General features: G+C 37.6%; 1 non-coding gene across 1 annotated transcript; it reads right to left on the reverse strand.

Moving 5' to 3' along the window:
• Positions 1–99,954: 99,954 nt before the first annotated feature.
• On the reverse strand, positions 99,955–100,063 carry LOC112423632 (U6 spliceosomal RNA). The gene has a single exon (XR_003014110.1). It is a non-coding gene; the product is annotated as a U6 spliceosomal RNA (small nuclear RNA).
• Between the last annotated feature and the right edge of the window lie 44,116 nt (positions 100,064–144,179).

The following is a 144,179-nucleotide window of genomic DNA, read 5'->3' on the forward strand; positions in this document are numbered from 1 at the left end:
GGGTCAAATGGTATTTCTGTCTCTTTTTATTTATTTTTTATTTTACTTAAAGTTCTGGGATGCATGTGCAGAACGTGCAGGTTTGTTGCATAGGTATATGTGTGCCATGGTGGCTTGCTGCACCTATCAACCCATCACCTGGGTTTTAAGCTCCACAGGGATTAGCTCTTTGTCCTGATACTATCCCTCCTCTCATGACCCCGTCCCTGACAGGCCCTGGTGTGTGTTGTTTCTCTCCTTCTGCCCATGTGTTCTCATTGTTTAACTCACATTTATGAGTGAGAAGATGTGTTTGATTTTCTGTTCCTGTGTTAGTTTGCTGAGGATGATGGCTTCCAGCTTAATCCATGTCCCTGCAAGGGACATATATCTCATTCCCATTCATGGCTGCATAGTATTCCATGGTGTATATGTGCCATATTTTCTTTATCCAGTCTATCATTTCTGGGCATTTGGGTTAGTTCCATGCCTTTGTTATTGTGAATAGTGTTGCAATAAACATATGTGTATGTGTCTTTATAATAGAATGACTTATATTCCTTTGGGTATATACCCAGTAATGGGATTGCTGGGTCAAATGGTAGTTCTAGATTCTTCACGAATTGCCACACTGTCTTCCACAACGGCTGAATTAATTTACATTCCCACCAACAGTGTAAAAGCATTCCTATTTCTCCACAGCCTCACAAGCATCTGCTGTTTCTTGACTTTTTAGTAATCACCATTCTGACTGATGTGAGATGGTATCTCATTGACATTTTGATTTTCATTTCTCTAATAATTAGTGATATTGAGCTTATTTTCTTTTTTTTTTTTTTTTTTTTTTTTTTTTTTTTTTAATTTATTTATTATTATTATACTTTAAGTTGTAGGGTACATGTGCATAACGTGCAGGTTTGTTACATATGTATACTTGTGCCATGTTGCTGTGCTGCACCCATCAACTCGTCATTTACATCAGGTATAACTCCCAATGCAATCCCTCCCCCCTCCCCCCTCCCCATGATAGGCCCCGGTGTGTGATGTTCCCCTTCCTGAGTCCGAGTGATCCCATTGTTCATACAGCCAACAGACACATGAAAAAATGCTCATCATCACTGGCCATCAGAGAAATGCAAATCAAAACCACAATGAGATACCATCTCACACCAGTTAGAATGGCAATCATTAAAAAGTCAGGTAACAACAGGTGCTGGAGAGGATGTGGAGAAATAGGAACACTTTTACACTGTTGGTGGGATTGTAAACTAGTTCAACCATTATGGAAAACAGTATGGCGATTCCTCAAGGATCTAGAACTAGATGTACCGTATGACCCAGCCATCCCATTACTGGGTATATACCCAAAGGATTATAAATTATGCTGCTATAAAGACACATGCACACGTATGTTTATTGCAGCACTATTCACAATAGCAAAGACTTGAGCTTATTTTCATATGTTTGTTCGCTGCATGTCTTCTTTTGAGAATTGTCTGTTCACATCCTTTGTCCACTTTTTTAATGCGGTTGTTTGTTTATTTTTCTTGTAAATTTGTTTAAGTTCCTTGTAGATTTTGGATATTAGACCTTTGTCAGATGGATAGATTGCAAACCTTTTCTCCCATTTTATACGTTGCCTATTCACTCTGATGATAGTTTGGCTGTGCAGAAGCTCTTCAGTTTAATTAAATCCAATTTTTCAATATTTGCTTTTGTTACAATTGCTTTTGGCAATTTCATCATAAAATATTTGCCCATGCCTATGTCCTCAATGGTATTACCTAAGTTTTCTTCTAGGGCTTTTATGGTTTTTGGTTTTATATTTGTTTTTAACGTATCTTGAGTTAAATTTTGTATAAGGTTTAAGGAAGGGGTCCAGTTTTAGTGCTCTGCATATGGCTAGCTAGTTTTTCCAGCACCATTTATTAAATAGGGAATCCTTTCCCCATTGCTTGTTTTTGTCAGGTTTGTCAAAGATCAGATAGCTGTAGATGCACAGTCTTATTTCTGAAATCTCTATTCTATTCCATTGGTCAATGTGTCTGTTTTTGTACCAGTACCATGCTGTTTCAGTTACTGTAGCTTTGTACTGTAGTTTGAAGTCAGATAGAGTGATGCCCCTAGCATTGTTCTTTTGGCTTAGGATTGTCTTGGCTATACAGGCTCTTTTGTGGTTCCATATGAGTTTTTAAGTAGTTTGTGTTTTTCTAATTCTGTGAAGAATGTCAATGGTAGTTTGATGGGAATAGCCTTGAATCTATAAATTACTTTGGGCATCATGGCCATTTTAACAATATTAATTATTTCTATTTATAAGGATGGAATCTTTTCCCATTTGTGTCTTCTCTTTTTCCTTGAACAATGGTTCATAGTTCTCCTTGAACAGTTCCTTCACATCTCTTGTTAGCTGTATTCCTAGGTATTTTATTCTTTTTGTAGCAATTGTAAATAAAAGTTCATTCATGATTTGGCTCTCCACTTGTCTATTGTTGGTTTGAGGGAATTATTGTGATTTTTGCACATTGATTGTGTATCCTGAGATTTTACTGAAGTTGCTTATCAGCTTAAGGAGCTTTTGGGCTGAGATGATGGAGTTTTCTAAATATAGAATCATGTCATCTGCCAACAGAGACAATTTGACTTTCTGTCTTCCTATTTGAATACCCCTTATTTATTTCTCTTGCCTGAATTCCCTGGGCAGAACTTCCAACACTCTGTTTAACAGGAGTGGTGAGAGAGGGCATTTTTGTTTTTTGCAAGCTTTAAAAAAGAATGCTTCCAGCTTTTTCCCATTCAGTATGATCTTGGCTGTGGGTTTATCATAAATAGCTCTTATTATCTTGAGATATGTTCCATCAATACCTAGTTTATTGAGCGTTTTTAACATGAGGGAATGTTGAATTTTATCAGAGGCCTTTTCTGTATCTGATGAGACATTCATAGGTTTTTTGTCATTTGTTCTATTTATGTGATAAATTACATGTATTAATTTGAATATGTTGAATCAGCCTTGCATCCCAGGTAGAAAGCCAGCTTGATCATGGTAGATAAGCTTTTTGATGTGCTGCTGGATTCAGTTTGCTGGTATTTTACTGAGGATTTTTGCATTGATGTTCAACAGGAATATTGGCCTGAAGTTTTCTTTTTTTGTTGTGTCTCTGCAAAGTTTTGGTATCAGGATGATGCTGGCCTCATAAAATGAGTTAGGGAGGAGTTCCTCCTTTTTCATTGTTTGGAATAGTTTCAGAGGGTATGGTACTGATACAGAAGGGAAGTGCTGGGAAGGGAAGGGAATGGTCCCTTTAAGTAATAAGGAAGGAGGGAAGGAAAGTGCTGGGTGTAAGAGGGCATAGTCCCTGGCTAGGTCTCCACCCCTGGGCCTGGGCACACAGATCTAGGTGAGGACAGGCAGTTTTTGTTTTTCTGCCCAAATGTTGCATTTTCCAAGACCACCCTAGCCTGCCACACCCCCATCCTGTGCCTATTAAAAAAAAACCCAAACCCTAACAAGCAGACACACAAGCAGCTAGACATCAAGAGGAACACATCGGCAAAAGAAGACACAGGTGGCTGGGTGTCGAGAGGAACACATCAGTAGAGGAACACACAGGAGGCTGGATGTCGAGAGGAACACACAGATAGACTGCCCCACCAGCAGGCAGAATGATGTCGAGTTTGGCTAGCATAGTTGAAAGAGAGTTTGGGCCACCAAGCAGCCTGACTCCGGGGAAAGCTATCTAACTTCTGGTTCCTCCATCTGCTGAGAGCTACTTCCCCTCAATTAAACCTTGCACTCATTCTCCAAGCCCATGTGTGATCTGATTCTCCCAGCACACCGAGGCAAGAACCCTGGGATACAGAAAGCCCTCTGTCCCTGTGATAAGACAAGGTGGTCTAATTTAGCTGACTAACACAAGCCACCTACAGATGGCTAAACTAAAAGAACAACCTGTAACATATGCCCACTGGGACTTCAGCTGTAAACATTCACCCCTAGACATTGCTGTAGAGTTGGAGCCCTAAAGCCTGCCCATCTGTAAGCTCCTCTAGAGTCTGAGCAGTGGAGCACTGACAAAGTGAGCCACACCTCCATTACATGCCCTGTGAGGGGTACAAGGGATAGGTTCCCCTGTCAGTACCAGCTCCTCTTTGTACTTCTGTTACAATTTGGCTGTGAATCCATTTGTTTCTGGGCTTTGTTTTTGGTTGGTAGGTTATTTATTACTGCCTCAATCTCAGAGCATGTTATTGGCCGATTCAGGGATTTGACTTACTCCTGGTTTAGTCTTCGGAGAGTGTATGTGTCCAGAAATTTATCCATTTCTTCTAGACTTTCTAGTTCATTTGCATAGAGGCATTTATAGTATTCACTGATGGTAGTTTGTATCTCGGTTGGGTCCCTCTATTATTTTTTATTGTGTCTATTTGATTCTTCTCTCTTTTCTTCTTTATTAGTCTAGCTAGTTATATACCTGTTTTATTATTTTTTTAATTCAGCTCGAATTTATTAATTTTTGAAGGGGTTTTTTATGCCTCTATCTCCTTCAGTTCCTCTCTGATCTTATTTTTTCTGCCTTTTGCTAGCTTTTGGATTTTTTTGCTCTTGCTTCTCAGTTTGGTTAATTGTGATGTCAGGGTGTTGATTTAAGATCTTTCTAGCTTTCTGATGTGGGCATTTAGAGCTATAAATTTCCCTCTTAACACTGCTTTAATTGTGTCCCAGAGATTCTGGTATGTTGTCTTTGTTCTTGTTGGTTTCAATGAACTTTTTTATTTCTACCTTAATTTCATTATTTACCCAGGAGTCATTCAGGAGCAGGTTGTTCAATTTCCACGTAGTCGTGTGGTTTTGAGTGAGTTTCTTATTCTTGAGTTCCAATTTGATTGCACTGTGGTCTGACAGACTGTTTCTTATTATATCAGTTATTTTACATTAGCTGAGGAGTGTTTTACTTCCAATTATGTGGTCAATTTTAGAATAAGTTCCATGTGGTACTGAGAAGAATGTATATTCCGTTGTTTTTGGGTGGAGAGTCCTGTCAATATCTAATAGGTTCACTTGTTCCAGAGCTGAGTTCACGTGCCGAATATCCTTGTTAATTTTCTGTCTTGTTGATCTTTCTAATATTGACAGTGGGGTGTTAAAGTCTTCCATTATTGTTATGTGGGAGTTTAAGTCTCTTTTTAGGTCCCTAAGAGCTTGCTTTATAAATCTGGGTGCTCCTGCATTGGATGTCTATATATTTAGGAGAGTTAGCTCTTCTTGTTGAATTGATCCCTTTACCACTATGTAATGCTCTTCTTTTTTCTTTATTGATCTTTGTTGGTTTAAAGTCTGCTTTGTCAGAGAGTAAGATTGAAACCCCTGATTTTTATTGCTTTTCATTTGCTTGATAAATATCTCTCCATCTCTTTATTTTGAGCCTATGTGTGTCTTGCACATGAGATGGATCTCTTGAATCCAGCACACCAATGAGTCTTGATTATTTATCCAATTTGCCAGTCTGTGTCTTTTCAAATTAAAAAGTTTCTGCATTGCAAAGCATATAATTAACAAAACTAAAAGGTACGTTACAGAATGAGAAAAAAATTTGCAAATCATATATCTGATAAGGGATTATTACATAAAATATATAAAGAAGCCCTAAACTCTATAACAAAAAAAAAAATCCAATTTAAAAATGAGCAAACTACCTGAATAGACATTTTTCTAAAGAAAACATGTGAATGGCCTACAGGTATAAGATGTTCCAGGAACATAAAACCAAACACTGCATGTTTTCACTCATAAGTGGGAGTTAAACAATAAGAACACATGAACACAGGGAGGGAAACCACAAACCAGGGCCTGGTGGGGTGTGGGGGATGAGGGCTGAGAACTTAGAGGATGGGTCAACAGGTGCAGCAAACCACCATGGCACACGTATACCTATGTAACAAACCTGCACGTTCTGCACATGTTTCTCAAAACTTAAAACAACAATCAAAAAAAGATGTCCAACTTGACCAATCATCAAAGAAATCAAATCAAAACCACAATGAAACATCACCTTACATCTGTTAGGATGGCTATTTTCAAAAAGTTAAGAGATAGCAAATGTTGGTGAGGAGGTGGAGAAAAAGGAACTCCTGTACACTGTAAGAATGTAAATTAATAAGCTATATGGAATAGAGTATCAAAACTCTTTAAAAAATAAAATAAAACTGCTCTAAGATCCAGAAATCTCATTTCAGAGCATATCCAAATAAAATGAAATCACTGTCTCAATGAGATATCTATACTTGCATGTTCATTGTAGCATTATTTAAAATAACCAAGATAGAAAATCAACCTAAGTATCTGTCAATGGATGAATGGGAAAAGAAAATGTCTGATTATGTATATATATACACAGTATCTATGCACTATATTTATACAAATATATACATTTGCATACAAGATATACAGCTTTTATTTTACATACATAATCTCACATTTTCTTGATAATAAACAAATATTCCACTTTGTATGTGCATGTATATAAATATGTGTGTATGTGTATGTATATGTATATATATGTAAACACACACACACACGAGTGGTCACGTTGAACACCTTTTCTTATACCTGTAGGAGATTTATATGTCTTCTTTAGAAAAACATCTCTTCAGGTCTTTTTTCCATTTTTTTAATTCGATTGTGTTTTTGCTATTGAGTTTTAGGGGTTCTTTATATATTTTGGATGTTAATCCCTTATCAGATATATGGTTCCCAAATTTTTTTTCATTCTATAAGGTATCTTTTCATTTTGTTAACTATATGCTTTGCAGTGTAGAAACGTTTAAATGTGATATAGTCCTACTTGTTTATTTTTGCTTTTCTTGCCTCTGTGTGTGTGTATACATACACACAGGTGTATATATATATGCATATGTATGTTATATATGTATATGTGTGTATATACATATGTATGTATGTGTGTATATATGTGCATATATGCATATGTATGTATGAGTGTATATATGTGTGCATGTACTTATATATGCACGTGTATATATATATACACACACGGGTGTGTATGTATATGTGTACATGTACATATGAGTTTATATATGCAAACACACACATACATACATGCAGATATATATACACATACACACATATATATCTACACACACATATATATAAACACACAAAAAATTAAATATTCAGCCTTGAAAAAAATAAATATTGCCATTTGCAACAGCATGAATGAAACTGGAGGATGTTATACTAAGTGAAATAAGCTAGACACAGAAAGACGATGACTGCATATCACTTATATGTGGAACCTAAATAAGTCAAACTCACAAAAACAGAGTAGCATGATGTTTATCAAGGGCTGGGGTGGAGTGAGCAGAGGAAATAGGGAGATGCTGCTCAAAGGGTACAAACTTTCACCTATTAGATGAATAAATTCTGAATATCCACTGTACAACATCGTGACTACTGTTAATAACAGTGTATTGTATACTGAAATTTGTTAAGAGAGTAGATCCTAAATGTTCTCACCACAAAAAATAACTATGTGAGATGATAGATGTGTTAATTAGTTTGATTATGGCAATAATTTTACAATGTATATATATTAAATAATGTATGCATAAAATTTATATGTTTTTTGTTTGTCACTCACACATCAATAAAACTGGGAAAAAGTAAGTGGAACTGAAAAGAGAAAAACTCAGTCCACCAGGAAAACATATAATGATCTTAAACATGTGTGCAGCATACATACAGCCTCAAAATGCACAAAGGGAAAATTTACAGATCTAAGATGAGAGATAGACACATCTAAATTTATAAATGGTGTCTGCAATACTCTTCTCTCAGTAAGTTATATAAGCAGTTAACAGAAAATTAGCAAAAATACAAACTACCTAAATAGCACTATCAATACTAAACAACAACAACAAAAATACATATTCTTCTGCACATTATGCACATGTACCCTAGAACTTAAAGTATAATAATAATAAATAAATTTAAAAAAAAATACATATTTTTCTAAAGTGTGCATGTGACATTCACTGAGTGTCCATATCCTGATTCATAAAATGAAGCTTAAATTTAAGATAATTGAAAACACACAAAATATGCTTTTTGTCAATATTGTAATTAAATGAAAGTTGAAAACAGAAACATAACTTGGAAAACTTCAAAAAAATTGAAAGTTAACTGATACACATCTAAGTAGCTCATGGGCCAAAAAACAAGTCTCAAGGAAAATTAGAAAATAATTTGAACAAAATTAAATATATATTATAATTTGTGGTATGCAGCTAAAAAGTACATACAGGGATGTATATACATCTATTAGAAAATAACAAACAGCTGAAGTTAATAACATAACTTTTTCACTTTAGAAACCAGAACAAGAGCAAAATAAGTTCAAAGGAAGGAAAGAATAATGCTAAGAACATAAAGCAATACAGCTAAAAGTTACCCAGAAAGTCTGTTTGAACATTTAAGATGTGTTAGAGAAAAACTAATGAATACAAAATCTGAGTCTTTGAAAATATATTTAAAAAGATAGATTTCTAGAAAGTCTAACAAAGAAAAACAGGGGACACAAATTTAACAATATCAAAAATGAGAAAGGAGATCCCACTGTGCAGACATTTGGTGGAAATGAAATAATATATGCTTGATAATTTAGATAGAAGAGACCAATTTTTTTTAAATGACACACTGCAAAAGCTCATCAAAATGAAAATTCTCCCATCAAAGAAAAGCCCATGACCCAATGGTTTCACTGCCCAATTTTCCAAAACATACAAAGAAGAAACTTAGTACTGAATCTATTCCAAAAAATAGAGGAGAAGAAAATAATTCCAAACTCATTCTACAAGGTCAGCATTACCCTGACACCAAAGCCAAAGACACATTAAAAAAAAAAAAAATCTTGTGAGGAAGGCCTAGTGGTGACAAAATCTCCCAGCATTTGCTTGCCTGTAAAGGATTTTTTTCTCCTTCACTTATGGAGCCTAGTTTAGCTGGATATGAAATTCTGGGCTGAAAATTCTTTTCTTTAAGAACATTGAATATTGGCCCCCACTCTCTTCTGGCTTATAGGGTTTCTGCTGAGAGATCAGCTGTTAGTCTGATGGGCTTCCCTTTGTGGGTAACCCGACCTTTCTCTGTGTCTGCCCTTAACATTTTTTTCTTCATTTTAACCTTGGTGAATCTGAGGATTATGTGCCTTGGGGTTGCTCTTTTCAAGTAATATCTTTCTGGTGTTCTCTGTATTTCCTGAATTTGAATGTTGGCTTGCCTTGCTAGGTTGGAGAAGTTCTCTTGGATAATACCCTGAAGAGTGTTTTCCAACTTGGTTCCATTCTCCCTGTCACTTTCAGGTATACCAGTCAAACATAGATTTGGTCTTTTCACATAGTACCATATTTCTTGGAGGTTTTGTTCTTTTCACTCTTTTTTCTCTAATCTTGTCTTCTCACTTTATTTCATTAAGTTGATCTTCAATCACTGATATCCTTTATTCTACTTGACTGATTTGGCAATTGAAACTTGTGTATGCTTCACAAAGTTCTCGTGCTGCATTTTTCAGCTCCATCAGGTTGTTTATGTGCTTCTCTACACTGATTATCCTAATTAGGATTCGTCTAATCTCTTTTCAAGGTTCTTAGCTTCCTTGCATTGGGTTAGAACATGCTCCTTTAGCTCAGAGGAGTTTGTTATTACCCACCTTCTGAAGCCTACTTCTGTCAGTTTGTCAAACTCATTCTCCAGTTGTGTTCCCTTGCTGGCAAAAAGTTGTGATCCTTTGGAGGAGAAGAGGCGTTCAGGATTTTGGAATTTTCAGCCTTTCTGCACTGGTTTCTCCCCATCTTTGTGGTTTTATTGATCTTTGGTCTTTGATGTTGGTGACTTACAGATGGGGTTTTAGTGTGGATGTCCTTTTTGCTGATGTTGATGCTATCCTTTTCTGTTTGCTAGTTTTCCTTCTAACAGTCAGGCCTCTCAGCTGCAGGTCTGTTGGAGTTTGCTGGAGGTCCACTCCAGACCCTGTTTGCCTGGGTATCACCAGCAGAGGTTGCAGAACAGCAAATATTGCTGCCTGATCCTTCCTCTGGAAGCTTCGTCCCAGAGGGCACCTGCCAGATGTCAGCCAGAGCTCCCCATATGAGGTGTCTGTCAGCCCCTACTGGGAGGTGTCTCCCAGTCAGGGTGCATGGGGATCAGGGACCCACTTGAGGATGCAGTCTGTCCATTACCAGAGCTCAAACGCTGTGCTGGGAGAACCACTGCTCTCTTCAGAGCTGTCAGGCAGGGACATTTAAGTCTACTGAAGCTGCACCCACAGCTGCCCCTCCCTCCGGTGCTCTGTCCCAGGGAGATGGGGTTTTATCTATAAGTTCCTGACTGGGGCTTCGGCCTTTTATTTCAGAGACGCCCTGCCCACAGAGGTGGAATCTAGAGAGGCAGTTGGCCTTGCTGAGCTGTGGTGGGCTCCACCCAGTTTGAACTTCCTGGCGGCTTTGTTTACACTCTGAGCATAAAACTGCCTACTCAAGCTTCAGCAATGGTGGACGCAGCTAACAAACTTATGAAAAAATGTTCATTATCACTGGTCATTAGAGATATGCAAATCAAAACTACAATGAGATCCCATCTCATGCCAGTTAGAATGGTGATCATTTAAAACTTAAAGTATAATAAAAAGAAAAAAAGAATGGCAATCATTAAAGTCAGGAAACAACAGATGCTGATGAGGATGTGGAGAAATAGGAACGCTTTTACACTGCTGGTGGGAGTGTAAATTAGTTCAACAATTGTGGAAGACACTGTGGTGACTCCTCAAGGATCTAGAACTAGAAGTACCATTTGACCCAGCAATCCCATTACTAGGTATATACCCAAAGGATTATAAATCATTCTACTATAAAGAAACATGCACATGTATTTTTACTGCAGCACGGTTCACAATAGCAAAGTTTGAATGCCCATCAATGATAGACTGGATAAAGAAAATGTGGCACATATACACCATGGAATACTACGCAGCCATAAAAAGGATGAGTTCATGTCCTTTGCAGGAACATGGATGAAGTTGGAAGCCAACATTCTCAGCAAACACACACTATAAGATAAAACCAAACACTGCATATTCTCACTCATAAGTGGGAGTTGAACAATGAGAACACATGGACACAGGGTGGGGAATATCACACACCACAGCCTGTTGGGGGATAGGGGCTAGGGGGAGGGATAGCATTAGGAGAAATACCTAATGTAAATGACGAGTTGATGAGTGTATCAAACCAACATGGCACATGTATACCTATGTAACAAACCTGCACATTGTGCACGTGTACCCCAGAACTTAAATTATAAAAAAAACCACTATAGGCCAATATCCCTGATGAACATAGACACAAAAATTCTCAATAAAATACTACTGAACCAAATACAGCAACACATTAAAAAGATCATTTTATTTACCATGAACAGGTGGGATGTATCCCAGAGACACAAGGAGGATGGTTCAACATATGCAAATCAATCAACATGTTGTATCATAAAAACAGAATGAAGGACAAAAACCATATGATCATTTCAATTGATGCTGAAAAAGTATTTGATAAAACGCAGCATCCCTTCATAATAAAACCTCAAAAAACTGGGTCTAGAAGGAACATACTTCAATACAATAAAAGGCATGTATGAAAGACCCATATCTGGTATCATAATAAGTGGGGAAAAATTGAAAACATTTTCTCTAAGATCCGGAAAAGATCATAGATGAGCACTCATTTTTACTATTCTTTTTTAAACATAGTACAAGAAATCATCAGACAAAGAGAGAAATAAAGAACATTTACATTCCAAAGATGGAAGTCAAATTATTCTTGTTTGCAAATGATATAATCTTATATCTTATATCTTATATCTGGCATGGAACTAACCCAAATGCCCAGAAATGCCCATCAGTGATAGAATGGATAAAGAAAATTGGGCACACATATGTCATGGAATACTATGCAGCCATAAAAAAATGAGATCATGTCCTTTGCAGAGACATGGATGAAGCTGGAAACCATCACTCTCAGCAAATGAATACAGGAACAGAAAACCAAACACTGCATGTTCTCACTCATAAGTGGGAGTTGAACAATGAGAACACATGGACACAAGGAGGGAAACAGCACATACCTTGTCAAGGAGAGGGGGTCACACAAGAACCCTTGAATGTCACCCTTGAATGAAATCCCTCATTTCCAGGGATTCCAGTGAGTCATAGTTTTGGTCTCTTTACATAATTCCATATTTTGGGGGGGCTTTGTTTATTTTAAAAATTATTGTTTCTTTATTTTGTCTGACCGAGTTGAATTTTAAAAGAAGTCTTTGAGGTCTGAGACTTTTTTCAGCTTGCCCTATTCTGTTGTTAATACTTTTGATTGTGTTTTAGAATTCTTGTAGTGAGCCCTTTTAAAAATCTCTATCATATCAGTTTTATTTATTTTTATAATGTATATTTAATCTTTCTGGTGAAAGGGCTTGTCAAGGGATGGGGGTCAAGGGAAGGGAGATCATTAGGACAAATACCTAATGCATGCGGGACTTAAAACCTAGGTGATGGGTTGATGGGTGTAGCAAACCACCATGGAACATGTATACCTACATAACAAAACTGCACATTCTGCACATGTATCCCAGAATTTAAAGCAAAATTTAAAAATTAAAAATAAATAAAAATTAATTTTATAAGTATTTTATATTTATTAACATATTTTATAAATATAAAGATACAAATATTAATATTAATAATAAATATAAAAATATAAAAAGTATGTAGGGGTCTACATACTTGAAACAAATTTCAACCAAAAATTTTATATCCAGCCAAACTAAGCGTCAGAAGCAAAAAAGAAATACAATCTGTTTCAGACAAAAAAGTGTTAAGGGAATTTCTTACCACCAGGGAGTGCTAAACACAGAAACAAAAGACTATTACAGGCCACCACAAAAACTCAGTGTACCACATAGACCATTTACACTATAAAGCAATGATACAATTAAGTCTGCATAACAACAGGCTAACAATATGATGACAGGATCAAATCTGCACATGTCAATTTTAACTCTGAATGTAAATGGGCTAAATGCCCCAATTAAAAAACATAAGGTGACTACTTAGATAAAGATGTGGGGACCCAATTTTATGCTGTCTGCAAGAAACCCATCTCACAAGAAAGGATACACATAGGCTCAAAGTAAAGGGATGCGGAAAGACCTATCAAGCAAACAGAAAATAAAGAGCAGTGTTTGCTATTCTAATTTTAGGTAAGACAGACTTTAAACCAACAAGTATCAAAAAAGACAAAGAACAGCATTACATGATAGCAAAGGGTTCAACTCCACAAGTAGACTTAACCATCCTAAATATATATATGTACCCAATGCTGGAGCACCCAAGTTTATTAAACAAGTTCCTAGAGACTTACAAAGACACTTAAATAACCACATAAAAATAGTGGGATAATTCAGTTGCCCACTCACAACATTAGACAGATCATTCAGGCAGAATAGTATCCAAAATATACTGGACCTACCTTCAACACTTGAGCAAATGAACCTATCAGATATCTACTGAACACTCCACTCAAAAACAACAGAATATTAGCTTGCAGTGAGCTGAGATCCGGCCACTGCACTCCAGCCTGGGCGACAAAGTGAGACTCCGTCTCCAAAAAAAAACAAAAAACAAAAAACAAAAACAAAAAAACAGAATATTAATTCTTCTTATTTGCAAATGGCACATTCTCTAAAATTGGCCACATGCTCAGCCATAAATCAATTCTCAACAAATTTTATAAACAGAAATTAAACCAACCACTCTCAGAGCACAGTGAAATAAAAATAGAAACCAACACCAAGATCTCTCGAAACCATGCAATTACATGGAAATTCAAAAATCTACTGCTGCATGACTTTTGGGTAAATAATGAAATTAAAGTAGAAATCAAGAAATTCTTTGAAAGTAATGAAAATACATATAGAACATACTAGAATATCTGAGACAAATCTAAACCAATGGTAAAAATGTTGATAACACTAAACACCGACATCAAACACAAAGAACTCAAATTAGCAGCCTAATATTACATCTATAAAAATGTAAAACAAGAGCAAACCGACAAAAGAATAAGAGAGATAACCAAAGTCAGAGTTGAACTGAACAAAATAGAGACACGAAAAAACATACAAAAGACAAATGAAACCAAAAGTTTGTTCTTTAAAAGAATAAATGAGACTGATAAGATACAACCACACTAATAAAAAAGTTACAAGATCCAAATAAGCACAATCAGAAATGACAATGTGGATGTTAACACCGACCCCACAGAAATACAAACAACCCTAAAAGACTACTACAATCACCTCTATGCACACAAACTAGGAAACCTAAAAGAAATGTATAGATTCCTGGAAACTTACAATTTCTCAAAATTGAACAAGGAAAAAAGTGAAACTCTGAGCAGATCAAAAATGAGGTCCAAAATTGAATTACTAATGAGAAACCTACTAACCATAAAATGCTCTGGACCAGTCATATTTATAGCTGATTCTACCAGATGTATAAAAAAAGAGTTGATACAAATCCTACTGAAATTATTCCAAAAAAATGAGTGGGAGGGACTCCTCCTTACTCATTCTATGAGGCCAGCATCATTCTGATACCAAAACCTGGCAGAGACACAATGAGAAAAGAAAACTTTAGGCCAATACCTTAATGAACATAGATGCAAAATTCTTCAACAAAATACTAGCAAATGAAATCCATCAGCACATCAAAAAGCTGATCCACCATGATCAAGTAGGCTTCATACCTGAGATGCGAGGTTGGTTCAACATACTTGAATCAATAAATGTGGTTCACTAGATAAACAGAGCTACAAACAAAAAACACATGATTATCTCAATAAATACAGAAAAGTTTTTTGACGAAACTCATCGTCCCTTAATGTTAAAAACTCTCAATAAACTAGGTATTGAAGAAATATACCTCAAAATAATAAGGGCCATCTGTGACTGTCAACATCATACTGAAAGGGCAAAATGCTCCAACCATACCCCTTGAGAACTAGAATAAGGTTACCCACTCTCACCCTTCCTATTTAACATGGTGCTGGTAGTCCTAGCCAGAGAAAACAGGCAAAATAAAGAAATAAAAGGCTTCTAAATAGGAAGAAATGAAGCTAAACTATCTCTCTTCACAGATGTTGTCATTCATCACCTAGAAAACATCATAGTCTCTGACCATAGGCTACTGAACAACTTCAGCAAAGTTTCAGGATGCAAAATTAATGTAGAAAACTCAGTAGCATTTATACACGAATAATGTTCAAGCTGATAGCCAAACAAATAATAATTTCATTCACAATATCCACAGAAATAACAAAATACCTAAGAATACAGCTAATTAAGGCAGTAAAAGAGTGCTACAATGGTTATTACAAAACACTACTGAAAGAAATTAGAAACAAGACAAGCAAATGGCGGAAATATTCTATGCTCATGTATAGGAAGAGACAATATTGTTAAAATGGTCATAGTACTCAAAGCAATTTAAAGATTAAAAATTATTCCTATCAAACCACCAATGACATTTTTCACAAAATTATAAAAAAAAATTATTCTAAAATTTATATGGAAAGTAATTCCCAAATCTTTCTCATCAAGCTTTTTGGTTAGTCCATTTGCCCTAACAGTTTTTTTTTATTACCTCAGTCAGCAGTAATTAATATATCTTCCTGTAAATATTTTCAGTGAAAACCCCCTGAGTTTCACTGAGGGTGAAACTCAAAAAGCAGTTTACCTGCTTTTCACTGAGTTCTAAGTTATAAAGAACAAAGGCAAACATTTTGGCCTGGTCTTCCAGAGAGCCATTATACTGGAGAAAATAAATAATTACAATGTTTTGTAATTGAAATACATTCTGCTACCTTCTATACTGAGAATGTAAATGGGTATTTCCAAGACTATTGCTGAAATGTGGAGTAGAGGAGGGGACCAGAGTTTGGTTAAAACACCAAAAATCTTGTTGTTCTTACTGAAATTTAGTTATTTTTTCTTGCTTAAGCATTTTTCTGGTGGCTGTATACTTTTAGTTATTTTTTAGAGCTCCAAAGCAGTTGATTCTGACATATATTGTCAGTTTTTTATTGCTTTCTTGCAGAAATAAAGTTTTGAAGTATTTTAATTCACTATTTTTGCATGGTTTAGCATGTTCTTAAATAGTTAATCATTCATTTACCATATGACCCAGAAATCCTACTCTTAGTGATTTAACCTTAAAAGATAATAATTATGTTTATATATATGTTATGTTTATATTTATATATAAACCTATCCACAATTATTCGTAGCAACTTTATTTATAATTTCTAAGAAATAGAAACAATCCAATGTCTTTCTGTGTGTGAAAAAATATACAGTGGTACATTCATACAATAAAATACTTTCCAGCAGTAGAAAGAAATAAGCTACTCATTCACACAGCTTGGATAAATATGAATATCATTTTCATGAGTTACAGAAGTAAGTCTCAAAGGTCATATATTGCATGATTCAATTTATACAAGATAATCAGAAATATAGAAAAATAGTGATAGAGACTGATTGAGGGTTTCAAGGAGTTAGCAATGAGAAGCATCAGTATACAGGAATAGCGAGAGGGCATTAAATGGGTGAAGAAAATATTATGTAATCTGATTATAGTGGTGGCTACATAAACCAATATGTTAAAATTTGTATAACTGAAAATGAAATGAATGTTAATTTTACTGTATATTGATTAGGAAATATTTCTGTGACATTCGATTGTTTTTCTTATTTTATTTTAAGTTCTGAGATACATGGGATACATGTGCAGGATGTGCAGGTTTGTTACATAGGTATACACGTGCCATGGTGGTTTGCCGCATGCATCAACCCATCATCTAGGTTTTAAGATCTGCATGAATTAGGTGTTTGTCCTAATGATATATCTCCTCTTGCACCCCATTCCCTGACAGGACCCAGTGTTTGATGTTCGTGTCCCTGTGTCCATGTGTTCTCATTGTTCAACTCCCACTTATGAGGGAGAGCATGTGGTGTTTGGTTTTCTGTTCCCGTGTTAGTTTGCTGAGGATGGTGGTTTCCAACTTCATCCATGTCCCTGCAAAGGACATAAACTCATTCTTCTTTATGGCTGCATAGTATTCCATGGTGTATATGTGTCACGTTTTCTTTAATCAGTCTATCATTGGTGGGTTTTTGGGTTGGTTCCAAGTCTTGGCTATTGTAAATATTGCTGCAACAAACAGCAATGTTGAACTCCCCGCCCCCCATCAAGCTCAAGCATCCCAGGTGGAGCTCAGACTGCTGTGCTGGGCGAGAAATTTAAGCCAGTGGATCTTAGCTTGCTGGGCTCCGTGGAGGTGGAACCCACTGAGCCAGACCACTTGGCTCCCTTGCTTCAGCCCCCTTTCCAGGGGAGTGAACGGTTCTGTCTTGCTGGCGTTCCAGGCACCAATGGGGTATGAAAAAAAAAAAAAAAAAAAAAAAAGCACGCGGCTAGCTCAGTGTCTGCCCAAGTAGCCTCCCAGTTTTGTGCTTGAAACCCAGGGTCCTGCTGGTATAGACACCGGAGGGAATCTCCTGGTCTGCGAATTACAAAAACCATGAGAAAAGCACAGTATCTGTGCCAGGGTGCATGGTACAGTCCCTAATGGCTTCCCTTGGCTAGGAGTGGGAGTTCCCTGACCCTTTGCACTTCTTGGGTGTGGCTATGCCCCACCCTGCTTTAGCTGGCCCTCCTTGGGCTGCAACCACTCTCCAACCAGTCCCAATGAGATGAACCGGGTACCTTAGTTGGAAACGCAGAAGTCACTCACCTTCTGCGTCAATCTCGCTGGCAGCTGCAGACCGGAGCTGTTCCTATTCAGCCATCTTCTTTTTTTATTTTATTTTTTTTAATTTGAGATGGAGTCTGATTCACTCTGTTGCCTAGGCTGTAGTGCAGTGGCATAATCTCAAATCATTGCAACCTCCACCTCCCAAGTTCAAGTGATTCTCCTGCCTCAGCCTCTCGAGTAGCTGGGATTACAGGATTGTGCCACTGTGCCTGGCTAATTTTTGTATTTTTCATAGAGACAGGGTTTCAACATGTTGGCCAGGCTGGTCTTCAGCTCCTGACCTCAAGTGATCTGCCCTCTTTGTCCTCCCAAAGTGCTAGGATTATAGCAACGAGCCACCGCACCCACCCAGAAAACCTTTTTCTAATGAGTAGAAGAAAAAACGCATTTAACAATAACAAAGAGATTATACTACCCAGAAGAAATGACTAAAATGAAACCTTGAAACAACACATCATCAAATGAAGTTAAACAGACTTCAAACCAGAATTGGAACAAAGAGAAATAAAAGAGATGACATTGTATGGTAATTTTCTCAGCGGAAATAAGCAAGACACACAACAGCTTAATAATGGAGCTTAGACTATAAAAAATAACAATAGCACCATTGGAAAACTATTGCCTTAACAGATTTGTGCCAAAGTAAGTGAATTTGTTGCTGCTGACCTAATAGACAAAGTATCTGGCCCAAATGAGGGACTGAAGGAACTGTGGTGGTTGATATTGAGTATTAACTTGAATAGATTGAAGGATGCAAAAGTATTGTTCCTGGGTGTGTCTGTGAGGGTGTTGCCAAAGGAGATTAACATTTGAGTCAGTGGATTGGGAAAGGCAGATCCACCCTCAGTCTGGGTGGGCACAATCTAATCAGCTGCCCGTGTGGCCAGAATAAAAGCAGGCAGAAGAACATGAAAAGACTAGACTGGTTTTGTCTTCTGGCCTACATCATTCTCCCATGTTGAATGCTTCCTGTCCTAGAACATTGGACTCCAAGTTGTTCAGCTTTTGGACTTGAACTAGCTTCCTAGCTCCTCAGCTTGGAGACATTCTATTGTGGGACCTTACCTTGTTATTGTGTGAGTCAATACTCCATAACAAGCTTCCATTTATATATACATCTATTCTATTAGTTCTGTCTCTCTAGAGAAGCCTGAGTAATATAAGAACCAAATCAAATTCAGAATCCATTGTGTTTCTATACTGGTTAACTTGGCTGCTAGCCAAAATGGAGTAATAGGGATCAGATTTACCATCCCACTGGAAATTACAAAAACCATGAAAATGTGTGTGTGTGTGTTTGTGTGTGTGTATAACACCAAAACTTTTTTATTTTTCAAAGATTTGTTGTTATTTTTTATTCTTTTGTATTTTTTAAGATATGGGTTCTCACTCTGCTGCCCAGAGTAGTCTCAAACTCCTGGACTCAAGTCATTCTTCCATCTCAGCCTCTTAAGTAGCTGGGTGTATTTATCCATTTTCACCCTGCTATAAAGAAATACCTGAGGGGCGGAGCAAGATGGCCGAATAGGAACAGCTCCAGTCTCCAGCTCCCAGCGCGAGTGACACAGAAGATGGGTGATTTCTGCATTTTCAACTGAGGTACTGGGTTCATCTCACTAGGGAGTGCCGGACAATTGGTGCTGGTCAGCTGCTGCAGCCCGACCAGCGAGAGGTGAAGCAGGGCAAGGCATCACCTCACCTGGGAAACACAAGGGGGAAGGGAATCCCTTTTCCTAGCCAGGGGAACTGAGACACACAACCTGGAAAATCGGGTAACTCCCACCCCAATACTGTGCTTTACCAAGGGTCTTAGCAAACAGCACAACAGGAGATTATATCCCACACCTGGCCGGGGGGGTCCCACACCCACGGAGCCTCCCTCATTGCTAGCACAGCAGTCTGCGATCTAGGCAAGGCAGCAGCGAGGCTCGGGGAGGGGTGCCCTCCATTGTTGAGGCTTAAGTAGGTAAACAAAGCCGCTGGGAAGCTCGAACTGGGTGGAGCCCACAGCAGCTCAAGGAGGCCTGCCTGTCTCTGTAGACGCCACCTCTGGGGGCAGGGCACAGCTAAACAAACAAACAAAAAAAGCAGCAGAAACCTCTGCAGACGCAAACGACCCTGTCTGACAGCTTTGAAGAGAGCAGTGGATCTCCCAACACGGAGGTTGAGATCTGAGAATGGACAGACTGCCTGCTCAAGTGGGTGCCTGACCCCTGAGTAGCCTAACTGGGAGACATCCCCTACTAGGGGCAGACCAACACCTCACACCTCACACGGTGGGGTACACCCCTGAGATGAAGCTTCCAAAGCAAGAATCAGACAGGTACACTCGCTGTTCAGCAATATTCTATCTTCTGCAGCCTCCGCTGCTGATACCCAGGCAAACAGGGTCTGGAGTGGACCTCAAGCAATCTCCAACAGACCTACAGCTGAGGGTCCTGACTGTTAGAAGGAAAACTAACAAACAGGAAGGACACCCACACCAAAACCCCATCAGTACATCACCATCATCAAAGACCAAAGGCAGATAAAACCACAAAGATGGGGAAAAAGCAAGGCAGAAAAGCTGGAAATTCAAAAAATTCAAAAAAAATCAGAACACATCGCCCCCTCTAAAGGAACGCAGCTCATCACCAGCAATGGAACAAAGCTGGACGGAGAATGACTTTGACGAGTTGAGAGAAGAAGGCTTTAGTTGATCAAACTTCTAAGAGCTAAAGGAGGAACTACATACCCAGCGCAAAGAAACTAAAAATCTTGAAAAAGACAGGGATGCCCTCTCTCACCACTGCTATTCAACATAGTGTTGGAAGTTCTGGCTAGGGCAATCAGGCAAGAGAAAGAAATAAAGGGTATTCAGTTAGGAAAAGAAGAAGTCAAATTGTCCCTGTTTGCAGATGACATGATTGTATATTTAGAAAACCCCAGCATCTCAGCCCAAAATCTCCTTACGCTGATAAGCAACTTCAGCAAAGTCTCAGGATACAAAATTAATGTGCAAAAATCACAAACATTCTTATACACCAGTAACAGACAGAGAGCCAAATCATGAATGAACTCCCATTCACAATTGCTTCAAAGAGAATAAAATACCTAGGAATCCAACTTACAAGGGATGTAAAGGACCTCTTCAAGGAGAACTACAAACCACTGCTCAGTGAAATACAAGAGGACACAAACAAATGGAAGAACATGCCATGCTCATGGATAGGAAGAATCAATATCGTGAAAATGGCCATACTGCCCAAGGTAATTTATAGATTCAATGCCATCCCTATCAAGCTACCAATGACTTTCTTCACAGAATTGGAAAAAACTGCTTTAAAGTTCATATGGAACCAAAAAGAGCCCGCATTGCCAAGACAATCCTAAGACAAAAGAACAAAGCTGGAGGCATCATGCTACCTGACTTCAAACTATACTGCGAGGCTACAGTAACCAAAACAGCATGGTACTGGTACCAAAACAGAGATATAGACCAATGGAACAGAACAGAGCCCACAGAAATAATACCACACATCTAAAGCCATTTGATCTTTGACAAACCTGAGAGAAACAAGAAATGGGGAAAAGATTCCCTATTTAATAAATGGTGCCGGGAAAATTGGCTAGCCATAAGTAGAAAGCTGAAACTGGATCCTTTCCTTACTCCTTATACGAAAATTAATTCAAGATGGATTAGAGACTTAAATGTTAGACCTAATACCATAAAAACCCTAGAAGAAAAGCTAGGTAATACCATTCAGGACATAGGCATGGGCAAGGACTTCATGTCTAAAACACCAAAAGCAACAGCAACAAAAGCCAAAATTGAGAAATGGGATCTAATTAAACTAAAGAGTTTCTGCACAGCAAAAGAAACTACCATCAGAGTCAACAGGCAACCTACAGAATGGGAGAACATTTTTGCAATCTACTCATCTGGCAAAGGGCTAATATCCAGAACTTACAAAGAACTCAAACAAATTTACAAGAAAAAAACAAACAACCCCATCAAAAAGTGGGTAAGGGATGTGAACAGACATTTCTCAAAAGAAGACATTTATACAGTCAACAGACACATGAAAAAATGCTCGTCATCACTGGCCATCAGAGAAAGGCAAATCAAAACCACCTTGAGATACCATCTCACACCAGTTAGAATGGCAGAAAAGTCAGGAAACAACAGGTGCTGGAGAGGATGTGGAGAAATAGGAACACTTTTACACTGTTGGTGGGATTGTAAACTAGTTCAACCATTATGGAAAACAGTATGGCGATTCCTCAAGGATCTAGAATTAGAAGTGCCATCTGACCCAGCCATCCCATTACTGGGTATATACACAAAGGATTAGAAATCATGCTGCTATAAAGACACATACACACATATGTTCATTGCGGCACTATTCACATTAGCAAAGACTTGGAATCAACCCAAATGTCCATCAGTGACAGATTTGATTAAGAAAATGTGGCACATATACACCATGGAATACTATGCAGCCATAAAAATGGATGAATTTGTGTCCTTTGTAGGGACATGGATGCAGCTGGAAACCACCATTCTCAGCAAACTATCACGAGAACAGAAAACCAAACACCACATGTTCTCACTCATAGGTGGGAACTGAACAATGAGATCACTTGGACTCAGGAAGGGGAACATCACACACCGGGGCCTATTATGCGGAGGTAGGAGAGGGGAGGGATTGCATTAGGAGTTATACCTGATGTAAATGACGAGTTGATGGGTGCTGACGAGTTGATGGGTGCAGCACACCAACATGGCACAAGTATACATATGTAACAAACCTGCACGTTATGCACATGTACCCTAGAACTTAACGTATAATAATAATAATAAAAAGAAAAATATTCATCACAAAAAAAAAGAAAAGAAATACCTGAGACTGGGTAAATCATAAAAGCAAGAGGTTTAATTGATTCACAGTTCCACATGACTGTGGAGGCCTCAGGAAACTTAAAATCACAGCAGAAGACAAAAGCGAAGCAAGGACCTTCCTCACATGGTGGCAGGAGAGAGAAGAGAAAGTGAAGCGAAAAGAGCCTCTTATAAAATCATCAGATCTCATGAGAATTCACCCACTATCATGAGAACAGCATGGGGAAAACTGCTCGCAAGATTCAATCCCCCCACCGACCAAGTACCTTCCTTGACACATGGAGATTAAAATTTGAGATGAGATTTGCGTGGGGACACGGAACCATACCATATTATTTGGTCCCTGTCCCCTCCCAAATTTTATGCTGTTACATTTCAAAACACAATCATGAGAGTATAAGCCACTGTACCTAGCAAAACAAAAACTTCTGATTCTCTGATCATCAGGCAAGGAAGGAGAGCAATCTCTGAGAGATGGTGAAATAATAAACTGAGCCCAACCACTGCTTGAGTTTACTGCATTGAGAGAGTTTCACAGCCACAGCACTATAAGCAGGGCTTGCTGAGCTAAAGAAACAAAGCTGAGAGAACAGAAGTCCAAAGTAACTAAAGTTTACAGAACAGAGTACTGAAGAAGAGAGAGCTTCACAGAGAGAGAATTAAAGAGAGCTGCTGGGTTCCTCTCATGTATTCACCAAAGTACTAATCACTGCATGTATGTGAGAGAGCTACTACCTGTGTGCAGGTAAAGAACCACCTGAAAGGATTAAAGGAAAGAGTAACCAGCACACACAAACGCACAACACACACACACACACACACACACACACACACACGTAGTAATAGCATCTGTGCCCACCAGCCAAAAGGAAAACCTCATTTGTCTTGAGACATGATGTGGAAAATTCAGAAAGGTCTTCTCTTTGTACTGGAAAATAACTATCATTACACTAAACTTGGCTCTGGACCCACCTAACAAATATTAAAAAGCATGACACAAAAGGATCCAAATTTTCCAAGAAATTTTCACAGTATCCCTGAACAAAGCTCAAAACCACTTACAACAATGCAAAAATTTTAAGCACCAGATGATAAAATTTGCATTTGGCATTCAATAAAAAATTACCAGTTATGTGAAGAAGCATAGTTCAAAACGAAAAGAAAAATCAATCTACTGAAATAAATCCAGAACTGACACAAATGGTAGAAACAATACACAAGGACATTAAAGCAGTTGTTAAGTATAAATGTGTTCTAAATGTTCAAAAACTTAAGTAGAAACATGGAAGATATGAAAAAAAATTCAAATTTCTAAAAACTTTTCTTTTTAGATGTTTGAAATGAAAACAGTAAATATAATGAACAGCAGACTTAATATCATAGAAAAAAAATATATTAGTGACCTTGAAGACATAGCAATAGAAACTATACAAAATGAAACACACCGAGAAAAAGACTGCTAAAAAACAGAGTATCCATTCACTCTGGAACAGAACACAGGTATCTCTTTGGAAAATAGTTCAGCAGTTTTTAATGAAATTAAACATGCACTTACAATACTACTCAGCAATTACACTTCTGAGCATTCATCCCAAAGAAATAAAACATGTTTACACAAAAACCTATACAAAGTGTTCATGGCAGCTTTATTTATGATAGCCAAACAATGGAAACAATCCATATGTCTTTCAATGTGTGAAAGATTAAACATATTGTGGTACATTCATACTATGGAATATTACCTAGAAATAAAAACAGAGCGGATCTGGCAAGATATCCGAATAGGAACAGCTCCAGCCTGCAGCTCCCAGTGAGACCAATGCAGAAGGCGGGTGATTTCTGCATTTCCAACTGAGGCACCATGTTCATCTCATTGGTACTGGTTAGGCAGTGGGTGCAGCCCACAGAGGGTGAGCAGAAGCAGGGTGGGGCGTCACCTCACCCAGAAGTGTAAGGAACCAGGACCCTCACTCCCCCAGCCAAGGGAAGCCATGAGGAACTGTGCTATCCAGCTAAGATACTATGCTTTTCCTATGGTTTTTGCTACTGTCAGACCAGGAGATTCCCTCGTGTGCCTACAGAAAAAGGGCACTGGGTTTCAAGAACAAAACTGGGTGGCTGTTGGGAAGACACCGAGATAGCTGGAGGAGTTTGTTTGTTTGTTTGTTTGTTTGTTATTCATACCTCAGTGGTACCAGGAACCCCAGCAAGGCAGAACCGTTCACTCCCCTGGAAAGGGGGCTGAAGCTAGAGAGCCGAGTGGTCTTGCTCAGTGGGTCCCACGGCAAGCTAAGAACCACTGGCTTGAAATTCTCACTGCCAGCACAGCAGTCTGAAATGGACCTGGGACGGTCAAGCTTGGTGCGGGGAGGAGCAACGGTCATTCATGAGGCCTTAGTAGGTGGTTTTCTCCTGATAGTGCGAAGGAGACTGGGAGGTTTGAACTGGGCAGAATTTACTACAGCATGGCAAATCAGCTGTGGCCAGATTGCTCCTCTAGATTTCTCCTCACTGGGCAGGGCATCTCAGCAGGAAATGCAGCAGCCCCAGTCAGGGGCTTACAGATAAAACTCTCATCTCCCTGGAACAGAACACCTGAAAGGAGGGCTGGCTGCAGTGACAGCTTCAGCGAACTTAATCTTTCCTGCCTGCCTGCTCGGAAGAGAGCAGCTGATCCTGACAAGGGGGATTCTCCCAGCAGAACGCACCAGCTGTGCTAAGGGACAGACTGCCTCCTCAAGTGGAACCCTGATTCCTAACTCATTTAATGAGGCCGGCATCATCCTCATACCAAAACCTGGCAGAGACACAACAACAACAACAACAAAGAAAACTTCAGGCCCCTATCCCTGATGAAAATCAATGTGAAAATCTTCAATAAAATACTGGCAAACTGAATCCAGCAGCGCATCAAAAAGCTTATCCACCACGATCAAGCTGGCTTCATCCCTTGGATGCAAGGCTGGTTCAGCATACACAAATCAATAAATGTAATCCATCACATAAACAGAACCAATGACAAAACCCACATGAATATCTAAATAGATGCAGAAAAGGCCTTTGACAAAATTCAACATTTCCTTCATGTTAAAAAACTCTCAATAAATTGGGTATTGATGGAACATATCTCAAAACAGTAAGAGCTATTTATGACAAATCCACAGCCAATATCATACTGAATGAACAAAAGCTGGAAGATTCCCTTTGAAAATGAGCACAAGACAAGGATGCCCTCTCTTACCACTCCTATTAAACATATTATTGAAAGTTCTGGTCAGGGCAATCAAGCAAGAGAAAGAAATAAAGATATTCAAATAGAAAGAGAGGAAGTCAAATTGTCTCTTTTTGCAGATGACATGATTGTATATTTAGAAAATCCCTTTGTCTCAGCTCAAAAAGTCCTTAAGCTGATAAGCAACTCCAGCAAAGTCTCAGGATACAACATTAGTGTGCAAAAATCACAAGCATTTTTATACATCAACAATAGACAAGCAGAGAGCCAAATCATGAATTGACTCACATTCACAATTACTACAAAGAGAATAAAATACCTAGGAATCCAACTTACAAGGGATGCTAAGGACCTCTTCAAGGAGAACTACAAACCACTGGTCAAGGAAACAAGAGAGGACACAAGCAAATGGAAAAAAAAATTATGCTGATGGATAGGAAGAATCAATATCATGAAAATGACCATACTTCCCAAAGTAATTTATAGATTCAGTGCTATTCCCACGAAACTACCATTGACATTCTTCACAGAATTAGAAAAACTACTTTAAATTTCATATGGAACCAAAAAAGAGCCCGCATAGCCAAGACAATCCTAAGCAAAAAGAACAAAGCTGGTGTCATTATAGTCATTATAGTATCTGACTTCAAACTATACCACAAGGCTACAATAAGCAAAAGAGGACGGTACCAGCACCAAAACAGACATATAGACCAATGGAAAAGAACACAGACCTCAGAAACAAGACCACACATCAATCATCTGATCTTCAATAAACCTGACAAAAACAAGCAATGGGGAAAGGATTCCCTATAAAATAAATAATGCTAGGAAAACTGTCAGGCCACATGCAGAAAACTAATACTGTACCCATTCCTCATACCTTATACAAAAATTAACTCAAGATGGATTAAAGAGTTAAATGTAAAACCCAAAACCATAAAAACCCTACAAGGAAACCTAGGCAATACCATTCAGGACATAGGCATGGGCAAACAATTCATGGCTAAAACACCAAAAGCAATTGCAACAAAAGCTAAAATTGACTCATGGGATCTAATTAAACTAAGGAGCTCCTGCACAGCAAAAGAAACTAGCAACAGAGTGAGCAGGCAACCTACAGAATGGGAGAAAATTTTTGCAATCTACCCATCTGACTAAGGTCTCATATCCAGAATCTGCGAGGAACTTAAACAAATTTACAAGAAAAAAAAAACCCTATAAAAAAAGTGGGCAAAGTATATGAGCAGACATTTCTCAAAAGAAGACATTTATGTGGCCAAGAAACATGAAAAGAAGTTCATCATCACTGATCATTAGAGAAATGCAAATCAAAACCACAATGAAATACCATCTGATTCCAGTCAGAATGGTGATTATTAAAAGTCAGGAAAAAATAGATGCTGGTGAGGCTGTGGAGAAATAGGAAAGCTTTAACACTGTTAGTGGAAATGTAAATTAATTCAACCATTGTGGAAGAGAGTGTGGCAATTCCTCAAGGTCCTAGAACCAGAAATATAATTTGACCCAGTAATCCCATCACTGGGTATATACCCAAAGGAATATAAATCATTCTACTACAAAGACACATGGACACGTACGTTTATTACAACACTATTTACAATAGCAAAGAAATGGAACCAATCCAAATGCCCATCAGTGATAGACTGGATAAAGAAAATGTGGTATATATGCATCATGAAATACTATGCAGCCATTAAAAAGAATGAGATCATGTCCTTTGCAGGGACAGGGATGAAGCTGGAAGCAATCATCCTCAGCAAACTAACAAAGGAACAGAAAAGCAAACACCGCCTGTTTCCACTTATAAGTGGGAGTTGAACAATGAGAACACATGGACGGAGGGAGGGAAACAACACACACCGAGGCCTACTGGGGGTTGGGGGGCAAGGGAAGGGAGAGCATTAGGAAAAATACCTAATATATGAGCATCTAGGCTTAAAACCTAGATGATGGGTTGAGAGGTGCAGCAAACTACCATGGCACATGTATACCTATGTAACAAACCTGCACATTCTCCACATGTATTTCAGAGCCTGAAGTTAAAAAAAAAAAAAAAAAAAAAAAAAAAAAAAAAAAAAAACTGGAAATTAATTCCAAAAGTCCTCGAAACTATACAAATACATGGAAATTTAAAAATCTGCTCTTGAGTCATCTTTGGAGAAAGAAAAAAAATCAAGATTAAAAATTAAAAATTCTTTGAATTGAACAATAATACTGACACAACTTATCAAAACCTCTGGGATGCAGTAAAAGTGCTAAGAGGAAAATTCATAGCATTAAACAGCTACATTAAAACATCTTAAAGAGCACAAATAGACAATCCAAGGTCACATCACAAAAATTAGAGAAACAAAAACAAACAAAAATCAATCTCAGCAGAAGAAAAGAAATAACAAAGATCAGAGCAGAACTAAATAAAATTGAAACAAAAAATAAGAATTAAATAAAACAAAAAAAATGGTTCTTTGAAAATACAAATAAAATTGATAGACCATTACTGAGATTAACCAAGAAAGGAGAAAAAATCAAATAAGCTCAATTAGAAATGAAACACGATATCTTACAACCGATACCACAGAAATACAAAAGCTTATTAAAGGCTATTGTGAACTCCTTTTGACAGAAAAACTGGAAAATCTAGAGGATATGAATAAATTCCTGGAAATATACAATCCTCCCAGATTAAATCAGGAAGAAATAGAAACTCTGAACAGACCAATAACCAGTAGCAATATTGAAACAGTAATTTAAAAATTGTCAACAAAAAGAACTCCAGGACAAGGTGGATTCACAGCTGAATTCTATGCTACATTCTTTTTTTTTTTTTTTTTTTTTTTTTTTTTTTTTTTTTTTTGAGACCGAGTCTCGCTCTGTAGCCCAGGCTGGAGTGCAGTGGCCGGATCTCAGCTCACTGCAAGCTCCGCCTCCCGGGTCCACGCCATTCTCCTGCCTCAGCCTCAGGAGTAGCTGGGACTACAGGCGCCCGCCACCTCGCCCGGCTAGTTTCCTTTTTTTTTTTTTTTTTTTTGTATTTTTCAGTAGAGACGGGGTTTCACCGTGTTAGCCAGGATGGTCTCGATCTCCTGACCTCGTTATCCACCCGTGTCGGCCTCCCAAAGTGCTGGGATTACAGGCTTGAGCCACCGCGCCCGGCCCTCTATGCTACATTCAAAGAAAAAGTGGTATCAATTTTACTGAAACTCTTCTGAAAGATAGAGAAAAAGAAAATCCTCCCCAAATCAATCTTGGAAGCCAGTTTCTGCACAGCAAAATAAATAATTAGCAGAGTAAACTTGCAACACAGAGAATGCAAGGATATCTTCACAAACTGTGCATTAGACAAAGGACTAATATCCAGAATCTACAAGGAACTCAAATAAATCAGTAAGAAAAAAATACAGCCCCATCAAAAAGTGGAGAAAGGACACAGATAGACAATTTTCAAAAGAACATATACTACACATGACCAACAAACATGAAAAAATTATCAACATTACTAATTATCAGGGAAATGTAAATCAAAAGCACAATGTGATACCACCTTACTCCTGCAAGAATGGCCATAATAAAATAATAAAAAAAAATAGATGTTGATGTGAATGTAATGAAAAGAAAACACTTTTACATTGCTGATGGGAATGTAAACTAGTACAACCACTATGGAATATGATACAGAGATTCCTTAAAGAACTAAAGGTAGAACTACCATTTGATTCAGCAATTCCACTACTGAGTATCTACCCAGAGGAAAAGAAGTCATTATATGAAAAAGACACTTGCACACACATGCTTACAGTGGCACAATTCACAATTGAAAAAATATGGAATCTATATGCCCATCAACCAATGAGTGGATAAAGAAAATGTGGCATATATACACCATGGAATACTACTTAGCCTTTAAAAGAAATGAACTAAACGCATTCGCAGAAACCTGGATGGAGTTGAAGACCATTAAGTAAAGCAACTCAGAAGCAGAAAACAAATTTCATATGTTCTCACTTGTAAGTGGGAACTAAGCGATGAGGATGAAAAGACATATGATATAGAATGAAATAGTGGACTTCAGGGCCTCGGGAGGAATGGGGAAGGTGACGAGGGATAAAAGACTACACACTGGGTACAGTATACACTGCTTGGCTGACAAATGCACCAAAATCTCAGAAATTACCACGATAGAACTTGTCCATGTAATAAAAAAAAATCCACCTATTTTCTGAAAAGTATTGAAATTTAAAAAAAAATACTATAAATTGGGTGGCTTAAGCAGCAAGCATTTATTTGTCATAGTTTTGAAGCTCATGAAACCCAAGATCAGCTTGCCATCATGGTCAGGTTCTAGTTAGGGCTCTCATTCTGTCCATAGCAAAACTTTTATTATCTGAGCACCCTTTTAGGATTTTTTAAGTTTTTAAAGTAATTTTGTCTAAAATGTCTCCAAGTCTGTCATTGTAGATTATGTTTCTTCCTGAGGAAAATTTGTTCCATTGCTTAGCAGTATGTTGCAGATCCTGATAATCTGCTAATAGCTCTGATCAGGTAAAATAAAATTTTTGAACAGCTTAAAGAACATCTGCTTAGAATGTATTGTTAGAGTTAAGGCTTAGCTCATCCATTTCTTTCATTTTCCAGAGGAGGAAACTGAAGCACAAAAAGAGGATGGTACTTACTGAAAGTCACTGACATATTTTTATTTGATACCTGCCACGTGCCAGCCTTGTTACAGAAGCCATGGATGTAAATATGAATAGCATATTGTTCTCACTTTCATTAATCCAGTATTGAACTCTTTTCCCATATTCTTGTCACTACACCACTGTCTTTGAAACCTGAGTGTCTAAAATCTAGCAAGGTTTGCAAATGGGCTGTTTGTTACAGTACACTAAAAAATGTTAAATGTGATGAAACTGAGGCATGCTTTTTTTTAATAAAAGACACTTATCTGGCAATCCTATGGCAATTAGAATGGTGTAGTGTTATATTAATTGGGTCAATTTATTTCTCAGATACCCTAATTAAGGCCAGGGACACCATGGATCTTGGGGAGAGATTTTTAAGTATCCTTTTTTTTTTTTTTTTTTAATGTCTAAAGATACCAAAAGAAGCGATTTCTTTTATGTTTGATTTTACATATCCTTATGGGATATAAGCTACTTTGGCTTATAGCACACATTCTCATGACAAACTGTATATTGTTCTAAAGACCAGCTCCAGCTTTCTGAACCTGGTTTTATCCACTTAAGAAAAAGAATGGAACTTTAATGCAGAAAAGCCTGCTATTTAGTCAGGACATCCTGCTGCTAACTTTTGAGTCCAGGAGGCACAGATACTATTTTTATTATATGTTAATAACACACAATTATAAGTGGTTATATGAATTGTCGGTGGAAAAAGTTAATGACTAAAACCAAATAAAACAACCAGCCAAATCTGATTGATTTTACTGAATACCATGTTTCTTGGGGTGAAAAGATAGACAAGAAAATTAAGCTTATTTGAACACACAGCTTTTTAAAAATAGCCACATTTCCAAAGTAACAATATGTAACAGTTGCCATACATACACACTGATCACCACAATGCTGTGTATGTTGCCTTAAACATTAATATAAATTCTAGATTAAATCTCATAATTTATAGTCAGAATCAAAATGTCTATAATTGTAAGACATTGACCTGTTCTTCCATATCTTTGTGCAACAATTCCAAAAGCTAATTGAACTGCACTCACCCTACCAAAATCTTTGGAAAACATTTCCTGCTAAGCCAAATCAAGTAAAAATATAAAAAAGCCAGAAGAGATATTATTTTATATTTTTTTCATTGAGTTAATTTACACAGAAAGATATTTGAAAATTTACTAATTTCTATCTAAAGTCTGGTAGTCGCCTCATAAATAGTCATGCCTTATACTGTAAAATTTTAAATCTGGCTAAATTTTTTAATGGCTAGATCTAATAAATTTCACTGAAAGCCCGAATGATTTTAGGGTCGAGATTTATAATCATTATAGCATTGGCCAACAAAACTCATTACATCACCCATTTAGAGCAAAAATTTCTGCCGCTGTCTGCCTTGTATGGTTGTGGTTGTGTGTGTGTGGGAAGGCGGCCTAGGGACGCAGGCAGGCTCGGCTGCCTCTTTAGGCCACCGAGCCGCGCAGATCTAGGTCCCGGGTGACCACTCTGTCGCCCTGACGACAACGGACAAAGGCCTTAACGGGCCTGGGAGGTGAACGAAGTTCGACGGCGACGACGGGTGGAATGGTTAGCCGCCATCGGCGGTTGTTCTTCGTTCTACCAGACCTTGCTGTCGGAAGAGAGAAAGGGTAGAATGACACTCCACATTTGGCCCGTTGGAAACGCCCACCACCCTCTGGGAAGATTTACTGGCCACTTATGGAAGGTCTGTGTATATAATAGGAAAAAGCTGCTCTCAACTCCACTCCAACCTTTTTTAATAGAAAACATTTGTCACATCTAGCCCTTCTAGATGGAAAGAGGTTGCCGATGTACGATAAAGTAGAGTTAGAAAAGCACACATCTTGTAAATTCTTATTTGTTTAAAATAAATCATAGAAAATACATTTCTTCTGGAGATGACTTTTGGAAATGGAGTTGTTAGACGGCCTCTGGAAGCAGTATGTCCACGTTTGTTCAGTGGGTTAGATGACATGGAGCTGGAAGATCTGAGAAGGAAGAGAAGAAGGTTCTATGCTAGACTGGTCATGTTTAGAAGACATTTTCATATTCTATCTATTGTTTTATTCCTCACTACTGTGTATATAGTTGACAATGCTAAGCTTTTTTGAAATGTCTGTTCTTTTCAGGTGTTCTGAAATGCCTGATATATGTTAAAATTAGAGGTAGCAAAACCACATTCTGTAAATATCTTTTTGTTACAATTCATAGGAAATGTTTTTTGGGAGGAATGGCCAAATCACCTGTTGAGTAATACTCATTGTGTTTGTGCAGTGATTCTGGGAGGAGAGAGGAGTGGGAGGTGCAGAGTGCTCTATGCCATCCATTTTACAGTGAGGCAAGATGAATCATTATCTCTGTGCATTTTGTTTTACTTATCTGTGTATATAGTGTACATAAAGGAAAAACGAGTCCTAATTGACAACATCTAGTCTTTCTGGATGTTAAAGAGGTTGCCAGTATATGACAAAAGTAGAGTAATAAATTTTGTACATTTTGTTTTACAAGTCCCAGGAAAACTAATATGTTTTGTACATTTTGTTTTACAAGTCCTAGGAAAGATTGTCTTCTGAAAATTTGAGCATTCTTGCCCACTGGGTTAATGGAGATGGGAAGGGTTCTATGCCAGAATGTTCACCTTTGGAAGACTCTTTCAAATTATAACTGTTGTTACATGTTTGCAGTTTATTCAAGACTGCTGTGTACATAGTGGACAAATTAATTCCTTACTTGAAATATCTAGTCTATCTATATGTTTAGAAGTGCCCGATGTATGTTAAATGTAGAGGTAGTAAAATACCACTTTGTAAATATATTTTTGCTAAAATTCATAGGAAATACTTTTGGAAACTGAATTTTGAAGCCACCTTTGTGAGCTGTATAGTAATGTCTATACTTGTTCAATGATTTAGAGGAGGTGGGAGGGAAGAAAGTGAAAAAGGTAATATACCAGTGTGTTCATCCTTGAACATTTTCAGGCACCATTTTTCTGTATGCTTTGTGCATTTTGTTTTGCTCTGTATATAGTGGACAAATAGTCCTAATTTTTCAACATCTAGTCTCTAGATGTTAAAGAGGTTGCCAGTGTTTGACAAAGTAGTAAAATTAGCATATTTTGTACATTTTTTTGCTGAAATTCATAGGAAAACTTGTCTTCTGTAAATGACTTTTGCATAGGAATTTGTTCAACCATCTCTAAGCATTACACGTGCTTGTACTTGTCCACTGGATTGAAGGCAGAGAAGGAAGAGAGGAGGGAATGATTCAAGGCCAAAATGGTCACATTTAGAAGATACCACAGTTGGTAACCATTGTTATGTGTGTGCAATTTTATTTAACAGTGCTGTGTAAGTGGTGGGCAAGTTATATGAAATATCTAGTCTTTCTAGATATTTGGAAGTGCTTGATATATTTAAAAGTAGTAGTAGAATAACACGTTTTGTAAATCGCTTTTTAAAACTGATGGGAAATGCTATTTGGAAGTGGAATTGCTGAGCCACCTGGGAGGTGGGAGGGAAGAAATTGCAAAAGGTGTTTTGCCATTGTTTATTAGAAAATTTCAACTTAATCCATTGCCTGTATGTTACATGCATTTCATTTAACTTTGCTATACTGTATACATTGTGCATATACTGGACAAATGAGTCCCGATTTTATAATATCTAGTTTCTAGATATTAAAGACGTTGCCAATGTATGACAGAAGTAGAGTTAGTAAACTAACACATTTTGCACATTTTGTTAAAATTCATAGAAAGGCTGTCTTCTGAAAAGGACTTTCAGAAGTGAAATAACATCAGCTCTAAGTTACATGTGCCTGTATCCACCAGGTTGGTGGTGGAGGGGAGTTGGAAGGAAGACACTTTCAGATATAACCACTGTTACATGTGTGTAGTTTATTCAACACTACCGTGTATATAGTGGACAAACCTAAGTCCTTATTTGAAACATCCAGTCTTTCTAGATGCTCAGAAGTGCACAAAGTATGTCAAAAGTACAGGTAGTAAATAACACATTTTGTAGCTATCCTTTTGATATGAAATACTGTCTTGGAAATTCTCTGAGCAGTACATATTATGATATCTGTGCTGGTTCAGGGGGAAGGAGGAGCACAAAGTGCAAGGCTTTCTACCAGTGTCCAGTGTGTTTATGATGAGGCACATTGACCATTGTCCCTTATGTCTGCATTTTCATTTGTGGTGCTATGTATATAGTGTATATAAGCGGACATAGGAGTCCTAATTTACATCTAGTCGATGTTAAAGAGGTTGCCGGTGTGTGACAAAAGTAGAATTAGTAAACTAATGCATTGAGTACACTTTGTGTTAAAATTCATAGGGAAAACTTCTTAAATACAGAAGTGAAATTGTTAAAATCCCCTCTAAGCATTACAGATGGCTTATAGCTGTCCATGGGGTTGGTAGAGGTGGGAAAAGGAAGGGTTCTAGGCCAGAATGTTCCTATTTAGAAGACACTCAAATTACTGTCTATGTTATGTATGTATACCATTTATTCGATGCTACTGTGTATATAATGGAAAACTTAAGTCCAGTTTGAAACATCTAGTCTTTCTAGGTGTTTAAAAGTGCACAACGGCCTGGCGCAGTGGCTCCTGCCCGTAATCTCAGCACTTTGGGAGGCCAAGGCAGGCAGATCACGAGGTCAAGAGATCGAGACCATCCTGGCCAACATGGTGAAACCCCATCTCTATTAAAAATACAAAAATTAGCAGGGCGTGGTGTCTCCCACCTGTAGACCCAGCTACTCAGGAGGCTGAAGCAGGAGAATCTCTTGAACTCGGGAGACGGAGGTTGCAGTGAGCCAAGATCGCGCCATTGCACTCCAACCTGGTGACAGAGCGAGACTCCGTTTCAACAACAACAACAACAACAACAAAGTGCACAATATAGGTTAAAAGCAGAGGGGCAAAGTAACACCCCTCTAAGCATTTGTTTTCAGTACTTCCTAGGAGTGGTTGCATAAGCGAATGCAGACTATTCATTGGGTGGTTGGGGGCGGATGGGGGCGACAGGAAGGATGTATGCAGGGAGAAGGGTTCTGTGCTCCTGAGATTAGTTCAGATGGTCTAACCATTGTTCTATACGTGCATTTTAGTTAATATTGTGTATTAAAGGATAAACAAGTCTTAATGCTCATAAAAAAGTTCCGTTTTAATTTTTATTTATTTATTTTTATTTCATTATCTTTGTGGGTACATAGTTGGTGTATATATTTATGGGGCACATAAGGTGCTTTGATGCAGGCAGGTAATATGTAATAATCACATCATGGAAAATGGGGTATACATCACCTCAAAGATTTATCCTTTGTGTTACTAATAATCCAATTATACCATTATAGTTATTATAAAATGTACAATTAAATTATTATTGACTATTTAGTCACCCTGCTGTGCTATCAAATACTAGGTCTTATTCACTCTTTAACTATTTTTTGTGTGTGTGCCCATTAACTACCTCCACTTCCCCTCAAACCCTCATATACCTTCCAGCCTCTGGTAGCCATCCTACTCTCCATCTCTATGCATTCAATTGTTTTGATTTTAAGCACCCGCAAATAACTGACAACATATGAAGTTAGTCTTTCCATGCCTGACTTATTTTAATTAACAGAAAGACTTTCAGTTCCATTCATGTTGTTGCAAATGACAAGATGTCATTCCTTTTTTTTACTGAATAGTAATTCATTGAGTATATGTACCATGTTTGCCTTTTATAAAACTTTTTAGGTTCAGTGGTACATGTGCAGATTTGTTATATAGGCAGACTTGTGCCGGGGGGATTGCTGTACAGATTATTTCATCACCAAGGTGCTAATCCTAGTGCCCAATAGTTATTTTTTCAGATTCTTTTCTTCCTCAAATCTGCCACCCTCAAGTAGGCCCCAGTGTCTGTTGTTCTACTCTTTGTGCCCATGAGTTCTCATCATTTACCTCCTACTTATAAGTGAGAACATGCAGTATTTGGTTTTCTGTTCCTGCATTAGTTTGCTGAGGATAATGGCTTCCAGCTCCAGCCATGTTCCTGCAAAAGACATGATCTCATTTTTTATGGCTGCATAGTGTTCCATGGTGTACATACACCACATTTTTTTGATTCGTTCTGTCACTTATGGGCATTTTTAGGTTGAGTTTATCTCTTTGCTGTTGCAAATAGTGCTGCTATGGACACTCGCGTGTATGTGTCTTTATTAGTAGAATGATTTATATTCTTCTGGATATGTATCCAGTAATGGGATTGCTGGGCCAAATGGTAATTCTGTTTTTAGATCTTTGAAGATTATCCACACTGTTTTCCACAAGGGTTTAACTAATTTACATTCCTACCAGTAGTGTATAAGCAATCTTTTTTCTCTACAATCTTGCCAACATCTGTTATTTTTTAACTTTTAAATAACAGCCATTCTGACTTATGTGAGTTAGTATCTTATTATGATTTTGATTTGCTTTTCTCTAATGATAAGTGGTGTTGAGCTTTTTTTTCATATGCTTATTGATCACATGTATGTTTTCTTTTGAGAAGTGTCTGCTCATGTCCTTTGTCCACTTTTTAATGGATTTACTTTTTCTTGTATATTTGCTTAAGTTTCTTATAGATGCTGGATATTAGACCTTTGTGAAATGCATAGTATGCAAAAAATTTCTCCCATTCTGTAGGTTGTCTGTATACTGTACTAACAGTTTTTATGCCTGGACAGAAGCTCTATAGTTTAAATAGATCTCATTTGTCAGTTTTTGCTTTTGTTGCAATTGTTTTTGGCATCTTCATCATTAAATCTTTGCTCATTCCTTTGTCCAAAATGTCTAGTTTGTCTTTCATGGTTTTTATAGTTTGGGGTTTTACGTTTAAATCTTTAATCCATCTTGAGTTAATTTCTGTACATAGGGTAAGGAAGGGGTCCAGTTTCAATCTTCTGCGTATGGTCAGCCAGTTATTCCAGCATCATTTATTAAATAGGGTACCCTTTCCCCATTGCTTGTTTTTGTTAACTTTGTCAAAGGTCAGATAGTTGTAGGTGTGCAGCCTTATTTCTGGACTCTCTGTTCTGTTTCATTGATCAATGTATCTGTTTTGGTGTCAGTACCATGCAGTTTCGGTTACTATAGCCCTGTAGTAGTTTGAAGTTGGGTTGCATGATGCCTCCAGCTTTGTTCTTTTTGATTAGGACTTCCATGGCTATTCAGGCTGTTTTTTATTTTATACGAATTTTAAAATACTTATTTCTAGTTCTGTAAGGAATGTCATTGGTATAATAGTTTAATAGGAAAAGCATTGGATCTAAAAATTGCTTTGGGTTGTAAGGCTATTTTAACAATATTGGAATATGGAATGTTTTTTCATTTATTTGTGTCATCTCTGATTTCATCGAGCAGTGTTCTGTAATTCTTGTTGTAGAAATATTTCACTGTCCTGGTTAGTTGTATTCCTAGGTATTTTATTCTCTTTGTGGCAACTGTGAATGAGATTGTGTTCCTGGTTTGCTCTTGGCTTGGCTGTTGCTGGTGTAAAGAAATGCTAGTGATTTTCCCACATACTTCAGCTGATAAACAACTGAAGGAGGTTTGAGGCTGAGACTATGTGGTTTTCTACATAAAGAATCATGCTGTCTGTAAATAGGGATAGTTTGAGTTCCTGTATTTCTATTTGAATGCTCTTTATTTCTTTATTTTGCCTAATTGTTCTGGCCAGGACTTCGAATACTATGCTGAATAGGAGTGATGAGAGAGGGTATCATTGTCTTGTGCTGGTTTTCAAGGGGAATGCTTCAAGTTTTTGCAGATTCAATGTTATATTGGCTGTGGATTTATTATACATGGCTCTTACTATTTTGAGGAATGTTTCTTCAATACCTAGTTTATTGAAAGTTTTTAACATGAAGAGATATTGAATTTTATCAAAGGTTTTTTCTTCATCTACTGAAAAAATCATGTGTCTTTTGTTTGTAGTTCTCTTTATCTGATCTCATTTGTTGATTTGTGTTTGTTGAACCAACCTTGCATCCAGGGATGAAGGCTACTGGATTGTGGTGGATTCGCTTTTCATTTTCATTTTCATTTCAGCACATTTTCATTATCCATTCACCTGTTGATGGGCACTTAGGTTGCTTCCAATTTTTTACTATTGTAAACAGTGCTGCAACAAACGTGAGAATGCAGTTATCTTTTTGATATACTAATTTTCTTTTATTTGAAGGGTGAAGTATATACCCAGCAGTGGGATTTCTAGATTGTATGTCAGCTCTCTTTTTAGTTTTTTGAGAACTAAAAAGTTCTTCTTTTTGTTCTTCATAGTGGTTGTACTAGTTTACAATCCTAGTAGCAGTGTACAAGGGTTCCCTTTCTCCATATCCTCATCCAGCATTTGTTATTGCCTATCTTAAAAGTCATTTTAATTGGGGTGAGATAATGTTGCATTGTAGCTTTTATTTGCATTTCTCTGATGATCAATAATGTTGAGCACCTTTTTATGGATCAATTTGCAATTTGTATGTCCTCTGTTGATACATTTCCATTAAAATATTTGGACTGTTTTTTAATATTATTATTAGATTTTTTTCCAATTGAAATGTTCGAGCTCCTTTTATATTCTGGTTATTAATCCCTTGTCAGATGGGTAGTTTGAAAATAGTTTTTCCTATTTTGTGAGTGGTCTCTTCACTTTGTTGATTGCTTTCTTTGCTGTGCAGAAGGTTTTTAACTTGATGTGATCTCATTTTTCCATTTTTGCTTTGTTTGCCTATGCTGGTTGTTGGGTAATACACAAGAAATTTTAGCCCAAATCCATGTCCTGAAGAGTTTCCCAAAGTTTTCCTGTAGTAGTTTCAAAGTTTGAGGTTTTGGGCTTAAGTTTATAATCGAATCTTATATTATTTTTGTATATGGCAAAAGATACATGTCAAGTTTTATTCTTCTGCATGTGGATATCTAGTTTTCCCAGTACCATTTATTAAAGAGACTATCCTTTCTCAAATTTGTGTTCCTAGTACGTTTGTCAAAGATGGAATCCACTGTAGGTGTATGGATTTGTTTCTGGGATCTCTATCTTGTTCCATTTATCTATGTGTCTCTTTTTATGCAAGTACCATGCTGTTTTGGTTACTCTAACTCTGTAGTATAATTTGAAGTCAGGTAATCTGATTTCTCCAGTTTTAATCTTTTGGTCAGGATAGCTTTGGGTACTGTGTTTCTTTTGTCATCTAATATAAATTTTAAAATTGTTTTGTCTATTTCTGTGACGATGTAATTGGTATATTGATAGGGGTTGCAAAAGCACTGTAGATTGCTTTTGGTTGTCTCGACATTTTAACAATATTGATTCTTCCAGTCCATGAGCATAAAAGATCTTTTCTTTCTTTGTGTCATCTATAAATTCTTTCATCAGTGCTTTGCAGTTTTTTTTTTTTTTTTGTAGAGATCTTTCATGTCATTGGTTAATTTTTATGTATTTAATTTTGTTTGTGGCTATTGTAAATGGGATTACGTTTTTGTTTCTGTTTTAGATTGTTCACTGCTGGCATATAGAAATGCTAATGATGTTTATGTTGATTTTGTATCTGCAAATTTACCAAATTTGTTTATTAGTTCTAATAGTTTTTTGTTGAAGTCTTCATATTTTCAAATATAAGATCATGTAATCTGCAAACAAAGATAATCTGACTTCTTCCTTTCCAGTTTGGATTAACATTTTTCCCTTCTCTTGTCTGATTGCTCCAGCTAGAACTTTCAGAACTATGTTGAGCAACAGTGCAGAAATGGGCAATCTTGCCTTGTTCCATATCTTAGAGGACAGGCTTTCAATTTTTCCTCATTCATTGTGATACTAGCTGAGGATCAGAAATATATGGCTTTATTATGTTGACATATGTTCCTTGTATATCAAGATTTTTAGAGTTTTTATCATGAAAGTGTGTTAAATTTTATCAAATGCCTCTTTGGCATCAATTTAAATGATAATATGGCTTTGACCTTCATTCTGTTAATATGATGTATCACATTAACTTATTTGCATATGTTTACCTATCTTTGCATCCCTGGGATAAATCCCACTTTGTCAAGATTAACAGTCTTTTTAATGTATTGTTGTGTTCAGTTTGCTAGTATTTTGTTGAGCATTTTTGCATCAATATTCATCAGAGATATTCGCCTGTAGTTTTCTTCTTTTGATGTGCCTTTGTCTAGTTTGGGTGTCAGGGTAATACTGGTTTAATAAGATGAGTTTGAAAATATCCTCTTCTCCTCTATTTTTGGAATAGTTTGAGTAATGTTGGTATTAGTTTTTCTTTAAATGTTTGGTAGAATTCAGCAGTGAAACCATCAGATTCCAGGCTTTTTTTGTACTAGGAGACTTTTTATTTTGGCTTACATTTCATTACTTGTTATTGGCCTGTTCAGATTTTGGATTTCAGCCTGGTTAAGTCTTGGTAGGTTGTAGGTGTCTAGAAATTTGTACATCTCTAGATTTGCCAATTTTTTTTTGCATACAGTTGCTGATAGTAGACAGTAATGATCCTTTGAATTTCTACAGTATCAGCTATAACGTCTTTTTTACCATCTCTGATTTTATTCATTTCAATCTTCTCTCTTTTTTTCTCAGTCAGTCTGGCTAAAGTTTTGTCTATTTTGTTTAACTTTTAAGAATCCCAACTTTTTGTTTTATTGATCTTTTGCATTGTTTTCTTCATTTTAAATTCATTTATTTCTGTTCTGATCTTTATTATTTTTTTCCTTCTATTAATTTTGGGTTTAGTTTTCTCTTGCTTTTTTTTTTTGAGACGGAGTCTCGCTCTGTCACCCGGGCTGGAGTGCAGTGGTGGGATCTCAGCTCACTGCAAGCTCCGCCTCCTGGGTTTATGCCATTCTCCTGCCTCAGCCTCCCGAGTAGCTGGGACTAGAGGCGCCCGCCACCACACCCAGCTAGTTTTTTTGTATTTTTTTAGTAGAGATGGGGTTTCACCATGTTAGCCAGGATGGTCTCGATATCCTGACCTCGTGATCCGCCTGTCTCAGCCTTCCAAAGTGCTGGGATTACAGGTTTGAGCCACTGCGCCCAGCCTCCAGTTTCTTTAAGATGCATCATTAGGTTATATATTGGAAAAGTTTTCTTTTTTTTTTTTTCTTTTTGATGTAGGCACTCATAGTAATAAATTCTTCTCTTAGCACTACATTTGCTGTATCCTGTAGGTTTGGTATGTTGTGTTTCCATTACTCTTTGTTTCAATAAATTTTTTAATTGTCTTCTTAATTTCTTAATCAACCCACTGGTCATTCAGGAGCATATGGTTTAATATCTGTGTGTTCGTAGAGTTTCCAAAATTTGTCTTTTTTAATTTGCAGTTTTATTCCATTATGGTCAGAGAAGATGCTTAATATTATGTCAATTGTTTGGAATTTTTAAAGACTTTTTACATCACATATGGTCTATGCTTGAGAATGATCTATGTGCTGAGAAGAATGTGTACTTTGCTTTTGTTGGATAAAATGTTCTGTAAATATCTATTTAGATCCACTTGATCTATAGTGCAGATTAAAACTGTAATTTTTTGCCTGAAAGTACTGTCCAATGCTGAAAGTCAGTTGCTGAAGACTGCAGCTATTATTGTATTCAGATCTATCTTTCTTTAGCTTTAATAATATTTGCTTTATATATCTGGTTGCTCCAATGTTGGGTCCATATGTATTTATAATTTTTATATCCTCTTGCTGAATTTACTCCTTTATTATTACATAATCACCCTATTTGACACTTTTTATAATTTTTGTCTGTAAATCTATTTTGTCTGATATACATAAAGCTACTTCTCTGGGTATGGTAGTGAACTCCTGTAGTCCCAGCTACACAAGAGACAGAGGTGGGAGAATCTTTTGAGCATAGGAAGTCGAGGCTGCAGTGATCCATGTTTGTGTCATTGCACTCCAGCCTGAGTGACAGAGCAAGACCCTGTCACAAAAAAATAGGTAGATCGATGATTGATAGATAGATAGATAGATAGATAGATAGATAGATAGATAGACAGATAGATAGACAGATAGATACATAGATACACAGATAGATAGACACTCTTGCTCTTTTTTGGTTTCAATTGGCATGGGATATCGTTTTCCATCCCTTTATTTTCAACCTATGTGTGTGATTATAGGTGAAGTGTGTTTCTTCTAGGCAACAGATCATTGGGTCTTGCTTTTTTGTCCATTCTGCCACTGTATGTCTTGATTGCAGAGTTTAGTCCATTTACATTCAGTGTCATTGACAAGTAAGCACTTACTCCTGCTTTGTTATTCATTTTCTGGTTGCTTTATGGTCTTCCTTTCCTTTTTTCCATTCTTTCTATCTTCCTTTTAATGAAGGTGATTTTCTCTGGCAGTATTATACAATATTTTGCTTTTTATTTTATTTTTGAATTTCTTGTATGTTTTCTGATTTAAGGTTACCATGGGGGGTGCCAAAGATGACCAAATAGGAACAGCTCCAGCCTCCAGTTCCCAGCATGAGTGACACAGAAGATGGGTGATTTCTGCCTTTTCAACTGAAGTACCAGGTTCATCTCACTGGGGCATGTCAGACAGTCAGTGCTGGTCAGTGGGTGCAGCCCAACCAGCGAAAGCTGAAGCAGGGCGAGGCATCACCTCACCTGGGAAGCACAAGGGGGAAGGGAATTCCTTTTCCTAGTCAAAGGAAACTGAGACACACAACACCTGGAATATCAGGTAACTCCCACCCTAATACTGCACTTTAACAAGAGTCTTAGCAAATGGCACACCAGGAGATTGTATCCCACGCCTGGCCTGGAAGGTCCCATGCCCACAGACCCTCCCTCATTGCTAGCACAACCATCTGAGATCTAACTGCAAGGCAGCAGCAAGGCTGGGGAAGGGGTGCTCACCATTGCTGAGGCTTAAGTAGGTAAACAAAGCTGCCGGGAAGCTCAAAATGGGTGGAGCCCATTGCAGCTCAAGGAGGCCTGCCTGTATCTGTAGACTCCTCCTCTGGGGACAGGGCACAGCTAAACAAAAAGCAGCAGAACCTCTGAAGATGTAAATGTCCCTGTCTGACAGCTTTGAAGAGAGCAGTGGTTCTTCCAGCATGGAGGTTGAGATCTGAGAATGGACAGACTGCCTCCTGAAGTGGGTCCCTGACCCCTGAGTAGCCTAACTGGGAGACATCCTCGGCTAGGTACGGACTGACACCTCACACCTCACATGGCTGAGTATACCTCTGACATGAAGCTTCCAGAACAAGAATCAGACAGCAACACTTACTGTTCAGCCATATTCTATCTTCTGCAGGCTCTGCTGCTGATACCCAGGCAAACAGGGTCTGGAGTGGACTTCAAGCAAACTCCAACAGACCTGCAGCTGAGGGTCCTGACTGTCAGAAGGAAAACTAACAAACAGAAAAGACACCCACACCAAAACACCATCAGTACATCACCATCATCAAAGGCCAAAGGCAGATAAAACCACAAAGATGGGGAAAAAGCAGGGCAGAAAAGCTGGAAATTCAAAAAATCAGAGTGCGTCTCCCCATCCAAAGGAACACAGATCCTCGCCAGCAACAGAACAAAGCTGGACGGAGAATGACTTTGAGGAGCTGAGAGAAGAAGATTTCACTCGATTGAAATTCTCAGAGCAAAAAGAGGAACTACATACCCAATGCAAAGAAACTGAAAACCTTGAAAAAGGAATGGAAGAATGGATTACTAGAATAACCAATGCAGAGAAGTTCATAAACGAACTGATAGAGATGAAAACCATGACATGAGAACTATGTGACAAATGCACAAGCTTCAGTAACTGACTCGATCAATTGGAAGAAAGAGTATCAGTGATTGAAGATCAAATGAATGAAATGAAGTGCGAAGAGAAGTTTAGAGAAAAAAGAGTAAAAAGAAATGAAAAAGGCCTACAAGAAATATGGGATTATGTGAAAAGACCAAACTTCCGTGTAATAGGCATGCCTGAAAGTGATGGGGAGAATGGAACCAAGTTGGAAAACACTCTGCAAGATATTATCCAGGAGAACTTTCCCAATCTAGCAGGGCAGGCCAACATTCAAAGTCAGAAAATACAGAGAGTGCCACAAAGATACTCCTGGAGAAGAGCAAGTCCAAGACACATAATTGTCAGATTCACCCAAGTTGAAATGAAGAAAAAAATGTTCAGGGTAGCCAGAGAGAAAGGTCAAGTTACCCACAAAGGGAAGCCCATCAGGCTAACAGCAGACCTCTTGGTGGAAACTCTCCAAGCGAGAAGAGAGTGGGGGCCAATATTCAACATTCTTAAAGAAAAGAATTTTCAACCCAGAATTTCATATCCAGCCAAACTAAGTTGAATAAGTAAAGGAGAAATACAATTCTTTACAGATAAGCAAATGCTCAGAGATTTTGTCACCACCAGGACTGCCCTACCAGAGATCCTGAAGGAAGCACTAAACATGGAAAGGAACAACCAGTACCAGCCATTGCAAAAACATGCCAAAATGTAAAGACCATCGATGCTAGGAAGAAACTGAATCAACTGCAGAGCAAAATAACCAGCTAATATCATAATGACGGGATCAAGTTCACATATAACAATATTAAACTTAAATGTAAATGGACTAAATGGTCCAATTAAAAGACACAGACTGGCAAATTGGATAAAGAGTCAAGACTCATCAGTGTGCTGTATTCAGGAGTCCCATCTCACATGCAGAGACACACATAAGCTCAAAATAAAGGGATGGAGTAAGATCTACCAAGCATATGGAAAATAAAAAAAGCAGGGGTTGCAATCCTAGTCTCTAATAAAACAGACTTTCAACCAACAAAGATCAAGAGACAAAGAAGGCCATTACATAATGGCAAAGGGATCAATTCAACAAGAAGAGCTAACTATCCTAAATATATATGCACCCAATACAGGAGCACCCAGATTCATAAAGCAAGTCCTTAGCGACTTACAAAGAGACTTAGACTTCCATACAATAACAATAGGAGACTTTAACACCCCACTGTCAACATTAGACAGATCAACGAGACAGAAAGTTAACAAGGATATCCAGGAATTGAACTCAGCTCTGCACCAAGTGGACCTAATAGACATCTACAGAACTCTCCACCCCAAGTCAACAGAATATACACTTTTCTCAGCACTATATAGCGCTTATTCCAAAACTGACCACCTAGTTGGAAGTAGAGCACTCTTCAGCAACTGTAAAAGAACAGAAATTATAACAAACTGTCTCTCAGAACACAGTGCAATCAAACTAGATCTCAGGACTAAGAAACTCAATCAAAACTATTCAACTACATCTAAACTGAACAACTCGCTCCTGAATGACTACTGGGTACATAATGAAATGAAGGCAGAAATAAAGATCTTCTTTGAAGCCACTGAGAACAAAGACACAACATACCAGAATCTCTGGGACTTATTTAAAGCAGTGTGTAAAGGGAAATTTATAGCACTAAATGCCCACAAGAGGAAGCAGGAAAGATTTAATATTGACACCCTAACATCACAATTAAAAGAACTAGAGAAGCAAGAGCAAACACATTCAAAAGCTAGCAGAAGGCAAGAAATAACTAAGATCGGAGCAGAACTGAAGGAGATAGAGACACAAAAAGCCCTTCAAAAAATCAATGAATCCAGGAGCTGGTTTTTTGAAGAGATCAACAAAATTGATAGACCACTAACAAGATTGATAAAGAAGAAAAGAGAGAAGAATCAAATAGACGTAATAAAAAATGATAAAGGGGATATTACCACCGACCCCACAGAAATACAAACTACCATCAGAGAATACTATGAACACCTCTACGCAAATAAACTAAAAAACCTAGAAGAAATGGATAAATACCTGGACACATACACTCTCCCAAATCTAAAGCAGGAAGAAATTGAATCCCTGAATAGATCAATAGCAGGCTCTGAAATTGAGGCAATAATTAATAGCCTAACAATCAAAAAAAGTCTAGGACCAGATGGATTCACAGCAGAATTCTACCAGAGGTACAAGGAGGAGCTGGTACCATTCCTTCTGAAACTATTCCAATCAATAGAAAAAGAGGGAATCCTCCCTAACTCATTTTATAAGGCCAACATCATCCTGATACCAAAGCCTGGTAGAGACATAAGAAAAAAAAATAAAGAGAATTTTAGACCAATATCCCTGATGAACATCGATGCAAAAATTCTCAATAAAATACTGGCAAACCGAATCCAGCAGCACATCAAAAAGCTTATCCACCATGATCAAGTGGGCTTCATCCCTGGGATGCAAGGCTGGTTCAACTTACACAAATCAATAAATGTAATCCAGCATATAAACAGAACCAAAGACAAAAACCACGTGATTATCTCAATAGATGCAGAAAAGGCCTTTGACAAAATTCAACAGCCCTTCATGCTAAAAACGCTCAATAAATTCGGTATTGATGGAACGTACCTCAAAATAATAAGAGCTATTTATGACAGACCCACAGCCAATATCATACTGAATGGGCAAAAACTGGAAGCATTCCCTTTGAAAACTTGCACAAGACAGGGATGCCCTCTCTCACCACTCTGATTCAACATAGTGTTGGAAATTCTGGCTAGGACAGTCAGGCAAGAGAAAGAAATAAAGGGTATTCAATTAGGAAAAGAAGAAGTCAAATTGTCCCTATTTGCAGATGACATGATATATTTATAAAACCCCATCACCTCAGCCCAAAGTCTCCTTAAGCTGATAAGCAACTTCAGCAAAGTCTCAGGATACAAAATCAATGTGCAAAAATCACAAGCATTCTTATACATCAACAACAGACAAACAGAGAGCCAAATTATGAATGAACTTCCATTCACAATTGCTTCAAAGAGAATAAAATACCTAGGAATCCAACTTAAAAGGTATGTGAAGAAACCCTTCAAGGAGAACTACAAACCACTGCTCAGTGAAATAAAAGAGGACAAAAACAAATGGAAGAACATACCATGCTCATGGATAGGAAGAATCAATATCATGAAAATGGCCATACTGCTCAAGATAATTTATAGATTCAATGCCATCCCAATCAAGCTACCAATGAGTTTCTTCACAGAATTGGAAAAAACTGCTTTAAAGTTCATATGGAACCAAAAAAGAGCCCGCATCTCCAAGACAATCCTAAGCCAAAAGAACAAAGCTGGAGGCATCACGCTATCTGACTTCAAACTGTACTACAAGGCTACAGTAACCAAAACAGCATGGTACTGGTACCAAAACAGAGATATAGACCAATGGAATAGAACAGAGCCCTCAGAAATAATACCACACATCTACAGCCATCTGATCTTTGACAAACCTGACAAAAACAAGAAATGGGGAAAGGATTCCCTATTTAATAAATGGTGCTGGGAAAATTGGCTAGCCATAAGTAGAAAGCTGAAACTGGATCCTTTCCTTACTCCTTATATGAAAATTAATTCAAGATGGATTAGAGACTTAAATGTTACACCTAAAACCTTAAAAATCCTAGAAGAAAACCTAGGTAATACCATTCAGGACATAGGCATGGGCAAGGACTTCATGTCTAAAACACCAAAAGCAATGACAACAAAAGCCAAAATTGTCAAATGGGATCTAATTAAACTAAAGAGCTTCTGCACAGCAAAAGAAATTACCATCAAAGTGAACAGGCAACCTACAGAATGGGAGAAAATTTTTGCAAACTACTCATCTGACAAAGGGCTAACATCTAGAACCTACAAAGAACTCAAACAAATTTACAAGAAAAAAACAAACAACCCCATCAAAAAGTGGGCCAAGGATATGAACAGACACTTCTCAAAAGAAGACATTTATACAGCCAACAGACACATGAACAAATGCTCATCATCACTTGCTATCAGAGAAATGCACATCAAAACCACAATGAGATACCATCTCACACTAGTTAGAATGGCAATCATTAAAAAGTCAGGAAACAACAGGTGCTGGAGAGGATGTGGAGAAATAGGAACACTTTTACACCGTTGGTGGGACTGTAAACTAGTTCAACCATTGTGGAAGACAGTGTGGTGATTCCTCAAGGATCTAGAACTAGAAATACCATTTGACCCAGTCATCCCATTACTGGGTATATACCCAAAGGATTATAAATCATGCTGCTATAAAGATGCATGAACATGTGTGTTTATTGTGGCACTATTCACAATAGCAAAGACTTGGAATCAACCCAAATGTCCATCGGTGACAGACTGGATTAAGAAAATGTGGCACATATACACCATGGAATACTACGCAGCCATAAAAAAGGATGAGTTCGTGTCCTTTGTAGGGACATGGATGCAGCGGGAAACCATCATTCTCAGCAAACTATCGTAAGAACAGAAAACCAAACACCACATGTTCTCAGTCTTAGATGGAAATTGAACAATGAGATCACTTGGATACCGGAAGGGGAACATCACACACTGGGGCCTATTGTGGGGAAGGGGGAGGCGGGAGGAATAGCATTAGGTGATATACCTAATGTAAATGATGAGTTAATGGGTGCAGCACACCAACATGGCACATGTATACATATGTAACAAACCTCCATGTTGTGCACATTTACCCTAGATCTTAAAGTATAATAATTTTTAAAAAAGGTCACTGTGAGGCTTGTAAGTACTATCTTGTAACACATTATTTTAAATTGATGAGAACTTAACACTGATTGCATGTAAATAAGCAAATAAGCAAGATAAAACTAACATAAACTCTGTATCTTAACCTTGTCTCCCCACTTTTTAACTTTGTAATGTTTCGCTTTATGTCTTATTGTACTGTCTGTGTTTAGAAAACATGTTGCACTTATTTTTTTTGTTGGTTTATCATTCAGTCTTTTAATTTAAGAGTACAGACTACCATAACCGTGTTATAATATTCTGTGTTTTTCTGTGTGCTGTCATTAGTGAGGTTTGTACCTTCAGATGAATTATTGTTGCTCATTAACATCCTTTATCTTCTGGTTTAATAACTCCTGTTAGCATTTCTTGTAAGACAGATCTAGTCTTAATGAAATTCCTCAGATTTTGTTTGTCTGGGAAGGTCTTTATTTCTCCTTCATGCTTAAAGGATACTTTCACTGCATACATAATTTTAGTGTAAAATTTTTTTATTTCTTTAGGACTTTAAATATATCATGCAACTGTCTCCTGGCTTGAAAGGTTTCTACTGAAAAGTCTGCTGTCAGGTATATCCCTTTTAATAAACTTTCTACCCCTATTTCTCTTCCTTCTCTCTAAGGAATTTTTTTTTCTTCTTTTTTGAGACAGAGTCTTGCTCTTTCACCCAGGCTGGAGTGCAGTGGCGCTATCTCAGCTCACTGCAAGCTCTGCCTCCCGGGTTCACGCCATTCTCCTGCCTCAGCCTCCCAAGTAGCTGGGACTACAGGTGCCCACCACCACACCCGGCTAATTTTTTGTATTTTTAGTAGAGATGGGTTTTCATCATGTTAGCCAGGATGATCTCGATCTCCTGACCTCATGATCCACCCACCTTGGCCTCCCAAAGTGCTGGGATTACAGGCATGAGCCACTGCACCCAGCCAGGAAAATAATTCTTAAATTTGCCTTTTTAAGGCTATTCTCTAGGTCTTGTAGGTGTACTTCATTGTTTGTTATTCCTTTTTTTGTCTCCTCTTACTGTGCATTTTCAAATAGCCTATTTTCAAGCTCATTAATTCTTCTGCTTGATCAATTCTACTATTAAGAGACTGATGCATTCTAGAGTATGTCAACGGCATTTTTCAACTCCACAATTTCTTCTTGATTCTTTTCATTATTTCAATCTCATTAAATTTATCTCATAAAATTCTGCGTTCCTTCCCTATTATCATGAATTTCTTTGAATTTCCTCAAAACAGCTATTTTGAGTTTACTATCTGAAGGGTCACATATCTCTGTTCTTCCAGTACTTGTCCTTGGTGTCTTACTTTGTTTGCTGAGGTCTTATCTACCTAGATGATCTAAATGCTTGAAGATATCCATCTATGTCTGGGCATTGCAGAGTTAGGTATTTATTGTAGACTTCACATCCTGGTCTTGTTCATGCCCATCCTTCTTGGGAAGGTTTTTCAGGTATTTGGAGAGATTGGGGATATAAACTCAACAACACTGTGGTTCTTGCTTGTTGAGATACCACCTTGGTGGTCTTGGATAATATCTAGAAGAATTAACTAGATTACCAAGCATAGTCTCTTTTTTTCTTCCCTTAATTTCTTCCAAACAAATGGAGTCTCTCTCTATCTCTCTCTCTCTCTCTGAGATGAGCCACCTGCATGTGGAGTTGGGGTAACACAAGCGTCACTGTGGCCACCACCACAGAGATTGCACTGGTTCAAAACTGAAGCCAGCACAACACTGAATTTCACCCAAGGCCCACCATTGTAACCACTACATGGCTACCACCTAAGTTCACTTAAGTCCCTAGGACTCTACAATCAGCAAGTGGCAAAGCCAGCCAGGTTTTTGTCCCTTCCTTCAGTGAAATGAATTCCCTTAGGCCTTAGGTGGGTCCAGAGATTCTGTCTGGGAGCCAGACATTAAAGATAAAAATCTTAGAAATTTAACTGGTGTTCTACTCTAGTGTGACTAAGGTGGCACTCAAACAGCAAAACAAATTCCTTCCTACTCTTCCCTCCTTTTTCCACAGGTAGAGGAATCTTTCCCTATGACTGCCACCACTACTAGCCCATGGGGTTTCTGCCAGGCCATCATCAATGTGCACTTAAAGTCCAAGGGCTCTTCAGTCAGTTTGTGATAAATGCTGCCAGGCCTGGGAGTTAATCTTTGACTCAGGACAGGTCTAGAAATGTTGACTAAAAGACTAACCCTGGACTCAGTGACCCCAAGTATCTTGTTGGTGCTCTACCCCACTGTGGCTGAGCTACTTCCTAAGGTGCAAGACAGATTTTTACTTACTTTTCCCATGCTTTTCTCAAACAGGAGTCTCCACAGCCACCACATCTGGGAACGTGTTGGGTTGCCCCTGGAGCCCATACACCTCAAAGCCCAATGTCCATTGCATGTCACCTGGGTATTTCTGTTGGTTATTAAGGGCCCAGGGGCTTTTTAGTTATCAGATGATGAATCCTGCCAGGTCTCAGCTGTGACAGGGCAGCACTGAGGTCAGTGTAAAGTCTCACATTTGCTGTATTCTCCCTCTCACAAGCACAGATTTTTTTCCCACCATGTGGCTGCTGCCAAAGAGTGTATGAGTAGTGACACAATTACTCCATTAGCAACCCTGGTTGGTGTCTAAGAAGGTCACATGTCCCCCCAGTCCACTGACTCTGAGCCCAACTCAGCACTAGGACTTGCCTAAGAATTGCAGTACTTGTGGCCTAGACTGTCTCTTAAGTTCACTTAGGGCACCAGAGCACTCCAGCTTGCAGTGGTGAGGCTTGTGGAAACTCAAGCTCCAATGCTGAGATGGGTAATTTCCCTCTGGCTAGAGCTGATCAAAATGCTCCTTCCATGAGTGGATGTTAGGTGAGTACAGCCTGGTTCTGCTTTCCGCCGTGACAGGGTAGCACAAAGTTCAGTGCAAATCCTCACAATTGCTGTGCTCTCTGTCTCCTAAGCACATGGAATATCCATGTCATGTGGCCACTGCAAGGCAATGGAGGACGGTTGGCGTTGGCACTTCAAGACGATCTTTCCGACCCTCTCCAATGTCTTTTTCAGTGATATAAAGATAAAACCAGGTACTGTGATTGTTCACCTGACTTTTGGTTCTTGATGATGCTTTCTGTGTGTAGTTAGTTGTTAAAATTTCGTCTTCCTGAAGGAGGATAAATTTTGTAGCCTTCTATTCTGCCATCTTACTCCACCTAAAAAGTTTGCTTTTAATTGAAGAAAACTACCTGCTAAAAAGTTCTAGGAAGAAAAAAATGCCCAAATGACTTTTAGTTTATTATGTTTCCTTGGAAAACAGGTGTGTGTGTGTGTGTGTGTGTGTGTGTGTGTTGTCAGGTGTATCCAGTGAATCTCTGGAGGCCTGAAGGAAAAAAGCCATGAAAGAGCAGATGGTACAAAGGCAAGGTTTGGGCTCTGAAACATTATTTTAATATCTGAGTCTAGGTTCAAGCAGTGAAATTAAACTGAAGGTAAGGCAAATTATAACTTTTCCTTAATGAGCAGAAAGCACTATTCAAGTGACTGTATACATCAAAACCCTCAAATTCTGAAGTGACAAGGAACTACATCCTATTTCCCTTGCTTCAATGTCTGTGGCTTTGTGCGCATGAATGGCTTGTCCTTAAAACAGAGGCTTTATTTAGAACACAGGTAATACTTGTATTTTAATATCACATAGCGTCTACAAGTGAAGAAGGTTTTCTGGATCATCTATATTCATTCTTATAATTCAACAAGGGAGAAATATCGCATTAAAATTTCTAATTTATATATACATCCACAGTAAAATATCTATAAAATAAAATAGCTTAAAATATAATAGTGTATTATAGACATATAGTTTTAGTAAAAAGAAGAGTGGTATATGAATTATAAAATCAATTACAAAATATTTGTATATCTCTCAACAATTATTTAAAATTTCTCTTAAACATGTTTTTGATCTTTACTGGTAGGAATTACTCACTACAAACAAAACAAAATCATACATGAAAACTCATTTATCTCTAAATCTACCATTTCATTGTGCCATAACAATATCTCATGTTAGGCAATGCCAATACATTTTACTCACAATATACAAATATAAACACAGTTTTTAAGATCTGTTTATTCTCTGTCTTAGCCTCCACCCTCACAGAAAAAAATTCAATGTGACAACCATATTTCGTAAGGAATAGATTATAAAAGCCAAATCAGTATTTCTGTTTCCATCTTCACATTCTGCTTATTGTTCCTAGAGTCATATTTCAGTATAACATCCAGAAAAGCTTGGTTTCTAGAAGTGAATGAAGATGATTAGAAGGGGCAAGATAGAGCTGCTCATCAGGGTAAGCTAGGTCCTGTCAGTCTCTGCCTTTTCCAGCCATTTCTTTATATGGGTGCCATATGTGTACCTATGGGTACCATATGTGTACCTATGTGTACCTTGTGTGATTCCACACAACAGGTAACAGGCCTTGTGTGATTCCACAAAACAGGTAACAGGCCCAAAAATCTGGCCATAAACTGGCCCCAAAACTGGCCATAAACAAAATCTGTGCAGCACTGTGACATGTTCATGATGGCCTTGACGCCCACACTGGAAGGCTGTTGCTTTACAGGAATGAGGGCAAGGAACACCTGGCCCACCCGGGGTTGAAAACTGCTTAAGTCATTCTTAAACCACAAACAATAGCATGAGTGATCTGTGCCTTAAGGACATGTTCATGCTGATGATAACTAGCCAGATCCCATCCCTTTATTTCCCATAAGGAATACCTTTAGTAAATCTTATGACTGGCTTGCTGTCAGTAAATATGTAGGTAAATCTCTGCTCAAGGCTCTCAGCTCTGAAGGCTGTGAGACCCCTGATTTCCCACTCCACACTCTATATTTCTGAGTGTGTGTCTTTAATTCCTCTAGTGCCACTGGGTTAGGGTCTCCATGACCAAGCTGGTCTCAGCAGGTACAAAAGAACTTCAAATTGTGGCTTAACCTTGCCAATAAATTAGTAATCTGTTATCACCAACAGGTAAAATCTAAAACCAGTTGTCTTATTCTCATTTTTAATTCTGGTGTTTCTAGACCAAATCCTGCACCCACAGAAGCTCTTTAGTTTAATTAGATCCCATTTGACAATTTTGGCTTTTGTTGTCATTGCTTTTGGTGTTTTAGATATGAAGTCCTTGCCCATGCCTATGTTCTGAATGGTATTACCTAGGTTTTCTTCTAGGATTTTTATGGTTTTAGGTGTAACATTTAAGTCTCTAATCCATCTTGAATTAATTTTCATATAAGGAGTAAGGAAAGGATCCAGTTTCAGCTTTCTACTTATGGCTAACCAGTTTTCCCAGCACCATTTATTAAATAGGGAATCCTTCCCCCATTTCTTGTTTTTGTCAGGTTTGTCAAAGATCAGATGGCTGTAGATGTGTGGTATTATTTCTGAGGGCTCTGTTCTGTTCCATTGCAGATCTGACTTTTTATATCCCCGGTAATGCAAGTATTGTCTCTGGCTGAAAACTACAGCTACTAAGCAGTACCTATCAGGTCATACTCAAATAGAGCTCATTTACTATGCATCCTTGGAAAGTGTGATTTTGACTTCAAGCCACCCATATGGGGTCCAATTCTGGAACCAGAGCCTGGTCGTTTCCATCATCTGCTTACTCCCTTTTCATTCAGAATCCGGCTTTTGAGGTCTCAGCATACCTCACAGCTAAAAACATCTTGTATGTCAGGCAGTAGAATACATACGGAACCAGTCCTTTAATCTCTAAGTTTAATTTTGAAGTAGCATCCAAATAATATGACAAAAGGCAGGAGAAAACAGTTCCTTTGTAGCCTTAAATGTAAGTTACAGTGTTTGTCAAAGTGTGGTGTGTTGACCGCTGGCATCAGAATCACCAAGAAAGCTTGTTAAAAATGAAAAACCCTGGGCTTTGCCACAAAATACAGTGAATCACAATCTCAGATGAGAAAAATCATACATTTGGAATTTTAATACATACTACAAGTAATTTCTATGCACATCGAAGTTTGAGAATGGTGGGCATGAGATTATCTGCTATATGGCGATGATAAGTCTCAACAGGCCAACTGAGCTGAGAGAAAAGGAATTCAGGGGGCTAAGACTCAGAAGTCTAAGTAAGCTATCAGCAAGTAGCATGAACCTGGCTATTGGTATAGGATTCAGGGAAGAGGACGCCAGATAAAAAGGAGGAATGAACAGAAGCAAAACAAAATTCTAGTCCTAGCTATCCTGGGGTATAAGGCAGGATACCAAGGTAACAGAGACTTAGACACAGAAAGCAGTGTTAAAAACCAATTACCAGAATTGCAAGTAAGATGAGAACCCAGTATCAGAAACAGATCACAAGAGGATTTATCTAAAGCAGCATAATTTCAGGGCCACACAAACATCATGAGTAACTTGATGCTGAGTCACAGAGTGTTGATGGAGATTCTTATAACTTTATATTCTAAAGTCAGTGGTTCCAGTCTAATCCTGCAGATGAGAACAAGTGGTCACAGCTATGGCAATATAAGACTAAGAAAGTTTAAAATCAAGCAAAACCTAACACTCATAAATTTAAAAAAAAAAAAAGCTAGTCATGGTAAATTTCTTTTCTGGAGCAATCCTTTATGATGTTGCTATGAAGTTAATCTTTTACCTCCACAATGAGAGATAATGAATAGGTTTGCTCACCACACATAACAGGCATAAAGAAACAGCAAGAGAAAGAGAAATTGATCCAATCAAAGGGCATTGCACAGAAAAAAAGAAAAATCATGAGAGAAGACAATGGAACAGAAAGAAACAAGATAAAAAAGAAGAACTTTGTAGAAAAGAGAAAAAAGCAGGGAGAAACAGAAATGTCTACGGTAGAACTGCACAAACTTCTTGCAAGAGGCATTGTAACAGAAAGAGTAGAAGTCTAAGAGGAGAAGAAGTATTTCAGCTCCAGAAATTAATATGCAGTCATATCTCATATTATTGCACTTCACTTTACTGTGCTTCACAGACATTGCAATTTTACAAATTGAAGGTTTTCAGCAACCCTGAATTAGCAAGTCTACCAGTGCCATTTTCCTAACAGCATGTGCTCACTTCATGTCTCTGTATCACATTCTGGTAATTCTCACAGTATATCAAACATTATTATTATTTTATCTGTTATGGTGATCTTTGATCAGTGATCTTTGATGTTACTATTATACCTGTTTAGGAGCACCACGAACCGTGTCCATGTAAGACTGCAAACTTAATGGATACATGTTGTTTGTGTTATGACTGCTCCACTGTACTGGCTGTTCCCCCATCTCCCTCCCTCTCCTCAGGCTTCACTGTTCCCTGGGACACAACAACATTGAAATTAGGCCAACAAATAACCCTACAATGGCCGTTAAGTGTTCAAGTAAAATGAAGAGTTGCACATCTCTCACTTTAAATCAAACGCTAGAGATGATTAAGCTTAGTGGAGAAGGCAGGACAAAAACTGAGTAGGCTGAAAGCTAGGTGTGCCAAACAGTCAAGTTGTGAGTGCAAAAAAAAAAAAAAAAAACTGTTCTTGAAGAAAATTTAAAGTGCTATTCCAGGGAACACAGAAATGATAAGAAAGCAAAAGAGCCTTATTGCTGATATGGGGAAAGTTTAAGTTGTCTGGATAGAAAGTCAAACCAGCCACAACATTCCCTTTAGCCAAAACCTAATCCAGAGCAAGGCTATAACTCTCTCGAACTCTACGAAGGCTGAGAAAGGTGAGCTAGCTGCAGAAGGAAAGTTTAAAGCTAGTAAAGGTTTGTTCATGTGGCTGAAGGGAAAAAATCTGTCTCTATAACATAAAAGTGCAAGGTGAAGCAACAAGTGCTTATGTAAAAGCTGTAGCAAGTTATCCAGAAGATGTAGCTAAAATAATTGATGAAGGAGGCTACACTTAACAACAGTTTTTCAATATTGACAAAACAGCTATATACTAAAAGTAGATGCCATCAAGGACTTTCATAGCTAGGGAGAAGAAGTCAGTGCTTGACTGTAAAGCTTCAAAAGAAAGGCTGACTCTCTCATTAGGAGTTATACAGCTTTGAGTTGAGTTGAGCCAATGCTCATTCATTTACCATTCTTAAATTTGTAGGTCCCTTAAGAATTATGGAGGCCGGGCGCGGTGGCTCAAGCCTGTAATCCCAGCACTTTGGGAGGCCGAGATGGGCGGATCACGAGGTCAGGAGATCGAGACCATCCTGGCTAACACGGTGAAACCCCGTCTCTACTAAGAAATACAAAAAATAGCCGGGCGAGGTGGCGGGCGCCTGTAGTCCCAGCTACTCGGGAGGCTGAGGCCGGAGAATGGCGTGAACCCGGGAGGCGGAGCTTGCAGTGAGCTGAGATCCAGCCACTGCACTCCAGCCTGGGCGACAGAGCGAGACTCCGTCTCAAAAAAAAAAAAAAAAAAAAATTATGGTAACTGTACTCTGCCTCTACTCTATAAATAAAACAGCAAAACCTGAATGATAGCACATCTGTTTTCCAGCATTAATGTACTGAATATTTTACACACAATATCGAGATCTATTGCTAAGAAAGAAAAAATCCTTTCAAAATACCACTGCTAGTTGACAATGCACCTGGTAACCCAAGAGCTCTGATGGAGATTTACAAGCAGATGAACATTGTTTTCATGCCTGCAAACACAACATTCATTCTGTAGCCCATGAATTAAAGAGTAATTTCTACTTTTAAGTCATATTATTTAACAAATACATTTTGTAAATGCCATAGATAGCTGCCGTAGATAGTGATTAGTCTGATGTATCTGAGTGAGGTACATTGAAAACTTTCTGGAAAGAATTCACCATTCTAAATGCCAGTAAGAATATTTGTGATTCATGGGAGGAGATCAAATTTATCAACATTAACAGGAGTTTGGAAGAAGTTGATTCCAACCCTCATAGATGACTTTGAGTGGTTAAGAACTCATTAGAGGAAGTCACTTTAGATGTGGTAGAAACAGAGAGAGAACTATAATTAGAAGTGGAACTGAAGATATGACTGGATTGCTGTTGCAATCTCATGATAAAACGTAATTGGATGACCAGTTGCTTTCTACGGATGAGCAAAACAAGTGATTTTTTAGACGTAGTCTACTCCTGGTGAAGATTATGTGAACACTGCTGAAATGGCACTAAAATATTTAGAATATTACATAAACATAGTTGCTAAAGTAGTGACAGGGTTTGACAGGACTGACTCCAATTTTGAAAGTTCTACTGTGGGTCAAATGCTAACTAATATCATTGCATGTTACCAAGAAACATTTCATGAAAGGAAGAGTCAATGTAGATGACAAACTTCAGTGTCTTTTTTTTTTTTTTTCCATGAGATGGAGTCTCGTTCTGTCACCCAGGCTGGAGTGCAGTGGCGATCTCAGCTCACTGCAAGCTCCGCCTCCCAGATTCAGGCCATTCTCCTGCCTCAGCCTCCCAAGTGACTGGGACTATAGGCGCCCACCACCATGCCTGGCTAATTTTTTGTATTTTTAGTAGAGATAGGGTTTAACCATGTTAGCCAGGATAGTCTCAATCTCCTGACCTCGTGATCCGCGCCCGCCTCGGCCTCCCAAAGTGCCGGGATTACAGGCATGAGCCACCGTGCCCGGCCTTCACTGTCTTTTTTTAAAAAATTCCCACAGGCACCTCAACCTTCAGCAGCCACCACCCTGATTAGTCAGCAGCCATCAACAATGAGGAAAGAGCCTCCACCAGCAAAAAAATAAAACTCACTGAAGGTTCAGATGATCATTAGCATTTTTAGCAATTGAATATTTTTTAAATTAAGATACATACTTTTTAAAGACATTATATTATTGAACACTTAGACACACTTCAGTATAGTGTAAACATAACCTTTATATGCACAGGAAAACTAAAAAAGTTTTGTGACTCACTTTATTGTGATTTTTGCTTTATCACAGTGGCATGGAACTAAACCCACAGTATCTCTAAGGTATGCCTGTAATCATAAAGAAACATATCAGGCCGGGAGCGGTGGCTCACACCTGTAACCCCAGCACTTTGGGAGGCTGAGGCAGGCAGATCACGAGGTCAAGAGATCAAGACCATCCTAGTCAACATGGTGAAACCCTGTCTCTACTAAAAATACAAAAATTAGCTGGGCGTGGTGGTGCACGCCTGTAATCTCAGCAACTCGGGTGGCTGAGGCAGGAGAATCACTTGAACCTGGGAGGTGGAGGTTGCGATGAGCTGAGATGGTGCCACTGCACTCCAGTCTAGGAAACAAGAGTGAAAGTCCATAGAAAGAAAGAAAGAGAGAGAGAAAGAGAGAGAGAGAGAGGGAGGGGGGAGGGAGGAAGGGAGGGAGGGAGGAAAGGAAGGAAGGGAGGAAAGGAAGGAAGGAAGGAAGGAGAGAGAAAGAAAGGAAAGAAAGAAAGAAAGAAAGAAAGAAAGAAAGAAAGAAAGAAAGAAAGAAAGAAAGAAAGAAAGAAAGAAAGAAAGAAAGAGAGAAAGAAAAGAAAGAGGAAGGAAGGAAAGAAAGGGAAAGCAGCATAGAGCAATGGAGTAAAATTTTGTAGTAGGAAAGAAACAATGTAATAGTTAATGAACTACTGGAATACCTGGTGCTGATGGTCAGAACTGAACATACTTTCATATAAATTACTTATAGATACTCTGAAACAAAATATACATAATTCATTATGAGTGTTTAATTTCATGCTTACTAAGTTTTAATTATAATCATATTCACACAGCATATGTATTGCTATTCTTCAAGTATTCCTTTCTGGTATTAATTAATTAATTATTTAAAGTCCTGGTTTAAGAAACCTGACACAGTTTTGGCTGCATTTTATAATACTATCAGATATCTTGTTTGAAAATTGCCTTTAAACACTTTGGAAGCCAAGACCATTCAATGCCTCAACAAATGAAACTGGGACAACTAGAGAGATCCACACGCAGAATAATTAAATTTACCTCTTACCTCACAGCTGACAATATCTCCAAAGTATGCCTATAAACTATTATCTCAGTTAATCCTTACAAGACTATGATGCAATTTCTGTTATTATCCTTACTTTACCAAAAATAAAACTGAGTTGCAGAAAGGCTGTGTAATTTCCTTAAGGTCACACACTTCTTGGTGAAAGTCAGGATTCAAACACAGGCTCTCTGATTCCATACTTTTAGCCATTCTACTATAAAGGAGAGCACAAGAACTTGTGGTATCTCCCTCCATTTTACTAAATCTTAACTTTAATGTCAGAGAACCATAAACAAAATGAAATGGAAAGAATCTTTATAGTCCATCTAGCCAAGAGATTGCAAACTAGTAGCTCACAGAAAGAATATAGTTTACAAATATTTTATTTGATCTTTATACTGTTTTCATTGTAAACTCCTTGTCAAAAATTAAAAATTAAAAGATTTCACATAAAAATATAAATTCTTGGAGTCTCTAGAAATATTACACTATTGACTCTTCATTGCTACTTACCCATAAATGGTTGGAGCTAGGCTATTTCTGTGTGTTTATACATCGCAGACATGCTTTACTCAGACAGGTTTCCACCTGTCTTTTACTCATTTAGCTACTTGGCCATTGTAGAAATTGGCATTTACAAACTTCAGTTTGATTGAATTCCAGTTGGGGCATAAAAATGTAGGTATGGAAATGGACTTACCCAAAATGACACAGAGCGTTGGTAGCAAAACCAAGACTAGAGCCTAAGTCTTTTTGACTGTCAATTTAAGTCTCTTTCCACTATATGATGTTTAATTTTCTGTGTCTTTGAATAAGTTATTTCTTTTATTATCAATGCTCTCTCAACATTTCTTTCAGTCTTCTCATTATTTCCTTCAAAACTGGCCTCAGCATTTACTCTCCATACATACTCTTCCAGATTAATCCATCCTGATTCTGGTCACAAATACTCAGCATCCCTCTTAGCACTTAAGAATTTGCCCTTGCTGACATGCTATTTCTTGTAAAGCATTCAGTCATTTCCTCTGTATATGTTTTGTTCTCTCACCTAGATTCTGTTCCTTAAGATTAAGGTAAGCCTGAGGCAGAATTGTGAAGTTAGCAAAACTTTTTTGGGAGAACAGGATCTCCTGCTCTCACTCAGGCTGGAGTGCAGTGGTGTGATCATAGCTCACTGCAGCCTTGAGCTCCTGAACTCAAGTAATCCTGTCGCCTTGGCCTCCCAAGTAGTTAGGACTGCAGGTATGTGCCACCACACCTAGCTATTCTTGTTAAATTTTTTTTTCGTAGAAATGGGGTCTTGCTATGGTGCCCAGGCTGGTCTTGAACTCCTGACCTCAAGTTATCTTTCTGCCTCAGCTTACCAAAGCACTGGGATTACAGGTGTGAGCCACTACATCCAGCCTTGAAATTGGTGAAACTTTATTTCAGTGCTTCCAATATTTTCCTTTGCTCTCCTGACTACCCAGTGCTCACTCTTTTGTCCTCTTCCTACCCCTGTAAAAGCTTTATCAAAGCAATGCCTCTGATATCAGTCATTTACTGAGGGTTCACAAACTGGTGCTCTACAAGTTGAATTTGGCCAGCAGAATATTTATGTGTGTATTACAAACATTTTTTGACTTTTTCAATTTGAAAGTCTTTAGATCAGACATTGAATTTCTAGTTCATTACCAATTTCTTTAATCTAGTTTTATAGACTTGACCTGATTTACATATCCATGTTAACTGTTTGTCCACTGTAGACATTTAAGCTAGTGTTCCCTGTATCATATCTTCCATTTGGGCTTCCGCATTATTCCTGAGACCCATTTCCAGTTTGCCCCATATGTCAGAGGTGAATGTCAATCTTGTTCCCTGTGCTTGCATCTAGGTAATCTTGATAATATTCCCCAAATCTCAAAGTCTGATTTGTTATCAGGTGACTCATTTCCTGATGCTAAACATCTGCTTTGATTGTGCTCTGATTGACATCTGTTCTTTGATTCAGTGGACATGTACTCTGACCTCCATTGGGGAGCATGCTGTTGCTTCCCATTGGACCCTCTCATACTATTTGTGTAAATGACCACTTGTTGCTATGCCAATTAGACATGATGCCTGTCTGCCAGATACAACTTCTCTCCAATGCTTAAGGCTGAATCTGAACCCCAGAACTAATTCTAGATCTTACTTTTGCCCAGTTGATCTGATGGTACTTGCAAAAAATTATAAGGTCACAATCACAGAGGTCTATTCATAGGATATAAAATGTAATCTTAAGTTCATAAATTCCCTTTTCCAGGAACATTTGTATTCTGGCATTTTAGATATCAGCCAATAAGGGGTAGGAGAGGTGAAAGACATAAATAAGAACTTATCAGGGTCTCTGGAAAAACTCAGTCGATGTCCAGGATCCTGATGCTGTTCAGCACCTTGGTGAGGACTTTTTTCTTTGTAATCCTATAAAGTGGTGAGCATATATGAAGGCTCAGTAAATATTATTTTGTCTCTGGGAAACTACTCACAATGCAGTACAAATCACATCATTGGACAAACCAAAAACAGAGAAGCAAGTTATTCAAAACTAGGCACTTAATTTAAAAAAGAAATTTACAGCAAAGAAACTAAGAGTTATAGAAAATATTGATATTTTAACCTTGAAATCCTGTCTGAAAAGAAGAAATGGTGAGTCCAATCAAAGTACAACATGTTGTAAAAAGATTCATCTGTTCCTCTTCTAATTAAATTCTTACACTTATATTTTTCTCCTTAGTTTTATTGCCAAGTATCTACAGTGATCTTGTTAAATAAAAGTAAGACTGGGTTACTTTTTAACTCTTTTCAAATTAAATAAAGTAAATAATATTGCTTCCATTTTTATATAAGAAATCCATGATAGCTTAATTAATTGTCCAAAATCTGCAAGAGGATACCACTGAGAATGAAAAAGCTCTGTTTTTCATAGTAACAATATTAGGCACTAGACCTCAACTCAAGGACCTACAAAATATATCCTTACTATAATTATTAAATTTGTTATAAAATTTATTTGATAAGCATATACATTTTGTTTCATATATGAATTTTGAAAATACTGTACATTGTACTTTTCAAAGTACATTACTGCACGTAGAAAATATGAAGACAGTTTTTTGGAAAATAATAGCTACCTAAAAATATTTATATAGGCAATAAATATTGTGGATACAACCAAAATTAGCTGCAAAACTAAAACATCAAATAACATAATACTTCTCAACACAGAACAGAATATGCCTCTTTTTTCAAGAGATAGACACAGTATGAATTACTTTTTAAAAAATTCCTTGCTAAGGTGTACAAAACAGGCAAAGTTTTGTATATTTGCCAAATCTGTGCCATTCATTGACTTACTATTTATCTGTTAGGACTTTTTTTTCTTCAAGGATGACTTGATTTTGACCAGTATAGTTTGAAGTCAGGTAGCATGATGCCTCTGGCTTTGTTCTTTTGACTTAGGATTGTCTTGGAGATGCGGGCTCTTTTTTGGTTCCATGTGAACTTTAAAGCAGTTTTTTTCAATTCTGTGAAGAAAGTCATTGGTAGCTTAATGGGGATGGCATTGAGTCTATAGATTACCTTGAGCAGTATGGCCATTTTCACGATATTGATTCTTCCTATCCATGAGCATGGTATGTTCTTCCATTTGTTTGTGTCCTCTTTTATTTCACTGAGCAGTGGTTTGTAGTTCTCCTTGAAGAGGTCCTTTACATCCCTTGTAAGTTGGATTCCTAGGTATTTTATTCTCCTTGAAGCAATTGTGAATGGAAGTTCATTCATGATTTGATTCTCTGTTTGTTACTGGTGTATAAGAATGCTTATGATTTTTGTACATTGATTTTGTATCCTGAGACTTTGCTTAAGGTGCTTATCAGCTTAAGGAGATTTTGGGCTGAGATGATGGGGTTTTCTAAATATATAATCATGTCATCTGCAAACAGGGACAATTTAACTTCTTCTTTTCCTAACTGAATACCCTTTATTTCTTTCTCTTGCCTGATTGCCCTAGCCAGACCTTCCAACACTATGTTGAATAGGAGTGGTGAGAGAGGGCATCCCTGTCTTGTGCCAGTTTTCAAAGGGTATGCTTCCAGTTTTTGCCCATTCAGTATGATATTGGCTGTGGGTTTGTCATAAATAGCTCTTATTATTTTAAGATACGTTCCATCGATACCGAATTTAATGAGAATTTTTAGCATGAAGGGCTGTTGAATTTTGTCAAAGGCCTTTTTTGCATCTATTGAGATAATCATGTGGTTTTTGTCTTTGGTTCTGTTTACATGCTGGATTATGTTTATTGATTTGCATATGTTGAACCAGCCTTGCATCCCAGGGATGAAGCCCACTTGATCATGGTGGATAAACTTTTTGATGTGCTGCTGGACTCGGTTTGCCAGTATTTTATTGAGGATTTTTGCATCGATGTTCATCAGGGGTATTGGTCTAAAATTCTTTTTTTCTTGTGTCTCTGCCAGACTTTGGTATCAGGATGATGTTGGCCTCATAAAATGAGTTAGGGAGGATTCCCTCTTTTTCTATTGATTGGAATAGTTTCAGAAGGAATGGTACCAGCTCCTCCTTGTACCTCTGATAGAATTCGACTGTGAATCCGTCTGGTCCTGGACTTTTTTTTGTTTGTTAGGCTGTTAATTATTGCCTCAATTTCAGAGCCTGCTCTTGGTCTATTCAGGGATTCAACTTCTTCCTGGTTTAGTCTTAGGAGAGTGTAAGTGTCCAGGAAATTATCCATTTCTTCCACATTTTCTAGTTAATTAGCGTAGAGGTGTTTATAGTATTCTCTGATGGTAGTTTGTATTTCTGTGGGGCGGTGGTGATATCCCCTTTATCATTTTTTATTGTGTCTATTTGATTCTTCTCTCTTTTCTTCTTTATTAGTCTTGCTAGTGTTCTATCAATTTTGTTGATCTTTTCAAAAAACCAACTCCCGGATTCATTGATTTTTTTGAAGGGTTTTTTGTGTCTCTATCTCCTTCAGTTCTGCTCTGATTTTAGTTATTTCTTGCCTTCTGCTGGCTTTTGAAAGTCTTTGCCCATGCTTCTCTAGTTCTTTTAATTGTGATATTAGGGTGTCAGTTTTAGATCTTTCCTGCTTTCTCTTCTGGGCATTTAGTGCTATAAATTTCCCTCTATACACTGCTTTAAATATGTCCCAGAGATTCTGGTATGTTGTATCTTTGTTCTCATTGGTTTCAAAAAACATCTTTATTTCTGCCTTCATTTCGTTATGTACCCAGTAGTCATTCAGGAGCAGGTTGTTCAGTTTCCATGTAGTTGAGTGGTTTTGATTGAGTTTCTTAGTCCTGAGTTCTAGTTTGATTGCACTGTGGTCTGAGAGACAGTTTATTATAATTTCTGTTGTTTTACATTAGCTGAGGAGTGCTTTACTTCCAACTATGTGGTCAATTTTGGAATAAGTGCGATGTGGTGCTGAGAAGAATGTATATTCTGTTGATTTGGGGTGGGGAGTTCTGTAGATGTCTATTAGGACCACTTGGTGCAGAGTTGAGTTCAATTCCTGGATATTCTTGTTAACTTTCTGTCTCATTGATCTGTCTAATGTTGACAGTGGGGTGTTGAAGTCTCCCATTATTATTGTATGGGAGTCTAAGTCTCTTTGTAAGTCTCTAAGGACTTGCTTTATGAATCTGGGTGCTCCTGTATTAGGCGCATATATATTTAGGATAGTTAACTCTTCTTGTTGAATTGATCCCTTTACCATTATGTAATGGCCTTGTCTCTTTTGATCTTTGATGGTTAAAAGTCTGTTTTATTAGAGACTAGGATGGCAACCCCTGCTTTTTTTTGTTCTCCATTTGCTTGGTAGATCTTCCTCCATCCCTTTATTTTGAGTCTATGTGTATCTCTGCATGTGAGATGTGTCTCCTGAATACAGCAAACTGATGGGTCTTGACTTTTTATCCAATTTGCCAGTCTGTGTCTTTTTATTGGGGCATTTAACCCATTTACATTTAAGGTTAATATTGTTATGTATGCATTCGATCCTGTCATTATGATGTTAGCTGATTATTTTGCTTGTTAGTTGATGCAGTTTCTTGCTAGCATCGATGGTCTTTACATTTTGGTATGTTTTTGCAATGGCTGGTACCAGTTGTTCCTTTCCATGTTTAGTGCTTCCTTCAGGATCTCTTGTAGGGCAGGTCTGGTGGTGACAAAATCTCTGAGCATTTGCTTGTCTGTAAAGGATTTTATTTCTCCTTCACTGATGAAACTTAGTTTGGCTGGATATGAAATTCTGGGTTGAAAATTCTTTTCTTTAAGAATGTTGAATATTGGCCCCCACTCTCTTCTGGCTTGTAGAGTTTCTGCCAAGAGATCTGCTGTTAGTCTGATGGGCTTCCCTTTGTGGTAACCCAACCTTTCTCTCTGGCTGCCCTTAACAGTTTTTCCTTCATTTCAACTTTGGTGAATCTGACAATTATGTGTCTTGGAGTTGCTCTTCTCGAGGAGTATCTTTGTGGCGTTCTTTTTATTTCCTGAATTTGAATGTTGGCCTGCCTTACTAGGTTGGAGAAGTTCTCCTGTATGATATCTTGAAAAGTGTTTTCCAACTTGGTTCCATTTTCCCCCTCACTTTCAGGCACACCAAGCAGACATAGATTTGGTCTTTTCACATAATCCCATATTTCTTGGAGGCTTTGTTCATTTCTTTTTCCTTTTCTTTTTCTCTAGACTTCTCTTCTCACTTCATTTCATTCATTTGATCTTCAATCATTGATATTCTTTCTTCCAGTTGATCGAGTCGGTTACTGAAGCTTGTGTGTTTGTCACGTATTTCTCATGTCATGGTTTTTATCTCTGTCTGTTTGTTTATGGCCTTCTCCACATTGATTATTCTAGTTATCCATTCTTCCATTCTTTTTTCAAGATTTTTAGTTTCATTGCGCTGGGTACATAGTTCCTCCTTTAGCTCTGAGAAGTTTGATCAACTGAAGCCTTCTTCTCTCAACTCATCAAAGTCATTCTCCATCCAGCTTTGATCCATTGCTGGCGATGAGCTGCGTTCCCTTGGAGGGGGAGATGCACTCTGATTTTTTGAATTTTTTGAATTTCCAGCTTTTCTGCCCTGCTTTTTCCCCATCTTTGTGGTTTTATCTGCCTTTGGTCTTTGATGATGGTGACGTACTGATGGTGTTTTGGTGTGGGGGTCCTTTCTGTTTGTTAGTTTTCCTTCTAACAGTCAGGACCCTCAGCTGTAGGTCTGTAGAAGATTGCTTGAGGTCCACTCCAGACCATTTGCCTGGGTATCAGCAGCAGAGGCTGCAGAAGATAGAATATTGCTGGACAACGAGTGCTGCTGTCTGATTCTTGCTCTGGAAGCTTCGTCTCAGGGGTGTACCCCACCATGTGAGGTGGGAGGTGTCAGTCTGCACCTAGTGGGGGATGTCCCCCAGTTAGGCTACTCAGGGGTCAGTTACCCACTTGAGGAGGCAGACTGTCCGTTGTTAGATCTCAACCTCTGTGCTGTGAGATCCACTGCTCTCTTCAAAGCTATCAGACAGGGTCATTAACATCTGCAGAGGCTTCTGCTGCTTTTTTTTTTTTTTTTTTTTTGCTATGCCCTGTCCCCAGAGGTGTAGTCTACAGAGACAGGCAGGCCTCCTTGAGCTGCAGTGGGCTCCACCCAGTTCGAGATTCCTGGAGGCTTTGTTTACCTACTTAAGTCTCAGCAATGGTGGACGCCCCTCCCCCAGCCTCACTGCTGCCTTGCAGTTAGATCTTAGACTGCTGTGCTAGCAATGAGGGAAGCTCCGTGGGTGTGGGTACCTCCCGGTCAGGTGTGGGATATAATCTCCTGGTGTGCTGTTTGCTAAGACCCTTGGTAAAGCGCAGTATTAGGGTGGGAGTTACCCGATTTTCCAGGTGTTGTGTGTCTCAGTTTCTAAAGGGATTTCCTTCCCCCTCACGCTTCCCAGGTGAGGCGATGCCTCACCCTGCTTCAGCTCTCGCTGGTTGGACTGCACCAGCTGACCAGCACCGATTGTCTGGCACTCCCCGGTGAGATGAACCTGGTACCTCAGTTGAAAATGCAGAAATCACCCATCTTCTGTGTCACTCGTGCTGGGAGCTGGAGGCTGGAGCTCTTCCTATTCGGCCACCTTGCTCGCACCCCCAACCAGGCTCTTTTTAAATTAAATTTTTACCTAACCAAAATTATCTAGTCATTAAATATTATATAAAAATAACATTGTTGCAGTGATTCTGCAAAGTTGTTGGCAGTAGCAGCATAGTTTTTAATCACTGTCCAGAATAACCTGTAAAAACAGAACAACTGGAACAGTAAACAAACAAAAAATATACATCTAAAATAATGAAAAAACAAGATACTTCTCAGAAATCTCAACATCCAAGGTGAGGGGGAAAACAACACCAACAGATAGAAAGATGCATATAGTGTCAGCATCTGTGAGTAGGGAAGTGCCTTAGTCCATTTGTATTGCTATAAATAAACACCTGAGGCTGGGTAATTTATAAGAAAAAAGGGGTTCATTTTGCTCATGGTTCTGCAGGCTGTACAAGAAACATGTTGCTGGCATCTGCATCTGAAGAGATCCTCAAGCTGCTTCCACTCATGGCAGAAGGCAAAAGGGAGCTGACATGTAAAGATCACATGGAGAGAAATGTTAAAGTGAACTAAATACGGCCTGAGAAAGACTCTATGCTTCTATACATGAGTACTTGTGGAAAAATCGTTACCTAGCTTAATAGGCAGAAAAAACTGAAAACCTAACTTAGTACGCATTTGGAATAATAGCTGAGTGTTGGCCAATCCCAGTGGCCACACTTCAACCACCCATAGACTGCTAAGTGTTTAAACTGTGCTCAAATAAGGCAAATGCCAAGCTGTAACCAATCTTACTGTTTCAGTACCTCACTTTCGATTCCTGTACGTCACTTTACTTTTTTTGTCTATAAATTTGTTCTGACCAGATTCAGAGTCTCTCTGAGTCTGCTGTGATTCTGGAGGCTGCCTGATTTGTGAATCGTTTCTTTTCTTTGCTCAATTAAACTCCATCAAATTTACCTTGTCTGAAGTTTTCTTTTAACATATCTGGTGTCAGAAGATCTGATTTTGTTAAAGTAAGAATGGGTTACTTTTCAACTCTTTTCAAATTAAATAAAATAAATAATACTGCTTCTACTTTTTATATAAGAAATCCATGACAGCTTAATTAATCCTTCAAAAAGTTTTTTCGAAGCAAAACCTGGCGACTCCCAGAAAAAAACAGGTTACCAGGCGAGGTACCCGCCGAGCCTCATTGTGCTCACTGCTCTCTTGATTGTAACTGGAGGCCGTGGGTGTTTTCTTTCAGATTCCGAGCTCCACTAACTTGTGTCTTGAGCTCTCCGAGTTTACTTGAGCAATACTTAGACTACACTGGGTCCAAGATGGGATTGGATTCAGTTAGAGGTCTCGGACCTCCAATAGGTACCTTATTTAACAATGGGATCATCTCAATCCAAGGAGTCTGGGACTCCACCTTCTGGGACTCCAGGTAATTTTATTTATACAAATGATGGGCCTAGAACGTGTGCATTTTTATAAAAATGGGTTAACTTCACTAAAGAAAATTTAGAATTAAGATGGCCACAATAGGGAAGTTTTAATTTAAATAAAATGGTTTATTTGAGATGCATATTAGAAAAAGGGGACTCAAAACCCCACAAAAATAGTGGGATGTATTCTTTGATTATTATGTCGAGGCTTCCAAAAGACTAAATGAATAAAAAATTGCCTCCTTAAAATATTATTTGCAAAAAGCAAATGAAAAATTTAAGTAACTGACCAAGGACGTGACAAAAGAGGATTTTACTCTCACTGAACTAACCCCAGCTGTTCCTTCTCTTTATCAACCTCTACTAACATACTCTGAGTCCACTAAACTTTTTGCCAAATTACTCTTTCACCCTGAAGATGACGAAAAAAAATAGTTAGACAGTTGCCTTACCAAGTGAGACCTTCCAATCAGCCAGGTCTGCCTGCTGTAATTACTTTCACTCCACGGTCTAAAACTGAGCTTAGAGCCATTTTGAAGGTTTTCTCTGATCCAACGGAAAATCCTCAAAAATTTACTGAGGAATTTAGAATCCTCATAGCAGCTTACGATCCAGGACTTCCTGACATTTACCAATTTATTCACATAATATTGGGACCTATTGAAGCTCGGAAATGGGTGGAGACAGTAGAATGAGACAAACCTGAGGAAGCTATTAAAAACCCCTCCAAAAGCTCCTCATGAGAAGGACCAAAAGTAGCTAGAAAAAATGCTGAAGAGTTTTTACATTCAATTCCTAATTTTTTTTTTTTTTTTTTTTTTTTTTTTATTGACTGGTCCATCACACAATCTTGTAAGCAAAAAAAAAAAAAAAAGGATGAACCCGTTTCAGATTACAGAATTCATTTAGAAATATTGTTTGTGAAACATTCTTGGCTCAAAGTACAGCAAGGAGTATTTCCTGCAGGGACTGAAATGGCATTAACTGCTCCATCTACAAATGGACTATGTCCTGAACTTAGCAGCTTAATTAAAAAACATAAGTTGGGATGGGAAGTTACAGATATGACTGATTTGTTGGCCTTAGCTGAACATTTTGAGACTCTAGAGCAAGAAAAAACTCAAAAGGCTAACAAGCTTATGACCCTTCAATTACAACAGTTACAGGGACTGGGACCAAAGGGACTCGTTCTTGTCCTCATTTTAAATCACAATCAAGAAGTCCTAGAACAAGAAGTTCTTTACCCCAAGATGGTCTGCCTGTATTGCAAACAGCCAGGGCACTGAAAAAGGGATTGTCCACTTTTATATCAGTCCGCCAGTAAGCCTCACTCTAGGCCAAACTGTTTTACTATTAGAGGAAACCCAAGAGACCTTAGTCCTCCTGAAAATAATGAACATAGATGACGCTCCGAGGGATTCTCCAGTAGACTGCTTCCCGTAATACCTTTAAATAAACATGGAGAAAAAAGAGGTTTAAATAAATGGGGAGTTGTGTACAGTGCGCATGGACACCAGGACTACTCTATCTACCATAAACCCCACTTTAATAAGCCAAAGAATTCCTTGGAGTAAAAAGGTCATTTCTGTGGTGGGGGTTTCAAATCAAATTCAAGAGGTTCCGAACCCATCCAGTTAACTTTGGGCCCCATTTCAGGAAACCACTGTTTTACTAAGTGATACTGCTCCAGTAAACTTGTTAGGACAAGATTTACTTTCAAAGCTAAAAAGACACATAAAATTTTCCTCAGAAGCCAGGAGGAGTTTGTTATTACCCACTTTCTGAAGCCTACTTCTCTCAATTAATCAAACTCATTCTCCGTCCAGTTTTGTTCCCTTGCTAGTGAGGAGTTGTGATCCTTTGGAGGAGAAGAGGCATTCTGGGTTTTGAAATTTTCAGCCTTTTTGAGCTGGTTTTCCCTCATCTTTGTGGATTTATCTACCTATGGTCTTTGATGTCGGTGACTTTCAAATGGGGTTTCTGTGTGGATGTCCTTTTTGCTGATGTCGATGCTGTTTCTTTCTGTTTGTTAGTTTTCCTTCTAACAGTCAGACCCCTCTGCTGCAGGTCTGCTGGAGTTTGCTGGAGATCCATTCCAGACCCTGTTTGCCTGGGTATCACCAACGGAGTCTTCAGAACAGCAAAGATTGCTGCCTGTTCCTTCTTCTGGAAGCTTCATCCCAGAGGGACACTCACCAGATGCCAGCTGGAGTTCTCCTGTATGATGTGTCTGTTGACCCCTGCTGGGAGGTGTCTCCCAGTCAGGAGGCATGGGGGTCAGGGACCCACTTGAGAAGGCAGTCTGTCCCTTAGCAGAGTTTGAGCACTGTGCTGGGAGATCTGCTGCTCTTTTAAGAGTCAGTAGGAAGGATCATTTAAGTCTGCTGAAGCTGAGAATACAGCTGCCTCTTTCCCCAGGTGCTGTGTCCCAGGGAGATGGGAGTTTTATTTATTAGCCCCTGACTGGGGCTGCTGCCTTTCTTTCAGAGATGTTCTGCCCAGAGAGGAGGAGTTTAGAGAGGCAGGCTGGCTGCAGCGGCTTTGCCTAGCAGCGGTGGGATTTGCCTAGTTCAAATTTCCAATGGGCTTGTTTACACTGTGAGGGGAAAACTGCCTACTCAAGCCTCAGTAATGGGAGACGCTCCTCACCCAACCAAGCTTGAGCATCCCAGGTCGACTTCAGACTGCTGCGCTGCAAGGAAGAACTTCAAGCTGGTGGATCTTAGCTTGCTGGGCCCCATGGGGGTGGGATCCACTGAGTTAGACCACTTGGTTTTCTGCCTTCAGCCCCCTTTCCAGGGAAGTGAATGATTATGTTTCAATGCTGTTCCAGGCATCACTGGGGTATTAAAAAAACAAAATCCTGCAGCTAGCTCAGTGTCTGCCCAAAGGCCACCCAATTTTATGCTTGAAACCCAGGGTCTTGGTGCTGTACACACCTGAAGGAATCTCCTGGTCTGCAGGTTGCAAAGTCTATGAGAAAAGCCTAGTATCATGGCCAAGATGCACACTTCCCCACAGCACAGCTCCTCAGGGCTTTCTTTGGCTAAAGGAGGGAGTTCCCTGACCCACTGCACTTCCCGGGTGAGGTAACACCCCACCCTGCTTCTGCTCGCCCTCCATGAGTATGTTCTAACCAAATAGAAAGAAGCTAAGAACCTTGAAAAAAGGTTAGAGGAATTGCAATTGGAATAACCAGTTTAAAGAACAAAAATGACCTGATGGAGCTGAAAAACGCAGCACAAGAACTTTGATAAGTATACACAAATATCAAAAGCCAAATCAATTAAGCAAAAGAAAGGATATCAGAAATTAAAGACCAACTTAATGAAATAAAGCATGAAGAGAAGATTAGAGAAAAAAATGAAAAGAAATGAACAAACCCTCCAAGAAATATGGGACTATGTGAAAAGGCCAAACCTACGTTTAATTGGTGTACCTGAAAGTGACAGAGAGAATGGAACCAAGTTGGAAAACACTCTTCAAAATTTATGCAGGAGAACACCCAACCTAGCAAGACAAGCCAACGTTCAAAATCAGGAAATACAGAGAACACCACAAAGATATTCCTCGAGAAGTGCAACACCAAAACACATAATTGTCAGATTCACCAAGGTTGAAATGAAGAAAAAAAATGTTAAGGGCAGCCAGAAAGAAAGGTCGGGTTTCCCACGAAGGGAAGCCCATCAGACTAATAGCAGAACTCTCAGCAGAAACCATACAAGCCAGAAGAAATTGGGGGCCAATATTCAACATTCTTAAAGAAAAGAATTTTCAACCCAGAATTTCATATCCAAACAAACTAAGCTTCATAAGTGAAGGAGAAATAAGATCCTTTACAGACAAGAAAATGCTGAGAGATTTTGTCACCATTGGGTCTGCTTTACAAGAGCTCCTGAAGGAAGCGCTAAACAGGGAAAGGAAAAACCGGTACCAGTAACTGCAAAACCATACCAAATTGTAAAGACAATTGACACTATGAAGAAACTGCATCAACTAACAAGCAAAATAACCAGCTAGAATTATAATGACAGTATCAAATTCACACGTAAAAATATTAACCTTAAATATAAAAGGGCTAAGTGCTCCAATTAAAGGACACAGACTGGCAAATTGGATAAAGAGTCAAGACCCATTAGTGTGTTGTATTCAGGAGACCCATATCATGTGCAGAGATACACATAGGCTCAAAATAAAGGGATGGAGGAAGATCTACCAAGTGAATGGAAAACAAACAAACAAACAAAAAAGCAGGAGTTGCAATTCTAGTCTCTGATAAAATAGACTTTAAACCAACAAAGATCAAAAAAGACAAAGAGGGACACTACATAATGGTAAAGGGATCAATGCAACAAGAAGAGCTAAGTATCCTAAATATATATGCACCCAATACAGAGCACCCAGATTCATAAAGCAAGTTCTTAGAGACCTACACAGAGACTTTGACTCCCACACAATAATAGTGGGAGACTTAAACACCCCACTGCCAACGTTAGATCAACAAGACAGAAAATTAACCAAGATATTCAGTACTTGAATCAGCTCTGGACCAAGCAGATCTAATAGACAGCTACAGAAGTCTCTACCCCAAATCAACAGAATATACATTCTTCTCAGCATCACGTTGCACTTACTCTAAAATTGACCACATAATTGAAAGTAAAACCCTCCTCAGCAAATGCAAAAGAATGGAAATCATAACAAACAGTCTCTCGGACCACAGTGCAATCAAATTCGAACTCAGGATAAAGAAACTCACTCAAAACCGCACAACTACATAGACACCGAACAACATGCTCTGAATGACTGCTGGGTAAATAACAAAATAAAGGCAGAAATAAAGATGTTCTTTCAACCAGTGAGAACCATGACACAACATACCAGAACATCTTGGGACACACTTAAAGCAATGTTAAGAGGGAAATTTATAGCACTAAATGCGCACATCAGAAAGTTGTAAAGATGTAAAATTGACAACTTAATGCCACAGTTAAAAGAACTAAAGAAGCAAGAGCAAACGAATTCGAAAGTTAGCAAAAGACAAGAAATAACTAACATCACAGCAGAACTGAAGGAGAGAGAGACAGAAAAAAAACCCTTCAAAAAAATCAATGAATTTAGGAGCTGATTTTTTTTTCAAAATAACAAATAGATAGACTGATAGCCAGGCTATAAAGAAGAAAAGAGAGAAGACTCAAGTAGACACAGTGAAAAAAGATAAAGGGGACATCACCACTGATCCCACAGAAATACAAACTACCATCAGAGAATACTATAAACACCTCTATGCAAATAATTTAGAAAATCTAGAAAAAATTGATAAATTCCTGGATGCATACACCCTCCCAAGTCTAAACCAGGAAGAAGTCAAATCCCTAAATAGATCAATAACAAGTTCTGAAATTGAGGCAGTAACTAATAGCCTACCAACCAAAAAAAGTCCAGAACCAGATAGATTCACAGCCAAATTCTACCAAAGGTACAAGGAGGAGCTGGTACCATTCCTTCTGAAACTATTTTAGACAATAGAAAAAGAGGAACTCCTCCCTAACTCATTTTATGAGGCCGTCCAATATCCCTGATGAATATCGATGCAAAAATCCTCAAAAAAAAAAAAAACTGACAAACAGAATCCAGCAGCACATCAAAAAGCTTATCCACCACGATCAAATCTGTTTCATCCTGGGATGCAAGTCTGGTTCAAGATATGCCAATCAATAAATGTAATCCATCACATAAACAAAACCAATGACAAAAACCACATGATTATCTCAATAGATGCTGAAAAGGCCTTCAACAAAATTCAACAGCCCTTCATGCTAAAAACTCTCAATAAACTAGGTATTGATGGAACATGTCTCAAACTAATAAGAGCTATTTATGACAAACACAGCCAATACCAAACTGAATGGGCAAAAGCTGGAAGCATTCCCTTTGAAAACTGGCACAAGACAAAGATGCCCTCTGTCACCACTCCTATTTAACACAATATTGAAAGTTTTGACCAGGGCAATGAGGCGAGAGAAAGAAATAAAGTGTTTTCAAATAGGAAGATAGGAAGTCAAATTGTCTCTGTTGGCAGATGACATGATTGTATATGTAGAAAACCGCATTGTCGGGCCGGGCGCGGTGGCTCAAGCCTGTAATCCCAGCACTTTGGGAGGCCGAGACGGGCGGATCACGAGGTCAGGAGATCGAGACCTTCCTGGCTATCACGGTGAAACCCCGTCTCTACTAAAAAAAAAAAAAAAAAATACAAAAAAATACAAAAAAAAAAAAAAAAGAAAAAAAGAAAACCGCATTGTCTCAGCTCAAAATCTCCTTAAGCTGTTAAGTAACTTCAGCAAAGTCTCAGGATACAAAATCAACGTGCAAAAATCACAAGCATCCCTTATACACCAATAATAGACAGAGAGCCAAATCATGAGTGAATTCCCATTCACAATTACTACAAAAAGAATACAATACCTAGAAAGACATCTTACAAGGGAGGTGAAGGACCTCTTCAAGGAAAACTACACACCACTGCTCAAGGATATTAGAGAGGACACAAAGAAATGGAAAAACATTCCATGCTCATAGATAAGAAGGAGCAACATAGTGAAAATGGCCATACTGCCCAAAGTAATTTATAGATTCAATGCTATCCCCATCAAGCTACCACTGACTTTTTTCACAGAATTAGAAAAAAACTACTTTAAATTTCATATGGAGCCAAAAAAGAGCCTGTGTAGCCAAGACAATTCTAAGCTAAAAGAACAAAGCTGGAGGCATCATGCTACCTGACTTCAAACTGTACTATAAGGCTACATTAACCAAAACAGCATGGTACTGGTACCAAATTAGATGTATAGACCAAGGGGACAGAGCAGAGGCCTCAGAAATAACACCACACATCTACAACCATCTGATCTTTGAAAAACCTGACAAAAACAAGCAATGGGGAAAGGATTCCCTATTTAATAAATGGTGTTGGGAAAACTGGACTGTATATTTTAGCCATATGCAGAAAACTGAAACTGGACCCTTTTCTTACACTTTATACAAAAATTAACTCAAGATGGTTTAGAAACTTAAACGTAAGACCTAAAACCATAAAAATCCTGGAAGAAAGCCTAGACAATACCATTCAGGACACAGGCATGGGTAAAGTCTTCATGACTAAAACACCAAAAGCAATGGCAACAAAACACAAAATTGACAAATGGGATCTAATTAAACTAAAGAGCTTCTGCACAGCAAAAGAAACTGTCATCAGAGTGAACAGGCAACCTACAGAATGGGAGAAAAATTTTTCAATCTACCCATCTGAAAAGGGCTAATATCAAGAATTTACAAGGAACTTAAACAAATTTACAAGAAAAAGACAAACAACCCCATCGAAAAGTGAGCGAGGAATATGAACAGACACTTCTCAAAAGAAGACATTTATGCAACCAACAAACATATGAAAAAAAGCTCATCATCACTGGCCATTAGAGAAATGCAAATCAAAACCACAATGAGATACCGTGTCACACAGTTAGAATGGCAATCATTAAAGTCAGGAAACAACAGATGCTGGAGAGGATGTGGAGAAATAGGAATGCTTTTACACTGTTGGTGGGAGTGTAAATTAGTTCAACCATTGTGGAAGACAGTGTGGCAATTCCTCAAGGATCTGGAACCAGAAATACCACTAGACCCAGTGATCCCATTATTGGGTATATACCCAAAAGATTATAAATCATGCTACTATAAAGACACATGCACTTGTATGTTTATTGTGGCACTATTCACAATAGCAAAGACTTGGAACCAACCCAAATGTTCATCAGTGATAGACTTGATTAAGAAAATGTAGCACATAAACACCATGGAATACTGTGCAGCCATAAAAAAGGATGAGTTCATGTCCTTTGCAGGGATATGGATGAAGTTGGAAACCATCATTCTCAACAAACTATCACAAGGACAGAAAACCAAACACCACATGTTCTCACTCATAGGTGGGAGTTGAACAATGAGAACACATGGACACAGGGTGGGGAACATCACCCACCAGGGCCTGTCAGGGGATGGAGGGCTGGGGGAGGGATAACATTAGGAGAAATATCTAATGTAAATGATGAGTTGATGGGTGCAGCAAACCACCATGGCACATATATACCTATGTAACAAACCTGCACGTTATGCACATGTACCCTAGAACTTAAAGTATAATAAAAAATAATACTAAAAATAACAAAAAAAGTTGAATATTGACTCCCACTCTTTGCTAGCTTGTAGGGTTTCTGCCAAGAGATCTGCTGTTTGTCTGATGGACTTCCTTTTGTGGGTAACTTGACCTTTCTCTCTGGCTGCCCTTAATATTTTTTCCTTCATTTCAACCTTGGTGAATCTGACAATTATGTGTCTTGGGATTCCTCTTCTCGAGGAATATCTTTGTGGTGTTCTCTGTATTTCCTGAATTTCAATGTTGGCCTACCTTGCTAGGTTGGGGAAGTTCTCCTGGATAATATCCTGAAGAGTGTTTTCCAACATGGTTCCATTGTCCCCTCACTTTCAGGTACACCAATTAAATGTAGATTTGGTCTTTTCACATAGTCCCATATTTCTTGGAAGCTTTGTTCCTTTCTTTTCACTCCTTTTTCTCTAATCTTGTCTTCTCACTTTATTTTATTAATTTTAACTTCAATCACTAATATCCTTTCTTCTGCTTGATCGATTCAGCTATTGAAGATTGTGTATGCTTCATGAAGTTCTCATGCTGTGTTTTTCCACTCCATCATAGCATTTATGTTCTTCTCTACATTGGTTATTCTAGTTACCAATTCATCTAACCTTTTTTCAACATTCTTAGCTTCCTTGCATTGGGTTAGAAAACGCTCCCTTAGGTGAGAGGAGTTTGTTATACCCACTTTCTGAAGCCTACTTATTTCACTTCATCAAACTGATTCTCCATCCAGTTTTTTCCTTTGCTGGCAAGGTGTTGTGATCCTTTGGAGGAGAAGAGGCATTCTGATTTTTGGAATTTTCAGCCTTTCTGCACTGGTTTCTCCCCATCTTTGTGGTTTTATCTACCTTTGGTCTTTGATGTTGGTGACCTATGGATGGGGTTTTGGTGTGGACATCCTTTTTGTTGATGTTGATGCTATTCCTTTCTGTTTGTTAGTTTTCCTTCTAACAGTCAGGCTTCTCAGCTGCATGTCTGTTGGCGTTTGCTGAAAGTCCACTCCAGACTCTGTTTGCCTGGGTATCACCAGCAGAGGTTGCAGAACAGCAAATATTGCTGCCTGATCCTTCCTCTGGAAGCTTTGTCCCAGAGGGGCACGCACCAGATGCCAGCCAGAGTTCTCCTGTATGAGGTGTCAGTCAGCCCCTACTGGGAGGTATCTCCCAGTCAGGCTACATGGGGGTCAGGGACCCACTTGAGGATGCAGTCTTTCTGTTATCAGAGCTCAAACGCTGTGCTGGGAGAACCACTGCTCTCTTCAGAGCTGTCATGCAGGGATGTTTAAGTCTGCCGAAGCTGTGCCCACAGCTGCCCCTTTCCCCAGGTGCTCTGTCCCGGGGAGATGGGGGATTTATCTATAAGTCCCTGACTGGGGCTGCTGCCTTTTGTTCAGAGATGCCCTGCTCACAGAGGTGAAATCTAGAGAGGCAGTCGACCTTGCTGAACTGTGGTGGGCTCCACCCAGTTCCAATTTCCCAAAGGCTTTATTTATACTGTGAGCATAAAACTGCCTACTTAAGCCTCAGCAATGACAGACACTCCTCCCCCGACCAAACTCCAGTGTCCCAGGTTGATCTCAGACTGCTGTGCTAGCAACAAGAATTTCACACCAATGGATCTTAGCTTGCTGGACTCTGTGGGTGTGAGAACTGCCAAGCCAGGCACCAGAGGGAATCTCTTGATCTGCTGGTTGTGAAGACCATGAGAAAAGAGCAGTATTTGGTCAGGAGTGTACTGTTCCTCCTGGTACAGTCTCTCATGGCTTCCCTTGGCTAGGAAAGGGAAATCCCCAGACTCCTTTCACTTTCCCAGTGAGGTGACGCCCTGGCCTGCTTCAGCTTGCCCTCCGTGGGCTGCACCCACTGTCCAACCATCCCAATGAAGGAATGAACCAGGTACCTCAGTTGGAAATGAAGAAATCACCCATCTTCTGGGTCAATCTCACTGGGAGCTGCAGACCGGAGCTGTTCCTATTTAGACATGTTGCTGGGACCACCCCACAAACTTCAGTTTTTTAAAGAAAAAGTCCACTATTTGGGACATGACTTTACTGCTGAAGAGAATTATCTCTCACCTGAGAGGATAAAAACTATTCAAAGTTTTCCTCGACCTACAACCAAAAGACAATTAAGAGGCTTTCTTGGACTTGCAGGATATTGCAGATCCTGGGTTCTAAATTTTTCCTTGATAGCTTCACCATTGTATGAGCTCACTGAAAATCCTATACCAGAGACTTTACCTCAGAAAGATGGTCATGAGCAGGCTTTCAGCCTAATAAATTTGGCCTTACAACAGCCCCCAGCTTTAGGACTTCCAAATTACACTAAACCTTTCACCTTGTTTGTTCATGAGTGTAACAATCAGGCATTAGGAGTCCTTGCTCAAGAACATGGTGGTAAACATAAACCTATTGCATACTGTAGCCTGCAATTAGGCCCAGTCACTAAGGCATATCCTAATTGTTTAAAAGCAGTAGCAGCAGTGGCCAACCTGGTAGAAGCTTCGTGAGATCTGGTTTTAGAAAATGAACTTAATTTGCGAGTTCCTCATCCTGGGGAAAGTCTATTAAATTCCAACTGAACCCAGCATTTTTCAGCAAGTAGACTAACATCTTATGAATTACTTCTCCTATCTCTTAATCTTCATCTAAAACACCGTAATCTACTTCATCCTGCTACTCTGTTACCTCTGCCCAATGATGGTGAAGACCATAATTGTGTTAAGTGTAGTGTCAGAAATAGTGGCCCCTCATGTTGATTTGCAATATACTCCACTGGATGATCCTGAATTAATACTTTTGGTTGATGGGTCTTATGCCAAAAGCTCAGAAGGAAAATATCAGGCAGGATATGCTGTTACCACTCAAAATGAGTTAACAGAGAAGAAAACTCTTCCTCAGTTTAAGTCAGCACAACCTGCAGAGCTTTTTGCCCTTACCAGAGCATGCCATATAGCTAACGACAAGTCATTAAATATTTATACAGATAGTAGATACGCTTTAGGAGTAGTACATTATTTTGGCATGATACGGAAACTACGAGGGTTTCTTACCACTAGTGGGACCCCCATCAAAAATGGACTCTAAGTAAATAAGCTCCTTTCTGCTATCCTGTTACCATTGCAGATTGCTGTTATTAAGATTGAAGCTCATACGTGTAGAACTGAACCTAAATATCAGGGAAATGCTTTAGCATATTTTTGTGCTAAATCAGCTAGTGCTGAAACTGTCAAAATATGCGATCTGAATAAATTCCATAAGATTAACCCCAGCCAAGTTCCTTATGATGACCTATTTAATAAACAGTGCAATGCACATGATTTGGAAAAACAAAGTTGGTATCTAAAAGAATGTCAATTTAATGTGACGCGAAGACTCACAGAAGGCCCGGACAGCTGCCTGGTCCCTCCTGAGTCTTTGAAGCTTCCATCATTGAAAGCTCTGCACTCCACAACTCATCATGAAACAGACAAAATGATCCAAATTATGAAAAAAACTGATGGAGTGACTGTTCTAAAATTGCCAAAATGGTTTACACTCTATGTTTGACTTGTCAAACTCATAATCCTGGAAAAACAATCAAAACTTTGGTTGTATATTTCCACCACTTAATGGACCACTTGAGCATTTACAGATGGACTTCATTCAGTTGCCACCCTCAATGGGGTATCAGTATGTTCTTGTAATAGTTTTCATGTTTTCTGGTTGGATAGAGGCCTTCCCATGTAGGAAAGCTGATGCTGTGACTGCAACTACAAAATTAATAATTTTGAAAATATTTTTCCTTTATGGGGGATCCTTCTCAAAATCTCCAATGATAGAGGGACTCATTTTACTGGGCAAGTTATAAAGCAGTTAAATAAGATGTTACTGACACAGTGGCATTACCATTATCCCTATTGCTCTCAGTCTTCAGGAAAGGTTGAAAGAACAAATGGCATATAAAACTGAAATTGGCAAAGTTAACTTAATCAATTGGGTTGCCCTGGACAAAGGTACTACATTTGGCTTTAATGGCAATAATATCCACTCCCATTAGAAAACATAAATTGACCCCTCATGAAATAGTCACTGGAAGGCCTATGTCCCCGATAATAGCACCTCATGCTTCTTGTGCTCTCTTAAACTCTGATATGACTAAATACAGCAAAACTTTAATATATTATGCCAAAGTATACTTCTGCCAGGTAAAGGAAGCTTTTTGAGATCCACCAACTGAGGTAAACATTCCATGGTCTGGAACTAGGAGACTGGGTCTTCTGGAAATGACATCAGAGGAAGACTACTCTTGATCCTGGTTGGAAGGGACCATACCAGGTTCTTCTCACCACCCATACTGCAGTGAAGCTTCAGGGCCTTGAGCCTTGAGTCCACATCTCACAACTCAAAAGGGCCCCTTCAGACTCCTGGAACTGCACATCTGTTGAAGACTTTAAGGTAAAACTGACCAGGAAAATCTCTCCCAAGAAGCAGACAGCATCCTAATTGTAGACAGCTTTCCCAAGATCAAGATCACAGATCAACACTTCTCTACCATCATGAAAGCCTTATGTGTTTTTCTGTTTTCCTCATTTTTTGCCCTAATCCTTTCCTTTTCCCTATAGGAAAATCCATGGGATCATAATCAGTGGATGGCTTTAGCTCAAGCTTATGCTCTAGCACAAAACCAGAGTAATTGTTGGGTTTGTGGGCTAATGCCAGAAAATCAGGAAATGATTCCCCTGGTGCAAAGGCCCCTCTGCATTCCCAATGAGAATCACCCTGAAACTCCAAGGGAACAATGGAAATTTATTCTTGATATTCTAAACATCACTGCTACTTGCTTTCCTACACTCACTAAAAACGATACTTTAACTTTTTCAATTGATAACTTGATCATTACCAAATATAAAAAAAAACAATACAAGTGATGTCTGCAAAAGATATATTGTGCTTCCAGGCATCATGCACTCAAGATTTGGGAATTATTTATGTTGGTACAAGTGATTGCCTGTATAATGTAACCGGATTAAATCCAGTTGGGTCTCTTTTTACTAGATGTGGTTATACACTCTTAGAACCTGCTATAAAGGGCAATAGAAAGTAAATTTCCCACTAAGTATTGTTTAGGAACTATGCAGATTTATGGTCGAACATACCTGAATGATTCCTGCTCAAATGCAACTAGATGACCCTATTTTCCAACCCCTGAGGGTCTATATTGGGTATCTGGAGAATCTGCATATTCTATTCTGCCTCCTCATTGATTTGGTTCATGTTATTTGGCCTGGGTTGCTCCTGCCTTTTGAATATTTTCCCCTGAAAATTCTCATGGTAGCCCTTATAATAAGAGGCCAAAACAATCAATAACTGAAATTAGCACTAGTCTTGAAATAGACAAGGATAAGCTAGTTTCTACTGAGGAAAGATTCCAGTGGGGTTCCTGGGGGTTACTCTTGGTGGTAGTGGGGTACCAGTTGTGTAGAATTTAAAGCTAATTTGTAAATTGGGGAAAATCTTGGATTTTTGTAACCATTAAACCTCCCAGGATTTCAGATGGGTAGAAGTTACTCTCAGAAAGGTAGATGACAACATACATATTCAACAAAAACACTTAATGAAACATCATGCAGCTTTAGATCTTCTTTTTGCTCAAGCTGGAGGCCTATGTTTGGTGTTAAACCAAACTGAATGTTGTACTTATCTCTCCCCTGATTTTGTTACTACAGAAAGGTTAATTAAAATGGTGGCTGATACTGCTGTTTCCTTAGACACTGGCCACCAAATACATTTAAAAAAATCTCTCCAGAGAAAGGAACCCATGATGTGTTTATAGGAGCAACCAACAGTTGGTTTGCAGGCATCCTAAGTGGTGGATGGCAAGCATGTGTTTTCCAAGGGTTTCTGATCTTTGTATTTTTTCTAGTAGGTTTCCAAGTTATTACAACTTGTATTACCAGGGTAACAATGAAAATGAGTACCTCTTTAAGTCAAGCTACTTTACAGCGAACTATGGTCCTTAATCACTATCATACGCCAAACAAAGACTCTGACAAATTAGACCCCAATACTGATAAATTGCCTATATTGTCTGAACCTTAACTTGGCTAATTTGGTTAGGTTTGTTTCATAAGAACTCTTATTAAGGAGTACGCCTTGGCATTTTGATAGTATCCTCTTGATAGTCATAATGATAGTACCCCGTCACGCTGTATCCTCTCAAGTCTGAAATGTTTTGTATACAGCCATCCATTGAGAGTTGGATGGTCTCACTCCAACTGGATCAGCAAGAACATAAAGAATCATTTAGCTGGTACAAAGCTGCAACTTGTGAATTTCATATTAACACGAAAGAAGACTTGTGAGACTCCAAACTGAAACTAAAGAAGACTAGTGAATTCCGCACTGAGACCAAATGAGTCTTTATGATGGTGGCAGAGAGTGGCGTCAATGCCTAAACTTTTGGTCAATCTGTATAAATTGACCAAAAGCAGGGAATTGTTAAAGGGAACTAAATATGGCCTGAGAAGGGCTCCATACTTCTATATTTGAGTGCTCGTGGATGAACCGTAACCCAGCTTATAAGCAGACAAAATTGAAAACTTAACTAACAGTATGGATCTGTTATAATAGCTGAGTGTTGGCCAATCCCAGTGGCCATGCTTCAATCACTCATAGACTGCTGAGTGTTTAAACTGCGTTCAAGTAGGGCAAATGCCGAGCTGTAACCAATCTCACTATTTCTGTACCTCACTTCTGATTTCTATACATCACTTTACTTTTTTGTCTATAAATTTGTTCTGACCACGAGACACCCTGGAATCTCTCTGAATCTGCTGTGATTCTGGAGGCTGCCTGATTTGTGATTGTTTCTTTTCTTCACTCAATTAAACTCCATTAATTTTAACTTGTCTGAAGTTTTCTTTTAACAGAAGTGAGAGAGACAGGAGGGAGTGATCAGGTTCTTTTTAAAAATCAGCTCTCCCAGGAACTAATAGTCTGTTTGTGTTGATATAAAGGAAGACCTAAAACTGAGTAATTTATAATGAAAATAAGTTTATTTGGCTCATGATTTTGCAGATTGTACAAGAAATATGGTCCTGGCATCTGATGAGAGCCTCAGGCTGCTTCCACTCGTGGTGGAAGGCAAAGAGGAGCAGGTGTGTAGAGATCACGTGGTGGGAAGTGAGAGCAAGAGAAGGGAGGGAGGATGCCAGGCACTTTTTAACAACCAGCTCTCAAAGAAATTAATAGGGCAAAAACTGACTCATCTCGTTTCCCTTCAACCCTGAGGTCCTTTAATCTATTTAGGTGGGATTTGCCTTCATGACCCAAACACTCCCATTCGGTCTTACCTCCAATATTGGGAATCAAATCTCCACATGAGGTTCGGAGGGTCAAATGTCCAAACCATAGCAGGAAGTGACACAGCAGCTAACACGTATGAGAACCAGAAAGCCCCAAAGCAGCAAACGGTTACTCACTGGAAATTTTAGTAAACTAATTTGAGAAGAGCAGCTGAGACTGGGAATGCTTCCAATTTTCAGGTGAGTTAAGTGATCCATAAAAAGGTTAAAGGAGTTGAAACAGTCTGCGCCCTAACAATTCTTGAAAGTAATCATCTGAATCTCCCATCCAGGACAAGGCCCACATTGAGTAAAATCCCCAAAATTGACCAGGAGATATTCCAAAGACAGAAGAATCTCCAAATTGAACAAAAGAGAGAAAGTCTAAACTAAATTGGGGCTAATGAAGCAGAAGCTTCAAAGAAAGGGCCATTTTTGAAAATAATTTTGTGAAAACAACAGAAGGAACTCTACAGCTATGAAGCTAGAAAAGCTCTTGTTACCCACCCTTCCTATCGAAAGCTCAAAAAACAATGGCATGTTAAAACAAGCAACAGAAAAGTATTGTGGTTGAATCTCATACAAGATAGAGAGAAATAAAGAGTGAATATGAAAAACAGAATAAGAACTGACAGAAAAAAAGTATATCAGAAAGGCATTCCCACAAAATAGATTAAAATTATAATCTAATATTTCAAGATAAGCTAAAATACATTTAGGAAATTATGGAAAATATAAAATACAAATAAGACAGAGAACTCAGAAAAAGGAGACAATAAAACTCAGAAAGGAATTATAAATTAATCAAAAGTATTTCAAAAATCAATTCAAAATTAGAAGAAACACATAAGTGATATTGAGAAATAGAAGGTAAAGAGGAGGAAGATTTTTACCTTACCGATTTTTAAGTTTTCAATGAAAATTAGAAATCACTGTGTTTTCAGGGTAAAAATAATCTTAAATATTTATTTCATTGCCATCATAACTTACTAAGCACTTATGTGGCTTAGATGCACAGTTTAACTTTAGGAAAATCGTAGTGAATACATCACTGATTCTTATATCAAATAACATAATTCTTAATACATTCTTGCCTTATATAAAAGTCAGTGCTTTATGACCTATGTAATTTTCTGCATACTGTTTCAAATAACTACAGGCTTTGAAAAGTCAGAGGGTTCTTAATACTATAAAAAAAACATTAAATCTATAAGCATTAGAAGAACTCCAGTTTATTTTTGTTTTGTTTTTTTTCCTTTTTTTATTATACCTTGAGTTCTGGGATACATGTGCAGAACATGTAGGTTTGTTACACAGGTATACACATGCCATGTGGTTTGCTGCACCCTTCAATCCATCATCTACATTAGGTATTTCTCCCAATGCTATCCCTCCTCTAGCCCCCACCCCCAACAGGCCGTGGTGTGTGATGTTCCCTTCCCTGTGTCCATGTGTTCTCATTGAAGAACTCTAGTTTTTAAAGAGAAAGTCAGAAGCTAAGTAAACAACTTCTGAGTAAAAAAGGGACAAGAAATATTTAAGAGAAAGTGTCATATATAGGAGATGGCAAATAAAATCCTACATTCACATGAAAGGAGTCACAAAGAAGAATTTTTAAACATAAGCCCAATACATCCTGTTTCACCTGCTGACTATAAGTAAACAATTTGAAACAACAACAAAAAGCAACTCTATGAAGACCCTGGAAAGTAAACAAAAGCAGGCAGACTGGGAAGTGTCAAAGTGAATAAATAATCCATACATAGGGAGTCATTCCTTTTTCTTTTCTTTTTTTTTTTTTTTTTTTTTTGCTTTTATCTTGTAACTTTGACTCATGTGGGGAGCCCCATTTGCAGAACAGCCCAACAGCATCTCAGGAAGCTAAAACTCTGAGAGAAATAATGTCTTTCTGGCCAGAGAACCAGGAAAAGAAAATCCTTCAGTCTGAAGAGAGTGGGAGGGGAGAGAGCTGAAGGGAGGATCTTCTAATACTGTTTATAAACCTGCAAAAAGTCTGGGGTTATTTCAAAGCTGCACAAATGTGATAGAAACCCAAATTGGCATAAGCAAAAGCTTTTATTACTAAACTGAATGTTGACACCACTTTCCAAAATGTGTGAGACAGAACTTACAGTATGAACCTAACTGTATTGATGGTCTGCTGAAACAAATGTTCACCAGAGACACCAGAGAGGTTTTTTTTTTTTTTTTTAAATTGACATAGACTTTTTTTCTTTTTGGTATATTTTTCTACGAGCTGTGACAAATGCAGAGAATCATGGAACCACCACCACAGCCAAGGTACTGAACAGTTAAATAACCTACCAAAACTTTTCCCTGTGTTACTTTTTTATGGTCAAATTCTCCATCCACCCTTAGCCCTTGTCAGATCTGTTCTCCATCACTATAGTTGGCCTTTCCAAAATATCAAATAAAAACAATCATACAGAATTTAGCCTTCTAAATCCAGTTTCTTTTCTTAAGCACAGTACAATAGAAAATTATCCAAAAAATGAACTACTTGGGAATAAACCTTTTAAACATGTGTGCAGAATGTGTGTGTGTGCATACGTATACACAAACATATATATACACACACGCATGCATGTTGTATTTTTTATATATATATATATATATGTTGAAAACTACAAAAGACTTGAAAGAAATCTAAGAAGATATAAATAAAAGGATAGCTTTAAGAAGTTTATACATTGGGAGACTCAATACTGGTGGTAAGATGTCAATTTTCCCAAACTGATCTTTAGAGTCAATGCAATTGATCAAAATTCCAGCATGGTTTTGCAGATACCATCAAGTTGATTTTGAAATGTACATAGAGAATTTCCATTGTGGGCCAAGATGAAGTAACAGAAAGGAGATTTACTCTCCTACATGAAACACTAAATCGATAATCAGAGTGTATTAAACAATAGTTTCCAAGATTTGAGGCATCAGGCAACAAAAGACCATGATTCCTCAGAGAAGGAAAACAAATAAGATGAGTCCTATAATTTCCCCTAAAATTTATATACAAAAGAGTTATTTGTTTATGGTATAGAGTTCTAGGAGTTTTGACGAATACAGCATACAGCCTTCAGTGTTTCCAAGCTGAAGTGCAGGGAGGGAAACCCAGTAAAACCTTAATTACACAGCTATAGAAACTATAAAAATAAAACATAGAGAAAAAAACCTTTAAAAATGAACAGAGTATCAGTGAGCTGTAGGATTATTTCAATCTATATACACCAAACTGGAACACCACAAGGAAAGGATAGAGAGGGAAAGGCAGAAAACAACAAATAAGGACACATAGAATAATATCAGGTAAATAGAAATAAAATAACAACAAAGCAAGACTCACAATTTTGATACCTAATTCAGAACGAAAAGCCTCAAAAAGAGCAAGGATGCTTTAAAATCTAACTAAAATTCACAATGTTATGATAGTTATCTTTATTGTTACTACTATTATTATTTGTATACACAATAAGAGCAACAATTTAATAAAACAGAAACTATAAGGGATACAGGAAGTAACAGAAATAAGAATTAATAATAGAGGACTTTAACACACCTCATTCTGTTCAGTACAAATCAAGTGGAAAATATAGTAACAATACAGAACTAAACAGGATAACCAATAAAATATATGTAATATAACTTCAACTCATAAACCACACTCATAAAAACTACTTTCTTTTTAAATGACCATGAGTCATTCACAAAACTACCCATATTTTAGCCCCAAAGAAAATCTCAATAAATGTCTAAGAATAAATATTATACAAACTGCATTTTTTTACTATAATGCAATAAAACAAGAAATTAACAGTCCTCCCACCACCAAAAAATGGTTTTTCTACCTAGAAAATTAAGACAAAACCTAGTGCTGAACAACCTTTTAGTCAAGTGGGAAATAGAAAGTAAAATGACGTATTAAAAATAATAATAAAGAAAACATGAAATATCAAACCTTACGTTATATGGCTAACCAGATATCAGATGAAATTTTATAATATTAAATACCTATATAAAAACACCAACATCAATAAAAATTAAAAATAAATTAATTAAACACATTTCAAAAAGATAGAAAAGAGACACAAGGTAGCTGACTAGATACAACCAGGAGAAACATCTGGAAGAACAACAGAAAGACTGGCACATCCTAAGCAGACCTTTGGAGGGAAGGCATTAAAAGTGGATGAAAGAAAGACACAGGTGTTGGTCTAAAGGGGGAAGAAGCTAGAAATCCTGCATGGGGCTAGAACACATCAGGACTCATTCCTGGCCCTCAGTGACTCCTGGGGAAGGGGTGAGTTGAGCAGGCAAGAAATGACAGATTCTCCCCACGGATATCTAGAATCTTGACAGCCGGAGATCCCACAACCCCCACAGACACTAGAGCTGGCAGGAAGATTCACTTAAGGAGGTGGTAGGGGCAGAACTCCAGCTGATGTAGAATCCAAGGGTCTTGGTGTGGGAGCATCCGTAGTGGAGCATGGCTAGGGACGCCCATCCCCTAAAACTAGTCTTGTTCCCCTCAGAGACTTTAGCATCAGGGGAACTGTTGGGCTTGAACAAAGCAGGAAAATCTTGTACATGAGATGTGGTAGGTCCAACCTGTGCACAACCCTGACTGCTGGCCTCTCTTAAGGCCCCAGCCTGAGCAAGGTTGCTTGCAGTGCAGCCTCGGATACCCAGCCTGGGCGCCTCCTGAGGGCCTGCATTATAGCTCCTGTGCTGGCAGAGTGTGCCTGACTACTGGAGAGCTCCAACCCCATGACCATCAGTGCCTCACCCCCACACTGACACTGCTACTAGTATGAATCTGCACACGGAATCCAGGGGCCCTTCACCCCACCCTGTACCACCACTGCCACCAGCATGAATGAGTGCATGGAGAGCACCAAACCTGAACCCACTAGCTCCTTACACCAAGATGACACCATCACCAGGGTGAACACATGCACTATGCTAGGGCCCCTACCCACCACGTGTTGAACCACCACTGCCATCACTGTGAATGCCCACATGGAGGCCAGCACCACCGTACCCACCAGCACAGATGACAAGCATGCACCCTACCACATTGCCCTTGCTGGCACATGCATATGAGCACAGATCCCACTGGCACTGCCCAATTAAGCATTTTGGTTGATACCACCCATGAGAGCATTGTAACCAGCAGTCCAGGAACACCTTGGCCCCGCCAGTGCAGCAGGCCACTAACCTGAAGAGCCAGAGAACAAAGCTGGTATCCCAATACCAGGCCTCCAGAGTTAGAGCACACAGTCCAGGAGTTCTGAGCTGAGCCTTCGTTCCCTAAAATCTTGCATGAATGAAGCCAGTTGACTAAACATATCTTATACCACAATCAAACGTCCAAGGACACCAAACAAGATTAAAAAAAAAAAAAAAAAAAAAAAAAAAAAAAAAAAAAAAAGCACAGCAACTTCAAAGACTGAAGGAACATTAGCCCACAAAAATGAGAAAGTACTAGTGTGAGAACACTGGCAATTCAAGAAGCCAGAGTGTCTTCTTAAATCCAAATAACTGCACTAGTAACCCAACGATGGTTCTTAACCAAGCTGAAATGACACAAATAATAGTAAGAATATAAATAGAAACAAAGATTATCAAGATTCAGGATAAAGTCAAAACCCAAACCAATAATTCTAAGGAATACAGTAAAATAATATAGCAGATAAAAGGCAAAATGGTTGTTTTAAGAATGAACCAAACTCATCCCATAGAGCTTAAAAACTCACTTCAAGAATTTCAGAATACAATCACAAGTATTAATAGCAGAATCAGCAAATGCAAGGAAAGTATCTCAGAGTTCAAAGACCTGCTTTCTGAAATAACTTAGACAAAAATAAAGAAAAATAAAGAAGAATGTATAAAACCTCTGAGAAATATGAGACTGTGTAACATGACCATTTCTATGACTCATTGGTGTCCCTGAAAGAGGGGGAGAGAAAGCAAGCAACTTGAAAAACATATTTCAGGATATCGTTCATGAAATCTTCTCCAACCTCATTAGAGAGGACAACACTTAAATTCAGGAAATGCAGAGATTCCTGTGAAATACTACATAAGAAGACCATTCCCAAGACACATAGTAACAGTAAACAGATTCTCTAAGGACAAAATGAAAGAAAAACTGTTAAAGGCAGCTAGAAAGAAGGGGAACGCCTACTACAAAGGAAACTTCTCACGCTAACAGCAGACTTTTCAGTAGAAACACTATAAACCAGAAGAGATTAGAATCTTGTATTCTGTATTCTTAAAGAAAACAACTTTCAATCAAGGATCTTATATCCACCAAACTAAGATTTATAAGTGAAGGAGAAACAAAATCATTTCTAGGCAAACAAATATTAAGGAAATTTGTTACCACCAGACATACTTTACAAGAGGTCCCGAAGGAAGTGCTAAATACAGAAAAGAAAGGCTGTTTCTAGCCACTACAAAAATATACTTAAGTACATAGTTCATTGAAACTATAAGGCAGTCACACAAACAAGTATGCATAATAACCAGCTAAAAATAGACTGGCAGGATCAATTCACATATATCTATGCTAACTTTGAATGTAAATGATCTAAAAGTCCCAAATGAAAGGCACAGAGTAGCAAGTTGGATAAAGAAGCAAGAACCAACAGTATGGTGTCTTCAAGAGACCCATCATACATGCAATGACACCCATAGGCTCAAAGTAAAGGGATGAAGAAAAATCCAACAAGAAAATGGAAAACAGAAAAAAGCAGGGGTTGCTATTCTAATTTGAGACAAAACGGACTTTAAATCAGCAAAGATCAAAGAATACAAAGAAAGACATTACATAACAAGAAGACCTAACTAGCCTAAATATATACACACCAAACACAGGAGCACTCAGATTCCAAAAGCTTATACACTTCTGGTGGAAATGTAAATGAGTTCAGCTACTGTGGAAAGCAGTTTGGCGATTTCTCAAAGAACTTAAAACATAATTATTATTAAACCCCACAATTCAATTATTGGGTATATACACAAAGGAATATAAATTGTCCTACCACAAAGACAAATGTACGCTTATGTTCATTGCAGCACTATTCGCAATAGCAAAGACATGGAATCAGCCTAAGTGTCCATCAGTGGTAGACTAGATGAAGAAAATGTGGTACACATACATTATGGAATACTATGCAGCCATAAAAAAGATGAGATCATTTCTGTTACAGCAACATGGATGGAGCTGGAGTCCATTATCCTAAGTGAACTAATGCAGAAACAGAAAACAAAATACTTCATGTTCTCACTTACTAGGGGGAGCTTAACATTCAGTACATATTTACATAAAGAAGGCAACAACAGACATGGGCCTACTTGAGGGTGGAGAGTGAGAGGAGAGATGATTGAAAAACTACTTATCAGGTACTCTGCTGATTACCTGAGTGATGCAATAATTTGTACATCAAACCCCCGGAATATACAATTTACCTATATAACAAACGTACATGTACCACTAAATCGGAAATAAAAGTTAAAAGGAAAGCTAGAAAACAACAACAAACTAAACTAAGAGGAAATGGAAAAACTTAACTAATGTAAAGCAGAAATCAATGAGTTAGAATTAAAATGGTAGAAATAATAAATAAATCCTAAATGTAATTCTTTTTAGAAAGTCACAAAATATGCTAGCACATGACACAGTTAATCAAATCAAATATGAAAGAGAGAAAGCTCAAATACACAAAATTAGAAATTACAAAGGGGAAATAAACTAAAACAAAGGAACTCTTTTTAAATCATGTAACTACTTTGCGTAATTTTGTTCAAGTAAGTTTGACAACCGAGATAAATCTGGGGTCAGGACCACCTTGTGGAGCCTTGGGGTTGTGGTAACCCAGAACCTTGGGAGCATGACCTCTACTGAGCAGAGCCTGGTAAGCAGGACTACAGCCCTGGTGAGTCTGGAAGGCAAAACATTCAACCAGGGAGGATTACTCTCAAGCCTTAAGATCTAATAGAACTTACACTGTTAAATTTTGGGCTTGCTTGGAACCCAACATGCCTTTCTTTCTTCCCACATCTCCCTTTGAAATGGGAATGTCTATCCCATGCCTGCCTCACTACTCATTTTGAAAGCACATAAATTGTTTAGTTTTGCAGGCTCACAGCTAGAGGGAAATTATGCCTCAGAATCCCTTGTACCTTAAATTTTACCCATAACTGATTTAGGTGATATTTAGATGAGACTTTGGACTTTAGAGCTGATACAGGAATGAGTTAAGACTTCTGGGATTGTTAGGATGGAATGAATGCATTTTGCATGTGAGAAAGACATAAATGTAAATTTTGGAAGACTAGGGGCAGAATGCTATGGACTAAATTGTCTTCCCCCAAAATTCATAGTCAAAGTCCAAATCCCAAATGTAATGGTTTTTAGAGATGGGGTCTTTGGGAAGTAATTAGAGTACCATAGGATCATAATGGTAGAGCCCTCATGATGGAATGAGCAGCAGCTTTATAAGAAGAGGAAACTCCCTACACCAAATGAGAACAGACAGAGAAGGCAGTTCCTGCAGATCAGGAAGATGGCCCTCACTAGTAACTGAATCAGCGGCCACTTTGATTTTAGACTTCCCAGTCTCCAGAACTGTGAGAAATACATGTCTGTTGTTTAAGCCACTCAGTGTCTGGTATTTTGTTATAGCAGCCCAAGCTGACTAATACGGTTAGGAAGAAAGAAAATCATAATAATTCAATTACTTGAAAATCATTAATTTAATGCATTCTCAATCTAATGCTGTTAGTTCTTTTTTTCCTGAAGCTAGAGAAAGTAAACAAAGTTCACAGAAAAAAACAAACAATTGAAGCATAACTAGAGAAACCCTGAGACAAAAGAGCAAGGAGAAGCTGTTAGTGCCTGATTTTAACATTCATTACAAAGCCTCTATAACTAAAACAATATGGTATTGGTGCATGAATAAACATACAGACTAATGGAAAATAGTATAAAATTTGATTACAATATGCAAATATAGTATATGATAAAGTAGGTGTCTTAGTTTGGGTTTCCTCAGAAGGAGCTCCTGAAATGGGGATTTAGAGTACAGTTTATTTGTGTAGTGATCCTAGGAAATACCAATAAGAGAGTGGGGAATTGAAACAAACAAACAAAAAAGGTAGCCAATAAAGGGTTTATCATCAAGCAAGTTATCTCTTTGTGTATTTAGAGCTTACTTCTGCTAGTTATTCTGGGCAGAACACATGCCTCATGGTTATCCCTCCTAAGGCTTATTTTGTAATCAACTTTTATTAGTCATTAGTTATAGGCTGCTTTACTGGTGTGCTAGTGTTCTAGCCCACCATGTATGTGCAAAGCAGGTTCTGGTAGCAAGAGAAAACACCTCAGGTAAAGAAAGGAAGCTGATGGTAATTGGAAGTCCTGTAGACATGCACTGAAGTGATAAGGGTAAAAGGGTATAGACAGGGCACCTACAGCTTTCGATTCAGGCTGCAGTTTAAGTCAGTAAAGAAAATACAAACCTCTTAATAATTGGCATAAGAATAACTAAAAAGCCACATGGGGGAAAGAAAACATTGTATCTATTCCTCAAACCATACAATAAGGCAAACTTTACATAGATAAAAATATTTCAGTGTAAAAAATGAAAACATACATATACGAAAAGATATTTGGGTAAATTGCATTATAACTTAGGAATAGGAAAAACTTTCCTAACTATGACTTGAAATCTAAAAGCAAAAAGAGAAAAGATAGATAAATTTTATTATATATCTTTAATTTGCATGACAAAAGATGCTCCATAAGCAAAGAAGAAATAATGGCAAAATTGGAAAAACAGTTTTCAACAAAAAGTTAACGTGTCTAACATATAAAAGTGCTTTTAACAATGGGAAGAATAACCTCCCTTTATAAAGGGACTAGAGAAACGAACAATGCAGTCACAGACAAAGAAATTCACACAGTGCTTATTTATATCATTCCTGGTGACTGAGAATTGAGATGCACAACATTGGAGAAAACAGACACAGATGTAAGATCAAAGAGGTTAATTTAAAACTTGTGTTCTGGGATTTGAATTTTAAGTGTCATTATGAACTCATAAAGTATTTTATCTTTTAAATAAGTTCTTAACTCTGTCAACTGAAAATACCTAAAAATAATGATCATCCCAGAAACAAAGAGCACTCCTAGTACCCTGATTGTGGTCTTGAAAAAACCATTCCCTCTAAAATGAAGCAGCGTTACTTGCTGAAATTCAAGGTTTGGGGCAGAAAATGTACAAGATGAGCCTAGAACACCTTGTCATATCAGAAATAAAGAAGCTATTATTAGACTACTGGGGGCCAGGTCAAAAAACTCAGGAGTCAACTTGAACAGACTACTACAGGTCAAAGAGGAACAATTTGATCACCCGTAAAGATAATAACTGCAGGGACTGAAACATATCAATCATTCTAAACATAATGAAGGTTTAAGTAAATAAACTGGTCACCATTGGAAGCTGCTAGTGAAAAACACCATTTTGAAACTTGGTAAAGGAAAAAACTCAACACTTGCCTTGCCTCTCCTGAATATAATATGTATCTTATGGTAACTAAATAGTTGATCAGGTGAAGTTTCCCTTTATAGAAGCAGTCCAGATAATAAATTAAGAAGGAATGTTACAATTAGGATATTACCATTTTGCAACCCAAATTAATTAATGCATCTACACATTTTACATCAACTGCTACAAACATCTCAAAAAGAAACAGCCCCACATATAATAGGCCCCTGATGGAAGAATACAACACCATCTAATGAAGTATTCCTACCCCTCCTGAAAAAAGTCATACATGAATCTGATCAGGCCTTTGGATCCAACTACCTATTTTGGGGCAATGCAGGGGGCAGTGAAATGTAAATGGTACCTCTGAGATGCAATCATCAAAATTCAGACCTTGGAAAATTTTATAAGACAAATTACCTAGTTTCTTCAATAAATACATTACAAAAGAGAAAAATGGAGAAGAAATTTACAAATTAAAACAGACAAGAGCTTACCAACCAGTCCTAATGTTGGTACCTTATTTGGATCCTGATTCAAACAAACAGCTGCTAAAAGAATATTATAATATTTATGATATAACTGGAAATTCAACTTTGGATATTTGGTAATTTTAAGGAGTGATGAGTTTTTTATTATACTTTAAGTTCTAGGGTGCATGTGCACAACGTGCAGGTTTGTCACATATGTATACACGTGCCATGTTGGTTCGCTGCAACCGTCAACTCGTCATTTACCTTAGGTATTCCTTGTAATGCTATCCCTCCTCCATTCCCCCATCCAATGACAGGCCCCGGTGTGTGATGTTCCCCGCCCTGTGTCCAAGTGTTCTCATTGTTCAATTCCCACCTGTGAGTGAGAACATGCAGTGTTTGGTTTTCTCTTCCTGCAATACTTTGCTCAGGATGATGGTTTCTAGCTTCATCCATGTCACTACAAAGGACATGAACTCATCCTTTTTTATGGCTGCATAGTATTCCATGGTATATATGTGCCACATTTTCTTAATCCAGTCTATCATTGATGAACATTTGGGTTGGTTCCAAGTCTTTGCTATTGTGAATGGTGCTGCAATAAACATATGTGTGCATGTGTCTTTATAGTAGGATGATTTATAATCCTTTGGGTATATACCCAGTAATGGGATGGCTGGGTCATATGGTACTTCTAGTTCTAGATCCTTGAGGAATCGCCACACTGTCTTCCACAATGGTTGAACTAGTTTACACTCCCACCAACAGTGTAGAAGCGTTCCTATTTCAAGGAGTGATGAATTTTTAAGTGTGATAATTGTATGGCATTTTGGTATATTTAACATAATTTTAACAAATATGTTAAATATAGTTCTTATCTTTTAGAAATAAATAACTATTTACAGGTGATATATAATTCTAAGATTTGATTCAAAACAATCAGAGGTGGATGTGGAGGTGGGAAATATATGAAACTAGACTTCATAGTACATGAAGTCAACCACTCTCTCATTAGCTACTTCAACTTCTTTTCCTCCTTATCTTTCTTCTGAGGCTACCCTGATCAAAACCTAATCTAGAAAAAGATTATGATCAATTCAACTATTCCTATCCCTTAGTCCTGCCCTCAGAGACACTAGAGAAACTTATATGAGCATTAAAATCAGTGCTACCACAAACTCCTGTTTCTCACAGTCCCTAAAACAGAACTCTGCTTTTATATTTATCCATTAAGCATTCTCTCCCACTTCCTTGCAGTGCTTTTCTAATGATTTGCAATCATCCTTCATTAGTTTATTCAGTTCCATTTAATTAATTCCTGTTTCTCTGCTTCTTGGATTAGCAGTCTCATGAACCCATCTGCTTCACAACCAAAGAGTTCTGAAAATCTTGACTCAACACACTGATATAGTTTTAAATTTTTGAAAGGATGTCATCAGAAGTACCCCAGAGTATTCTTTGAAGTGTCAACACTTTGAAGTGTCTGGTGCAGTCCTTTTCCACAGGGCTCTGAGATACTACTTGGTTGAAGACAAGAATTCTGAACTGTAGCTGATTGCAGAATTTTCAGGAAAGCATCAGAGTAAAACAAAAATTATCTGTAAGTAACAGTGACTTAAAGTCACTGTGGCTAATTTGTTACTGACAGTTTTCAAGAGTGAGAGATGTGATGAAAGATTATAATGAATAATGTAACTGACAGGGAAATATAGTTGTTTCTGTGGTATGCAAAATGAGATAATAAAGTCAACCAAAAAGTTTTAAACAAAATGTCCACAAAGATAATGCTTAAGTCTATTTTCAAAGAATATAATGAATATTATATTTGATAAATAAAAATGGATAAACATTTATTCCAGAGAAAAAAAAATTGATATAATGTAATCCTGATTCATAATATATCATAAAATATAAAACATAATATGAATATACTAATAATATATATAAAATATTAAGTAAAGAAATCCAGTAAAACATCAAGTAGAGAATAGGACCTAAATTCCATAGGTAAGTGATGTGAACCCCCCAGTTGAGAACCACTGGCCTAGAAGATCCTAGGTTCACATTAAATAAGTAAGATTGAGATGAAATAAACATTTTAAATAATACTCTATACTGTTGCCTAACATCAGACAAAGTACCTTCAGGACTCATAAACATAGGAAAACTCAACATAACCTTGAAGTACTATTTCAAAGTTTTCCCTGAGATTAAAATCTATTGTGAAAAGTGGAAGTATTTACAAATCTTCAGGGATTTCTAATTAAGCACACGATTTCCAAAATATTTATATTAATAAATTTTATTCATACAAATTTAACCTAGAGAGAGCTGAACATTTTTATCTGATAATTAGTCCCATACAACTCATTAACAGTAATATACTAAATAAATTTTATTATTTCTAGCCCTTCTATTTTTACAAAGAAAGAAACAGATCCTTTGTGAGTTTACCTTCTTGAAAATGTTAGGTAGTTTTAGATGTAAAACATATCCCCACATTTTATTTTAGTTTATTTTACATCTAAGGATTCAACTTTGTGAAAGCAAAAATCAAAAGTGTTCTTGAAATTTGAGCACTTAAGATAGGATCATGGATGCCTGAGGGATAATATTTGTCTCCCTATTTGAAAGTGACAATACCAATTTTAAAAATAAAAATAGACATGATTATAAGGAAACTTAGCACTTTCTGTAAGAGAAAAATAAACAAAGATGTTATAAAGTCAACATAAAGCACACAATGGAGCACTATTCAGCCATAACAAAGAATGAGATTCTGTCATTTGCAACAACATGAATAGAACTGGAGATCATTATGTTAAGTGACGTAATCCAGACACAAAAAGATAAACATCGCATGTTCTCACTTATTTGTGGTATCGAAAAATCAAAACAATTAAGCTCATAAACATAGTACAAGGATGGTTATCAGAGACTGGGAAAGGTAGTTGGGAGCTATGGGAAGGTGGGGATGGTTAATGGGTACAAAAAAATAGTTAGAATAAATAAGACCTACCATTTGATAGCACAACAGGGTAACTATAGTCTATAATAACATTTTTTTGTTATTATTATTCTTTTGAGAGGGAGTCTCACTCTGTCGCCCAGGCTGGAGTGCTGTGGCCGGATCTCAGCTCACTGCAAGCTCCGCCTCCCGGGTTCCCGCCATTCTCCTGCCTTGGCCTCCCGAGTAGCTGGGACTACAGGCGCCCGCCACCTCACCCGGCTAGTGTTTTTTTGTTTGTTTGTTTGTTTGTTTGTTTTTGGGTTTTTTTTCGTATTTTTTAGTAGAGACGGGGTTTCATCGTGTTAGCCAGGACGGTCTCGATCTCCTGACCTCGTGATCCGCCCGTCTCGGCCTCCCAAAGTGCTGGGATTACAGGCTTGAGCCACCACGCCCGGCCTATAATAACTTTTTAAAAAGATTTTAAGTTACAAATATTTAACAATTCACGAATTGTTAATTGTCATCTTTCCACAGGGACCACACTAATTCTCTCTGTAGCATTCCAATCTTAGTATACATGCTGCCAAAGCAAGCACAATATAGTCAGTAACAACGTACTTGTACATTTCAAAATAGAGGGTGTAAATGGATTGTTTGTAACACAAAGAATAAATGCTTGAGGGAATGGTTATCTCCAAAAATTATATGGTTAAAAAATGTGACTTCCTATTGTACACTTAAAAACAGTTAAAATAAAATAGTATGTCTTATAAAAATTTATCAAATCCACATAAAGCACAGAGAATTATTTTAGTAAGACACAAAATCTTTGCTATCTAGGTTAAAGGCAATAAATAGCAAACCAAGGAAATGAGCCCATCAAAATTGAGAAAACTTTGCTGAGATATTAAAGCATGTAATAGCTTTTCAGACTCAGGCATTATAAAACAAGTCAAACAAAAATTGTCTTCCAAGTTTGCATTTTCATTATGCTCTTTCATTTTCTGGAACACACTGACACTGTACTTTATTTAGGAGGTCTGTGAGGTCAGGACTAATTTCATATTACTAAGATGTTATTAACATGCAATATATTCATCATTGATAACTTCAAATGAATCAGTAAAGAAGCAATTAAATTTTTTCTTAGTTTCAATTTTTAATGTGGTAAATATTTGAAGAAATAACTCATAAAATAATGCTCCTTGGAGACCTCAATATATTCAAAGAGTGTATTACTCAGGGTTCTTTAAAGGGACAGAACTAATAGGATAGATGAATATATAAAAGGAAGTTGATTAGGAGAATTGACTCATGATTACAAAGTGAAGTCCCACATTGGGGTGTCTGCAAGCTGAGGAACCAGGAAACCAGTCCAAGTCACAAAGCCTCAAAGTTAAGGAAGCCAGTAGTGTAGCCTTCAGTCTGTGGCTGAAGGCCGGAAAGTCCCTGGCAAATCACTGATGTAAGTCCAAGAGTTCAAAAGCTGAAGAATTTGGAGTCTGATATTCAAGGACAGGAAGCATCCAGCACAGGAGAAAGATGGAGGCCAGAAGACACAAGCCAGTCTAGTCCTTCCACATTCCTCTGCCTACTTTTATCCAAGCCATGCTGGCAGCTGATTAGATAGTGCCCACCTGGATTGAGGGTGGGTCTGCCTCTTGAAGTCACTAACTCAAATGTTAATCTACTTTGGCAACACCCTCCCAGACACACCCAGGAACAATACATTCTTCAATTCAATCAAGTTGATACTCAATATTAACCATCACAAAGAGTATAAAGAAGTTTAGAGACAAAACAAAACAAAACAAAAATCCTCTGAGAACTGCTACTTTGGTATAACATTAATCGTGTCCATGAGAAACAGAAGCATGTACACAATCTTATTTCTCCAAAACTATTGTTCTTAAATATAGTCTCGAACATTTATATTAATTATCACTTTTAACCGAAGTAACTTCTATTTCACAAAGAAAACTGAGGAGTGGGTAACTGAGAATTGCCTGCCACACCTCAGCATATAGCAGACCAGGAGAGTTCATGGATATGCATAACACAACATTTTAAAGCTACCCACATCCCATATACAGCATTTCAAAGTAGCAAGAATGAGCATATTATCATGACCTAAAGATACAATTTAGCAGTCACATGCAATGGCTCACACTTGTGGTCCCAGCACTTTGGGAGGCCAAGGTGAGAAGAGCACTTGAGCCCAGGAACTTGAGACCAGCCTTGGCAACATAGTGAGAACCCATTTCTATAAAATAAAAAAGTTAATGGGGTGTGTTTTATTTTATTTAGAAATGATGTAGACATTTAGTGAATTCATTGATTAACTCAATTCACTATGAGTCCAAGGTTTTAAGTTATCTGAAGATCTAGAAAATTATCTGGAAGCTGACATACTGCAAAGCATAAATACTATTGAAACATAGTTCATCAGAATAATGATTCAATTTGGTTAAATGTAAATGTACATATTTCATAATCTTAAACATTAAGTAATGCTAGTTTCATTGATCAGTAAACCTGTATAAGTCTAGGAAAAACATACCCATGTAGAATAGAAATGTATACTTGTATTATACCTAACACTGATGAATCAGAGAAAAAGACATGGCTATTTTTATACAGGCAAAATTAACAAACTGCTCTGGTTTGCCAAAGTATTTGCTAAATTATGTAAACTTGGATTTATATCCAGTTTTAGTGTTCTGCATATGACTAGCCATTTATTGCTGCACCATTTATTGAATAAGAATCCTGTGTCCATTACTTGTCTTTGTCAGGTTTGTCAAAGATCATATGGTTGTATGTGTGTGTTCTTATTTCTGGGTTCTCTATTCTGTTGCATTGGTTTATGTGTCTGGTTTTGTACCAGTACCATGCTGTTTTGGTTACTGTAGCTCTGTAGTGCAGTTTGAAATCAGGTAAATTGATGCCTCCAGCTTTGTTCTTTCTGCTAAGATTGCCTTGGGTATTAGGGCTGTTTTTGTTTCTATATGAATTTTAAAATAGTCTTTTTTAGTTCTGTGAAGAATGTCATTGGTAGATTCATAGACATAGCATTGAATCTATAAATTTATTTGGGCAGTGTGGGCATTTTAACAATATTGATTCTCCCTATCCATGAGCATGGAATGTTTTACAATATATTTGTGTCATCTCTGATTTCTTGGAGCAGTGGTTTGTAGTTCTCCTTGTAGAGATCTTTCACATCCTTAGTTAGCTGTATTATTAGGTATTTTGTGTGTGTGTGTGACATATATGAATGGGAGTTCATTCCTGATTTGGCTGTCAGTTTGGCTGTTGTTGGTGTATATGGTGTATATGGATGCTAGTGACTTTTGTCATTGATATTGTATTGGGCAACTTTGCTGAAGTTATTTATCAGCTGGAGGAGCTTTTGGGCCAAGACTATGAGGTTTTTTAGATATGGGATCATGTCATCTGCAAACAGAGATAGTTTGAATTCCTCTCTTCCTGTTTGGATGTCGTGTTTGTGTGTCTGATTGCCATAGCCAGAACTTCCAATACTATGTTGAAGGAGTGGTGAGACAGGACATCCTTGTCTTTTGCAGGTTTTCAAGAAGAATGCTTCCAGCTTTTGCCCATTCAGTATGATGTTGGCTGTGGATTTGTCATATATGGCTCTTGTTATTTTGTGGTATGTTCCTTTAATAGTTTATTGAGAGTTTTTAACATAAAGAGGTGTTGAATTTTATTAAAAGCCTTTTCTGCATCTACTGAGATAATTATGTGGTTTTGTCTTTAGTTCTGTTTATGTGATGAATCACATTTATTGATTTGCACATGTTAAATCAACTTTGCATCCCAAGGATGAAGCCTACTTGATCATGGTGAATTAACTTTTTGATGTGCTGTTGGATGTGGTTTGCAAATAATTTTTGGGAATTTTTGCATCGATGTTTATCAAATATATTGGCCTGAAGTTTTCTTTTCTTGTTGTATCTCTGCCAGGTTTTGGTATCAAGATGATGCTGGTCTCATAGAATGAGTTAGGGGAAAGTTCCTCCTCCTCAATTTTGTGGAATAGTTTCAGTAGGAATGGTACCAGCTCTTCTTTGTACATCTGGTAAAATTTAGCTGTGAATCTGTCTGGTCCTGACCTCTTTTTTGTTGTTGTTGGTAGGCTACTTATTAGTGCCTTAATTTCAAAGCTCATTATTGGTGTGTCCAAGGATTCAATTTCTTTCTGGTTTAGTCTTAGGAAGATTTATGTGTCCAGGAATTTATCCATTTTGTCTAGATTTTCTAGTTAATGTGCATACGGGTATTCGTAATATTTTTCAATAGTAGTTTGTATTTCTGTGGGGTCAGTGGAAATATCCCTCTTGTCATTTCTAATTGTGTTTATTTCAATCCTCTCTCTTTCCTTCTCTATTCTTGTCTGCTTGTCTTATTTCAAAAAGGCAGTGTTCAAGCTCTGAGATTCTTTCCTACACTTGGTTTATTCTGCAATAATACTTGTGATTGCATTATGAAGTTCTGTAGTGTGCTCTTCAGCTCTATTAGGTTGGTTACGTTCTTCTCTGCACTGGCTATTTTGTATGTCCGCTCCTGCCATGTTTTATCATGATTTTTAGCTTTCTTGCATTGGGTTACAATGCACTCCTGTAGTTCAGTGAACTCCTTTGTTATCACTATTCCGAATTCTATTTCTGTCATTTCAGTCATCTCAGACTCCGCCAGGTTCCAAACCCTTGGTAGAGGCCATGCAGTCACTTGGAGGAAAGAAAGTACTCTGACTTTTTGAGTTTTCAGTGTTCTTGCACGGTTCTTTCTCATCTTTGTAGACTTATTTACCTTCAATTTTTGAGGTTGTTGACCTTTAGATGGTCTTTAAAATTTTATCCTATTTGATGACCTTCAGAGTTTGATTGTTGTATAAGGTGGATTCAGCCAACTGGCTTCATTTCTGGAAGATCTTATGGGGCCAACATTCAACTTTCAATTCCTGGACTGCATGCTCTAACTCTAGGGGACTTGTATTGGGCCCCAGCATTGTTCTCTGATTCCTCGAGGTTTGGAAGCTACTGCAGCTGGAGGACTGAGGTGCAACAGCTCTAGCCCAATGTTAGTGGATGCAGGGGTGCCAGCCTCCCTGAGGGAGTTCATCACAGTGACAAAGGGAAGGCAGTTAAGGAGGAGTGGGGGGCCTCTGATGGAGACTGTGTGTGCTGTTGCACTAGAAGTGATGTTGGTTTGGGGCAGGCTGCTGGCCAGGGCAGGTCTGGGTGCCTTTTCTGTGCCCTGCAAGTAGGAGTGATCGCTCAGGATGTGGGAGGAGACCCTGTTCTCTGGGCAGCATTAGCCGCAAGATTGGGGAACTGGTGGGGCGGGGCTTGCTGGCTCTGTGCCCACCAAGGCTCCATCTACAATGGTGGTCTGCAGGGGTCATGGGGCTGCTTCACTCCCGTGTGCTGGCAGGGCAAGTAAAGCAAAACCCACCTGTGCTGACACCCACCAGCAAACTGATGTGGGGAGTTGCTGTGGGTTCAGGGGAGCCTGCAGTATAGGGAGGGAACATGCAGGCTGGTGCACAGCTGTAGGGACCACCACACTGGAGCTCTCCACCTGTCAAGCATGGTTCAATGGTGCAGAAGCTACGATTTGTAATATGTTTCTAAGTTGGATTCTTCAAGCATACATTTTTAGCACATTGAAAATCTTAAATACTCAGTTTCCTTAATTTCTTGGAATTTTAGGAATATTTAATTATATAAGCATTTATTTATCTATATAAGCCATACATAATAAAGGTCCTTTTAATTTAAGTAACTTTATGATATAATTTATTTTTTGAGGTAAACATTACTTGCTTTTATTTATTGTGTTAGAAATAATATAATAATTTACTAACAACATCTGAAGGTAGAAAATCCCACACTCACATGGGAGGTCATGATCTTTATAAATTACAGGCACATAAATATGCAGACACAAAGGGGTTTACGGCTTCTGTTCCAAAATTTCAGCCATGTGGCCAAAAACAGTGACACACACCTGTAATCCTAGCACTGTGGGAGACCAAGGTAACAGAATCACTTGAGCTCAGAAGTTTGAGAACAGCCTGGGCAACATAGTGAGACCACATCTCTACAAAAAACTTTTAAATTAGCCTGACTTGGTAGTGCACACCTGTAGTCTCAGCTACTTGGGTGGCTGAGGATCGCTTGAGCCCAGGAGATCAAGGCTGCAGTGAGCCATGATTGTGCCACACCATTCCAGCCTGGGAAACAGAGAAAAACCCTGTCTCAAAAAAATGAATAAAATAAATTAAAAAATTAAATAAATAAATAAATAAAATTTTCAGATATTAATTAAGAATAAACACAGAAACACAAAAGATCGCCAGTCCGGATATCAAAGAGCTAGTCCTCTTCCTGTTAGACAAAAAAATTCCTAATTATTTGAACTTAATTAAAATAGACAAATAAGACAACAAATTGAAAAAAAAAAACTAGCAAATGCAATTCCCTGTTGTCTCTCACCCAACATAGATATTATAAACATTTAATTCACTTACACATATCATTGATAAGAGTACAAAATCAAATTCCTCATGTATGGTCAGACTATAAAACCAAATTCCCAGTAATTACTCCTAGCTGTGATGAATAACTTATTAGCCACAAATGAACAAAAACAAATGAAATCAAAACACAACATTAATAAAGATGAAGATCAAAACTAGAGAAATAGAAAGTCAGCAGTGCTGGTGAGGAGTGGTGGCTCACACCTGTAATCCAAGCACATTGGGAGGCCATGGCAGAACGATTGCTTTGAGCTCAGGAGTACGATACCAGCCTGGGCGACATGGCGAAATCCCGTCTCTACCAAAAGTACAAAAATTAGCCAGGCTCTGGTGGCTCATGCCTGTAGTCCCAGCTACTCTGCAGGCTGGGACTGGAGAATCGCTTGAGCTTTGAAAGTGGAGGTTTCAGTCAGCTGAGATTGCACCACTGCACTCCAGCATGGGTAACAGAGTGAGACACTGTCTCAAAACAACAACAACAAAAAGAAAGTCAGCAGTGCTATATTGCCAATTTGGAGTCATCTCTAGAAGCCAAGAGAGACTGGTCTGGGCTTAAATAGCTTATGGGGTGCACTCCTCTCGTTAAGTTTACTTGGTTCTGTTAGAAGAATTCACTAGGCATCTCAGTGGAAAACTGTTAAAAGACAATTTTCAAAAAAAAAAAAAAGTAAAATCATGACTGTCATATAAATATGTTATGTATTTCATTTAGCCATGAGGAAACAACACAGATATGACTACTGGTTCAAAAGAGACTCTGAAGAACAAACAAATTTAAAGATCAGAAAAATTAAAATAAATGTTCCAACAGAAGCAAAACTGCTTTTTTCAAGTAGAATGGGGGACCAAAAGAGAGAAGTTATTTGAACTTCTCTTGGATAGACAGAATTTGCAAATCCATAAATAAGAATTATTTTTCATTGATACCATTTATTTACAGTTTACAGAGTTATAAAATAGCTTCTAGAATCATAAAACTCAGAGAGGTGTTCTCTAGAGTCTAGAAAATGGATAGTTTTCCAGTGAAGTACTTTTCATTTTTCTACAGAGTGTCGCCTCCAGATTCTGTCAAACTTAGGTTTAAAACTCTGCTATTACTGTTCGCTAGTTGTACAACCTGAAGTTCAGTGCATAACTGCTTTCTCCCTCAGTTTCTTCCTCTATAAAACAGTAATAATTATACCATTCTCTTGGGATTGGAAAAGTGTAACGAAATACGCATTAAAGAGTGTCTGTCTTATAGTAACTGCTCAATATATGATATTGCTATTAGTAAATTAGTGACTTTTGAATCTAGCTACTTTCTTTTCCTCCTCCGTAACTTTTATCATAATTTCACAACCCTAAATTATGAGAAGCAGGAAAACATACTGGAAAGAGTATAGATTTCAGGCTTAAACAGATCTGAGTTTATATCTAGGTTCGAATATTTATCAACAATGTAATTTTTGGCAAGAGATTTAAACTGTCTATTCTGTTTCCTCATATGTGAAGTGTGATAGTAAAAATTATCTCATATAATTGCTGGAATAATAAAAATAAGACAAATAGCAAAGTGCTCAGTTTTGGGGGAACAGATGGTGTTTGGTTACATGGATAAGTTCTTTAGTGGTGATTTGTGAGATTTTGGTGCATCCATCGCCCAACCAGTGTACACTGTATCAAATGTGTAGTCTTGTGTCCCTCAACCCCTCCCACCCTTTCCCCTGAGTCCCCCAAGTCCATTATATCATTCTCAGGTCTTTGTGTACTCACAACTTTAGCTCCCACTTATAAGTGAGAACACATCATGTTTGGTTTTACATTCCTGAGTTACTTCACTTAGCACAATGGCCTTCAACTCCATTCAGGTTGCTGTGAATGCAATTATTTCATTCATTTTTATGGCTGCATAGTACTGCATGGTGTTTATATACCACATTTTCTTTATACACTCGAATGATGGGCATTCCAGTTCAGTCCATATTTTTGCAATTGTGAATTGTGCTGTTATAAACATGCATGTGCAAATGTCTTTTTCATATAACAAATTCTTTTCCTTTGGATAAATATCCAGTAGTGGGATTGCTGGATCAAATGGTAGTTCTACTTTTAGTTCCTTAAGAAATCCCTGTGCTGTTTTCCATAGTGGTAATAGTTTACATTCCCACCAGCAGTGTAAACTTGTTATCTTTTCACCACCTCTATGCCAACATCTATTCTTTTTTGATTTTTAAATTATGAACAATCTTGCAGTAGTAAGGTGGTAAAACACTGTGGTTTTGATTTACATTTCCCTGATAATTAGTGATGTTGAGTATTTTTTCATATATTTATTGACCATGTGTATATCTTTTTATGAGAATTGTCTATTCATGTCCTTAGCCAACTTTTAATGGTATTGTTATATATTTTCTTGCTGATTTGAATTCCTTGTAGATTCTGGATACTAGTCTTTTTTTCAGATGCGGTTTGGAAAAATCTTCTCCCACTCTGTGGATTGTCTATTTACTCTGCTGATTATTTCTTTTGCTGTGCAGAAGCTTTTTAGTTTAATTAAGTCACATATATTTATTTTTGTTTCTATTGCATTTGCTTTTGGATTCTTGGTCATAAACTCTTTGCCTAAGCCGATGTCTAGAAGAGTTTTTCTGATGTCATACCCTAGAATTGTGTGTGGTTTCAGGTCTTAGATTTAAGTCTTTGAACCATCTTGATTTGATTTTTGTATAAGGTGAGAGATGAGGATACAGTTTCATTCCTCTACATGTGGCTTGTCAGGGACTTGGAAGAATGATGATTGGAAAATTTGTGAAAATCCTTTTCAGGAAAGGGTATGTGGATGAACCTCTCTGAGTGGTAAAAAAACTGTGAAGACATTTGTATCCCATGTGAGTACTCACAAACGGGTGATCTAAGTGGAGGAGGAATTTAATAATCAAATGGATAGGATGACCCATTCTGTGGACACCACTCAGCCTCTTTCGCCAGCCACCCCTGTCATCACCCAATGGGCCCTTGAACAAAGTGGCCATAGTGGCAGGGATGGAGGTTATGCATGGACTCAGCAACATTGACTTCGACTCACCAAGGCTGACCTGGCTATGGCCTTTGCTGAGTGCACAATTTGCCAGCAGCAGAGACCAACACTGAGCCTTTGATAAGGCACAATTCCTTGGGGTGATCAGTCATCCACCTGGTGGCAGGTTGATTATATTGGACATCTTCCATCATGGAAAGGGCAGAGGTTTATCCTCACTAGAATAAACACTTATTCCAGTTATGGGTTTGCCTCTCCTGCAATGCTTCTGCCAAGACTATCATCCATGGACTCACAGAATGCCTTATCCACCATCATGTTTACTATTCCACACAGCATTGCCTCTGATGAAGGCACTCACTTTACAGCTAAAGAAATTTGGCAGTAGGTTCATGCTCATGGAATTCACTGGTCTTGCCATGTTCCTCAGCATCCTGAAGCTGCTGGATTGATATAACAGTGGAATGGCCTTTTGAAGTCACAATTACACCAACTAGGTGACAATACTTTGCAGGACTGGGGCAATGTTCTCCAGAAGGCCGTGTATGCTCTGAATCAGGCTCCAATATGTGGTACTGTTTCTCCCATAGCTAGGATTCATGGGTCCAGAAATCAAAGGGTGGAAGTGGGAGTGGCACCACTCACCATCACCCCTAGAGATCCACTAGCAAAATATTTGCTTCCTGGTCCTCTGACATTATGTTCTTCTGGCCTAGAGATCTTAGTTCCAGAGGGAGGAACACTGGCCCAAGGAGACACAACAATGATTCCATTAAACTGGAAGTTAAGATTGCCACCTGGACACTTTGGGTTCCTCCTACCTTTAAGTCAACAGGTTAAAAAGAGAGTTATAGTGTTGACTGGAGTGATTAAGCCAGACTATCAAGATGAAGTCAGTCCACTACTCCACAACAGAGGTAAGGAAGAGTACTCATGGAATACAGGAGATCCGTTAGGGCGTCTCTTAGTATTACCATGCCTTGTGATTAAGGTCAATGGTAAATTACAACAGCCCAGTCCAGGCGGGACTACAAATGACTGAGACCCTTCAGAAATGAAGGTTTTGTTCACTCCACCAGTGAAAAACAAACAAACAAACAAACAAAAACAAACAAACAGACAAAAACAGGACCTGCTGAGATACTTGCTGAAAGCAAAGGGAATACAGAATGGGTGGTAGAAGGTAGTCATCAATACCAGACAGCTACAACCACGTGACCAGCTGTAGAAATAGATCTATAACTGTCATGAGTATTTCTTCTTTCTTTTGTTACAAACATATTTGTGCATGTATAAACTTGTACTAAGAAAATATCTTCATTTTACTTCCTTCTTCCTTTATCATATGACATAAGATTTATTGACTTCATATCAGCATTTAAGTATTGTTAACTTTATGTAGTAGTATTTGAGTTGCAGATTGGTGCATTTCCAGTTGTATGAAGAATAGCTGTATTATGTTAGGAGTAATTGTGACTTTATTATTGTCTTTATTTGAAGATTTTGTAGATCTCAGGAGATGTGTATGGCTTCATGTTGACAAGGGGCAGACTTGTGATGGTTAATACTGAGTGTCAACTTGATTGGATTGAGGAATACAACGTATTAATCCTGGATGTGTCTGTGTGGGTGTTGCCAAAAAAGATTAACATTTGAGTCAGTGGGCTGGGGAGCGCAGATCCACCCTTAATCTGGTGGGCACAATCTAATAAGCTTCCATGGAACATAAGGCAGGCAGAAAAATGTGAAAAGGGGAGATGGGCCTAGGATCCCAGTCTACATCTTTCTGCTGTGCTAGATGCTTCCTGTCTTAGAACATCAGACTCCAAATTCTTCAGTTTTGAGACTCTGACTGGCTCTCCCTGTTCCTCAGCTTGTAGACAGCCTATTGTGGGACCTCGTGATCACATAAGTTAATAATAAACTCTCTCTCTCTCTCTCTCTCTCTCTCTATATATATATATATATATATATATATATCCTATTAGTTTTGTCCCTCTAAGAGAACCCTGAATAATACAGATGATCATATGTTGTTTTTGTTTTTGTTTTTTTTTTGAGATGGAGTCTCGCTCTGTCACCCAGGCTGGAGTGCAGTGGCCGGATCTCAGCTCACTGCAAGCTCCACCTCCTGGGTTTACACCATTCTCCTGCCTCAGCCTCCCGAGTAGCTGGGACTACAGGTGCCCGCCACCTCGCCCGGCTATTATTATTATTTTTGTTGTTGTTGTATTTTTTAGTAGAGACAGGGTTTCACTGTGTTAGCCAGGATGGTCTCGATCTCCTGACCTCGTGATCCACCCGTCTCAGCCTCCCAAAGTGCTGGGGTTACAGGCTTGAGCCACCGTGCCTGACCTTGTTTTTAATTCTATTTATGTAGTGTATCACATTTATTGACTTGTGTGAGTTAAACCATCTCTGCTTCCCTGGTATAAAATCCACTTCATCATGGTGGATTATCTTTTTGATATGCTGTTGGATTCGGTTAGCTAGTATTTTGTTCAGAACTGTTGCATCTATTTTCATCAGAGATATTGGTCTGTAGTTTTGGTTATGTTCTTTTCTGGTTTTAGTATTAGGGTGATACTGGCTTCATAGAATAATTTAGGAAGGATTTCTCTTCCTTCACCTTTTAGAATAATTGCAGTAGGATTTTCACCAAATCTTCTTTGAAGTTCTTACGGAATTCAGCTGTGAATCCATCTTGTCTTGCACTTTCTTTTTTGATGGCAACTGTTTTACTACCATTTCAATCTCACTGCTTGTTATTGGTCTGTTTAGGGTTTTTATTTCTACCTGGTTTAAGGTTTACTCATTAAGTGTTTTAGAAAAATTTGATATCTAAGTGTGAGTGACACCAGTGTAAATGATTGAAGAAAAATCATTATAATATACTATTTGCACTCAGATTACATTGCAAACATCTTTTTAATTTCTTGATTCACTTTAAGAAAATTTAAACTGGAATAGATATAGTTTATGTAAGAAAGTTGACATGGAACTCCTTCAGGATACCCATAATCAAGGAAAGGTCATGTGCTAGAACAAATGATCAATTATTCAATGAGCATTTATATGTTTTAAGTTGAAATAAAATATTTAAGTTACTTTATTTTTATTATTTCTCAATCTAATTCAGATTTTAAACAAATTTTTCAACTATCAATTGATCCCTTCTCAAACTGCATCAGATAACAGAATCTACCATACTTTAGTAAAATTACAGTGTAATAATTGGAATGTTTGTGGTATATTCCTTCAATGACTAGTTTGTTGAGGGTTTTTATCATGAAGGGATGCAAAATTTTATTAAATAATTTTTTTGCATCTATTGAGATGATTATATGGGTTTTATTTTTAATTCTGTGTATGAGATAAATCACATTTATTGAATTGAGTATGTTGAACCATCCTTGCATTCCCTGGAATAAAACCCACGATCACAGTGGATTATCTTCTCAATGTGCTGTTGGATTTAGTTTGATATTATTTTGTGGAGGATTTTTGCTTCTATGTTCATCAGGGATATTGGTCTGTTGTTTTCTTTTTTGTTGTCCTTGTTCAGCTTTGGTATCAGGGTGATACTGGCTTCATAAATCAGATGGGGAGAATTTCACCTTTTTTTTTTATTTTTTGGAGCAATTTCATGAGAACTGGTACCAGTTACACTTTGCATGTTTGGTAGAATTTGGCTGTTGATCTATCTAACTCTGGACTTTTTACTTTGTTGGAAAAAAATTATCTTACTGATTAATTTTCACTATTTTATCACTCTATTCAAGATTTTTATTTCTTCTTGGTTCAATCATGGGAGTTTATACATTTCCATTTTTTTTTTTACTTTATCTAGGTTTTCTAGTTTGTGGGTGTATAATTGTTCACTTTAGTCTCTAAAAATCTTGTGTAAAGACCATATATGACAACCCACAGACACATCATACTGAAAGGGAAAAAGCTGAAAACATCCCCTCTAAAAACTGGAACAAGACAAGGATATCCATTTTCACCACTCCTATTCAACATAGTATTGGAAGTTCTAGCAAAAGCAGCTCAGCAAGAGAAAGAAATAAAAGACATCCAAAGTGGAAATGAGGAAGTCAAACTATCTCCATATACTGATGATATGATCTTATACCAAGAAAACCCTAAAGACTTGATATGGTTTAGATGTTCACTCCAAGTCTCATGTCGAAATGTGATTCTTAATATTGAAAGTGAAGCCTTGTGGAAGGTGATTAGATCATGGAGGCAAATCATTCATGAATGGCTTAACATCATCCTCTTGGTAATAAGTGAGTTGCTCAGTTAGTTCACAGGAAATTTTGTTGTTTAAAGGAGTCAGGGGCTTGCCCTTTTCTCTTGCTCCCACTCTCACCACCTAACATGCTGGGTTCCCTTCTCTTTCCAACATGATTGTAAGCTTCATGAGGCCCTCACCGGAAGCAGATGCTGGCACTATGCTTTGTGTACAGCCCATAGAACCACAAACCAATTAAACCACATTTCTTTAAAACTTACCCAGTCTCAGGTATTTCTTTATAGCAACTCAAAAACAGATTAACATAAGAATTTTCCAAAAGAGTCCAGGATTTCATAAATAAATTCAGTAAAGTTTCAGGATATAAAATCAACATACCAAAATATGCAGCATTTCTATATGTCAACAACAATTAAGCTGAGAACAAAATCAATAAGTCAATTCTACTTGCAATATCTGCAAAAATACAAAACACCTCGTGTTACATTTAAACAAGGAAGTAAAAAATCTATACAGGAAATATTACAAAATACTGATGAAATAAATTATAGATGACACAAACAAATAGAGAAACATCCTGTGCTCATGGATAAGAAGAATCAATATTGTTAAAATGACCATACTGCCCAAAGCAATTTAAAGAGTCAGTGCAATTCCCATCATGGTATCAATTACATTTTTGAAAGAATTAGAAAATAAATCCTAAAATTTATATGGAACCAAATAGAACTTGAATAGACAAAGCAATTCGAAGCAAAAAGAACAATACTGGAGGCATTATATTACCTGACTTCAAATTATGTTACTACAAGGCTATTGTAAACAAAACAGCAGTGTATCAGTATAAAAATAGGCACATAAATCAATGAAGACTAGAGAACATGGAAATAAAGCCACGTGCCTACACTCAACTGATCTTTGACAAGGTTGACAAAAGCATGCACTGACAAAGAACATTCTATTTATTTAATAAATGGTGCCGAGAAAATTGGATTGCCATACGCAGAAAAATGAAACTGATCCTATACCTCTCACTCTATTACAAAAATTAACACAAGCCAAGTTAAAGACTTAAATGTAAAACCTAAAACTATAAAATTCCTAGAAGAAAACCTATGAAAAGCTCTTCTGGATATTGGCCTATGCAAAGAATTTATGACTAAAACTTCAAAAGAAAATGCAAATAAAAGAAAAATAGACAAATTATACTTAAACTAAACAGCTTCTGAATCACAAAAGAAATAATCAGCAGAGTGAACAGACAACGTGAAGACTGGAAGAAAATATTTGCAATCTGAGCATCCAACAAAGAACTAATATCCAGAATCTACAAGGAATTCAAACAACTCAACAAATAATCCAATTAGAATGTAGGCAAAGAATATGAACAGACATTTGTCAAAAGAAGACATATAAAATATCCAACAAGCTTATAAAAAATGCTCAACATCACTAAAATTCAGAGAAACGCAAATTTAAAATATGATGAAATGTCATCTTACACCAGTCAGAAGGGCTACTATGAAAAAGTCAAAAATAACATGTTGGTGAGGATGTGGAGAAAAGGGATCTCTTATATGCCCTTAGTGGGAATTCAAAACAGTACAGCATTTGTGGAGAACAGTATAGAGATTTCTCAAAGAACTAAAAATAAATACCATTTGATCCAGCAACTCCACTACTGAGTATATACCCAAATGAAAAGAAATTATTATATCAAAAAGATACCTACACACATACATTTATAGTGGTATTATTCATAACAGTGAAGATATGGAATCAACCTAAATGTCTATCAATGGATGATTGAATAAAGAAAATGTGGTAGTATTATACACACACATACCATGAAATACTACCCAGACATAAATAGGAACACAATTATATCTTTCGAAGCAATGTGTATGAAACTGGAGGCCAACTCAGAAACAGAAAGTCAAATACTGCATGTTCTCACTTATAAGTGGTAGCTAAATAATGTGTACACAGGGACATAGAGTGTAGAACAATAGACATTGGAGACTTGGAAGGGTGGGGGAGTGGGAGAGAAGATGAGATGAGTAATTTCATTTAGGTGATGGTTACACTAAAAGTTTAAGCTTTACCAATATGCAATATATTCATGTAACAAAACTGCTCATGCAGCCCCTGAATTTATGCAAATTTAATGAAAATAAAAGAATTGGCCGGGCGCGGTGGCTCAAGCCTGTAATCCCAGCACTTTGGGAGGCCGAGACGGGCGGATCACAAGGTCAGGAGATGGAGACCATCCTGGCTAACCCGGTGAAACCCCGTCTCTACTAAAAAATACAAAAAACTAGCCGGGCGAGGTGGCGGGCGCCTGTAGTCCCAGCTACTCCGGAGGCTGAGGCAGGAGAATGGCGTGAACCCGGGAGGCGGAGCTTGCAGTGAGCTGAAATCCGGCCACTGCACTCCAGCCTGGGTGACAGGGCGAGACTCCGTCTCAAAAAAAAAAAAAAAAAAAAAGAAAATAAAAGAATTGAAATGTTTGGGCCCAAAACAAAATAGGCAAGATGAACTTAAATGAACTCTTGTTGAGGTATTCAGTTGCATATTTAATTTAGTTTCAATAAAATAGCATCATAAGTCACATTCCTGTTGGTATTCAAATTTTATTGTATTTGTTCTTATGTTTGTAGATGATATGTAAATTTTATTTATTTAGTCATGGCATGACTGGTATATTGAGTCAGCCTAACTCACAGCATAATAAAAATACAACTTTATTATTATTTTGTTTTCCCCTGTCCCTTTAATATTTATTGAGAGGAAGTAATCTTCTTCCTTCCTTAAAAAACTTACAAGTCCCAAACTTTTCTAATCATCCTTAGGTAAGTAGATAGTCTAGTTATGACTTTAAGTCACAAATTCAGTTTATTGAAAAATAAGAATATGCAATATGTGGCACAAGTTGAACTCAACTGAATTATTCAAATCTACCCTTTTCCAGCTTAAGATTACTTCAAGCTGGAAGCCTGTAATGGGAAGCATATATGGCCAACTTGTATTCTATTTCTCTGCTTTGTGCTTAACCTCCCCACCTTTTACTCTATCCGTTCCCCTTTTGCTAGCAAATTTCTGACTCATCCAGGCTCACAGTGGTTGGAAGAAGAGGTAGGTATGAAGATAGATGAGTCTTAATTGGACTTAATCTGTCCCAGACTGGCTTTGTATTCTCTGGATCCAACTGATAGTTAAAGCTAACTCTTTTATTTCAAAGCTTTTTTGCGTCCTTTAGAACATATCTCCTGCGATTCTCTTGATAAGATGACAGGCATATATATCTCCATTAATGGCTGGTGAATTCTTCCACAGTTTATATGACTCTCACATTCACTTCTAGGTCTTTGCTGCTGAAATCCTCATGGCCACTACACTAGGAAACCCTATCAAAGAGATCCAAGATAACCTCCTTCTAACTTTTCCATGTGGCCAACATTGGATCGACAGAAAAGTTCATGAATCGTTTGCTCAAATCCAATACTGTCACCTCTATCCAGCTTCTATAGCTTTCTCTAGCTTTCTAATGAGTGAGCAAAGTACTAGTCCTCTGTATTCTCCCAACTGTAGGGAAAATATTTTAAGCTCTAAAACTCTACAAGTTGTCCCATGGATGCCCCATTAGTAAGTCCTATGGGAAGAAGTAGAACCTTCACAATTCTCCCCCATTAAGAGGATGTGGGGACTCATAGCAGTACAAAACTCTCTCAAAAAAAAAATCCTCATAAATTCTTCTCTTTCTCTATTCCCTTTTAAATTCTTCAATGAGTCAAGAGATTCAAGAGTGAAGGAACCATGACACTAACAATTTACATAGGGCAATCTGTCTTGCAATCATTTTGGTACCTAATACCTGTTGTATTGAGGCCAGAATTTCAAGTGAGATGAGATTCTTCTATATTAACAATTTGTTGCATCTGTATAAAAGCTAGATTTATGTTTTTCAAATCTATTAAAATCCCTAATCCATTTATTCTACCACATTTTCACTGCCCGTCAGCTCCATAATGTTCTTACTTATCACCTTACCCAGCTAGATTCCATGGTCCATCACTAAAATAAATCCCTTGCATACACTCTTTGGCCTCATTTTTCTGTCTATCTCACTCACCTAACAAATCACCAAATCTAGTTAACCCCCTTTAGTACCTGTTGTACACCTGAACTGAGCAGCAGAATATAGCTGGAAAACAATGCAGATTCATACTGGTTGATCTAACTTTATAATTATGTACATTACCAATCCTGGAAATCCCGTTACATCTATTTCATCGTTCTCTTTTCCCCTCTCTTCAAGACAAATGTTTTGTAACTCCTCCACTCTCCTCAAAATTCTAATACTGCTCTCTTGTCTTCACTCTTTCTGATCACATTACCTCTTATTTAATTAAGAAGACAGAAGCACACAGAGAAGATCAATGTCATTTTTCCAACATTAAATCTACCAAACTATCTGCACATGTGTTCAAATACTTCAACTTCTAGATTTCTCTACTTCCAAGCTGTGTGACCTTGAGCAAATTACTTAGCATCTCCGTGCCTCAGTATTTTTTTATATATAGAAAACTGGAAAAACACTGTTTCCCTCATTAAGTTGTCAGGAGAATAAAATGAGTTAATAACCCCTAGAATAGTTTCCTTCATTTAGGATATTTGGAAGAAATTGTAGTTTTCATTATTATTCAAATTTTTGTTCCTATCTGAGATCAGTTTCTTTATTTGGCAACAGATGTGTATCCCCATGCCTGCTCAAGAACTTTGGCAATTAACTGCTATTTTTCCCATATCATTAATTTATTCATCATTATTTATTATTTCTATAATTATACAAACATGCTATAATAGCTCTCATCTATAAGAACTACTCTCTAGTTTACACGTTCCTCTTCAGCTAACTACCCCATTTCTCTGCTCTTCTTAACAAAACTTTTGAGCAACCTGGCCAACTAGACGCTCCTAATACCCTCCAAAAACAAAACACAAACAATAAATAAACAATAATGTTTTTAACAAAATAACAAAAAGAGAGCACCAGAGAACAGCAAAGAAACAGCAGAATTCCTGAAGAGCAAAAATCCCAGGATGGCCACATTTGCAAAAAGGAAACATCACTTCTGTTACTCCATTCCCCTGGTCAGATCAGCTCAAAACAAGGAGGGTCTTCTTCCTGCAAGGAAAAAGTAAGCAAGAGGATTCCAGCAGCCACCATTGCCACCACGCCACCACAGTCACCTTCAGTTGTTGCTACTGGAAACTCTTGAAGTCCTCTGAAGCTCTGAGACCAGCAGATGGAGCTCCTCATAATCCATGCACAGCTTTCCCAAGAGAAGAAGCCAATACTGTTCCTTACTTGCTTCCATCTCATATCCCATGTTCCTATTGCTCTACCCCATCTTGGAACCAGAGCCACTGCTAGAGTATATATATTACAGGGGTGAGTAGCCATTATGTCTCTCCACTCCACAGGCTCAGCCACCACTGCGTCATGTCCACCCAGTTGTGCACCAATCATCCCCAAGTAGAGCTGCTGCTATGCCCTATCCCCTAGGACCAAGCTACAGCAGAGTCACTCCTGCTCTTAGGGCTGAGGTGAAGTGGTGCACCACCACCACCTCCAGGGACCTGGAGCCTTGAACTACAAGAGCAGTTGAACCTCCTGCACCATAGCCAAAGCAGCACCCTGTCCCCCTGGGAACCTCAGGCCTTTGGCACACTGGCACTTTCTGAGGCTAAGGGGACATGGCACACTTGTGTCCTAGGGAATCAAAGCCTTGGCTGAGATGTGTCCCCCACCCTTCAGACCAAATAGCCACAGTACCCTGCCTACGTAGAACTGGACTAGTCCCGCACAATTTGAGCTACTGATGCACTCTGTCCCTCTGGGAAGTGAGATTATTGCTTCACTGCTTTCTGCCCCCAGGGCCCAAGGCACATCAGCATGTTGCCATTTCTGTGTTCTTGCTTCTGCTGAACCTAATCTTACAGAGCCTAAACTACGGTAGTACCCTATCATCCCAGGGTCCAGAGTCACCATTCTGTGGTACCTCATCCCTCAGAAAGAGCCTGAGTTGCTGCATTGCCCTGTTGGTTCTGGGTTCTGAATTGCAGCTGTGACATCTATTTCATCTCTGAATCAAATAGAGGGGCCCGAGCCTCTGGACCTCTTCTTCCTCAGATACATGCCAGTGGTGTGACTTGTTCCCCCAGGATTAGAACCACAGCTACATTCTAATCATCTGAGCCCAAACTTCTGAGGTTTGCCTCAGAGCAACACATCCTGGCTAGTAAAAGAACTGCACCCACTTGTGTCTTGGAGAGTAAACCTATGCTTCAAGTTCTAGGAAGTTTTCCAAGAAACTGAGCCCAGAAATATGGTTCCACAGCCATTCTGAACACCTGTGCCATGCATCCCAGTGCACCATGGCTTCCTATGAGTCATGTCAGACCCAATTCCAAAAGAGATTTCCTCAGCCAAGTCTCCCGTTTGTAAGGAATACAAGAAAAAACATCCCAAAAGCCCTGGCCTTAGTAATCTACACAGCTACTGGCACTGCTGCAGCCTAGAATACTAAGGCACATGCAGTTATCACTAATGTTTGTCACAACTGAAAAAGCTGCACAGAGACCACACCACTGCATGCATATGAAACCAGAACCATCACACCATACCCAAGCAGCACCCTCAGTCCCATTTGCAGGTGAAAATCTTCCCCTATGAAAGCCACTTTGTAAAATTTGGAAGAGGCCACTGCACTACCAGATGCAGAGATATCAATGCAAGGACACCAGAAATGTAAAAAGGCAAGAAAAAATGACACTACAAAAAGAACATGATAATTGTCTAGTAATTCAAAGAAATTGAAACGTATGAATTGCCTGAAAAAAGAATTCAAAATAATAATCTTAAGGAAACTCAACAAGACACAAGATAATACACATAGACAATTTACTGAAATCGGAAAGACAATTCATGATCTGAATGAGAAATTCAACAAAGGGATAGATATCACTAAAAACAACCCAGAAATCTTGAAGCTGAAAAATTCAGTCAATAAAATAAGAAATACAACTGAGAGCTTCAGAAGCAGACTGGGTGAAACCAAAGGAAAACAATCTATGAATTTGAAGACAGGCCTTTTGAAATGACTCAGTCAGGAAAAAAAGAATGAAACAAATGTGAGGACATCCTATGGGACTTATGGGGCACCATTAAGTAAACAAGTATTTGCATTATGGAGGTTTCAGAGGAAAAGAGACAGAGAAATGGACAGAATGTTTATTTAATAAAATAATTGCTGAAAACTTCTTAAATCTTAAGAGAAATATGGATATGTAGACCCATGAAGCTAAAAAGTTTCCAAATAGATTCAGCTCAAAGAGGTTCTCTCTGAAACACACGATAAGCAAAGTGTCAAAAATCAAGCACAAAGAGAATTCTAAAAGAAGCATGTGTGGCTTCACAGCTGAATTCTATCAGACATTCAAAGATAAGTTAATACCAATATTTCTTTAACTCTTTCAAAAAATAGAGCTGGAGGGTATACTACATTTCATAAGGCCAGAATCACCTTGATACTGCAGCTGAAAAAAGACATAATTTTAAAAAGTAAGCATTACAGGCAAATTTCTCTGATGAGCAATAATAACATGAATCCTCAATAAAATATTAGCTGACAAAATCCACCTCATAAAAAGCATTATACATTATGACCAACTGGGATTTATTTCTGGCTTGCAAGTCTCATTTAACATACACAAATCAATCAATGTGATACACCACATTAAGAGAATGAAATATAGAAATCACATGATTATCTCAATTGACATAAGGAAAGCATTTAGCAAAGTCCAACCATCTTTTCTTGATAAAAGCTCTCAAGAGATTAGGTATGGCAGATTTCCTCAACATGATAAACGTCACTTATGAAAAAACCTACAGCGACGTTACAACCAATGGGGGAAAACTGAAAGCTTTTCCACTAAGTTATGGTACAAGAAAAGAAGGCCTACACTCACCAACTCTATTCAACATAGTACTGAAAGTACTTGCAAGAGCAATCAGAGAAGAAAAAAATAAAAGGTATCTAAATTAGAAACCAAAAAGTAAAACTACCTCTATTTGCAGATCATATAATCCTATATTTAAAAAAAACTCCAAAGACTGCACAAGAAAAACTGTTAGAACTAATAATGACTTCAATAATATTGCAGAATACAAAACTGAAATACAAAAATCTGTAGCGTTTTTATACACAAATAACAACCTAACAGAAAAAAGAAATAAAGAAAATAATTCCATTTATAATTGCATCAAAAATACCTAGGTTTAATCAAGGATGTAAAATAAATTGAAATATATTTTGTGCTCACAGCTCAGAATGATTATTATTGTTAAAATGTCCACATTACCAAAAGTAATACACAGATTCCATGAAGTCCCTATCAAAATCCCATTCTTCACCAAAAAAAAAAAAAATTCTGAAATTTGTATAGAGGCGTAAAAGACTCCAAATAGCCAAAACAATTCTGAGAAAGAAAAACAAAGTTGGAGGCATCATACCTCCTAATTTAAATTATACTGCAAACCTGTAGCAATCAAAACAGTATGAAATTGGCATAAAAACAGACATATAGACTAGTGGAACAGGAAGGGGGCCCATAAATAAACCCAAACATATGTGGTCAACTACTTTTTCACAAGGGCACCAAGAGGACACAATAAGGAAAGGATCATCTCTTCAATAAATGGTGCTGTTGAGAAAACTGGATTTCCACATGCAAAAGTATAAAATTGCACCCTTATCTTGTGCCATACACAAAAATCAACTAAAAATAGATAAAAGATCTAAATGTAAGATCAGAAACTATAAAACTCCTAGAAGAAAACATAAGAAAAAAGCTCCTGGACATTAGCCCTTGACAATGATTTTTATATATTACACCAAAATCTCTGGGCATTAAAGCAAAAATAAATGGGACTACATCAAACTAAAAACTATGTGCACAGCAAGGGAAACAATAAACAAAATGAAACATCAGTCTATTGATTGAGAAAAAAAATTGCAAACCATTTATCTGATAAGGATGTTACATAGCCAAAATTCATAAAGAACTCCAAGAACCCAATGGTGGAAAAACAAGTAACTTAATTTTTTTAATGAACAAAAGACCTGAATAGACATTTATCCAAAGACAGAAAAAATGGCCAACGGGTATAGGAAAAAAGTGCTCAATGTCATTAATCATAAGGGAAATGAAATCAAAACTATAATGATATATTGCCTCACACCTGTTAGAATGGCTATTATCAAAAAGTCAAAAGTTAACAAATGTTGACAAGGCTGTGGATAAAAGAAAACTCTTGTACACTGTTGGTGCAAATGTAGATAAGCGCGGTCATCATGGAAAACACTATAAAGGTTCCTTAAAAAACTAAAAAGAGAACTATCATATGACCCAGCAATCTGTCATTTCAGCGCATACTCAAAGAAAATGAAACCACCACCTCATAAAAATATCTGCAATTTCATGTTTGTTGCAGCACTAGCTACAATAGGCAAGATACAAAAGCAATCTAAATATTCATCATGTAACAAATGAATAAAGAAACTGCTGTTAAGCATATACAAAGGGATATTATTCAGCTCTAAAAAGGACCAAGATGTTTCCACAACACAGATAAGCCTGGAAGACATTATGCCAAGTGAAATAAACTAGACACAGAAAGAAAAATACTGCATCATCTTACCTACATGTGGAATCTTTTAAAAATTCAAATATATAGGATAAACAACAACAACAACAAAAAAACAGTTATAGGGATGGTGGTGTTGAGGGCAGAGAATGGATATGTAGGATGAACAAGTCTAGAGATCTAATGTACAACACAAGGACTATAAGTAACAAAATTATATTATAATATGGGATTTATGCTAAATGAGTAGATTTTATCTGCTCATGCAACATAAACAAAATGGGTAACAATGTAAGATAATGTATATGTTAATTTGCTTCACTATGTAACCTCCTTACAATCTATATATATCCCATAACAAACATATTGTATACCCTAAATACACACAACAAAATATATTCTTTAAAAAAAGAACAAAAGTCTTTAAAAGAGATTTGTTTTTACTTGCCTACTTCGCCATTGACTCCTCCATCCACTCCAGTAAGGATTTTTCCACATCACTCCATTAAAAAGTCTCTTGTTAAAGTCACTAATAACCTACATGTTACCAAATTTGATGTTCAGTTCTTAGTCTTCATCCAATTCTACCCATCAGCAACATTTGACACAGCTGATTACCCACTTCTGCTTTAAACACTTTGTTTACTTGGTTTGTTTTTTGAGACATCTAGCACATTGTAAGTTCTTAATATTTGATGAATTAGTAAATAAATGATGGAAAATTATAACATAGTGTTTCTCAGACTTGAGAACTCAAGAACGCCTAAGAATATATCTTTAGATGTCTCCATTTTTAAAATTCACAATAAAATTTAAAAATTGTCCGTTTATGTGACCTTTTGGTGCTAATTCTATCACTAAACAACTGTAAACATGAATCCTGAAATCAATGAAACCATACAGCAGTTTCAATTACAAGAGGGTTATTCAAATGTTTCAAAATATACTTATGCTGACTCTATTTTAAATTACCAACTAAATAAAAATACAAACCTTACTCTCATAGAGGACTCTTAGACTTTGAAAATACATTGGTGGATCCCTAAAGAGAATGGAAACTCTGCAGTTTGAGAAACAATGGCACAGTGGTGATAACTCTTGAAGTCAGAAAACAATAATTTCATATTCCATCTCCACTAGTTATGTGACTTTCCAGTGATTTTACTTATGTAATGATCTGTTTTCTTATTTTAAAATGGAAAAATTATGGTCATTGTCATTTACTTCATATGGGAGTTGTATGGATTACATGAGCTAATTTACGTACTATCATCTCTCTCTTTTAAAATTATCTCTATGTAAATGAATAAAGTTTTATCTCATATCTTAACCTTTTTGGAATTACAGTCTGATGTAGTTTGGATATTTGTTCCTGCCCAAATCTCGTGTTGAACTACAATCCCCATTTATGAAGATGGGTCTTGTGAGAAATGTTTGGATCATGGCAACGATTTGGCCATGTTTGGAGCATGGCTTGTTTGGAGCATGGCTTGCTCCAAAAAATGTTTGGAGCATGGCTTGCTGCTGTCTTCATGATTGTGAGTTATCATGAGATTTGGTCATTTTAAAGTATGTGGCACCTCATCCCCCCACTCTCTCTCTCCGTTGCCCCTGTAGTTGGCATGCGACATGACTTATCCCCCTTCACCTCCTGCCATGATATTAAGCTTCCAGAGGCCTCCCTAGAAGCTGAGCACCATGCTTCCTACACACAGTCCTTTTGAGAATCTGATGAATGTTAGACCCTCTGTCCTAAAAATGCACATTTGCACAAAATCTGAATAATGTTTGCCATAATTCTGAATCCACTAAAGTTGTTCACAACTTCCTCCCAGGAAGCTCTCAAACTTCGAATGTAACTAGAATATAAAATAAATATTAAATTAAGACCCACAGAAGCCAGTTTTTCCTGAATTTACACACCTAAATGATGACAGAAGTCTAGCACTCAGGTTGTCAACACCAGGGATGCCCACTAAGAAATGATAGGGACTTGGACATTGGAGATAGGGGTACAAAAGAAACTCAATTATCAAAGTCAGAGTGGCACCTGTAACAGATGTAAGAAATGTGACCAATAAGTTACTGTCATAAACTTCCTTCTCTTCATCCTTCATTTATGGAGTCATTTCCATAATTTTTTAGAAAAGTTTCACTAGGATTTGTATCGGGTCTTCTTTGTAAATCTGATAGAATTAGAATGTGAATCCATTTATTCCTGTTTTTGTTTCTTTGAGGGAATTTTTACTACTGACTCTATCTCACTACTTGTTATTTGTGTGTTCCAGATTTCTATTTCTTCCTGATTCAATCTTGGAGAGTTGCATGTTTTCAGGAATTCATACGTTTCCTCTAAGTTTTCAAGTTGTGAGTATAGAATTGCTCATAGTAGTCTAGAATGATCTTTTTTTAATTTGTTGGTATCAGTTACGGTGTCCTCTTTTTCATTTCGTTTTTAATAAAAATAGATATACAAGATTTTTATTTTTGTTTTTACTTTACTTTTATGGACACATAGTAGGTTTATATATTTATGGAATACAAGAGATATTTTGATACAGGCATGCACTGTGAAATAAGCACATCATGGAGGATGGGGTATCCATCCCTTCAAGCATTTATTATTTGAGTTGCAAATGATCCAGTTGCACTCTTTGAGTTATTCTAAAATGTGCAATTCAGGTATTGACTATATTTGTGCTATAAAATAGTAGGTTTTATTCATTCTTTCTAATTATTGTATACCCATTAACCATTCCCACACACCTCTCAACTCCATACTACTCTTTCTAGGCTCTGGTAACATTTTTCTACTCTCTTTGTCCATTACTTTAATTGATTTAATTTTTAGATCTGAAAAATAAGTGAGAACATGCAATGTTTCTCCTTCTCTGCCTGGCTTATTGCACTTAATATAATGATCTCCCATTCCATCCATGTTGTTGCGAATGCCTGAATCTCATATTTTTATGGCTGAATATTACTCCATTGTGTATACGTACCTCAATTTCTTTATCCATTCATCAGTTGATAGAAACTTAGGTTGCTTCCAAATCTTAGATATTGTAAACAGTGCTGCAAGAAACATAGGAGTGCAGGTATCTCTTTGATACACAAATTTCCTTTCTTCTGGGTATATACCCAGCAGTGAGATTGCTGGAATCATATGGTAACTCAACTTTTAGATTTTAGAACAACCTCCAAATTGTTCTTCATAGTATTTGTACTAATTTACACTCCCACTAACTGTATACACAATTTCCCTTTCCCCCATATCCTCACCAGCATGGGTTATTGCCTGTCTATTAAATATAAGCCACTTTAACTGGAGCAAGATGATTTCTCATTGTAGTTTTGATTTGTGTTTCTCTGATAATCAGTGATGCTGAGCATCTTTTCATATACCTGTTTTCCAATATGTATGTCTTCTTCTGATAAATATCTATTCAAATTTTTGCCAATTTTTTATCAGATTATTAGATTTTTTCCTCTAGAACTCTTCAAGCTCTTTATATATTCTGGTTATAACTTCCTTGTCACATGGGTATCTTGCAAATATTTTCCCCATTCTGTACATTTATTTTTCACTTTGTGGGTTGTATTTTTTGCAGTGCATAGGCTTTTTAACTTGATGTGATCCCATTTGTCTATTTTTGCTTTGATTGCTTGTGCTTGTGGGATATTGCTCAAGAAATCTTTGCCCAGTCCAATCTCCTTGAGAGCTTCCCCGAAGTTTTTTGTAGTAGTTTCATACTTTGAGGTCCTAGATTTAAGTCTTTAATCCAGTTTCATTAGACTTTTTGTATTTTGATATATAGGAGTCTAGTTTTATTGTTCTGCATATGGGTGTCCAGTTTTTTCAGCACCATTTATCTTAGAGACTGTGTTTTACCCAATGTATGTTCTCGGCACTTTTGTCAAAAATGAGTTCACATTAGGTGTGTAGATTTGTTTCTGGGTTCTCTATTGTTTTCCATTGCTCTATGTGTCTGATTTTATGCAAGTACAATGTTGTTTTGGTTACTATAGCTCTGTAGTATGATTTAAAATTAGGTAATACGATTTCTCCAGTTATGTTCTTTTTGCTCAGGATAGCTTAGGCTGTTCTGGGTCTTTTGTTGTTTCATATAAATCTTAGAATAGTTTTCTTCTATTTCTGTGAAGAATGTCATTGGTATTTTGATAGGGATTGCATTGACTCTGTATATTGCTTTGAAAAGTAAGGCCATTTAAACAATATTTATTCTTGCAATCCATATACATAATTTTTTTTCTTTTTTTTTTTTGGTGTCCTCTTCATTTTTTTTCATCAGTGTTTTAGAGTTTTTACTATAAAGATAATTTGCTTCTTTGGTTAATTCTCTGATATTACATTTTATTAGTGGCTATTGTAATTAGGATTACTTTCTTAATTTCTTTTTCACATTGTTCACTGTTGACATAAAGAAATGTTACTATTTTTTAATGTTGGTTTTGTATCCTGCAACTTTATTAAATTTGTTTATCAGTTCCAATGATTTTCCTGCAGAGTCTTTAAAATTTTGCAAATATAAGATCATATTATCTAGATAATTTTAGTATTTAGTTTTCAATTTGGATGCCCTTTACATATTCCTCTTATTATGCTGAATAACAATGTTGACAGTGGGTATCCTTGTCATGTTCCAGAATTTAGAAAAAAACATTTATGTTTTTCCCCATTCAGTAGGATAGATACTAGCTGTGGGTCTGTCATATATCTCTTTTATTATGTTGAGTTATGTTCCTTCTATACCCAGTTTTTGAGGGTTTTTATCATGAAAAGATGTTGAATTTTATCAAATTTTATCAAATGCTTCTTCAGCATCAATTGAATGATTATACAGTTTCCATCTTTCATTTTGTTGATACTTTGTATCTCATTCATTTATTTGCATATGTTAAACTATCCTTGCATCACAGGAACAAATCCCACTTGATCACGATGATTGATCTTTTTAATATATTCTTGAATTCAATTTGTTAGTATTTTGTTGAGAATTTTTGCATCAATATCATCAGAGATATTGGCCTGTAGTTTACTTTTCTTGATGTGTCTTTGTCTGGGTTTGGTATCAGAGTAATACTGGCTTCATAGAAAGGGTTTGGTTTTCTTCTAGGGTTTTTATGGTTTTAGGTTTTACATTTAAGTATTTAATCCATCTTGAGTTAATTTTTGTGTAATGTGTAAGAAAGGAGTCCAGTTTCAGTTTTCTGCATATGGCTACCCAGCTTTCCCAACACCATTTATTAAACAGGGAATCCTTTCCCCATTGCTTGTTTTTGTCAGCTTTGTCAAAGATCAGATGGTTGTACATGTGTGGCATTATTGCTGTGGCCTCTGTTCTGTTCCATTGGTCTATATATCGGTTTTGGTACCACTACCATACTGTTTTGGTTACTGTACCCTTGTAGTATAGTTTGAAGTCAGGTATCATGATGCCTCCAGCTTTGTTCATTATGCTTAAGATTGTCTTGGCTATACAGGCTCTTTTTTGGTTCCATATGAAATTTAAAGTAGTTTTTTTCTAATTATATGAAGAAACTCAATGGTAGCTTGATGGGAATAGCATTGAATCTATAAATTACTTTGGGCAGTAGAGCCATTTTCACCGTATTGATTCTTCCTATCCATGAGCATGGAATGTTTTTCCATTTCTTTGTGTCCTCTCTTAGTTTCTTGAGCAGTAGTTTGTAGCTCTCATTGAAGAGGTCCTTCATATCCCTTGGAAGTTGGATTCCTAGGTATATTATTTTCCTTGTAGCAATTGTGAATGGGAATTCACTCATGATTTGGCTCTCTGTCTATTATTGGAGTATAGGAATGCTTGTGATTTTTGCACAACCTAGGCAATACCATTCAGGGCATAGGCTGGGCAAAGACTTCATGACTAAAACACCAAAAGCAATGGCAACAAAACCCAAAATTGACAAATGGGATGTAATTAAATTAAAGAGCTTCTGCACAGCAAAAGAAACTATCACAGAGTGAACAGGCAACCTACAGGATGGGAGAAAATGTTTGCAATCTATTCATTCGACAAAAGGTTAATATCCAGAATCTACAAAGAACTTAAACAAATTTAAAAGAAAAAAACAAATGACCCCATCAAAAAGTGAGTGAAAAATATGAACAGACATTTCTCAAAAGAAGACATTTATGTGGCCAACAAACACGAAAAAAAGCTCATCCTCACTGGTCATCAGAGAAATGCCAATCAAAACCACAATGAGATACAATCTCACACTAGTTAGAATGGCATCATTAAAAAGTCAGGAAAAAACAGATGCTGGAGAAGATGTGGAGAAATAGGAATGTTTTTACACTGTTGGTGGAGGGGTAAATTAGTTCAACAATTGTGGAAGACAGTGTGGTGATTCCTCAAGGATTTAGAACTAGAAATACCATTTGACTCAGCAATCCCATTACTGGGTATATACCCAAAGGATTATAAATCATTCTACTATAAAGACACATGCACATGTATGTTTATTGCCGAACTGTTCACAGTAGTAAAGACTTGGAAGCAACCCAAATGTCCATTAATGATAGACTGGATTAAGAAAATGTGGCACATATACACCATGGAATATTATGCAGTCATAAAAAAGGATGAGTTTATGTCCTTTGGAGGGACATCAATGAAGCTGGAAACTATCGTTCTCGGCAAACTAACACAGGAACAGAAAACCAAACACCACATGTCCTCACTCACAAGTAGGAGTTGAAGAATTAGAACACATGGACACAGGGAGGGGAATATCACACACCGGGCCCTATCAGGGCATGGGAGGCTAGGTGAGGGATAGCATTAAGAGAAATACCTAATGTAGATGACAGGTTGATGGGTGCAGCAAACCACCATGGCACGTATATACCTATGTAATAAATCTGCACGTTTTACACATGTATCCCAGAACTTAAAGTATAATTTAAAAAAAATAAGAAAAGAAAGAAAATGAAAGAGAGAGAGCAAAAAGGAAGAAAGAAAGAGAGAGAGAGAAAGAAGGAAAGAAAGAAAGAAAGAAAGAAAGAAAGAAAGAAAGAAAGAAAGAAAGAAAGAAAGAAAGAAAGAAAGGAAAAGAAAAGAAAGAAAAGAAAAGAAGAAAAAAAGAAAAGGAAAAGAGAAGAGAAAGGAAGAAGAAGAAGATGACGATGACGATGACGATGACGACGACGACGACGAAGAAGAAGAAGAAGAAGAAGAAGAAGAAGAAGAAGAAGAAGAAGAAAGAAAGAAAGAAAGAAAGAGAGAGAGAGAAAGAAAGAAAGAAAGAAAGAAAGAAAGAAAGAAAGAAAGAAAGAAAGAAAGAAAGGAAGGAAAAGAAAAGAAAGAAAAGAAAAGAAGAAAAAAAGAAAAGGAAAAGAGAAGAGAAAGGAAGAAGAAGAAGATGACGATGACGATGACGACGACGACGACGAAGAAGAAGAAGAAGAAGAAGAAGAAGAAGAAGAAGAAGAAGAAGAAGAAGAAGAAGAAAGAAAGAGAGAGAGAGAGAGAGAAGAAAGAAAGAAAGAAAGAAAGAAAGAAAGAAAGAAAGAAAGAAAGAAAGGAAGGAAGGAAGGAAGGAAGGAAGGAAGGAAGGAAGGAAGGAAGGAAGGAAGGAAGGAAGGAAGGAAGGAAAGAAAGAAAGAAAGAAAGAAAGAAAGAAAGAAAGAAAGAAAGAAAGAAAGAAAGAAAGAAAGAAAGAAAGAAAGAAAGAAAGAAAGAAAGAGGGTTTAAGGGTTTGGAAGTATTCCCTCCTCTATTCTTCAAAGTAAATTGAGTAGAATTGGTATTAATTCTTTTTTAAATGTTCAATAAAATTCAGCAATGAAGCAATCAGGTCCCAGGACTTTCTTTACTGGAAGACTTTTTATTACATCTTTTATCTCATTACTTGTTATTGGCCTGCTCAGATTTTTTATTTATTCTCACTTCAATCTTGCTAGGTTGCACATATCTAGGAATTTGTCCATTGAGAATCTTTGAATTTCTGCAGTATGAATTTTGATGTCTCTTCTTTTATTTCTGATTGTATTTATGTAGATACTCCTTTTTTTCATAGTCTAGCTAAAAGTTTGTAAGTTTTGTTTTAAAAAAAGAAAACTTTATTTTATTAATATTTTGTATTTTTGTTGCAATTACATTTATTTCTGCTACTTTCTTTATTATTTATTTTCTTCTACTAATTTTGGGGTGGGTTTACTCTTGCTTTTCAATTTGTTTAACATGCACATTAGATTGTTTATTTGAAGTTTTTCTCTTTTTTTGATGTAAGTGCCTATACCTATAAACTTTCCTCTTGGTACTGCTTTTTCTCTATCTCATAGGTTTTGGTATGTTGTGTTAGCATTATCACTAGTTTCAAGAAATTTTTCAATTTCCTTAATTTCTTCACTGACCCACTGGTCATTCAGGAGCATATTATTTTTAATGTATCTTTATTGTTTCCAAAATTCCTTTTCTTATTAATTTGTTGTTTTATTCCATTGTGATCAGAGAAAATTCTTGATATTATTTTAATTTTTTGAATGTTTTAAGACTTGTTTGTGACTACACATGTGGTCTTTCTTTAAGTATGATCAATGTACTAAAGAAAATAATGTTTATTCTGCAACTCTTGGATAAAATGTTCAGTAAATATCTATTAGATCCATTTGGTCTATAATGCAGATTGTCTAATGTTTCTTTGTTGATTTTCTGTCTAAAAGACATGTCCAGTGCTGCAAGTGGGATGTTGAAGTCTGCAGCTATTCTTGTATTGGGACCTGTCTCTCTCTTTAGCTCTAACAATATTTCCTTTTCATATCTGGGTGCTCCCATGTTGGTGTATGTATATTAAAAGTTTCTATATCCTCTTCCTGAATTGACCCCTTTATCATTATATAGTGACCTTCTTTATCTTTTCTTACAGTTTGTGTCTTCATATGTATTTTGTCTGATATAAGTATAGTGAAGCCTCCTTTTTTTATGTTTTTGGTTTCCATTGGCATGGAATATCTTTTTTTATATCTTTATTTTGAGTCTATTTGTATCTTTATTTGAGTCTATTTTGAGTCTATGTGTGTCTTTATAGGTAAAGCGTCTTTCTTTTGGGCAACACACTAATGGGTTTTGTTTTTTCATCCCTTCATTCAATCTATGTCTTTTGATTAGAGAATTTAGGCCATTTACATTCAGTGTTATTATTGACAAGTAAGGGCTTAATCCTGCTATTTTGCTATTTGTTTGTTAGTAGTTTTGTGGTATTCTCTTCCCTCTTTATTTTCTTCCGGTCTTCTTCCTGTCTTTTTTTTTTCTGCCTTAAAGAAATAATCAGCAGAGTAAACAGACAACCCAAAGAGTGGAAGATAATATTCTCAAACTACGCAGCTGATAAAGAACTAATATCCAGAATCTACAAGGAACTCAAAAAAATCAGCAAGAAAAAAACAAGTAATCTCATCAAAAAGTACACAAAGAACATGAATAAGCATTTCTCAATAAGATATACAGTCAACAAATTTATGAAAAAATACCTAACATCACTAATTATCAGGGAAATGCAAATTAAAACCACAATGAGATACGACCTTACTCCTGCAAGAATGGCAGTAATGAAAAAATCAAATAAGAATAGATATTGGTGTGGATGTGGTGAAAAGGGAACACTTTTATACCGCTGGTGGGAATGTAAACTAGTACAACCACTATGAAAAACCGTATGGAAATTTCTTAAAGAAGTAAAAGTAGATCTACCACTCAATCCAGCAATCCCAATACTGGGGGTATCTACCCAAAGGAAAATAAGTCATTATATAAAAAAGACACATGCACATGCATGTTTATAGCAGCATAATTCATGATTTCAAGGATATGGAACCAACCTAAGTGTCCATTGACCAACGAGTGGATAAAAAAAAATGTGGTATATGCATGTTCTCACTTGTAAGTAGAAGCTGAATTATGAGAACACATGGGCACACAGAGAGCAACAACATCCACTAGGGCCTGTTGGAAGGTAGTGGGTGGGAGGAGGGAAAGCCTCAGGAATAATAGGTAATGGATGCTGGGCCTAATACCTAGGTAATTGAAAGATCTGTGCAACAAACCACCATGCACACATTTACCTATGTAGTAAACCTGCACATTCTCCACATGTACCCCTGAACTTAAGATGAAAGTGGGAAATCAAATAAATAAATAAATAAGCAAAAGAAAATGTGGTATATATATGGTGTATGTGTATATACATCATGGAGTACAACTCAGCCATTAAAAAATTAAAATAATGTATTTTGCAGTAACTTGGATGGAAAATACACTACAATATTTTGCAACATTTAGAAATCAAATAAGGAATAAAGGGATCCTGAGCTCAGAGATCTTCCTCAGGAAAAAAGGAATCGACAAATTAATAAACAAACAGGTGTAGTAAATTAAATTAGAATCAGTCTCATTGGGCCCATATCGGGTTATTTGTTCCTCTTGTTTTATAAAGAATAAGGTTTGCTTATACCAAAAATTTGTGAATAAGTTAGGGATATTATTTCTTTGATGGGCGAAGCCAAATAGGATATGTATTTACATAATAAGTGTTATCAGTCAAACAACCAACAATACCCAATAGAACCAGAAGAATAGAAGCTTGAAATGAATAAATTTTCTTCTGTCTGGCATGAAAATCACACACTGAAAAAGATGATTTTGTACTAGATTTAATTTACCTGGCAACAGGCAGAGTAAATGTAGGTGTTGTGAAGAAAGGGGTTTATACCTACCATGGTTGCCTCCCTGATAGCTATGCCCCCTTCTTGCTGCAAAAACCCAATTTTGTTCATGTGAAATTGCACACAACACCAGAAGATGAATGAATATTTGCCTCTGTGTAGGTTGGAAAGAGTGGGGCAGTATGACCCCCCAGAAGATGTTTTAGAAAAGATTGAAGGTGGTTTTGCTTGTTATCACAATTACTGAAGCGTTACTGGAATTTAGTGAATGAGCTCCATGAATACTAGGTGTCATGTAATGCACTAAATAGTTCCACAAAATGAAAAATTTCCTGCTATCTCTTTGAATTTTAAATGTCCCACTAGATATTGACTATTGTTGAAGAAAACTTTTTTAAAATTATCAAACTTACATCTGTTTCGCATATAAAGATAAGTAATTTCTGAACATTTTCAGTATACAATGAATTCTATTTCATTGTATACAGAATACAAAGAATGCAACTACTGTGCAAATGGAGGGAAAATTATACTTTGCATATTTTTAAGTTTACCAAGACTCGATAACCATTTTGGAAAATTGCATCACTGAAAGCAATACAGCTTGTAAAGTCTGAGTTGCCAATATGACAAACCAACAGTCTGTACTTGAGGCTATCAAATTTATGGCAATTCTATGTCTGGGGCAAGCATCTGACTACTTTATTATGTTTTCTAGCATAGTATGCACAAGCATTTCTACACTGAAAATACATATTGCCTTTATTGTAAATGATTCTCTCTTCTTTATATTATACTTATTATATTATTACTATTATTACACCCTTTTTGTGTTATGTGTATGTTTTGCCACCCATGCATTTTATTTCAGGATAGTAAAGAGGGTAACAAGCTATTTGTAATAAAAAGGAGCCTTGGATATGGTAGAGTTGATAAACTAGCCTAAGCCAGTCATAGCAGACCTGTTGCCATTTGCCAGAGACTGATATAGGAGTTTCATGTAACTTTACTATTTATTTTTGCCAACAAAAAGTACATAGGCATCTGTGGGGATAATTTTCTCCTTACTAAAGAGAGAGCTACATAATAAAATACTCTTTTATAAAATTTGGAATAAAATACACATTAAATAAAATTTATTATTTTAGTCACTTTAAAGAGTACAATTCAGTGGCATTAAGTACATTCACGTGGCTGCACAACCATCACCACTGTCTATCTCCAAAACTTATTCATTATTTCAAACTAAAACGGTGTATTTATTAAATATTAAGTTCCCATTTCACACTTACCTAGACCTAGGTAACCACTATTCTATTTTCTGTCTCTGTGAATTTGACTATTCTAGGTACCTCATATAAGTGGAATAATATAATATTTGTCATTTTGTATTTGGCTTATTTCACTTAGCATGTCTTCAAGGTTCACCCATGTTGTAGCATGTATCATAATTTCTTCCCTTATTAAGGCTAAATAATATTTCATTTTATGTATATACTACATTTTCTTTAGTCATTTACTCATCAAGGGAAATATGAGTTGTTTCCTCCTTTTGGCTATTGTAAATAATGCTGTTGTTATTGTAAACATTGATACAGAAATATGTTAAATTCCCTGTTTTCAATTCTTTTGAGTATATGCCACCAAGTGGAATTGCTGTACCATATGGTAACTGTTTAATTTTTTGAGGAACTGTCTTACTGATTTCCAACAAGGCTGTACAACTTTACATTCTCATCAGCATTTTCTGAGAGTTCTAATTTTTCCACATCATTGCCAACAGAGAGAACACTGGAATTCAACAGAGAAGTATCATGAAACACCTAAGGCAAGAAAAGAGAAGGAAGCAAGTTTGTCTGCTTGGCCAGGATTGGCTGGGAGACCAGAGGCTTCCCAATTCAGGGAATAGCTAAATGAGAGATCCCCAGCAGTCCAAATTTTCACAGAAGCCTCCTTCAATTCTAGCTATGGGAGGGGCCCTCTACTATCACAAAATCAGAAACTAATTTCTGATTAAGGAACTTCCTAGAGACCACATGATGGCACTGCTCCATAGGGGAAACTTCCACTGGGCCTCACACATTCCTCATGTCCTAAGAAGACACCTCACAACATCATTTTGAGAGCACACCACCACTAGATTGCAACCAGTCCTGGGGTTCATCCACATCCCTGGAGACCCACTAGTATCCTCCACCCACAACTGCTGCTGCTGCCTGGCTGACACTGGTAGAGCTGAGTAACAAGTCCCTAGCAGCAACACTGCTCCTCCTGCAAGAAGTGAGACCACTACTACACATGTAAATGTGCTCTGAGTACAAGCGCCCTCATATGCAGTTGCCACCTGGTTGTGAACATGTACTCCCCAGCCACCTGTTTATGGTTGTAGCCATCGAAAGCAACCCTGCTTTCTCCAGCAACAGGGCCACAGTGAAACCGCTACCATGCCCACGTAAACACTATACTTGAGGCCTGGTGGTCATCAGGAGATCAAGACCGTCCTGGCCAACATGGTGAAACCCCATCTCTACTAAAAATACAAAAATTAGCCAGGCGTGGTGGCATGTGCCTATAGTCCCAGCTACTCAGGAGGCTGAGGCGGGAGAATTGCTTGAACCCAGGAGGTGGAGGTTGCAGTGAGCCAAGATTGAGCCACTGAACTGACCCACCTATAACTGTCTCCAGCAAAAATTCACCAAAGCCTCCCCTAACAACTATACCCTAAGCCACTCAGGAGCACCACTGATGCTACTTACAGTTGAAGAATCAAACAGAGACTACACTATTGCATGAAGACAGAATCGAATCCAAAGTGCTCTACTCAACCATAGCCATTTATAGACCTTCAAGAAGGAGTCTTTCCAATGAAAGCAAATATTAAAAAGTCAGAAGTTGACTGTTACAGCAGCTACAAAAATAAATAAAAAATAAAAAGAAATGAACAATGCCTATGTGAAATGTGGGACACCTATAGCAAACAAATATGCAAAATTCTGGTGTCCTGGAAGGTGAAAAGAAAATGAAAGGGACAGAAAACCTATTTAAGGAAATAATGGCTGAAAACTTCTCAAGTATGGCAAGAGATTTAGACATCTAGATATAGGAATATCAGAGAACCCCAAATAATTACAATTCAAAAAGGTCTTATTAACAGCACATGATATCCAAATTTTCAAAAGTCATGGACAAAAGTAGAATCCTAAAAACAGCAAGAGATAAGTGTCTAGTCATTTATGAAGGAACCCATATCAGACTAACAGCAGCTTTCTTAGCAGAAACCTTATGGGCTAGAAAACAATGGGATGATAAATATAAAGTGATGAAAGAAAAAAAAAAGATAGCAAAAAATACTATACACAAAAATTTTGTCCATTATAAATGAAAAAGAAACATACACTTTCCCAGACTTGCAAAAACTGAATTCATGACCACTAGGCCAGTCCAAAAATAAATACTCAAGACAACATTAAACCTGAAAGCAAGAGAAAATTTTATTCTATGGTGAAAAGAAATAGAAGTATGAAACTCATTTGTAAAGCAAACACAAATTAGGAAGAGAAAAAACTGAAATGATACCACTGTATAACAGCATAAAACCACAATGATATAAAATAGGAGAGAAAGAAAATAACAAAGAAAATTTTTAAATTCAGAAAACAATTATCAGTAAGACAGCTACAAAACCTCACATGTCAATAATAACCATAAATGCAAATGGATTCAATTTTTCATGCAAAAAATATAAACTGATTGAATGAATAAAAATATAACCCAATCTGGAGTGGATGCCCAGTAAACAATAGCAGACCTGCAGAAGAGGGGTCTGACTGTTAGAAGACAACCTAACAAACAGAGAGCAGTAACATCAATATCAACAAAAAGGACCCTGACATAAAACCACATCCAAAGGTCATCGGCCTCTAAAATCAAATGTAGATAAATCCAAGAAGATAAGGAAAAACCACCGCAAAAATGCTGAAAATTCCATACACTAGAATGTCTCTTCTTCTCCAAATGATCACAACTCCTCTCCAACAAGGGCATGAAACAAGGCAGAGAATGACTTTAATGAATTGACAGAAGCAGGCTTCAGAAGGTATGTAATTGTGTAATAACAAACTCCTCTGAGCTAAACGAGCATATTACAATCCAATGCAAGAAAGCTAAGAACCTTGATAATAGGTTACAGAAACTGCTAACTAGAATAACTCATTTAGAGAAGAATATAAAGGACCTGATGAAGCTGAAAAACACAGCACAAGAACTTCAAGAAGTATACACAGGTATCAATAGCCAAATTGATCAAGTGAAAAAAAGTATCAAAGATTGAAGATCAACTTACTGAAATAAGCCATGAAGATAAGATTAGCAAAAAAAAAAAAAAAAAAAAAAAAGTGAAAAGGAATGAACGAAGCCTCCAAGAAATATGGGAATATGTGAACAGACCAAATCTACAATTGGTTGGGATCCCTGAAAGTGACAGGGAGAATGAAACCAAGTTGAAAAACACACTTCAGGATACTATCCAGGAGAACTTCCCCAACCTGGAAAGACAGGCCAACATTCAAATTCAGGAAATACAGAGAACACCACTAAGATATTTCTCAAGAAAAGCAACTCCAAGACACGTAATCGTTAGTTTCTCCAAGGTTGAAACAAAAGAAAGAATATTAAGGGGAGCCAAAAACAAAGGTCATGTTACCTAAAAAGGGAAGCCCATCAGACTAACAGCAGATCTCTCTACAGAAACCCTACAAGCCAGAAGAGAGTGGAGGCCAATATTCAAAATTCTTAAAGAAAAGAATTTTCAACTCAAAATTTCATATCCAGCAAAACTAAACTTCATAGGCGAAGGAGAAATAAAATTCTTTACAGACAAGCAACTGCTGAGAAATTTTGTCACCACAAGGACTGCCTTACAAGACCTCCTGAAGGAAGTACTAAATATAGAAAGGAAAAACCGGTACCAGCCACTGAAAAAACATACCAAAATATAAAGATCAATGGCACTATGAAGAAACTGCATCAACTAATGTGCAAAATAACCTGCCGGCATCATGATTACAGGATCAAATTCACATATAACAATATTAATCTTAAAAGTAAATGGGGTAAATGCTCCAATCAGAACAAACAGACTGGCAAATTGGATAAGGAGTCAAAACCCATCGGTGTGCTGTATTCAGGAGACCCGTCTCACATGCAAAGACACACATAGGCTCAAAATGAATGGATGGAGGATTATTTACCAAGCAAATGGTAAGCAAAAAATGCAGGGTTTGCAATCCTAGTCTCTGATAAAATAGACTTTAAAGCAACAAAGATAAAAAATGACAAAGAAGGGCATTATATAATGATAAATAAATTACTGCAACAAGAAGAGCTAACTATCCTAAATATGTATGCACCCAATACAGGAGCACCCATATTAATAGAGTGAGTTCTTAGAGACCTACAGAGAGACATAGACTCCCACACAATAATAGTGAAAGACTTTTAACACCACACTATCAATATTAGACAGATCAATGAGGCAAAAAATTAACAAGGATAGTCAGTATTTGAACACAGCTCTAGACCAAGTGGACCTAATAGACATCTATAGAACTCTCCACCACAAATCAACACAATATACATTCTTCTCAGCACCAAATAGCACTTATTCTGAAGTCAACCACATAATTGGAAGTAAAACACTCTTCAGCAAATGCAAAAGAACAGAAATCACAAAAAGCAGCCTCTCAGGCCACAGTGCAATCAAATGAGAAATTAGGATTAAGATACTCACTCAACACTGCACAATTACATGAAAACTGAACAACCTGCTCCTGAATGACTACTGGATAAATAAAAACATTAAGGCACAGAAAACAAAGTTATTTGAAAACAATGAGAACAAAGGGACAATGTACCAGAATCTCTGGGACACAGCTAAAGCAGTGTTAAGATGGAAATGTTTAGCATTAAATGACCACATCAGAAATCAGGAAAGATCCAAAATTGACACCCTAACATCACAATTAAAAGAGCTAGAGAAGAGTCAGCAGAGCAAGAGCAAGCAAATTCAAAAGCTAGCAGAAGACAAGAAATAACTAAGATCAGAGCAGAACTGAAGGAGATAGTCATGAAAAACGTTCAAAAAAATCAATGAATCCAGGAGTTGTTTTTTTTTAAATGATTAACAAAGTAGATAGACCACTAGCCAGACTAATAAATAAGAAAAGAGAGAAAAATCAAATAGACACAATAAAAAAAGATAAAGAGGATATTACCACTGATCCCACAGAAATGCAAACTACCATCAGAGAATAGTACAAACACCTCTACGCAAATAAATGAGAAAATCTAGAAGAAATGGATAAATTCCTGGATGCATACATCCTCTTAAGACTAAACGAGGAAGAAGCCGAATCCCTAAATAGACAAATAACAAGTTAGAAAATTGAAGCAGTAATTAATAGCCTGCCAACAACAACAACAAAAAAGCCCAGAAACACAAAGGTTCACAGCCGAATTCTACCAGAGGTACAAAGAGGAGCTGGTGCCATTCCTTCTGAAACTATTCCAAACAACAGAAAAAGAGGGAACCCTCCCTAACTCATTTTATGAGGCCAGCATCATCCTTATTCCAAATCCTGGCAGAGACACAACAAAAAAAAGAAAATTTCAGGCCAATATCCCTGATGAACATCAATGCAAAAATCATCAATAAAAGAAAATACTGGCAAACTGAATCCAGCAGCATATCAAAAAGCTTATCCACTGTGATTAAGTTGGCCTCATCCCTGGGATGCAAGACTGGTTCAACATGCAAAACAATAAACGTAATCCATCACATAAACAGAACCAATGACAAAAAGCAACGGCGTGGTTATCTCAATAGATGCAGAAAAGGCCTTCAATAAAATTCAACACCCCTTCGTGCTAAAAACTCTCAATAAACTAGGTGTTGACAGAACGTATCTCAAAATAATAAGAGCTACTTATGACAAATCCATAGCCAATATCATACTGAATGGGCAAAAACTGGAAGCATCCTCTTTGAAAACTGGCCCAAGACAAGGATGCCCTCTCTCTCAACTCCTATTCAACAGCATATTGGAAGTTCTGGCCAGAGAAATCAGGGAAGAGAAAGAAATAAAGGGTATTCAAATAGGAAGAGAGGAAGTCAAATTGTCTCTATTTGCAAATGACTTGATTGTATATTTAGAAAACCCCATCGTCTTAGCCCCAAAACTCTTTAAGCTGATAAGCAACTTCAGCAAAGTCTCAGGATACGAAATCAATGTGAAAAAATCACAAGCATTCCTATACACCAATAATAGACAAACAGAGAAACAAATCATGAGTGAACTCTCATTCACATTCACAATTGCTACAAAGAAAATAAAATACCTAGGAATACAACTTACAAGGGATGTGAAGTACCTCTTCAAGGAGAACTACAAACCACTGCTCAAGAAAATAAGAGAGGACACAAACAAATGGAAAAACATTCCATGCTCATGGATAGGAAGAATCAATGTCATGAAAATGGCCATACTGCCTAAAGTAATTTATAGATTCAATGGCATTTCCATCAAACTACCATTGCCTTTCTTCACAAAACTAGAAGACACTACTTTAAATTTCATATGGAACCAACAAAGAGCCCATGTAGCCAAGACAATCCTAAGATTAAAAAAAAAAAAAAAAAAAGCTGGAGGCATCACACTACCTGACTTCAAACTATACTACAAGGCTACAGTAACCAAAAGAGCATGGTACTGATACCATAACAGATATACGGACTCATGGAACAGAACAGAGGCCTCAGAAATAACACCACACATCTACACCCATGTGATCTTCGACAAATCTGACAAAAACAGGCAAGAGGGAAAGGATTACCTCTTTAACAAATGATTCTGGGAAAACTGGGTAGCCATATGCAGAAAATTGAAACTGGACACCTTCCTTACACCTTATACAAAAGTTAACTCAAGACAGATTAAAGTCTTAAATGTAAAACATAAAACCATAAAAACCCTAGAAGAAAACCTAGGCAATACCATTCGGGACACAGGCATGGGCAAAGACTTCATGACTAAAATACTAAAAGCAATGGCAGTTAAAGCCAAAATTGACAAATGGGATATAATTAAACTAAAGAGCTTCTGCTCAGTGAAGGAAACTGTCATCAGAGTGAACAGGCAACCTACAGAATGAGAGAGAATTTTTGCAAGCTACCCATCTGACAAAGGTCTAATATCCAGAATCTACAAGGAAACAAATTTACAAGAAAAAAAGCAAACAACCCCATCAAAAGTGGACAAAGGATATGAACAGACAATTTTCAAAAGGAGACATTTATGTGGCCAACAAACATATGGGAAAAAAGCTCCTTATCACTGGTCATTAAAGGAATGCAAATCAAAACCACAATGAGATATTATCTCATGCCAGTTAGAATGGCAATTATTAAAAAATAAGGAAGCAACAAATGCTTGTGAGGCTGTGGAGAAATAGAAACACTTTTACACTGTTGGTGGGAGTATGAATTAGTTCAACAATTGTGGAAGACAGTGTGGTGACTCCTCAAGGATCTAGAACCAGAAATGCCATTTGACCCAGCAATCCCATTACTGAGTATATACCCAAAGGATTATAAATCATTCTACTGTAAAGACAGATGCACATGTATGCTTATTGTGGCAGTATTTACAATTACAAACACTTGGAACCAACCCAAATGCCCATCAATAATAGACTGGATAAAGAAAATGTGGCACATATACAACGTGGAATACTATGCAGCCATACAAAGAATGAGTCCTTGTCCATTGCTGGGTCATAGATGAAGCTGGAAGCCATCATTCTCAGTAAACTAACACAGGAACAGAAAACCAAACATCGCATGTTCTCACTCATAAGTGGGAGTTGAACAATGATAACACATGGACACAGGGAGGGGAACATCACACACCAGTGCCTGTCAGAGGTGGGTACCAAAAGGAGGGAGAGCATTAGGACAAATACTTAATGCATGTAGGACTTAAAATCTGGATGACGGTTTGATAGGTGCAGCAAACCACCATGGCACATGTATACCTATGTAACAAACCTGCACGTCATGCCCATGTATCCCAAAACTTATAGTAAAAAAAAAAAAAAAAAAAGATACAGGATCACAGGATCATGGTGGACAAGTGGGGAAACTGAAGGCCTAGATTACAGGAGATTTTGATCTTACCTGGAGCTGAGTCAATTTAGAGAGCCGAGTGTAATCCTGGGGTAGAGGAAGCAGTGGGAAAACACCTGTGAGCTCACTGAGTATCCTAGCAAGCCATTTTTGCCTGGCCTCACAGAGGCTTTGGGAAAGGTCATAGAGAAATCTCCAGCTGAACTTTGTCACAATTTGAACTGATTGAGAAGCCTCCTTGCCAGAACTCAAGGGATGGCGTGAATCCAGTGTGCAGAATCCACAGGTGGGGGAAGAAGGAAAGGCATATTTGCTTTCACAACTGGGAGGCTGGTAGCATGGGGCAAGTTCTCCACCCTGCTTGCCCAATGTCCAGAAAGAGACTTGGTGCTGTTGTGGAAGGCACGATGTGAGTAAGGCTGGTCCTTTCAGATTGCATGAGAGCTGGGTGAGGCCTGTGACTGCTGGCTTTCCCCCACTTCCCTGACAACCTGCATAATACAGCAGAGGCAGACAATCCTCCTTAGGAACGTAACTTTATTGACCTGGGTACCACACCCCCATCCCCCATAGAAACTGCAGCAAGTCCTGTCAAAGGAAAGTCAGATCTCAGAAACGCCTAGCTCTGCTCCCACCCAGTGGTCCTTCCCTGCTCACTGTGGTAACTAAAGACAAAGGATATATACTCTTGGGAGTTCTAGGGCCCCACTCACCACCTGTTTCTCACCATACTACCACAACTGATGCTTTCTGGAAAGCGCCACCTTCTGGGAGGAGGCCAACTGGCACAAAAAATAGTGCATTAAACCACCAAAGCTAAGAATGCTCACAGAGTCCACTTCACCCCCCCAGCCATCTCTACCAGAACAATTGCTATTATAAATGACTGAGAGACAAACAACCCCATCAAAAAGTGGGCAAAGGATATGAACAGACATTTCTCAAAAGAAGACATTCATACAGCCAACAGACACATGAAAAAATGCTCATCATCACTAGTCATCAGAGAAATGCAAATCAAAACCACAATGAGATACCATCTCACACCAGTTAGAATGGCAATCATTAAAAAGTCAGGAAACAACAGGTGCTGGAGAGGCTGTGGAGAAATAGGAACACTTTTACACTGTTGGTGGGATTGTAAACTAGTTCAACCATTATGGAAAACAGTATGGCGATTCCTCAAGGATATAGAACTAGATGTACCATATGACCCAGCCATCCCATTACTGGGGATATACCCAAAGGATTATAAATTATGCT

The sequence above is a fragment of the Macaca nemestrina genome, chromosome X (genome assembly GCF_043159975.1).
Source record: "Macaca nemestrina isolate mMacNem1 chromosome X, mMacNem.hap1, whole genome shotgun sequence".
Classification (NCBI taxonomy): domain Eukaryota; kingdom Metazoa; phylum Chordata; class Mammalia; order Primates; family Cercopithecidae; genus Macaca; species Macaca nemestrina.